Source organism: Ranitomeya imitator, chromosome 2 (assembly GCF_032444005.1).
Source record: "Ranitomeya imitator isolate aRanImi1 chromosome 2, aRanImi1.pri, whole genome shotgun sequence".
NCBI classification, from domain to species: domain Eukaryota; kingdom Metazoa; phylum Chordata; class Amphibia; order Anura; family Dendrobatidae; genus Ranitomeya; species Ranitomeya imitator.
The window spans coordinates 175021947-175130005 of NC_091283.1; the positions used below are offsets into that span (position 1 = coordinate 175021947).

The 108059-nt window shown below is 43.6% G+C and overlaps 1 protein-coding gene across 1 annotated transcript; it reads left to right on the forward strand.

The window, feature by feature from the left end:
• The first annotated feature begins 580 nt into the window (after nt 1-580).
• FAM163B (family with sequence similarity 163 member B) lies at nt 581-102761 on the forward strand. The gene is made up of 3 exons (XM_069748025.1): nt 581-2314; nt 100816-100931; nt 101302-102761. The coding sequence occupies exons 2-3, from the start codon at nt 100839-100841 to the stop codon at nt 101680-101682; spliced, it is 474 nt and encodes a 157-aa protein (XP_069604126.1). The 5' UTR covers nt 581-2314; nt 100816-100838; the 3' UTR covers nt 101683-102761.
• Nucleotides 102762-108059: the final 5298 nt, after the last annotated feature.

Consider the following 108059-nt stretch of genomic DNA (forward strand, 5'->3'; position numbering starts at 1 on the left):
CGTTTTTTAAGTGTTTTTGCAGCGGAAAACCGCCAAAAATCTGCAACCTGTGCACTCAGCCTTATTCTGCGCCTCCATAGATAAGCAGCCCCTCGGCCTTCTGCACCACAATCACTGCTGGCTAGCTCCTGTCCGGCTGGGCAGCTGAGGGTCTGCGCCTTGTCACACCAGGCATGATAAATGAAGATGGGCACCAGCCACAATAGGGCCCATGGGATCTAAAGGGGGCATTCCTCATGTCTTCAGGTGGGCTGTAGGTAGTCTGTCCAACCCAAGGTGGTCTCTCCAGTAGGCAAAGGCTGGTGGAGGAGGGGAAGTTACCCTCATGCCCATATTTCTGGTGTTTATGTAAAAGTTTAGTTTTGGGCTCCATTATCCCTTTCTATTCCTGTATTATACTGCAGCAACATACTAGGAGTGAGGAGAAGGTCAATATCTCATTATTTCCCTGCATGCACTGATGTACATGCAGTCACAAGAGAGGTGACTTATCATCTGCCCGTCCTGTGCTCACCGGCTCACCCCGAGCAGAGTCCTATGACGTCAGCTGCCAGTAATCAGCAGTAATCGTCACGTCACCGCTCGGCTCTCTCTGCGCCCTGGCGGCGCGGACGCGCGTAACCTGCGCGCGTAACCTGCGCGTCCTCTTCCCCGTGATCTCTCGCTGCGCGCGCCCGCGGATCTGGATGAGCGCGCGCCCCGACAATAACATTTGCAGCAGTACCAGCAGCAGCGAGAGAAGCAGCAGCATCCCGGAGCTAGCATCAGTGCCAGCAACCCCCACTGCGGACGGAAGGAGGACCCCCAGTCTCTCTCTCTGTGTAGAGAAGGTACCACCACTGAAGACATCAGACCATCTCAAGACTTTGGTGAAGACAACACCTTACTCTAAGGACAGGTCATGACTCCTGAACATCAATGCATGCAGGGCAGCAGAAGCTTTGTACTTTGCTACAGACCCCATCCCCTTCCTGAAAACTGAAGATCACCCCAAGACAAAAGTTCCTTTCCTTACTCCATCTCTGAGACCCCAATATCTCCCAATTACTATTTCTTTTATGTTGCAAAGAGCAGAGGATCTCAGTACTTTACAGCATATTGCAAGTGGACACTGTTCCAAGTTCTACACTGAAGACATAGCCCTAGAATAGCGGAGGAGACAAGTCATCAACCTAGGACATCATTCAATCAAAGTGGTTTGACAAGTGCAGGCAAGACAAAACCTCCAAATCTTACAGGAAACCTACATTTTCAATGAACAGAACTATCACTTCAAGTCTTCTCAAAGACATCAGAGCCTTCAAGACCTCACTCACCTAAGCATTCCAAGGATCTGGTATCCCTTCAGAGCACCCTTATAGCTTCTCAGTACTTGCACATAGTGGTAGACCAGGGCGAATATATACATACTGGTAGATCAAGGCAACCATCTAGTTAGTGGTAGAGCAAGGCAATCATCTATGTAGTGGTAGACCAAGGCAACCATCTATGCATTACTAGACCAAGGCAACCATCTACATATTAACAGACTAATGAAACCATCCACGTAGTGGTAGACCAACATCATCATCTACAAAGTGGTAGACCAAGAAAACCATCTTCATAGTAGTACACCAATACAACCATCTGCATAGTGGCAGACTAAAACAACGATCTATGTAGTGGTAGACCAAAATAGCCATATGCATAGCGGCAGATTAAGGTGACCATCTACTTAGTGTTAGAACCAAGACAACTATCTGCAAAGCGGTAGACCAACGGCAACCTTATGTGTTGTGGTAGATCAAGGAAACCATCTACATAGTTGTAGACCAATGCAACATCTTCAGAGTGGTAGACTAAGACAGCCATCTACTTGTAGGGTATTGTTTCATTACCCCAAGGAACTATAAAAGTTGGAAACTCAACTGTCCACCCCAACCAGTCATGGACTTATCAAAACTTGTAACTTGTGTACATCTACCATCATTTCATTGACTTTAGGACCAACAAGAAGACATGACCCAATCACCCTGGTCCTCTCACAGCTGATCCAAGGAACTCATCACTCTATTGCACAATTTGCTGAGATCTGGACGCCAGGCCTTGTAAAGAAGTCTTCACACTTTCTTCCATGCACCTGTCACCAGGATGGACCCTGCCTCTCAAGTCTGAGCTACTCCTCTGCCAAAACATTAGCTCCAACTCTTAGTATTTCCAGGACATTCTTCCAGCGAGGTCTGTCTACTAAAAAAAACCAAGGACGCCACGCTTCAGCCTCATGGTCTGGATGCTGGACCTCACATAACAGACAAGGGTCTTCCACTGTTGAAAGGTGAGGAGCTCTCCCGTGTAGTGGTCACCTATAATTGTAATATCTACTGTAGAAAGTGACCCCATAATTTAGAGTTGCGGTCTCCATTTATTGCAGACTGATGGACTGCGCTGGGTATAATCTATGTATAATATACATAGATTCTGCTTCCAGAATGAATTCCCTACCATGCAGCCTCCTTAATAGAATTTCACCTTGATGACCTCCTTTCGGTTTAATTCCCACCGGAGGGGAAAAACAAAACTTCATTATTATCTCTGAAACATTATGGGGTGATAGGTCACTCATGTGCTCCATGGTATAATTACAAGACTGGAATTAACTTTTTCATGAATGATCCACTGTATTTTCCTGTAATAGTCTGCTATATCCCTGTCCCTTTCCTATTAAAGAACAATAATAATGGTAATAATAATAATAATCAAACCGATTAATATTAATGTTAAATCGTAATAAATTCATAAAAAATTATCCAAATTAGTATAAATAATAATTATTGTTTACTATTAATAATAATGATAGTGACAACAAATAATGAATCACAATAAATAATAAAATAGGTATAACACTAATTATTATTATTATTATTTTATTAACTAAAAAATATAGAATTCATTATACTCATGATAAAACATAACTAAAACATAACTATAATTTAAAAAAAAATATATTCTTCCTGTGCTAGAGTGGAATTTATTTTTTATTTTTCAATTATTTTTCAATAAAAAAAAATCTATTAAAATAGCCATTCCGCACGAATAATAAATACAACAATAATTCTTACAAATAATTATTAATAAATATAAAATTAGTATTTAATGACTACTACTTACTTTTATTATTTTATATTCGGAGCACACACATACCGTATATATATTTTTAGCAAAACCTTTGTTGACTGTGGAATGTCATACCCCATCAGTAGTATAATATGTGAGTGGGTCTGTTAGGATTTGGAATGCATTGAAGTGTCCTTCAAACCTCTCGTCACGAGCTTCAACTAAATGGTCCGATCTACTTTGCAGGGAATGAATGGGCTGCATCAAACCTTCAAATGAATGGTGTGATTGGCGATGTTTTTGGCATCATCTTGGCTATTAAGTCAATAATTTTGGGGGCCAGTTTCAAATTAAAAGGGAACATAGAAATTATGAGATGATATTTATTATTGTTATTATTATTATTATTTATTTATATATTTTTGATTTTTTATGTTACTTTTTTGTTTTGCCTATAAATATACACAGATGCATATACTGTATATGTGTGTCTATATATATATATATATAGATATATATATGTTATGTTTTTCACTTTTTGTTCTTTTATCCGTGCACTATATATATGTTTTATTTAGTAGCTTGGCAATGCATGATCTCGTTTCGTTCAGTTCGGCGCTTACGTCTTCTCCTTATTTGACAGTGAATCCATTAAATCACAAATAGTAACCAAGCAGCGGTATCATGTATATCTGCAAAGGTCAGCACATACTGCAATAAAATGCATCGCTTCAGATTATTTACGCCCCTCCATGAATTATTCTGCTTCCAGGAATCAGATAGGATGTGGGGGATTAAGGTTACGTTTTTCACTCTGTGACCTGACAAGTAAATGTCGCCATTTAATTAGGCTTACTATATATATATATGTGTGTATATATATATATATATATATATATATATATATATATAAATAAATATATATATATAGTGAGGAAATAAGTATTTGATACACTGCCGATTTTGCAAGTTTTCCCACCTACAAAGAGTGGAGAGGTCTGTTATTTTTATCGTAGGTACAATTCACCTGTGAGAGACAAAGATAAAAATACAGAAAGTCACGTATGATTTTTACATAATTAATTTGCATTTTATTGCATGAAATAAGTATAAGTAGAAAATCAGAACTTAATATTAATAGAAACCTTTTTTTGGAATTACAGAGGTCAGACATTTCCTGTAGATCTTGACCAAGTTTGCACGCACTGCAGCAGGGATTTTGGCCCACTCCTCCATACAGATCTTGTCCAGATCTTTCAGGTTTTGGGACTGTCGTTGGGCAACATTGAGTTTCAGCTTCCTCCAAATAATTTCTATTGGGTTCAGGTCTGGAGACTGGCTAGGTCACTCCGGGACCTTGAAATGCTTCTTACGGAGCCACTCCTTAGTTGCTGGCTGTATGTTTTGGGTCATTGTCATGCTGGAAGACCCAGAAATGACCCACCTTCAATGCTCTTACTGAGGGATTTTTTTTTTTGTGGCTAAAATCTCGCTATACATGACCCCATCCATACTCCCCTTAATATGGTGCAGTCGCCCTGTTCCCTTTGCAGAAAAACATCCCCAAGTATAATGTTTCCCCCACTATGCTTCACGGTTGGGATGGTGTTCTTGGGGTTGTACTCATCCTTCATCTTCCTCCAAACATGCGTGATATAATATAGATATAATGTGTGATGTAAACTCTAAATAAGTGTTCATTTTTCCTGCAGCGCCCCCAGAGGACAAATGAGGTGATGCGCATTGAAATAATTGGATTGTCTTGTGTCATTAATGGATTTAACGGGTCTTTGAGAGAGAAAGAGAGAGAGAGACGCTCTTTGCTCCATTAAGAGAGAATAATATTATGTTATGAATTGGTGCCAAGATACTCGATTAGGGTGCAAAATTTTGGAGGCATGAACACATTTTTATATATATCCACTGCTATTAAGACTTCATGTGCTGTCTGTGTGCACTCCGCGGTGCACAATGACAGCATGCGGTGCACATATGCGGTCGTCTGAAGGAGCCCCTAGTGAGAGAGCCACAGAAAGAGGCTCCTGCTCTGGAAGATCCAGCTCGACATTTCACAGATCGTCATGTAATACTACATCTCCCCTGTAGTGGTCTCTGTAGGGAAAATCATTAGTTAGCATAAGGTTCTGCTGATGACACCATATGATTGTTGAGGATTTCTGAAGAAACCTTAGCTGCTAACCCTGTGGGAGTTGTAATGGGGACCATTTTGATCATCACCCATGTTTTCCAGCTTCGGTTATGATTAATAAATGGCTAATAAGCGTGAATACTGATAAACCTTTTACTCCGTCTTGGTCGGTCAATAAGTACCTTTCCTTCATCACAAATATGTAACTTATCTTTAGCCTGGTGTAAATGCCACTGTTCTCCTGAATCCGGCGTTGTTTTTCTTTCGTTCCTGCTCCTCACCATTCCTGAGATATGACTCCTTCTTCCGTGTATATAAATCTGGTCTTGTTAGCCAAATGGGTGTGATCCTCAAGAAACGGTCTACCAAAAAGAATTCAGGACCACACCCACTTTGCTAAATGGACTACAGGGAAAAGAAGGGCCGTATCTCAGGAATGGAGAGGCACAGGAACAAAAGAAAAACAACGCCGGATTCAGGAGAAAAGCGGCATTTACACCGGATAAACAAAATACATGTTTATGGCAAGTGACAGATCCCCTTTAAGAGTTCTTTGCCTATGATTTGAAGAATTTCTTATCTTTTACACCCTCTCCAAGCATCAGAAGGAAGAAGGTGACCAATATCCGCTTGGTTATCTTCTCTTTCCAGGATGGATGCTATTGCTCAGTATTTGAGTGTTTGCCCCCTTGCTGTTTTCTAGGTCAAAAATAGCAAAAATGTAATATTCCGTAAAATAAATGTTCTGAGTTTCGCTTCGTGACTTGTGTCCATACCCCGTCTATAGTAACTCATTAGGATCCAGGCAGAGGATCAGGAGGAGAAAAATTCTTGTAAGTGAAAAGAAGCAGGTCTCTGGATGTAAGTAATTAGCCTTAAATCTCGCGTACCCTTTTGCTTATGCAGAGCAAGGGGAGCCGGAGACCGACGGAAAATAATTACATTCAGTAATAAAAAGGGAAAATTAGTGACAGTGATATATGGCTGCCGTGTTAATAATTCCTGACATTCAGTAAACTAGGAGATGGAAGCTGAATGTCATTACATATCGACACCGACATGGAAAAATTGCATTTTCCATATAGTACGACATACAAAACAATTTAAACGAAAAACATAAAACTCTACATCACTGAATATTTTGTTCTAAAAGGTAAAAATTCCATGAAGCCACTGCACAAGACCACCTCTATGAGAAGACCACCCCACTATACAGACCAGATTTCTCCTGGCGGTGTTCGGTTCCATGACCGCCATGGCCTATGAGAAGACCACCTTCTAGAAGACCCCTGTTCGATGTAGTTTTAGGTGCTCACGCTATGTTCCAGGATATCCCACAGATTTGCAGTTTTAGGGTATGTTCACACCGGGCGGATCCACTTTCTGCGTAAAAAATGTGTGCGTTATCTGCTGAGAAATTAACCCTTTGCTATGGAATTCAAAATTTGCAGCATTTTCTATATGATTTCACCCTTTGGATATATTCACACAGAATTTTTTCTGTGTATTTTTTTAGCTGAAAATTCTACAGCAAAAACAGCTTGGCGAGAAAAAAAACCCCAAGTTCTTTGGTCCTTTTTTGAGGTGTATTTTTTTTAGTATATAGAATGTTTTTCTCTGCTTTAATTGACCAAATTTATAGCAGTTTTCTTTAGCAGAAAGAATTAACATGTTGCTTACTTTACCACTTGAAAAAAACCCAGCACAAATGGGCACAATAGGCGTTTTTCCCCATTTAAATCAATAGTAAGCTGATTCTGTGAATATTTGAAGAGGTTTGGAGCATCTTCCACTCCAAAATCCACATCAAATTCTCCTTGAATTGGCTTCCTAGTGATTTAAATGGGAAAACGCCCTGCTGTTTATTTTCACATGGAAAATGAAGCAACAAGTCAGTTATTGCAATGTTGTATTAGAAAAACTGCTCCAAATTTTGTCTGCTGATTCAATTGAAGCAGAAAAAGATTTCTATACACAAAAACCTCGTAAAAGTCACACAAAAAAATGCAGCATTTACATTTATTTTTTTACGCTCCGGTGTCCTTTGAAAAGCCGGCTATTCATGTACCGCATACAGAAAAATCACACTGACAGGTTAGAATAGAATAGATATACGGTATATACATAGAATACATAGATGTCAGTGACACACACATGTATACATGTATTTATATTACATGGAGAGATATAAGAAAAGTCGGTAATTCATCTGCCGTGTTCTGTAAAATCACTGCAGGAGCCGACAGGATAGAAGAGATGGATTACATACAGTAAATACAAATGGTATAGATAGATATATAGATGTCAGTGATAAATACAATTAATACAGTGTGTGTGCAAATTACTGGACATGTATTTAGAGCTGAGACCCGTTGTGGGACAAATGGATTAAAAGCATCTCTGCAGAAAGGTGAGGAATACCGTTGTTTGTTCTTTTTACCTCTTTTGCAGATGACGAGGGCATCAGGGGAATGGGCGAGGTCGTAAGTATGGTTTAATTAAGAATATTAAAGGAGTCTGTGTCATTCTTTCAATTAAAGGACTTTTTTCTGGGTGTCTGTTTTCTTACAATGTGACGATGGGGTTAGCAATGGGGGCTTCTTATTGATGTCTCTCCATTACTAACCTCTGGGCTTGATGTCACCTGACAATTCAAAGGTGACATCAACCCCCCCCCAATTATCACCCCACTTGACACCGCTACAGGGCAATTGGGAAGAGCGAGGCTGAGTGCCAGAATTGGCACATCTTAGAGATGCGCCTTTTCTGGGACGGCTGAGAGCTGATGTTTTTAGCCTGGGGGGGAGCCAGTATCCATGGCCCCTTCTTAGGCTATTAATATCAACCCACAGCTGTCTGCATAGCTTTTGCTGGTTATTAATTATAGGGGGACCCTACATCATTTTTTTAGGGTCCCCCATTTTAATAGCCAGTAAAGGCTAATTATACAGCTGTGAGCTGATATTAATAGCCTGGGAAGCTCCATGGGTATTACCCCCTTCCCAGGCTATAAACATCTGCCCCAGTCGTCGGCTTTCCCTCTGCTGGTTCTGAAAATTGCGCGGGAGCCCACACAATTTTTTTCTGAAAAATAATCTTTTATTAATTACCGTATGTTCTCGAGTATAAGCCGACCTGAGTATAAGCTGACCCTCCCTAATTTTGCCACAAAAAACTGGGAAAACTTAATGACTCGAGTATAAGCCTAGGGTGGGAAATGCAGCAGCTAACGGTAAATGTCAAAAGTAAAAATAGATACCAATAAAAGTAAAATTAATTGAGACATCAGTAGGTTGTGTTTTTGAATATCCATATTGAATCAGGAGCCCCATATAATGATCCATAAAGTTTATGATGGGCCCCATAAGATGCTCCATATTAAAATATGCCCCATATAATCCTGCATAAAGGCTAATAATGGCCCCATAAGATGCTCCATAAAGACACTTGCCCCATATAGTGCTGCACAAACGTTATGGTCCCATAAGATGCTCTATACAGACACTTGCCCCATATAGTGCTGCACAAACGTTGATTATGGCCCTATAAAGACACTTGCCCCATATAGTGCTGCACAAACGTTATGGCCCCATAAGATACTCCATACAGACACTTGCCCCATTTGCTGTTGCTGCGATAAAAAAAAAATCACATACTCACCTCTCTGTCGCTCAGGCCCCCGACACTTTCAATATTCACCTGACTTCGTTCCGGTGCCACTCAGCACTGGCGTTCAGCAGAGGGTGCGCACTAACCACGTCACCGCTCCCTCTGACCTGAGCGTCACTGCTGAAGATGGAGCGGCGGCTGGAATGAGGAGCAGGTGAATATCGTGCAGCGCTCCCCTCCCCGTTATACTCACCTGCTCCTGGCGCTGTGTAGTCCCTGCTTCCTCGGCGCTACTGCTTCTTCCTGTACTGAGCGGTCACCGTTACCGCTGATTACAGTAATGACTGTGGCTCCACCCTTATGGGAGGTGGAGCCGCATATTCATTACTGTAATGAGCGGTACCATGTGACCGCTCAGTACAGGAAGAAGCTGCCGGCGCCAGGGAAAAGACATGCAGGGACCACGCCAGGAGTAGGTGAGTATAATTAGACAGCCCCCGCTCCCCCTCCCCTGCCGACCCCTGGGTATGACTGGAGTATAAGCCGAGAGGGGGACTTTCAGTCCCCCAAAATGGGCTGAAAATCTTGGCTTATACTCGAGTATATACGGTAAATGTACAATAAGCTGCACACACATTGTACTAATTGTATTTGTCACTGACATCTGTATATCTACCTATTCTATTTGTATTTACTGTATGTAAACCATCTCTTCTATCGTGTTGGCTCCTGCAGTGATTTTACAGAACACGGCAGATGAATTACCAGCTTTTCTTCTATCTATCTATGTAATATATATATATATATATATGTGTGTGTGTGTGTGTCACTGACATCTATATATCTATGTATTCTATGTGTATATAACTATTCTCTCTATTCTGTTCTAGTCTGTCAGTGTGATTTTACTGTACACCGCACATGAATTGCCGGCGTTTCAAAGGACACCGATGCATAAAAATTGGACAGCACTCGCATGGTCCAAGTGCTTTGCGATTTTTTTTTTTTTATCGCACCCATAGGCTTGCATTGGCGAGTTTCGGTGACAATCACAGCATGCTGTGATTTTACACATACGCTGAATAGGACCGAGAACATAAACGGTGATGTGAGCTGCCCCATAGATTAACACTGGTCCGAGTGCTATGCAATGTTTTCTAGCATTGTACTCGCCCATTTCTATGGTAGTGTGACCCCAGCCTAATCCTAAAAATCTCACCATAATCCTAGAAATCTAACCCTAATCTTAGAAATCTCACCCTTATCTTAGAAATATTACCCTAACCCCAGACTCTTGTCCCTTGCAAGTATGTGTACATCTGAGCTTGAATTTTAGGAATATTGCCCCATCCTGAGCAGGACAGCACGGCTGGAACCTTGTTTTCCAGGTTTCTACTACCCCTTTAAGAAACCCCTCCTTAAAGTATCAAAACCGCTTTAGTCAGTCTTATGTGAACCCCATTGCTATAGGAACAGCCATTGTGCTGTAATGCATAGTCTTCTCATGGCAGAGGAAAAAGCTAAAAGCGCATGTTCTCTGCCCGTCTGATCCCGCGCCTTGTGACGTGCCCCTGGTAACGGGCAGGACACAATGGCCCAAATCTCGGCTTTGTTTGTTAACTGTTGTGTAAAAATAACAAGTAACCTGTCCTGTCAGAGCATGCTGGCCTCATCATCATCGTTCACGGGAAGGAGGACGTAACATGGAAGGGACTCAGCAGCAATTCTACACCACATCACCTGAAGGGGGTGCAACTGGAGCTGCTGGCTCAGAAACATGAAGCTTACGCCACAATTCACACTTTTCACAAACAACTGTGGCATTATTAGGGCATTATCTGGTATTAAAATACCAAAGAGATATGATGGCCCATATACAGGGTTAGACACCTGTATAGTCACAGCCTAAGGACCCCATAGTGCCATAGGACCCCCAATCAATCACAGCCCTAGGACTCTCAGAAGGTGTTGCCACAGGCCCCCTAACAATTTGGTCCATAATACTTCCATATTACATAAGCAGCAGAACTGCCAGTGTCCATCAATACATGCTAGCCACCTTAGGGAGAGACCCAAGTTGGGCTAAATGTAGCGGGACGAAAGAGACCGAAAAGCCCTCTACTTAAAGGAAATACATAGTGGATGCTTTCCTGAAACGGAAAGTACTTGCAAGCAGCATAATACAAAGAATAGCAGGTTTACCCAGAATCCTTTGCAGTAGGCGGAGCTATGCAAATCATCTCTTTCCACCCCTGTCTAATCCACAGCGCTTGGAACCGCCAAGCGTGCAATGCTGCGGATTAGTTTCTAAATTTACACAGCCAACCAATTCCTACCTGTGGACACGTGTTTCGGGCTTTAGGCCCTCATCAGCACAGGGCTGGAATTGGTTGGCTGTATGAAGTGGGGCTCGGTGAGCAAGCGATACATACATGCTAGCCACCTTAGGGAGAGACCCAAGTTGGGCTAAATGTAGCGGGACGAAAGAGACCGAAAAGCCCTCTACTTAAAGGAAATACATAGTGGATGCTTTCCTGAAACGGAAAGTACTTGCAAGCAGCATAATACAAAGAATAGCAGGTTTACCCAGAATCCTTTGCAGTAGGCGGAGCTATGCAAATAATCTCTTTCCACCCCTGTCTAATCCACAGCGCTTGGAACCGCCAAGCGTGCAATGCTGCGGATTAGTTTCTAAATTTACACAGCCAACCAATTCCTACCTGTGGACACGTGTTTCGGGCTTTAGGCCCTCATCAGCACAGGGCTGGAATTGGTTGGCTGTATGAAGTGGGGCTCGGTGAGCAAGCGATACATACATGCTAGCCACCTTAGGGAGAGACCCAAGTTGGGCTAAATGTAGCGGGACGAAAGAGACCGAAAAGCCCTCTACTTAAAGGAAATACATAGTGGATGCTTTCCTGAAACGGAAAGTACTTGCAAGCAGCATAATACAAAGAATAGCAGGTTTACCCAGAATCCTTTGCAGTAGGCGGAGCTATGCAAATCATCTCTTTCCACCCCTGTCTAACCCACAGCGCTTGGAACCGCCAAGCGTGCAATGCTGCGGATTAGTTTCTAAATTTACACAGCCAACCAATTCCTACCTGTGGACACGTGTTTCGGGCTTTAGGCCCTCATCAGCACAGGGCTGGAATTGGTTGGCTGTATGAAGTGGGGCTCGGTGAGCAAGCGATACATACATGCTAGCCACCTTAGGGAGAGACCCAAGTTGGGCTAAATGTAGCGGGACGAAAGAGACCGAAAAGCCCTCTACTTAAAGGAAATACATAGTGGATGCTTTCCTGAAACGGAAAGTACTTGCAAGCAGCATAATACAAAGAATAGCAGGTTTACCCAGAATCCTTTGCAGGGGTGGAAAGAGATGATTTGCATAGCTCCGCCTACTGCAAAGGATTCTGGGTAAACCTGCTATTCTTTGTATTATGCTGCTTGCAAGTACTTTCCGTTTCAGGAAAGCATCCACTATGTATTTCCTTTAAGTAGAGGGCTTTTCGGTCTCTTTCGTCCCGCTACATTTAGCCCAACTTGGGTCTCTCCCTAAGGTGGCTAGCATGTATGTATCGCTTGCTCACCGAGCCCCACTTCATACAGCCAACCAATTCCAGCCCTGTGCTGATGAGGGCCTAAAGCCCGAAACACGTGTCCACAGGTAGGAATTGGTTGGCTGTGTAAATTTAGAAACTAATCCGCAGCATTGCACGCTTGGCGGTTCCAAGCGCTGTGGATTAGACAGGGGTGGAAAGAGATGATTTGCATAGCTCCGCCTACTGCAAAGGATTCTGGGTAAACCTGCTATTCTTTGTATTATGCTGCTTGCAAGTACTTTCCGTTTCAGGAAAGCATCCACTATGTATTTCCTTTAAGTAGAGGGCTTTTCGGTCTCTTTCGTCCCGCTACATTTAGCCCAACTTGGGTCTCTCCCTAAGGTGGCTAGCATGTATGTATCGCTTGCTCACCGAGCCCCACTTCATACAGCCAACCAATTCCAGCCCTGTGCTGATGAGGGCCTAAAGCCCGAAACACGTGTCCACAGGTAGGAATTGGTTGGCTGTGTAAATTTAGAAACTAATCCGCAGCATTGCACGCTTGGCGGTTCCAAGCGCTGTGGATTAGACAGGGGTGGAAAGAGATGATTTGCATAGCTCCGCCTACTGCAAAGGATTCTGGGTAAACCTGCTATTCTTTGTATTATGCTGCTTGCAAGTACTTTCCGTTTCAGGAAAGCATCCACTATGTATTTCCTTTAAGTAGAGGGCTTTTCGGTCTCTTTCGTCCCGCTACATTTAGCCCAACTTGGGTCTCTCCCTAAGGTGGCTAGCATGTATGTATCGCTTGCTCACCGAGCCCCACTTCATACAGCCAACCAATTCCAGCCCTGTGCTGATGAGGGCCTAAAGCCCGAAACACGTGTCCACAGGTAGGAATTGGTTGGCTGTGTAAATTTAGAAACTAATCCGCAGCATTGCACGCTTGGCGGTTCCAAGCGCTGTGGATTAGACAGGGGTGGAAAGAGATGATTTGCATAGCTCCGCCTACTGCAAAGGATTCTGGGTAAACCTGCTATTCTTTGTATTATGCTGCTTGCAAGTACTTTCCGTTTCAGGAAAGCATCCACTATGTATTTCCTTTAAGTAGAGGGCTTTTCGGTCTCTTTCGTCCCGCTACATTTAGCCCAACTTGGGTCTCTCCCTAAGGTGGCTAGCATGTATGTATCGCTTGCTCACCGAGCCCCACTTCATACAGCCAACCAATTCCAGCCCTGTGCTGATGAGGGCCTAAAGCCCGAAACACGTGTCCACAGGTAGGAATTGGTTGGCTGTGTAAATTTAGAAACTAATCCGCAGCATTGCACGCTTGGCGGTTCCAAGCGCTGTGGATTAGACAGGGGTGGAAAGAGATGATTTGCATAGCTCCGCCTACTGCAAAGGATTCTGGGTAAACCTGCTATTCTTTGTATTATGCTGCTTGCGAGTACTTTCCGTTTCAGGAAAGCATCCACTATGTATTTCCTTTAAGTAGAGGGCTTTTCGGTCTCTTTCGTCCCGCTACATTTAGCCCAACTTGGGTCTCTCCCTAAGGTGGCTAGCATGTATGTATCGCTTGCTCACCGAGCCCCACTTCATACAGCCAACCAATTCCAGCCCTGTGCTGATGAGGGCCTAAAGCCCGAAACACGTGTCCACAGGTAGGAATTGGTTGGCTGTGTAAATTTAGAAACTAATCCGCAGCATTGCACGCTTGGCGGTTCCAAGCGCTGTGGATTAGACAGGGGTGGAAAGAGATGATTTGCATAGCTCCGCCTACTGCAAAGGATTCTGGGTAAACCTGCTATTCTTTGTATTATGCTGCTTGCAAGTACTTTCCGTTTCAGGAAAGCATCCACTATGAGTGTCCATCAAAGGACCCTAACAGAGGGTTACCCCAGTAATCCATAAAACAACAGATAACCCAGACCAAGGACCCCCATAAAATGTCTGCACCCCAAACAGCATCGAATGCAGAACTCTTATACAGAATATTGTGTATGAGGGTAGTTCTGACTTTTCCTAGATGAAAGATGTTGAGAAAGCGAAGGATCAGGCATGTTGGATTTCTACATGCCCAGTCATTTGTTCCCTTGAGAGTTGGTCAGAGAGAAGTCCATAAACACATGCATGCTCAATGAGCCGAGTGTGCATGTGTATGATAGGCCCGGGAGGAATAGCTGTGGGTCCATCAAGTGTTCTGCTGACAAGGTGTACGGGCCCCTATGGAGGCACAGGATTTATATACACTATGACTTCTCTTATGTACGGAAGGTTTAGATGGAAGACGTCTTTCCTGCAGAGATGAATGGACCTTTCTTGAGTCTTTCATTGTTATTTTCTGCTTTCTGAACATACCCTCTAAGGATTAGGCACACATTCCATATACATCAACATAAGTGGCGCTGCCTTTCATGATCTGAGCGCGAATCAGAGTAATATTTTGATTTAAGCCGCCATCAAAGGCTGAGACTTTATATAAGGAGAAAAATAAGATGGCAATAATCTGCTCGAAAGCCACACGTTAGTTTGATTTCTGTTTTTGAGCTGAGGGATGATTTTGCGGTGGAACGGATGGCAGAATGAGAGATTGGCGTAATCCATCACCGCTCCGCTAGTCCATTGTTCCTGGTGTATAAACCGAGGTCTTTTAACACCATGCTGACATTCGCAGCTTCTATTAGAAAGGGGTTTAAGAGAGAGTGATGGCCTGATAGACCGCAGGCTCAATATACATAGAAATAATGGTCCTATAGACTGCCACCATAATGTGCTGAGTAACAATCGTCCTATAGGCTGCCGCTATACTGAACTTAGTAATAATGGTCCTATAGACTGCCGCCATAATGTGCCGAGAAACAATTGTCCTATAGGCTGCCTCTATACTGAACTTAGTAATAATAGCCATATAGACTGCCGCCATAATGTGCTGAGTAACAATCGTCCAATAGACTGCCTCTATACTGAACTTAGTAATAATAGCCATATAGACTGCCGCCATAATGTGCTGAGTAACAATCGTCCAATAGACTGCCTCTATACTGAACTTAGTAATAATAGCCATATAGACTGCCGCCATAATGTGCTGAGTAACAATTGTCCTATAGGCTGCCTCTATACTGAACTTAGTAATAATAGCCATATAGACTGCCGCCATAATGTGCTGAGTAACAATCGATCTATAGACTGCCGCTATACTGAACTTAGTAATAATAGCCATATAGACTGCCGCCATAATGTGCTGAGTAACAATCGTCCTATAGGCTGCCGTTATACTGAACTTTGTAATAATGGTCCTATAGACTGCTGCCATAATGTGCTGAGTAACAATCGTCCAATAGGCTGCCGTTATACTGAACTTAGTAATAATAACCCTATAGACTGCCGCCATAATGTGCTGAGTAGCAATCGTCCAATAGGCTGCCGTTATACTGAACTTAGTAATAATAGCCATATAGACTGCCGCCATAATGTGCTGAGTAACAATCGTCCAATAGGCTGCCGTTATACTGAACTTAGTAATAATGGTCCTATAGACTGCCGCCATAGTGTGCTGAGTAACAATCGTCCTATAGGCTGCCGTTATACTGAACTTAGTAATAATAGCCCTATAGACTGCCGCCATAATGTAAATAAACCGTCATCCCAAAGAAGCCGACCATTGATTAAAAGTTTAAATAAATTTTATTAAACAAACCAAAAAATAAAGACAATACATATACATATTAAAAAGCTACATTCTTTCTTCCGGGTAATACCCCATGGGAACGCCAAAAGAGACACACTATATTATCGTGAGACCAATAAAGTACGTATCTAAAGATCAAAAACAAGCCTCCTCATGGAACACATAAAGTTAAATATAAGGTGCTATCTGCATCCACTTAAAGGGAACCTGTCACCTGAATTTGGCGGGACCAGTTTTGGTCATATGGGCGGAGTTTTCAGGTGTTTGATTCACCCTTTCCTTACCCGCTGGCTGCATGCTGGCCGAAATATTGGATTGAAGTTCATTCTCTGTCCTCCGTAGTACACGCCTGTGCAAGGCAAGATTACCTTGCGCAGGCGTGTACTACGGAGGACAGAGAATGAACTTCAATCTAATATTTTGGCCAGCATGCAGCCAGCGGGTAAGGAAAGGGTGAATCAAACACCTGAAAACTCCGCCCATATGACCCAAAACTGGTCCCGCCAAATTCAGGTGACAGGTTCCCTTTAATGATAAATGTGTCCATGTAAATACGGCCCTCATATAAACCACTAGATTATTAACATACCCCCACCTCATAAAGATCCCATAATATCGACACGCCCCCGGAAGAAGCAAGGGCGAAACGCGCGTTGGGGCGCTGGGAATAAGCCAGGGTGGACGCACAGTATCTAGGACCTGCTGGAGGTAATATCCGCATTCATACTATCTACCTTTCCCCTATTTGTGATTAGCTTGTTGCAATCGATATTATGGGATCTTTATGAGGTGGGGTATGTTAATAATCTAGTGGTTTATATGAGGGCCGTATTTACATGGACACATTTATCATTAAGTGGATGCAGATAGCACCTTATATTTAACTTTATGTGTTCCATGAGGGGGCTTGTTTTTGATCTTTAGATACGTACTTTATTGGTCTGACGATAATATAGTGTGTCTCTTTTGGCGTTCCCATGGGGTATTACCCGGAAGAAAGAATGTAGCTTTTTAATATGTATATGTATTGTCTTTATTTTTTGGTTTGTTTAATAAAATTTATTTAAACTTTTAATCAATGGTCGGCTTCTTTGGGATGACGGTTTATTTACCGCCATCTTGTGGTTGTTTATAGTTATTTGGGAAGTACCATTACTAGGTATAGATTTGGACTTATTGGATCATACCGCCATAATGTGCTGAGTACCAATCGTCCTATAGGCTGCCGCTATACTGAACATAGTAATAATAGCCCTATAGATTGCCGCCATAATGTGCTGAGTAACAATCGTCCAATAGGCTGCCGCTATACTGAACTTAGTAATAATAACCCTATAGACTGCTGCCATAATGTGCCGAGAAACAATTGTCCTATAGGCTGCCTCTATACTGAACTTAGTAATAATAGCCATATAGACTGCCGCCATAATGTGCTGAGTAACAATCGTCCAATAGACTGCCTCTATACTGAACTTAGTAATAATAACCCTATAGACTGCTGCCATAATGTGCTAAGTAACAATCGTCCTATAGGCTGCCGCTATACTGAACTTAGTAATAATAACCCTATAGACTGCCGCAATAATGTGCTGAGTAACAATCGATCTATAGACTGCCGCTATACTGAACTTAGTAATAATAGCCATATAGACTGCCGCCATAATGTGCTGAGTAACAATTGTCCTATAGGCTGCCTCTATACTGAACTTAGTAATAATAGCCATATAGACTGCCGCCATAATGTGCTGAGTAACAATCGTCCAATAAAGTGCCGCTATACTGAACTTAGTAATAATAGCCATATAGACTGCCGCCATAATGTGCCGAGTAACAATCGTCCTATAGGCTGCCGTTATACTGAACTTAGTAATAATAACCATATAGACTGCCGCCATAATGTGCTGAATAACAATCGTCCAATAGGCTGCCATTATACTGAACTTAGTAATAATAACCCTATAGACTGCCGCCATAATGTGCTGAGTAACAATCGTCCAATAGGCTGCCGTTATACTGAACTTAGTAATAATAGCCATATAGACTGCCGCCATAATGTGCTGAGTAACAATCGTCCAATAGGCTGCCGTTATACTGAACTTAGTAATAATAGCCATATAGACTGCCGCTATAATGTGCTGAGTAGCAATCGTCCAATAGGCTGCCGTTATACTGAACTTAGTAATAATAACCCTATAGACTGCCGCCATAATGTGCTGAGTAACAATCGTCCTATAGGCTGCCGTTATACTGAACTTAGTAATAATAACCATATAGACTGCCGCCATAATGTGCTGAATAACAATCGTCCAATAGGCTGCCATTATACTGAACTTAGTAATAATAACCCTATAGACTGCCGCCATAATGTGCTGAGTAACAATCGTCCAATAGGCTGCCGTTATACTGAACTTAGTAATAATAGCCATATAGACTGCCGCCATAATGTGCTGAGTAACAATCGTCCAATAGGCTGCCGTTATACTGAACTTAGTAATAATAGCCCTATAGACTGCCGCCATAATGTGCTGAGTAACAATCGTCCTATAGGCTGCCGCTATACTGAACTTAGTAATAATGGTCCTATAGACTGCCGCCATAATGTGCTGAGTAACAATCGTCCTATAGGCTGCCGCTATACTGAACTTAGTAATAATAGCCATATAGACTGCCGCCATAATGTGCTGAGTAACAATCGTCCAATAGGCTGCCGTTATACTGAACTTAGTAATAATGGTCCTATAGACTGCCGCCATAGTGTGCTGAGTAACAATCGTCCTATAGGCTGCCGCTATACTGAACTTAGTAATAATAGCCCTATAGACTGCCGCCATAGTGTGCTGAGTAACAATCGTCCTATAGGCTGCCGCTATACTGAACTTAGTAATAATAGCCATATAGACTGCCGCCATAATGTGCTGAGTAACAATCGTCCAATAGGCTGCCGTTATACTGAACTTAGTAATAATATCCCTATAGACTGCCGCCATAATGTGCTGAGTAACAATCGTCCTATAGGCTGCCGCTATACTGAACTTAGTAATAATAGCCCTATAGACTGCCGCCATAATGTAAATAAACCGTCATCCCAAAGAAGCCGACCATTGATTAAAAGTTTAAATAAATTTTATTAAACAAACCAAAAAATAAAGACAATACATATACATATTAAAAAGCTACATTCTTTCTTCCGGGTAATACCCCATGGGAACGCCAAAAGAGACACACTATATTATCGTCAGACCAATAAAGTACGTATCTAAAGATCAAAAACAAGCCTCCTCATGGAACACATAAAGTTAAATATAAGGTGCTATCTGCATCCACTTAATGATAAATGTGTCCATGTAAATACGGCCCTCATATAAACCACTAGATTATTAACATACCCCCACCTCATAAAGATCCCATAATATCGACACGCCCCCGGAAGAAGCAAGGGCGAAACGCGCGTTGGGGCGCTGGGAATAAGCCAGGGTGGACGCACAGTATCTAGGACCTGCTGGAGGTAATATCCGCATTCATACTATCTACCTTTCCCCTATTTGTGATTAGCTTGTTGCAATCGATATTATGGGATCTTTATGAGGTGGGGTATGTTAATAATCTAGTGGTTTATATGAGGGCCGTATTTACATGGACACATTTATCATTAAGTGGATGCAGATAGCACCTTATATTTAACTTTATGTGTTCCATGAGGAGGCTTGTTTTTGATCTTTAGATACGTACTTTATTGGTCTGACGATAATATAGTGTGTCTCTTTTGGCGTTCCCATGGGGTATTACCCGGAAGAAAGAATGTAGCTTTTTAATATGTATATGTATTGTCTTTATTTTTTGGTTTGTTTAATAAAATTTATTTAAACTTTTAATCAATGGTCGGCTTCTTTGGGATGACGGTTTATTTACCGCCATCTTGTGGTTGTTTATAGTTATTTGGGAAGTACCATTACTAGGTATAGATTTGGACTTATTGGATCATGCCGCCATAATGTGCTGAGTACCAATCGTCCTATAGGCTGCCGCTATACTGAACATAGTAATAATAGCCCTATAGATTGCCGCCATAATGTGCTGAGTAACAATCGTCCAATAGGCTGCCGCTATACTGAACTTAGTAATAAGCCTATAGACTGCTGCCATAATGTGCTGAGTAACAATCGTCCTATAGGCTGCCGCTATACTGAACTTAGTAATAATAGCCCTATAGACTGCCGCCATAATGTGCTGAGTAACAATCGATCTATAGACTGCCGCTATACTAAACTTAGTAATAATAGCCATATAGACTGCCGCCATAATGTGCCGAGAAACAATTGTCCTATAGGCTGCCTCTATACTGAACTTAGTAATAATAGCCATATAGACTGCCGCCATAATGTGCTGAGTAACAATCATCCAATAGACTGCCGCTATACTGAACTTAGTAATAATAGCCCTATAGACTGCCGCCATAATGTGCCGAGAAACAATTGTCCTATAGGCTGCCGCTATACTGAACTTAGTAATAATAGCCATATAGACTGCCACCATAATGTGCCGAGAAACAATTGTCCTATAGGCTGCCGCTATACTGTACTTAGTAATAATAGCCATATAGACTGCCACCATAATGTGCCGAGAAACAATTGTCCTATAGGCTGCCTCTATACTGAACTTAGTAATAATAACCCTATAGACTGCCGCCATAATGTGCTGAGTAACAATCGTCCAATAGGCTGCCGCTATACTGAACTTAGTAATAATGGTCCTATAGACTGCCGCCATAATGTGCTGAGTAACAATCGTCCTATAGGCTGCCGCTATACTGAACTTAGTAATAATGGTCCTATAGACTGCCGCCATAATGTGCTGAGTAACAATCGTCCTATAGGCTGCCACTATACTGAACTTAGTAATAATAACCCTATAGACTGCCGCCATAATGTGCTGAGTAACAATCGTCCTATAGGCTGCCGCTATACTGAACTTAGTAATAATGGTCCTATAGACTGCCGCCATAATGTGCTGAGTAACAATCGTCCTATAGACTGCCGCTATACTGAACTTAGTAATAATGGTCCTATAGACTGCCGCCATAATGTGCTGAGTAACAATCGTCCTATAGGCTGCCACTATACTGAACTTAGTAATAATAACCCTATAGATTGCCGCCATAATGTGCTGAGTAACAATTGTCCTATAGGCTGCCACTATACTGAACTTAGTAATAATAACCCTATAGACTGCCGCCATAATGTGCTGAATAACAATCGTCCTATAGGCTGCCGCTATACTGAACTTAGTAATAATAGCCCTTTAGACTGCCACCATAATGTGCTGAATAACAATCGTCCTATAGGCTGCCGCTATACTGAACTTAGTAATAATAGCCCTTTAGACTGCCACCATATTGTGCTGAATAACAATCGTCCTATAGGCTGCCGCTATACTGAACTTAGTAATAATAGCCATATAGACTGCCGCCATAATGTGCCGAGAATCAATCATCCTATAGGCTGCCGCTATACTGAACTTAGTAATAATGGTCCTATAGACTGCCGCCATAATGTGCTGAGAAACAATCGTCCTATAGGCTGCCGCTATTGTTGTGAATTCTGTGGCAGAGCTCCCTCCTGTGGTCACAAGTGGTACTTTGGCTGGTTCTCCCTGTGAGCTTCCGTTGGTGGAGGAAAGTGGTACTGCGGCTTCTGAGTTTCCTTCCTCAGGTGATGTGGTGAAGTCGTTAGGTGCTGCTCTATTTAACTCCACCTAGTGCTTTGATCCTGGCCTCCATTCAATGTTCTAGTATTGGACCTGTTTCCTCCTGGATCGTTCCTGTGGCCTGCTGCTCTGCATAGCTAAGTTCCTCTTTGCTATATGTTTGCTGTTTTTTTCTATCCAGCTTGTCAATTTGTTTTTTACTGCTTGCTGGAAGCTCTGGGACGCAGAGGGTGTACCTCCGTGCCTTTAGTTCGGTACGGAGGGTCTTTTTGCCCCCTTTGCGTGGTGTTTGTAGGGTTTTGTGTTGACCGCATAGTTACCTTTCCTATCCTCGCTCTGTTCAGAAAGTTTGGCCTCACTTTGCTAAATCTATTTCATCTCTACGTTTGTCTTTTCATCTTAACTCACAGTCATTATATGTGGGGGCTGCCTTTTCCTTTGGGGTATTTCTCTGAGGCAAGGTAGGCTTATTTTCTATCTTCAGGCTAGCTAGTTTTTCAGGCCGTGCCGAGTTGCATAGGGAGCGTTAGGCGCAATCCACGGCTGCCTTTAGTGTGGTTGGAGAGGATTAGGGATTGCGGTCAACAGAGTTCCCACGTCTCAGAGCTCGTTCTAGTTTTTTGGGTTATTGCCAGGTCACTGTATGTGCGCTGACCTCTATGTCCATTGTGGTACTGAATTACCTTTCATAACACGCTATACTGAACTTAGTAATAATAGCCCTTTAGACTGCCACCATAATGTGCTGAATAACAATCGTCCCATAGGCTGCCGCTATACTGAACTTAGTAATAATAGCCCTGTAGACTGCTGCCATAATGTGCTGAGTAACAATCGTCCTATAGATTGCCGCTATACTGAACTTAGTAATAATAGCCATATGGACTGCCGCCATAATGTGCCGAGAATCAATCATCCTATAGGCTGCCGCTATACTGAACTTAGTAATACTGGTCCTATAGACTGCCACCATAATGTGCTGAGTAACAATCGTCCTATAGATGGCCGCTATACTGAACTTAGTAATAATAGCCATATAGACTGCTGCCATAATGTGCTGAGTAACAATCGTCCTATAGAGTGCCGCTATACTGAACTTAGTAATAATGGTCCTATAGACTGCCGCCATAATGTGCTGAGTAACAATCGTCCTATAGATTGCTGCTATACTGAACTTAGTAATAATAGCCATATAGACTGCCGCCATAATGTGCTGAGTAACAATCGATCTATAGACTGCCGCTATACTGAACTTAGTAATAATAGCCATATAGACTGCCGCCATAATGTGCTGAGTAACAATCGTCCCATAGAGTGCTGCTATACTGAACTTAGTAATAATAGCCCTATAGACTGCCGCCATAATGTGCTGAGCAACAATCGTCCTATAGACTGCCGCTATACTGAACTTAGTAACAATAGCCCTATAGACTGCCGCCATAATGTGCTGAGTAACAATCGATCTATAGACTTCCGCTATACTGAACTTAGTAATTATAGCCCTATAGACTGCCGCCATAATGTGCTGAGTAACAGTCATCCCATAGACTGCCGCTATACTGAACTTAGTAATAATAGCCCTATGGACTGCCGCCATAATGTGCTGAGTTACAATCGTCCTATAGACTGCCGCTATAGTGAACTTAGTAATAATAGCCCTATAGACTGCCGCCATAATGTGCTGAGTAACAATCGTCCTATAGACTGCCGCTATACTGAACTTAATAATAATAGGCCTATAGACTGCCACTATAATGTGCTGAACAATAATGGGAGATACTATTTTGTACCATTCCTGTATTTGCCATCGTATGGGGTGCTACAACTATACTACTGTATATGGGGGTCTTGCAAATGGTATTGTATAAGGGTCCTGACATTATTTGGGGGTCCTGTGCCTCAGGGGTGAACATTCCATTGGTGCAACCCCGGCAGCCGCACAGGGGCCCAAGAGGTAAGGGGGCCGCATCCACCTTTAAAGCAGGTGTAATTGTGCATTATGGGGAGCTATTAGACTGCTAAGGGCCCATATACAGTTGTGGCACAGGGGGCTCTCCTGTCTGGAACAGTATAGGGGGCTTGCAGCTAGCAATGTATGGGGGTCCTGCGGCTGGAGTTCCTGTATTGGGGTCATGTGGCTTACACTGTATAGGGGTCTTATGCCTGACATAAAAACCGGGGTTCTGTGGAGAAGTTTAATTGGGGCCCTCTGGGAAACACTGTATCGTGGCCTTGCTGGTGGTATTATATAGTGATCCTGTGGCTAACGTTACATGGGGTCTTGTGGCTAACTTTGTATTGGGGTCTTACGTGTGGTATTCTATAGGAGTTTTGTGGTTACCACTGTATAGAGGTCCTGTGGCTGTAATTGTATTGGGGTCCTGTGGTGGAATTTTATTGGGGTCCTGTGGCTATAATAAAAGTGTGGGGGTCATTTTGATGAGTTTGTATGGGATTCAGTGGCTAACTCTGTATTGTATAGGGTTAATGTAGCTAACACTTATTGGGGGGCTTTTGGTTGACTTGACTTTGTAGGGGGGGGTTCTCTGGTTATTCTTGTATAGGAGTCTCGCGACTTATACTGTAGGGGTCTTGTAAATGATATGGTGGTCCTTGTTCTGACATAGGACTGGCACGGGTATGGGCATACCACTTTCGCTGCTCGATGCGAGTCACGCATGAAGCCAGACTAGTTATGGATTAAATCAGAATTCTACTTACAATCCAAAAATTAGGATTTCTGTTCGAAGAAGAAAAGATCCAAACTCATATATATAAAAAAAGAAGAAAAAAATGTGATGTATGGCGGCGTGCCAGTGTTATGTGCACCCGGCCTACATATCTATCTTCTCCTTACTGGTGAGTGCACACGTACGAGCCTTACATGACTGCACTGTCTCTGCTGATCTGTGTCTGTGTGTTTCTGCTCTGATGGGGCTGTTAGCTCTTCAAGCCTGGCACGTGCCCCCCGGGGGCCCGGAAAAGCGCTTTAATCACTGCCCCACATGACACAGCATTTATTCTTAATTCTATCCACGTCCCACCGCCGCTCATCAGAAAATGCATAAAGACTAATGCTAAATACGCTTATATTAACAGCACAGGCCAGAAGGCCACATTTCTACTTCTGCATTGGGGCCACCATGGCTGTGCCTGGTATAACACTGGTGCTGAGCTGCAGTATTCCGAAATATATCTGCAGATAGAAAATCATGGCTGCTTTCTTCTATAAACAGCGCCACCAATGTCCAGTGGCTGTGTCTGGTATTGCAGCTCAGCCCAATTACACCCAGTGGTCCAAAACTAGCGACAGCAATATTGTCCTATTCAGCACGGAGTGTCCCTGACCATATCCCTGCCGGAAGATTACGCGTGCTAGCGAGAGCGTCAGCGAATACCATGTAAACAATGCGGCCTAATACATATTCAGTGGCACATGTCTGCCGATGCAATTAGATCCATGATTCATTCTGCAGCAAGGCGGAGGTGCAGCCAGCCCGGGGTGGTCAACCAGCAATCTTCAGCTGCCGCGGGAATATTACTGCTATCATCTGCGGACAACTGGGCAAATGTGCAGCGACACGGGGAGCGCTGCATTGTGGGGTACTCTCCATGTAAAGGGACTTTTTGTAGGATTGAGCCCATAGAGAATAATGAGAGCCATATAGTGGGCAAAAGGCACCAATCAATAGCCCACGCCAGAGCACAATGTGTGCGGTGAATTTGCCTGTACCCTCAAGGGGTTATTCCCATCTTGTTGTTTGTTATGTCTTGGGGTCTTACTTAAGGGTCTGATTTGAGGGCCCATGATGATTTAGAGATTTTGGGGGCCATGATCATTTAGGGATTAGTGGATTAGTAAAGGGGAAAGTTCCATTCCAGAAGTGTGTCATGAGCCCCCAGGTCCCTAAATCGGATCTCAGTCCTTTTCTTACCTCTCATCACTTCTGGTTTCTCAAAGGCCTTCATGGCCCAGCAGGTAAACCCCCCAGTACCAGCATAAAAGGGTCACCAGGCTAGCATCAGGATCATGTATGCACCATGGTACCTCATGTGGCAAGAGACTCTTGAACCATGGGGCCCAGTCACAACTTCAATTCCCTATACAGTGAAGAGAGTGCAGGGGTTGCAGTCACAATGTGGTCTCTTTGGCCCATATTGGGAGCCCTATTGATGTTTTGCATTGAGGCCAACGCCATTCGAGGTGTACCACTGACTTATCCACATGACGTACCGTGACTGTTCAGATACAAGAACCAGAGGTCCCCATTTCACCACACATGCTGTGTTTCAAATTTTCCCTTTCTAACTTTTTGGAAACAGTCTAGCAAATTTGCAGTGTCAAAAGTCAAAAAGGGTCAAGATTTTACCCAAACCCCCTAATTAATGGGAATTTCTGCTGCCATTGTTTTTGGACTAAAGCATCCCTGAAAACTACGGTTTGTCCCACCTGGAAGGGAACAGAGGGAGGGTGGTCACACTTCTAGCAGACGTCTGGATTTACCATGAGTATCTACAGGCCAGTTGGGCTCTTATGTGGCATCTTGGTACACCACCTACTACAGTTGAGTGATGCTATTTGAGGCTAGGTTCTTACGTGCCCAAACCATTGCTATCCTGTGTGATAAGCGGCCCCACGTCTGTCAGCCAGCACCTTATCCCTAATTAAAGTCTGCATGTTTTATGTTGGAGCAGATTAATGTCGGCCACCGTCTTTATCCATTTGTCGCTTCCCTTCAATGTGGGGTCCATATAAAGGGCTGAGATGAAAAAAACCGAAACAAAGGGAAAAATGGTCAAAATTGGCGTCAACAACCGTATGTCATGTAAACTCCAAAGCAAAGGGGATAAAGGGAGTAAGTGAAGGCGCGTAATGATAAGAATTTCATGTCTGTAGTTCCTACATCAAGACGTCTCCGCGCAGTGAACCTGTAATATATTCTGTGGATGTAGCGTGCTCTCCCCATGGTGCAAGCATTGCGTACGTTAAATTATGGTCAGCATAATTGATCAGACAGGAGCTTCGGTGTCCAGTTTCCTAGGCCACGGGCGGCTTTTTATTATTTTTTTTCCTTCGACCGGCAAAGAAAACTCCCGAAGGAGACCGTAGAGACGGAAGGATTCTGTTATCAGAGGCAAAACATTCATTATTTCATTAGGAACGTTTAGGAGACCAGGGCCAGATAGCCATCTACACAGCCGGTGCTTATAATACGGGGCCGGGATGGACGCTCCACTTAGCAAGATTGAAAAAAAATGCAAAGGTTTGTTTATTCGATGATCAAACAGATTTTTTGGCTAGCATTAGACTGACCTGTCAATCACTCGGTCCTGTTTAATTTAAAGGGCCATGCTCCATTTAGAGGTGTTTATACTGTTAACTTCGGGATATGCTATGAATGCCTTCTAAATACAGGTCCTACCACCGGGACCTTTACCGATCACCTGTTCCAATTGATGCCCTGGTTAATGTGAATGAATAAGTGTCTGCACATGCGCTGCTTTCCAAACTCGCTTCCAAAAACAGCAAAGTGCACTTTCTGTGAGTATTCCATCAATATCGCTGATGAGATATCCCCATTATCCGGTAAATTAAAGATAGAAATAGGGCAACATTCCTACAGAAGGTTCTTTTTGCATAATTTGCTTAGGAGGTCATAAGACCAGAGTAATGTGGCACGTCCTGTAGCAGCATGATGTTCTGTCTGCCCATATGATTATCCTTCATGCCAGCTCTGCATCCTGAAGAGCCCCATGCACAGTAGGCTCATGGTTTGACTGACAATCTAATGTGTATGGGGGCCCATGATAGATGAGATAAGGATTCGGCTTGTCCAATTTTTGGGCTGTTTATCCTTTTATTCTGCAAGAGGTGAGCCGGTGCCAGAGATGTCTGACAGTGGCTCTCTCATAGAGAACACAAGAGCTTATGAAAGAGCGAGCGATCCTGTGTATTGGAGACGCACGGGACAAAGATACCTGATGGATTATCAGCCAAACTGTGGTTCACCCGATGGCTATCTAAAGTGTGTGGGCAGCTTTAAGCTAAACATAATTTGCTGATCATGTTACCAAGATCCATGATTGTTTGTCCAACTTGTCCCATCTTTGCACAGTGTTGGTGATTCCCATCTTCCTATCCTTTAAGGTACCTTCACACATAACGATTTCGTTAACGATATCGTTGCTTTTTGTGACGTAGCAACGATATCGTTAACTAAATCGTTATGCGTGACAGCAACCGACGATCAGGCCCCTGCTGGGAGATCATTGGTCGCTGGGAATGATCAGGACCTTTTTTTTGGTTGCTGATCACCCGCTGACCGCTGAATCGTCGTGTGTGACGCCGATCCAGCGATGTGTTCACTGGTAACCAGGGTAAACATCGGGTTACTAAGCGCAGGGCCGCGCTTAGTAACCCGATGTTTACCCTGGTTACCATTGTAAAGGTAAAAAAAAACAAACAGTACATACTTACATCCCGGTGTCTGTCCCCCGGCCTCAGCTTCCCTGCACTGTGTAAGCGCCGGCCGTAAAGCAGAGCAGTGACGTCACCGCTGTGCTCTGCTTTACGGCCGGCTGGCGCTGACACAGTGCAGGGAAGCTGACGCCGGGGGACAGACACCGGAATGTAAGTATGTAGTGTTTGTTTTTTTTAACTTTTACAAGGTAACCAGGGTAAACATTGGGTTACTAAGCGCGGCCCTGCGCTTAGTAACACGATGTTTACCCTGGTTACCCGCGGACTTCGGCATCGTTGGTCGCTGGAGAGTTGTCTGTGTGACAGCTCTCCAGCGACCACACAACGACGAAACAGCGACACTGCAGAGATCGGCATCGTTGTCTATATCGCTGCAGCGTCGCTAAATGTGACGGTACCTTTACTGATGGGGAGGTGAGAGAAGTGAAACTTTTACACTAATGGCATATGCACAACAAGTGTGCCCATCTGTTTTTGGAACTCTGACAGAATTGAATAGAGAGAATAGAATAAGGAGTGAACAGAGAGTCGGAGTATATTTGATCACACACCTTCCCATCTCTAATCATCCTAAGGTGAGATTGCATACAGATGTCAAAGCGGGAGGAGATGGGCAACCAAAGTGCACCAGAGCACAGGGCAGAATCCTGAAAAGTACAACTTTGTACATATGTTTGGACATTAAAAAAAAATTACCTTAAAGAGATACATCGTGTTCAATGAAAGAGGGACATATTGTTCACCCACCTTACATATTGACTGGGCTGGGTAAGGTGCCCATTGCAGTACCTGCGAGTCTTAAAGCACAAAAAGAAAACGTTAAAGTTCTGCTGAAGTATTCAATCTTTCCACTTGGCTTAGAAGTTTTTTCATAGAAATATTGGATTCAACCACTATTTGATCACCACATTATTAGTGTGCCGTCTCTGATTATAACTGATAGCACTTTATAGGAAACATCACTTAAGTATTTTGCGGAAATTAGAGAAATTGTTGCTATACTAAACCTAATTTTGCAAAGCTGAGATTCATGTCATGATAATGAATTATTGGAACATTTGTGTGATGTGGCGAGGGCATATAGTGTCCAGCAGACACAATGGTATGATTAGTTACATTCTGCCAATGTGGCGTAGACAGAGCGGCCATGCATTTTATTGCAAAGGCCAAGGTCCTGTCTAATTGCGTTTAGAAAAGCAAATGCATATGTCATAGTCAGGATAAGAGATTGAAACATTCTCCTCTTGTGGTGCCGCACGGCGTAAACAATTGCCTATGTTTTCGAACTTGTCATTTGTTACATATTGTTTTGCATAGTCTGTTGTTCTGTGAGTTATGTGTTGTCACTGTCGAGAGGAATTATAGGATCTGCCTTGATGCTAAGCGCAGCAACAGGAGTCATTTCATTTCAGATGAGACATTTAGTTGATATACAAGAAAATGTATTCTACGCTGTCTTTGTGACTAGTGAGATAGGAACAGCTTTGTTGTATAGACTAATGTATAAGGAACAGAAAGGGGAACCTGGAGGGTGAATAGATGTCAAGTACCATTCATTTGTTTGCATAATTTAAAGGGATTTTCCATCTTTGGCCAATTTGTTTATTAAATGGGAATGTAACCTACATGGCTGCTATTTCTTGGTGCATCCAGACAGACGTATGCCCATACTTTTATTTTTGAGAAATATAGTAATGTAATGCTGAGATGAGTTTTCATGAATGCCTGGACCCGAGGTTTCCCAGTAGCACATTGTCCAATCACTCCGTTGTCTTGTTTCCGTAGTGCATCCTAATGTCATCTCTTCTCAGGTAAGTGATGCACCCAGCCGTCCACATAATGTAAAATATCAATCATCAAACAAGACCATGTTCTTCTCCCATTACTCCATGGCCCAGTACTGATATTATGTGCACTGGACTGGGGTTAGCATGGGCACTCTGCCTAGTGTGCCTGCGATGCTCTGTGTGTTCTGACACCTTTCTATCATAGCTACGATGTTCTGCATGTTATCTTCTTATCATAGCGAGCCTTGGGCACCCATGATCCTCTCCACCGTTCATACACTACAAGCCCTGCCGTATGCCAGGAACTCTGCACATGACCTGTTGTGTACGGGGACATCCCACAAGACATATACTGACTCAGTCATCTGGTAGTCATAAATTGGTCATTATGAAAGTCACTCATGTTCTTAAATACATTTACCATTTTTCCTGATTCCAGCACATTAACATCCAAAATTTACTGTTTATTCTTTGCTATATACAGTATACAGTGGGGAAAATAAGTCGTTGATACACCGCCGATTTTGCAAGTTTTCCCACCTACAGTGAATGGAGAGGTCTGTAATTTTTATTTTAGGTACACTGACAGAATCTTAAAAAAAAAAAAAAATCACATTGTATGATTTTTAAATACTTAAATTGTATTTTATTGCATGAAATTGTATTGTATTTGATCACCTACCAACAAGCAAGAATTCTGGCTCTCACAGACCTGTTAGTTTTTCTTTAAGAAGCCTCCTAATCTGCATTCATTACCTGGATTAATTGCACCTGTTTGAACCAGTTTAAAAGACACCTGTCCACACTCCATCCTCTCCACCATGGACAAGACCGAAGAGTTGTCTAAGGACACCAGGGACAAAATTTTAGACCTGCACAAGGCTGGGATGGGCTACAGGACAATGGGCAAGGAGCTTGATGCAATTATTAAAAAATGGAAGTAACTCAAGATGACTGTCAATCTTTCTTTGTCTGGTTCTCCATGCAAGATCTCGCCTCAAGGGGAAAGGTCAAGAATCAGCCCAAAACTAAATGGGAGGATCTGGTCAATTACCTTAAGAGAGCTGGGACCACAGTCTCAAACAATGCCGTTAGTAACACACTATGCCGTCATGGAGTAAAATTCTGCAGGGCCCGTTTGAAGTTCACCAATGACCACCTGGATGATCCAGAGTAGGCATGGGTGAAGGTCATGTGATCAGATTAGACCAAAATAGAATATAAACTCCACTTGCCGTGTTTGGAGGAAGAAGGAGGAGTACAACCCCAAGAACACCGTTCCAAACATGAAGCATAGTGGGGGAAAAATCATACTTTGGGGGAGCTTTTCTGCAAAGGGGAGAGGATTACTGCACCACATTGAAGGAAGGATGGATGGGGTAATGAATTGCGAGATTTTGGACAACAACCTTCTTCCCTCAGTAAGATCATTGAAGTTGGGTCTTCCATCATGACAATGACCCGAAACACACAGCCAGGGCAACTAAGGAGTGGCTCCATAAGAAGCATTTCAAGATCCTGGAGTAGCCTAGCCAGTCTCCAGACCCGAACCCAATAGAATATCTTTGGAGGGTGCTGAAACTCAATGTTGCCCCACGACTGCACCGAATCCTGAAAGATCTGGAGAAGATCTGTATGGAGAAGTGGGCAAAATCCCTGCTGCAGTGTGTGCAAACTTGGTCAAGAACTACAGAAAACGTCTGACCTCCGTAATTGCAAACAAAGGTTTATGTACCAAATATTAAGCTCTGTTTTTCTATTGTATCAAATACTTATATCATGCAGTAAAATGCAAATGAATTAAGCAAAAATCATACAATGTGATTTTCTGGATTTTTTTAAGGTTCTGTCTCACAGTTGAAGCGTACCTACTATAAAAATTACAAACCTCTACATTCTTTGTAGGTGGGAAAACTTGCAAAATTGGTAGTGTATCAAATGCTTATTTTCCCCTCTGTATGTATATACAGGGTGGGCCATTTATATGCATACACCTTAAAAAATGGGAATGGTTGGTGATATCAACTTCCTGTTTGTGGCACATTAGTATATGGGAGGGGGAAAACATTTCAAGATGGGTGGTGGCCATGGTGGCCATTTTGAAGCTGGCCATTTTGGATCCAACTTTATTTTTTCCGATAGGAAGAGGGTCATGTCACACATCAAACTTATTGAGAATTTCACAAGAAAAGCAATGGTGTGCTTGGTTTTAATGTAACTTTATTTTTTTTATGAGTTATTTACAAGTTTATGACCACTTACAAAATGTGTTCAAAGTGCTGCCCAATGTTTAAGATTGTCAACGCAACACTTTTCTCCCACTCTTGACACACTGATAGCAACACCACAGAAGAAATACTAGCGCAGGCTTCCACTATCCATTATTTCAGATGCTGCACATCTCTTATCTTCACAGCACAGACAATTGCCTTCAGATGACTCCCAAGATAAAAATCTAAGGGGTCAGATCTGGAGACCTTGGTGGCCATTCAACTGGCCCATGACGATCCACTTTCCAGGAAACTGTTCATGTAAGAATGCTCGGACCTGACACCCTTAATGTGGTAGTGCACCATATTATGGGTGTCAGGTCCGAGCATTCCTACATGAACAATTTCCTGGAAAGTGGATCGGTCGTCGTGGGCCAGTTGAATAGCCACCAACATCTCCGGAACTGACCCCCTTAGACTTTTATCTTTGGGGTCATCTGAAGGCAATTGTCTATGCAGTGAAGATACAAGATGTGCAGCATCGGGTACTGGAAGCCTGTGCTAGCATTTCTTCTGCAGTGTTGCTATCAGTGTGTCCAGAGAGGGAGAAGAGGGCTGCATTGACAATCCACACAATGGGCAGCACTTTTAACACATTTTATAAGTGGTCATAAACTTGTAAATAACTCTTGAAATATTAAAGGTACGTTAAAACCAAGCACATCATTGTTTTTCTTGTGAAATTCTCAATAAGTTTGATGTGTCACATAACCCCCTTCCCATTGGAAAAAATAAAGTTGGATCCAAAATGGCTGACTTCAAAATGGCCGCTATGGTCACCACCCATCTTGAAAAGTTTTCCCCCTCCCATATACTTATGTGCCACAAACAGGAAGTTGATATCACCAACTATTCCCATTTTATTTAGGGGTATCCATATAAATGGCCCACCCTGTATACATTATCACACAAGGAGACATGCCATTGTCATAAAGTAACCAACGCTATTCCTTTCACCTGTTTTATTGTTATGTCTGATAGGTGTACATGGCCCCAATTACTCCCCAATCAGCTCCAGACCTGCACAGTGAGTCACAGGAGATTTCGTTGAGAGTCGTCTCTCACTATTGATCCTGTGCACTGTAAAGATAAAACCTCAATGCCGAGTAGGCAAAATACACTAAATAACCCAGAGTTATTTTCTCAGTGAGAAAAATTTACAGCTGATGTGGTGACGGAAAGAGATAAATCTCTTAGAGGGAAAGCATTGTGTGTCCAGTATATCTGCAGCTAGAACATGTCACAGAAAATGATACCCTTGTGAGATGCCTGCAGATCTAAGTGACTCCTCTTATTGATGTTTAAGCTATTGCCTTCATGTTGGTCGTTTAGGATTCTTAGAGAAAGGGCCCAATTATGGTGGAGAAACTGGATTTAGAACTCACATAATCTGTATCACTCGGGCTACGCATTCGCTTGTTCCATTCTAGAACTCTCCAGGAGCCTTCATCATTCAGTGCCTCCACTCTACCTCCTTTTGCCTGGATAACCTCACCTGATGTCCATGAAATATGGTGGGTGGTGGAGAGCTCTTAGTTCCCTAAGTTGGTGGAGGACCTATGTGCCCTTCTTATAATCTGGCCTTCTGAAATAGTCTCCCCTAAAATTAAGGTATGTCCCCTTCCTTTCCTTTCTTGTGGAAAGTCTTATTCCATTTTGCCATTACAAGTTCCTAAAGGAATGGTTTAGAGATTAGCAAACAGATTGGCACAACACTAGTGGGGCATCTACTTCAGTACTCCATGACAGCCGGAACAGGGCAGTGTGAAATCCATTCCAATGCCGGCATCCTAGGTGCGTCTTGCCGTGGTCAAGCTGCTGTGGAGTACCAAAGTGGACACCCAACAAGAGTAGTGCAAATCTTTTTGCTCGTCTCTAGTATTGTTGTCTGACTTATTATATGACCTCTTTGCCAAACTCTAGGAAAGGCTTGGTTGTAAGCCATCTGCATACTTCCAATAAAAGCGGGCTCAGTGCCAAGGAGAGTATCATAGATTTTGATCTCCAGTTGACACGTCAGTGGGCATTAGTGGGTAGACGATTGTCTTGGTGACTGGTTTAGTCAAACAAAATAACTGGTCTATGAATTGGCTAGACTGCTTGATGATGGTTTCCAGTTAGTAAAATAATTTTTCCTAGGCAATGAACAGTATTTTTTTTATTTATAAAGCCAGTAGAATAATCAAGATATAACACATAGATTATATTTTCCACCTTTATTATGTGTGCAGCCAATGTTGAATTCCAGCTCGATTAATGCCCCTATTGACTTACCCCAAAAACAAGATGTGGAATCTATAATATAACGCTGGGAGCGTCACTCTGTCCGAAGCCTCTATAGACTGCGCAAGCGCAAGCGCCGGCGCAGTCTGGGGCTCACAGAGTGATGCTCCCGGGAGATCGCGGTGTGCGTTCACCCTGAACGCGCACCGCGATCTCCAACAGAGAAGCAGGGACCGCCAGGAGGGTGAGTATCGCCTATATTCACCTGTCCCCGTTCCATCGCTGAGCGCCGCCATCTTCCCGGTCTTCGGTCTGTGTCCTTCAGTTCAGAGGGCGCGGTGACGCGCTTAATGCGCGCCGGCGCCGCCCTCTGAACAGTCACAGCCAGGAGACCGGGAAGATGGCGGCACGCAGCGCTGGAACGGGACAGACAGGTGAGTATAGTAAGTGCTGGGGGGCCTGAGCTGGCGGCGATACCGGCACCTGACCCCCACAGCGCGCCGGTGTCCCCGCCTGCTCAGGCCCCCCAGCACTCGGCGCCGAGCGGGTCAGAGGCAGTATGGGGACGCAGGATGGAGCAGCACATAAGGATGGGGACACAGGATGGGGACGCAGGATGGGAGCAGCACATAAGGATTGGGACGCAGGATGGAGCAGCACATAAGGATGGGGACGCAGGATGCAGCAGCACATAAGGATGGGGACGCAGGATGGAGCAGCACATAAGGATGGGGATGCAGGATGGAGCAGCACATAAGGATGGGGACGCAGGATGGAGCAGCACATAAGGATGGGGACGCAGGATGGAGCAGCACATAAGGATGGGGACGCAGGATGGAGCAGCACATAAGGATGGGGACGCAGGATGGGGACGCAGGATGGGAGCAGCACATAAGGATTGGGACGCAGGATGGAGCAGCACATAAGGATGGGGACGCAGGATGCAGCAGCACATAAGGATGGGGACGTAGGATGGAGCAGCACATAAGGATGGGGACGCAGGATGGAGCAGCACATAAGGATGGGGACGCAGGATGGAGCAGCACATAAGGATGGGGACGCAGGATGGAGCAGCACATAAGGATGGGGACGCAGGATGGAGCAGCACATAAGGATGGGGACGCAGGATGGAGCAGCACATAAGGATGGGGACGCAGGATGGGAGCAGCACATAAGGATTGGGACGCAGGATGGAGCAGCACATAAGGATGGGGACGCAGGATGCAGCAGCACATAAGGATGGGGACGCAGGATGGAGCAGCACATAAGGATGGGGACGCAGGATGGAGCAGCACATAAGGATGGGGACGCAGGATGGAGCAGCACATAAGGATGGGGACGTAGGATGGAGCAGCACATAAGGATGGGGACGCAGGATGGAGCAGCACATAAGGATGGGGACGCAGGATGGAGCAGCACATAAGGATGGGGACGCAGGATGGAGCAGCACATAAGGATGGGGACGCAGGATGGAGCAGCACATAAGGATGGGGACGCAGGATGGAGCAGCACATAAGGATGGGGACGCAGGATGGAGCAGCACATAAGGATGGGGACGCAGGATGGGGACGCAGGATGGGAGCAGCACATAAGGATTGGGACGCAGGATGGAGCAGCACATAAGGATGGGGACGCAGGATGCAGCAGCACATAAGGATGGGGACGCAGGATGGAGCAGCACATAAGGATGGGGATGCAGGATGGAGCAGCACATAAGGATGGGGACGCAGGATGGAGCAGCACATAAGGATGGGGACGCAGGATGGAGCAGCACATAAGGATGGGGACGCAGGATGGAGCAGCACATAAGGATGGGGACGCAGGATGGGGACGCAGGATGGGAGCAGCACATAAGGATTGGGACGCAGGATGGAGCAGCACATAAGGATGGGGACGCAGGATGCAGCAGCACATAAGGATGGGGACGCAGGATGGAGCAGCACATAAGGATGGGGACGCAGGATGGAGCAGCACATAAGGATGGGGACGCAGGATGGAGCAGCACATAAGGATGGGGACGCAGGATGGAGCAGCACATAAGGATGGGGACGCAGGATGGAGCAGCACATAAGGATGGGGACGCAGGATGGAGCAGCACATAAGGATGGGGACGCAGGATGGGGACGCAGGATGGGAGCAGCACATAAGGATTGGGACGCAGCATGGAGCAGCACATAAGGATGGGGACGCAGGATGCAGCAGCACATAAGGATGGGGACGCAGGATGGAGCAGCACATAAGGATGGGGACGCAGGATGGAGCAGCACATAAGGATGGGGACGCAGGATGGAGCAGCACATAAGGATGGGGACGCAGGATGGAGCAGCACATAAGGATGGGGACGCAGGATGGAGCAGCACATAAGGATGGGGACGCAGGATGGAGCAGCACATAAGGATGGGGACGCAGGATGGAGCAGCACATAAGGATGGGGACGCAGGATGGAGCAGCACATAAGGATGGGGACGCAGGATGGAGCAGCACATAAGGATGGGGACGCAGGATGGAGCAGCACATAAGGATGGGGACGCAGGATGGAGCTGCACATAAGGATGGGGACGCAGGATGGGGACGCAGGATGGGAGCAGCACATAAGGATTGGGACGCAGGATGGAGCAGCACATAAGGATAGGGACGCAGGATGCAGCAGCACATAAGGATGGGGACGCAGGATGCAGCAGCACATAAGGATGGGGACGCAGGATGGAGCAGCACATAAGGATGGGGACGCAGGATGGAGCAGCACATAAGGATGGGGACGCAGGATGGAGCAGCACATAAGGATGGGGACGCAGGATGGAGCAGCACATAAGGATGGGGACGCAGGATGGAGCAGCACATAAGGATGGGGACGCAGGATGGAGCAGCACATAAGGATGGGGACGCAGGATGGAGCAGCACATAAGGATGGGGACGCAGGATGCAGCAGCACATAAGGATGGGGACGCAGGATGGAGCAGCACATAAGGATGGGGACGCAGGATGGAGCAGCACATAAGGATGGGGACGCAGGATGGAGCAGCACATAAGGATGGGGACGCAGGATGGAGCAGCACATAAGGATGGGGACGCAGGATGCAGCAGCACATAAGGATGGGGACGCAGGATGGAGCAGCACATAAGGATGGGGACGCAGGATGGAGCAGTGCATCACAGGATGGGGACGCAGGATGGGAGCAGCACATAAGGATGGGGACGCAGGATGCAGCAGCACATAAGGATGGGGACGCAGGATGGAGCAGCACATAAGGATGGGAACGCAGGATGCAGCAGCACATAAGGATGGGGACGCAGGATGCAGCAGCACATAAGGATGGGGACGCAGGATGCAGCAGCACATAAGGATGGGGACGCAGGATGCAGCAGCACATAAGGATGGGGACGCAGGATGGAGCAGCACATAAGGATGGGGACGCAGGATGCAGCAGCACATAAGGATGGGGACGCAGGATGGAGCAGCACATGAAAGGATGGGGATGCAGGATGGAGCAGCACATAAGGATGGGGACGCAGGATGGAGCAGCACATGACAGGATGGGGACGCAGGATGGAGCAGCACATGACAGGATGGGAACGCAGGATGGAGCAACGCATGACAGGATGGGGACGCAGGATGGAGCAGCACATGACAGGATGGGAACGCAGGATGGAGCAGCACATGACAGGATGGGGACGCAGGATGGGAGCAGTGCATGACAGGATGGGGACGCAGGATGGGAGCAGCGCATGACAGGATGGGGACGCAGGATGGAGCAGCACATGACAGGATGGGGACGCAGGATGGAGCAGCGCATGACAGGATGGGGACGCAGGATGGAGCAGCACATGACAGGATGGGGACGCAGGATGGAGCAGCGCATGACAGGATGGGGACGCAGGATGGAGCAGCACATGACAGGATGGGGACGCAGGATGGAGCAGCACATACCAGGATGGAGACCATATACCAATATAAATGCTCGCCATCCGGGCGTAGAACGGGTTCAATAGCTAGTCTAATATATAAAGCTGAATGTGTGTGTATGTGTGTGTGTGTATGAATGTATGTCCGGGATTGGCATCTGCACCGTCGCAGCTACAGCCACAAAATTTTGCACAGTCACACGTCTGGACCCCGAGAGCGTCATAGGCTATGTTGTGAGGCGAAATTTTAACCCTGCACGTTCCAATTCACCAAACAATTTTGCCCCTATCTACATAATGGGGAAAAAAGTGAAAGGAAAAAAAGTGTTGGAGGCGTCGCAGCTACAGCCACAAAATTTTGCACAGTCACACGTCTGGACCCTGAGAGCATCATAGGCTATGTTGTGAGGTGAAATTTTAACCCCGCGCTTTCCAATTCACCAAACAATTTTGCCCCTATCTACATAATAGGGAAAAGTGAAAGGAAAAGTGTTGGAGGCAAATTGACAGCTGCCAGATGTGAACAAGGAGGACTTAAAGAATGAGAGCGATGGCACAAAAGAGTATATACCGTACAGTTGCTAAGGTGGGGCCCCGACATGGGATACTCACTACACACGGGGATATGACCACACACAAAATGCGCCACACACTACCACGTGCTTGAACACATATTACGCTCAGGACACATTTCACCACACATACACCAACCTCGCCACATAAAAGTCGAAACACAAAAGTCGCAGCTCAAAACTCGCCACGCACAAAACTCGCCACATGCAAAAACTAGGCTCACGCAAAACTCGCCACAAGTGCAAAACTCACCTCATGGAAAACTCACAACACGCAAAACTTGCACACGCGGAAAAATTGCCACATGCACAAAAGTTGCCTCACACAAAACTTGCACATACTCAAAAGGCACCACACATAAAACTCGACACGCGAAAAACTCGCCATGCGCAAAACTTGCTGCACACAACTTGCTACACTAACCTGTCACATGCAACTCGACACACAGAAAGTTGCTACACGCATGTTGCTACACAAAACTCATCTCACAAAAGTCGCTACATGCATGTCGCCACACGCAACTCAACACACACAACTTGACAAACGAAACTCGCCCTAAAACACACACAAGTCTGGTATTATCCTTCAAAAATAAAAATCTGATTAATAAGCAGACAAACTACAAGAGCAACAAATGTACCATATAGGAAATACGGCAGCTGTCAGTCACATGACCTGTCTATTATGTGTATGTGTGAGCTAATATATACTGCCAGGGGGAGGGCTTCTTGTTGGCTGGGGATTTATCAGGCTGCCAATTTAGCTTACAAATACTGAGGTAAAAATACTGAGCAAATAACGTGTGAACGAGGTCTAATACAGGAGGAGATGACACACAGGTATATACTATATACAGGGGTGATGACACACAGATATATACTATATACAGGAGAGATGACACACAGGTATATACTATATAGAGGAGGAGATGACATACAGGTATATACTATATGCAGGAGATGACACACAGGTATATACTATATACAGGAGCAGATGACCTATAGGTATATACTATATACAGGAGGAGATGACATACAGGTATATGCTATATATAGAAGATGACATACAGGTATATACTATATACAGGAGGAGATGACACACAGATATATACTATATACAGGGGAGATGACACACAGGTATATACTATATACAGGAGGAGATGACATACAGGTGTATACTATATATAGAAGATGACATACAGGTATATACTATATACAGGGGAGATGACACACAGCAGGTATATACTATATACAGGGGAGATGACATACAGGTATATACTATATACAGGAGATGACATACAGGTGTATACTATATATAAGGGAGATGACAAACATGTATATACTGAGGTGAAAATGAGAGGTGTGAGGTGAAAATTAAAAGGTGTGAGTGAAAAATGAGAGGAGTGAGGGAAAATAGTGGAGTGATCGGAAAATGACAGATGTGAGGTCGAAATGACAAGTGTTAGGGGGGAATGAGAGGAGTGAGGGAGAAAATGAGAGATGTGAGGGGGAAAATGAAAGATGTGATTGGGAAAATGAGAGGCGTGATGGGAAAATAAGAGAAGTGAGGTGCTATAACTAGCCACAGATATTTACTATGCCCAGGCAACGCCGGGCTCTTCAGCTAGTACTTAATATATACAGAAAATATTCTGTCTCTACTGTCGGATATGAATAGTGCGAAGGCATTAATAAGTAGTTCAGTAGGCTTCTTCATCCTCTAAGTTGGTTTTCTTGGCAGTGACTCAGTGCACACCCTTCAGTTTTCTTTTCCTTCTGTGGAATCAGCACAAAATCCCATATTGCTTAAAAGAGTTTTTGGATGAGACATTCATCCCGAGGCTGCATACCTCATCCATCTTATCGTACAATTTTATTTCTTCTCCAATAACTTAAGATGCAGAATAAGATTCATTTCGCATCCATTCCTGTCCCCCCCCCCCTCATTTTTCTTTTTTTGCCTACTATTTACTCTATTGAAAGCCAAAACCACAACTGCTGACCACAAATAGTTCGTTAGATGACTATTATCCTCTGTCCTCTGATAATTTACCTTTGAGACCTTCAAAAACATAAAAAAGGGATTGTGGCAATATGGCCAATACACTTTTTGCTGATAGTGGACATTTGGTGTTCTGTGTGTCTTAATACCCTGCTTACAATAATGGTACCAGCATTATAAGTCTTCTTTCTTGGTTCAATGCCATACAAAATGGAATACAATCCTATCAGAGACTGAATCAAGTGGTAGGATCAGGTCAACTTGAAGACTGGTTTTATGTTGAAACCAAATGGTCAATTGTTTACTACCAGACCAACCAAAGATGAGAATCTTAGAAGCAATCAATAATCACCGTGTATTATGGTGGTAAGATTTGCGATTTGAATTACACTGTTCTACGGGAACTATATGACAGCATTATTTATGGAACTGTATGGTGGTTTTACGAAAGCTGATATTTTGAAAAAAAATGTCTAAGAAATGTCAAATTTAGTGAAAGGGAGGTCCTACTGTAATGACTGTTCTTGCCTTCTTGCTTTTCCTTTCTTTAAATATTCCATTGTCCAACTTGAATGGGGTTTCCCTAAATTAATGCATATGACTAGTACACAGATGGCAAGACGATTGTGCCAACGATTGCCAATGCAAATGGCTCCTTTCCGTGAGACGCTGGAAGGCTTCAGAGGTATTTCTTTTTTTACAGGAGCCTCTCTGATGTTTCAGGAGAGTTGGCAAGTTTGCTTTAAAGAAACAAGATTGTGTTATGCCTAGTTCACAGCCCCAAGGGGTGAAGAAAGACAGAAATGTTCCCTTTATGGGAATCCCTGTGTCCTGGTCTGCTATCTTTGTCCATGTGCAAGATATAACAAATGGATATTTTTTTCTGGAAGGCTACTTTACTTTTAGTTAGAGATATCTTCTGTATGTCACATCCTATAACGCTATGATGACACCAACGGCAGATCCTGGCGATCCAGACTAAAATAAAAGTTTGTTTTGTCAATGCCTTTATGAAAGCTGACGTGTTTTTTATATGAATTCTTTTCTATGTTATTTACTTAAAACCAAATTCTTATATTGTTTTTATTCTCCCTTTATACTTTTTTCTAAGAATTTAAAAAACTAAGTTGGAATAAGAACTGTAGGGCATTCTTCTGTGGATTCTGTGTGTGTTCAGCAACAAGAATTGTAACGGTGAGATGTTTATGTGAATGTCATTCAGTGATGTTGCAGATATGATGTGTTTCGGTGATGTCACTGGATCCAGGTGGTAGACTACATCCTCATATATATGACGTGTCTCCATGATGTCACCAGATCCAGGTGGTGGACTGCATCCTCATAGATATGATATGTCTCGGTGATGTCACTGGATCCAGGTGGTAGACTGTATCTTCATAGATATGACGTGTCTCCATGATGTCACCAGATCCAGATGGTGGACTGCGTCCTCATAGATATGATATGTCTCGGTGATGTCACTGGATCCAGGTGGTAGACTGTATCCTCATAGATATGACGTGTCTCCATGATGTCACCAGATCCAGGTGGTGGACTGCATCCTCATAGATATGATATGTCTCGGTGATGTCACTGCAGTCAGGTGGTAGACGGCATCCTTATAGATATGACATGTCTCGGTGAATGTCACTAAATTCAGGTGATAGACTGCATACGCTTAGTTATGACATGTTTCAGTGATGTCACCCGATTCAGGTGGCAGATTGTATCCTCATAGATATGATGTGTCTCCGTGATGTCAATGGATCCAGGTGGTAGACTGTATCCTCATAGATATGACGTTTCTCTGTGATGTCACTGGATCCAGGTGGTAGACTTCATCCTTATAGATATGACATGTCTCAGTGAATGTCACTGAATTCAGGTGGTAGACTGCATCCTCATAGTTATTACGTATTTCGGTGATGTCACCTGATTCAGATGGTAGGCTGCAGCCTCAAAATTATGACATGTTTCGGTGATGTCACTGGATCCAGGTCGTAGACTGCATCATTATAGATATGACATGTCTCGGTAATGTCACTGGATCCAGGTTGTATACTGTATCCTCATGGGTATGACATGTCTCGGTGAATGTCACTGAATTTAGGTGGTAGACTTCATCCTTATAGATATGACATGTCTCAGTGAATGTCACTGAATTCAGGTGGTAGACTGCATCCTTATAGATATGACATTTCTCGGTGATGTCACTGGATCCAGGTGGTAGACTGTATCCTCATAGATATGACATGTCTCCGTGATGTCACTGGATTCAGGTGGTAGACTGTATCCTCATAGGTATGACATGTCTCGGTGAATGTCACTGAATTTAGGTGGTAGACTGCATCCTTATAGATATGAAATTTCTCGGTGATGTCACTGGATCCAGGTGGTAGACTGTATCCTCATAGGTATGACATGTCTCGGTGAATGTCACTGAATTTAGGTGGTAGACTGCATCCTCATAGATATGACATGTTTCGGTGCCAGATTCAGATGGCATACTGTATCTTCATAGATATGACGTATTTTGGTGATGTCACCGGATCCAAGTGGTAGACTACATCCTCATAGATATAACGTGTTTCGGTGATGCCACCGGATTCAAGCAGTAGACTGCATCCTCATAGATATGATGTGTCTCTGTGATTCACCGGATCAAGGTGGTAGACTGTATTCTCATAGATATAATGTGTTTCGGTGATGTCACTGGATTCAAGTAATAGGCTGCATCCTTATAAATATGGCGTGACTCTGTAAAGTGCGTGAGAGCGGTAGTCATGACGAGTTGCTGTCCGGTTACGCTCTGGCACCTTGCAGAAAACAGTGTCCCAGTCCCAGTGTGCTGTGGGGTGCATCACACTCACTTGTAGGCTGCAGGCCTTCGCTGTCTCCAAGCCTCCATTCTCAGAAGCCACCATACACAATTCAGGGGACACCAAGTTCATTGCAACAAGCAAACGTTTACTAGTCAGTCCAAGTTCATCAAGTGGTAACATGTGTGATAAGGCACAGCAATTCTTATTCCTTACTTTCTTAGCACAGCATGTCTTCATACCTACCATTCGTTCCTCCTTGAGCATCCCCTTGTCCACCGGCTCTGTTAGCCCCAGGGATCTCCCTTCCCATTCTGCAGTGCACCCGGGATCCATTACCTTCAGTCTTGATGGGCCTCTGTCTACCTTCCCTTGTACACCAAAGGACACGATGTGCTCAACAACCCCTGTGTCAGACCTTCGGCTCCGGGTGCTACTAGCGAGTGCGCTCAGGATTCCAGAATTACTTCCCACTACCTCGAATGGTAGATACATGTTGACCCTACAGCCCACTGGACTTGAACTTGGACTTGTCACTGCATTTCTCTATCTCCTCCACTATCAGGAAATGGCCATCTTTTATTACCACTAGTTCCCACCCACTAGGCTAGTTCTATTATTAACTATGTCCTATAGACTAAACCTATTGTTCTTATCCTATGTCCTATACCTTTGCTAAATCACTTACTATATAAACAGTACTTACCGTATTTTATTCCTAATCTAATCCTGTGCTTACCCTGCATTATGCACTACTCACATTATACATTAACACTTTATCTTACTTACATGCTGTACATTACCATAACACATTAGATAAGACGCACGTAACTATTCACTTTACATGTAAAACCGCATGACACTCATAGCGCAATTTCTGTGTTCAGGTGTAGGAACGCAGCAGAGCAGTCAATTAATATTACAACTCAGAGATGTCACTGGATCCAGGTGACAGACAGCACCCTCATAAATATATGTTTCTGTGATGTCACCATATTCAAGTGGTAGACTGCATCTTCATGGATATGACATGTCTTGGAGATGTCACTAGATCCACGTGACAGACTGCATCCTCATGAATATGATGTGTCTCGGAATTGTGACTGGATCCACGTGGTAGACTGCATCTTCATGGATATGACGTGTCTTGGAGATGTCACTGGATCCAGGTGATAGACTGCATCTTCATGGATATGACCTGTCTCAAAGCTGTCACTGGATCCAGGTGGTAGATTGCATCTTCATGGATATGACGTGTCTTGGAGATGTCACTGGATCCAGGTGATAGACTGCATCTTCATGGATATGACCTGTCTCAGAGATGTCACTGGATCCAGGTGGTAGATTGCATCTTCATGGATATGACGTGTCTTGGAGATGTCAAAGGATACAGGTGGTAGACTGCATCTTCATGGATATGACATGTCTTGGAGATATCAACGGATCCAGGTGATAGACTGCTTCCTCATAGATATTACATGTATTGGTGATGATACTAGATCCAAGTGAAAGACTGCGTCCTAAAAGACATAACGTCTCAGTGATGTCACCGGATCCAAGTGAACTGATAAGCTATGTGATATGTCAGTGATGTCACTAGTGAAGTGATAGGCTGCATCCGCATGAATATGATTATTTTCTTAGTGTTGTCACATCTTCTTAGTAAATTAATAGACTGTGGCTCTGTTATCACCCTTCTGTCCAAGATGAGCTCTCTGTCTTAACAGGACATCAATAAAGTGCATTCTCCAGCTTTGAATATCTACATTCCTCCCCCCTTTAATCTTAAATTGATAGAAAAAAAATGGCCGACTAGTTATTGTATTGCCAGATGAACACAGATATGTTTTAATATAGTTCAATAGAAAAGTGACTCTTGTGTCAGAGTGAGGTATAAATGGACCTCCAGGGAACATCATTACAAAACATATCACAACCAGGTCACAAATATTCTATTGCTTTGTAATAAATTTGTTTTTTTTCGTAAATTATGACAGATTGGCAAAAAGGATCATCATCTGTTTAGATCTATATTATAGTACTAGATGGTGGCCCGATTCTAACGCATCGGGTATTCTAGAATATGCATGTCCACGTAGTATATTGCACAGTCCACGTAGTATATTGCACAGCCCACGTAGTATATTGCCCAGCCACATAGTATATTGCCCAGCCACGTAGTATATTGCCCAGTGACGTAGTATATTGCCCAATGACGTAGTATATTGCCCAGCCACGTAGTATATTGCCCAGCCACGTAGTATATTGCCCAGCCACATAGTATATTGCCCAGCTACGTAGTATACAGCACAGAGCCACGTAGTATATTGCCCAGTCACGTAGTATATTGCCCAGTTACGTAGTATATTGCCCAGTTACGTAGTATATTGCCCAGTTACAGGTCCTTCTCAAAAAATTAGCATATAGTGTTAAATTTCATTATTTACCATAATGTAATGATTACAACTAAACTTTCATATATTATAGATTCATTATCCACCAACTGAAATTTGTCAGGTCTTTTATTGTTTTAATACTGATGATTTTGGCATACAACTCCTGATAACCCAAAAAACCTGTCTCAATAAATTAGCATATTTCACCCATCCAATCAAATAAAAGTGTTTTTTAATAACAAACAAAAAAACCATCAAATAATAATGTTCAGTTATGCACTCAATACTTGGTCGGGAATCCTTTGGCAGAAATGACTGCTTCAATGCGGCGTGGCATGGAGGCAATCAGCCTGTGACACTGCTGAGATGTTATGGAGGCCCAGGATGCTTCAATAGCGGCCTTAAGCTCATCCAGAGTGTTGGGTCTTGCGTCTCTCAACTTTCTCTTCACAATATCCCACAGATTCTCTATGGGGTTCAGGTCAGGAGAGTTGGCAGGCCAATTGAGCACAGTAATACCATGGTCAGTAAACCATTTACCAGTGGTTTTGGCACTGTGAGCAGGTGCCAGGTCGTGCTGAAAAATGAAATCTTCATCTCCATAAAGCATTTCAGCCGATGGAAGCATGAAGTGCTCCAAAATCTCCTGATAGCTAGCTGCATTGACCCTGCCCTTGATGAAACACAGTGGACCAACACCAGCAGCTGACATGGCACCCCACACCATCACTGACTGTGGGTACTTGACACTGGACTTCAGGCATTTTGGCATTTCCTTCTCCCCAGTCTTCCTCCAGACTCTGGCACCTTGATTTCCGAATGACATGCAAAATTTGCTTTCATCAGAAAAAAGTACTTGGGACCACTTAGCAACAGTCCAGTGCTGCTTCTCTGTAGCTCAAAAGTGGCTTTACCTGGGGAATGCGGCACCTGTAGCCCATTTCCTGCACACGCCTGTGCACGGTGGCTCTGGATGTTTCCACACCAGACTCAGTCCACTGCTTCCTCAGGTTCCCCAAGGTCTGGAATCGGTCCTTCTCCACAATCTTCCTCAGGGTCCGGTCTCCTCTTCTCGTTGTACAGCGTTTTCTGCCACATTGTTTCCTTCCAACAGACTTACCATTGAGGTGCCTTGATACAGCACTCTGGGAACAGCCTATTTGTTGAGAAATTTCTTTCTGGGTCTTACCCTCTTGCTTGAGGGTGTCAATGATGGCCTTCTTGACATCTGTCAGGTCGCTAGTCTTACCCATGATGGGGGTTTTGAGTAATGAACCAGGCAGGGAGTTTATAAAAGCCTCAGGTATCTTTTGCATGTGTTTAGAGTTAATTAGTTGATTCAGAAGATTAGGGTAATAGGTCGTTTAGAGAACCTTTTCTTGATATGCTAATTTATTGAGACAGGTTTTTTGGGTTATCAGGAGTTGTATGCCAAAATCATCAGTATTAAAACAATAAAAGACCTGACAAATTTCAGTTGGTGGATAATGAATCTATAATATATGAAAGTTTAATTGTAATCATTACATTATGGTAAATAATGAAATTTAACACTATATGCTAATTTTTTGAGAAGGACCTGTATGTAGTATATTGCCCAGTCACGTAGTATATTGCCCAGTTACGTAGTATATTGCCCAGTTACGTAGTATATTGCCCAGTGACGTAATATATTGCCCAGCCACGTAGTATACTGCACAGCCACGTAGTATATTGCACAGAGCCACGTAGTATACAGCACAGACACGTAGTATACTGCCCAGTCAAGTAGTATATTGGCCAGTCACGTAGTATATTGCCCAGCTACGTAGTATATTGCCCAGCCACGTATGTAACAGGTTAAAAAATAAAAAATAAACATATACTCACCTTCCGAGGGCGCCTTAATAATAATCTTTATTTTGTAGTCCTGGCGCTTGTGTGCGGTGCACGCAGCAGCTTCTGGTCCCAGGATTGGTATGAGCGCAGGACCTGTGATGACGTCGCGGTCACATGACTGTGATGTCATGGCAGGTCCTTTTCGCATAGCATCCTTAGCATCGGAACCTGCTGCTTGCACAGGACAGGGCGCGACGCCAGAGAGGTGAGAATAACGTTTTTTTATTATTATTATTTGTAACATTAGATCTTTTTACTACTGATGCTGCATAAGCAGCATCAATAGTAAAAAGTTGGTCACACAGGGTTAATAGCTGCGTAACTGGAGTGCGTTACACCGCGCTCCGGTATCGCTGGCATTAACCCTGTGTGAGGGCTGACTGGATGACTGGAGGGGAGTATGGAGCGGGCACTGACTGCGGGGAGGAAGGAGCGGCCATGTTGCCGCCGGACTGTCGCCGTCGCTGATTGGCCGTGGCAAAGGTTGTGGACGTTTTGCCATGACCAATCAGCGACTTGGATTCCATGACAGACAGAGGCCGCGACCAATGAATATCCATGACAGACAGAAGGACAGACAGACAGAAAGACGGAAGTGACCCTTAGACAATTATATAGTAGATGGTTATCTCTAGTGTGAGCACGATTTGGTATGTGAATAGGAGTATACATTTTACAGCCGTAACATTAATACCACTAATCACCAAAAAGACCGCACAAAACTTTTTTATTTACTCATAACACTCCATAGGAACTGCTATACATCAGGAACACCCCACAAACCCGGAATATCCTGGGAACATTCAATAAAACCTGGCTTGTATCAGGAACACTCTACAAGATTTGCCATACACCAGGAACACTCCTCCACAAGAACTACCTTATAATGGGAACACTCTACAAAAACTGCCTTATACTGGGAGCACGCCACAAGATCTGCCATGTACTGGAAACACCCAACAAGACCTGCCGTATATCGGTAACACCTCACAAGACCCGCCGTAGAACTGGAACACCCCACAAGACCTACTGTTTTTCAGATGCTCCAGTCATCTAGCTATCAGAATTTCGCCATTATTACAGTCAGATCTTTACTCTTGCCCATTTCTCCTGCTTCCAACACATCAACTTCAAACACTGACTGTTCATTTGTTCACTGTTAAACCTTAATGTGGCTATCGATTTCACTTTCCTTAACTCACAATTTGAATCTCTCAACCTTTGATCTTGAGATTGATGTGACACAACCCAACCATCTAGGACTGCAGAACTGAAGTTGTCATGTAGACTTTCTCGTTAAAGGTTTACTTGCTGCGGTTTATAGCTCAACTGTTTCATGCTCCAGTGTCTCTGCTTTTATTTCAGACACCTGGACTAATTCTGTCCAGTGGTGGATCATTGTTTGTAAAGACCTAAAGATTTTGGGAATAGATCTTCTGAAATCTATTGAAGTTTTAAGGGCAGAGCCACCTGTCTATCGGCACCTTTTTCTCCTCTTGTATCTGCTGTGTGTCTGCTCCGTTAACAGGCGAGTGGTTTGTGCTTTGAATCCAGACCATTTGGGAGGAATTAGACATAATCAAGAGCTTGGATGTCTGATAACAGCTGCAGCAAAGCAAGTGAAAATATTACTCTCCTCCGTAATTACATTTCTGTGCTCTAATTATTTTTTTCTCCAGTGATGTTCCATATTTTGCTTTGCAGCCTTGAGGGATACTTCATGTTACAATGTAGAAAACCTTCATGGACCTTTCATAAGAGAATTTACCATAGGATGGGTCTTATTACTATTTTTTTGGGTGGGTAACGAGAAAAGGGGGTTCCACAAAAATAAAGAGATTCTGTTATTCAGCAATATATCTGTCACAAATCTGTTGTCAGGTGACCTGGGACCAGGGGCTCCTTCCCTGACCGTAGCTCCAGACGTCATAGCTCGTTCTGTTCTCCTGGCTACTTGTTAAGGTGAAGATGCCGGGGCCACGTACCTTGCCTTAGCTTCTGAATCCGCCCTCCGTCTGTACCCTTCCTCCACCCAGGAAAGAGGGAGTAGTAATGCACCGTAGTACACCAACCAGACTAACAAAGTAACAGGAACAGGGGTAACGGAAAATACCAAACATACAAATATACACTCACATATAACAGAGGAATGCATCGGGGAGTGAAGGATGGCAAAAAAAACAAAGTAGGAGAAGAAAGGGAATTAAACACTCACAAAACCAAGCAACTGTCACTGATAAATCCACCAACCGACTACTCAAATAACTACCAACACCTATCGTCCTAGCCATTCAGCATAAGCTAGCTCTAACTATATGTGTCAGTCAGGACCCAGATTATATAGGGGATGGGAGTGGCTAACCGTGCATAGCTGAGAGCTCCAAGAGCTCTCAACAGCAGATTAACCCCTGCACTGCCTAAAGAAATTTACACTGTTTAATAAGAAGGTGAAGTGCTTCTAATCAGAGCAAGAGTAGGAGAAATCTTCCGGCTCCTCTCTGTCACAGTAAACCCATGACAATATCTACCAGCCTAAATTTTCACTACTTTGCTTCTAATCTATACTATTTCGTGGAAGCATCATAACAAAAAAACAAAATACGACCATCCTCTTTAAAAGATGAGACTGGTGTTTGTTCTCTGCTCTCCCTTTCTTTTTAGGATAGAAGTACAACCAGCATTGACCCCAATAATAGTTACTAATTACATCTAAAAAGTTCCAACCCAGGAACATGCCAAAATGCTCACTTTATGATCAAGGTTTCACAGATTTTTGTACAGTTCCATTGGACTAAATTTCACTCCTTCTATGGAACGGGAGGTCCTGTTGAATGTTCTGCTACCATTTCCACCACTTGAAGGACAAAAGAGTGACTATTGATTCATTGGCCAGAATGCAATAACATTGGAAGAGGTGAAGCCAAATTTAGAAACCCCTCTTACCTTTTAGTTATTTTTAAGAATTTTGCTTTCAGGTTTCTGTCACGAAGATGTTGTGACCTTACCATAAATGAAAAAAATACTTTGGGTATAGTTTTTGTAGGTAATTTTACATTGAAGGTGGAGTTGTGCTTGCCGAAACGGGGGATTGACAAATAATTGGGTGATATTAAATGGACAGGTGTACATTCTACAGCCTCTGTCTAGAAGATGCAGGGCAGCACGGTGGCTCAGTGGATAGCACTGTAGCCTTGCAGCCAGGGCTGCCACTAGAAATTTCGGGGCCCCATACTGGCAAAATTTTTGGGGCCCCCTTGAGACTCCGCCCAGGCTCCACCCCAGCCCTGCCTCCACGCTTCACCCCTCGAACTGTCCACAGTCCCACCCCTCTCTCTTGGAAAAACTCCACTTCTCACCTATCACACATTAACAGTTCCCATCACCAGATCACACATCTAGCCAGCAGCTTTTGTTTTGGCCAAAAGATTTTTTAAGCTGCCACCATAACATGGTAGACAATATTGGCCGGGCTCTACTCTACTGTAACCTATTAGATATTGTTAAATATGCAATACAATTTAGATATATTTTTACTTATTTTTCAATTTTTAAAATGACCAGTAATATCACATACAAGGAACAAATGCCGCTACACCATGTCAAGACCACATATTACCATCACAGTGATTGAATAATATCACATACAAAGAAAAAATACCACGACACCATGACCAGACCACATATTACCACCACAAAGTGACCAAATAGCACATGCAAGGGACAAATACCGCAACACCATGTCCAGACCACATATTACCACCACATAGTGACTGAATACTACAATACTGATCAGTAAAAAGAAAACACAATACTATCACCATAAGTGCCATTATACACAGGAGATCTATACTTAGTATGCAGTGTCTGTGTACAGGTAATACAGTGATTAACGGTGATATTATACACAAGAGCTCTGTATATAGTATACAGTGTATAGTGTCAGTGTATAGGTAACACACTGACTCACCAGTGACGTCTCTAGGTGAAGTCCTTCATCTTTGTTTTTCCTCTTTCATCCAGCACAGACCGCCATCACTTCTTCCAACCAGGACTTGTCTCTGCAGGAAATAACAGTTATCTCGAGCTCCGCTTGCAGAACACATTACTTAATTTTTGCCAACTTCTACATTACACCACACGAAGAAAAAAGACAACATATTTTCACTCAACACAGTAACAGGACCCCTCCCCCATTTAAAACAGTATACTAAAAAAATAAAATAAATACATCACTGCAGTAATAATATGCCTTAATTAGCCCCTATGGTAATAATATTCCCCATCCTAATCCCTGTGTGTCTCATTCCTGGCTTCAGCCATATGTTCTCGCATCCTGCCCTCATGAGTATCCATTCTGCTCCATATGATCTCCCCATCCTGCCACATCTGTCTCCATCGTATCCATCCTGCCCCATGATCCTGCACGATCTGTCTCCAATCCTGCCCCAATGTCTCCAAACATGCCCGTATCTCCATTCTGCCCTTATGTCTCCAATCCTGCCCCATCTGTCTCTAGCATTCTGCCCCCAGTTTCTCCAGCATTCTGCCCCCAGTGTGTCCAGCATTCTGCCTCCAGTGTGTCCAGCATTCTGCCCCCAGTAGATCCAGCATTCTGCCCCCAGTGTGTCCAGCATTCTGCCCCGAGTGTGTCCAGCATTCTGCCCCCAGTGTCTCCAGAATTCTGCCCCATGTGTCTCCAGCCTTCTGCCCCATGTGTCTCCAGCATTCTGCCCCCAGTGTGTCCAGCCTTCTGCCCCATGTGTCTCCAGCATTCTGCCCCCAGTGTGTCCAGCATTCTGCCCCCAGTGTGTCCAGCATTCTGCCCCCAGTAGGTCCAGCATTCTGCCCCCAGTGTGTCCAGCATTCTGCCCCCAGTGTGTCCAGCATTCTGCCCCGAGTGTGTCCAGCATTCTGCCCCCAGTGTCTCCAGCCTTCTGCCCCATGTGTCTCCAGCCTTCTGCCCCATGTGTCTCCAGCATTCTGCCCCCAGTGTGTCCAGCCTTTTGCCCCATGTGTCTCCAGCATTCTGCCCCCAGTGTGTGCAACCTTCTGCCCCATGTGTCTCCAGCATTCTGCCCCATGTGTTTCCAGCCTTTTGCCCCATGTGTCTCAAGCATTCTGCCCCCAGTGTGTCCAGCATTCTGTCCCATGTGTCTCCAGCATTCTGCCCCTGTGTCTCTAGCATACTGCCCCCAGTGTGTCCAGCATTCTTCCCCAGTGTCTCGAGCATTCTGCCCCATGTGTCTCCAGCATTCTACCCCAGTGTCTCCAGCATTCTGCCCCCAGTGTGTCCAACATTCTGCCCCATGTGTCTCCAGCATTCTGCCCCATGTGTCTCCAGCATTCTGCCCCATGTGTCTCCAGCATTCTGCCCCAGTGTCTCTATCATTCTGCCCCCAGTGTGTCCAGCATTCTGCCCCAGTGTCTCGAGCATTCTGCCCCATGTGTCTCCAGCATTCTGCCCCAGTGTCTCCAGCATTCTGCCCCCAGTGTGTCCAGCATTCTGCCCCCAGTTTGTCCAGCATTCTGCCCCATGTGTCTCCAGCATTCTGCCCCAGTGTCTCCAGCATTCTGCCCCCAGTGTGTCCAGCATTCTACCCCATGTTTCTCCAGCATTCTGCCCCATGTGTCTCCAGCATTCTGTCCCAGTGTCTCTAGCATTCTGCCCCCAGTGTGTCCAGCATTCTGCCCCCAGTGTGTCCAGCATTCTGCCCCATGTGTCTCCAGCATTATGCCCCAGTGTCTCCAGCATTCTGCCCCCAGTGTGTCCAGCATTCTGCCCCCAGTGTGTCCAGCATTCTGCCCCATGTGTCTCCAGCATTCTGCCCCAGTGTCTCTAGCATTCTGCCCCCAGTGTGTCCAGCATTCTGTCCCAGTGTCTCTAGCATTCTGCCCCCAGTGTGTCCAGCATTCTGCCCCATGTGTCTCCAGCATTCTGCCTCCAGTGTCTCCAGCATTCTGCCCCAGATCGCCGCTCTCAATATAAAAAACAAAACAAAAACGAGTTCTTCTTACCTGGCTGTGCTCCTGCGGTGAAGCTCCCTCCACGCAGCTGAAGCGCGCACTCGCCGGCGACTGACAATGATGTCAGACGCCGGCGACGTGCGCACTGCGGCCGACGTCAGCTGCCAGCCTCCTATTGGCTGGCGGCTGTTAACTATTAACATGCGGGGGCGGGAGCACCGATGCGGGCCTCCTCTGCCCACCGGGCCCCATACGCCAGTCAGGGCAGTAATGCCCTGATGGCGGCCCTGCTTGCAGCGCTGGGGTCCTGGGTTCAAATGCCACCAAGGACAACATCTGCAAAGAGTTGTACCCTGTATTTGCGTGGGTTTCCTCTGGGTTCTCCGGTTTCCTCTCACATTCCAAAGACATACTGATAGGGATTTTAGATTGTGAGCCCCATCGGGGACAGCGATGATAATGTGTGCAAACTGTAAAGCGCTGCAGAATATGTTAAGCGCTATATAATAGATTATTATTATATTATAGGTAATTATTATATTAATAATAAGCAGAGGTTTGCACCTTCAGAAGGATATATTTACTGGCAGGGAAAGGTCTGAAGGATGGGACTGATAACACAGCAACAGAGTTAATGAAGCCATAAAATGTAGTCAGCCTTGCTGGAACACTGGCTTCTCCTTTAAAGATAATTTGTAGCTCACATGTCTTTGTGCATAAGGGGCCGACCCTTCCTGCAGCCAGAAGCATGACTCATCTGATCTGAGGGGCTGACAGGACCGTTGTAATATGGAGTTTGGAGTGATGGGGGCATAAGGCTTTATCAGGATGGGCATTCAGCAAACGGCAGAGATGGTCAGCTCATCCTGGGCAATACAATGCTCATTACTACATCCATTTTCATTTAATCTCCCCCCATTGTAAAGACTTAGTAACCAGACCAGGAATAGAAATAATAATAATAATAATAATCTTTATTTTTATATAGCGCTAACATATTCCGCAGCGCTTTACAGTTTTGCACACATTATCATCACTGTCCCCGATTGGGCTCACAATCTAGAATTCCTATCAGTATGTCTTTGGAATGTGGGAGGAAACCAGAGTGCCCGGAGGAAACCCACGCAAACACGGAGAGAACATACAAACTCTTTGCAGATGTTGTCCTGGGTGGGATTAGAACCCAGGACCCCAGCGCTGCAAGGCTGTAGTGCTAACCACTGCGCCACCGTGCTGCCCGTGCTGCCCGTAGAAAGATCCTATTGATTCCTTCCAGGATCAATCCAGCAACTCTTTATAAAGTCCATTGGCACCTCATTTAAGCCAAACATTTATAGGCCAATGGCTTCCTGGTAGCTTTTTTTGTCGTATTTGCAGCTTACAGTTGTTTTTCGATCACAACACGTATTGACGCCTACTTAGCTTCAGATGTGGCAACTCATTTCAAACCCTCTGGTTATTATTTTTCAGAAGGTTGGATGGATAGGACTCCAAGGCTCAGCATTGTAGCATCAGATGGAGAGCCTTACCTCGCCACCTGCTGGACCGCTGCTCTATACCCGCCGGGTCCAGTACTTATGGTGCACTTGTGCCACTTCGGGGTTTTTATCCCTTTCTCCTGTTTAGTGCTGAGCCTCCAGTCTGTTCTGATCGGGCGGATGGCAAGAGACTCTGCCCTCAACTTATGGCAGGGGACCACTGGCATACACACAGAAGGGGAAAGCGCACACAAGTGGCACGTGTTCAATCTTCTATTTTGGGAGATTAGAAAACTAATTTGCCATCTTCAAATAATAATAGTCATATTTTTGCCCGTTTTATTGCCATATCTAAAAAATAAGCCATATTTAATTATTGGGCTTTCCCATCACATAAGTGTCGCTTGTTTGCGATGGCTGAGCATATGGAAATCCATCCATCCGGCCATAAAGCCATTTCCTGCTCTCCACTGGGGAATCTCAAATTCCCTTTTTGCTTTTTTCGTCCTCTAGTTAAAAAAAGATCCTTCTTTGGCTGTCTGCCCTCATCTTTCTAGTGACTGTTCCTAAACTAGATCAACTTTCACAGGTCAAAGTGAGCTACTCATTGCGTCATTAGGTGATTTCCAGGATTACCACGCCACCTATATCCAATACTAGGATATTGGCTGAGGATAGGTCCCTGCCCTCCCTTGTCTTGACCTCAAATGACATTCGGGAGGAGGAAAGTCTGCCTTTTCTTGTGGGTGAAGCTTCTGCATTCTATCTCCTTCAGCTTTTTACTCTTGACTGTACGGGACAGAATACATCAGCAATGAAAGGTCTTAGAGATTGTTATGATAAAGTTGCCCAGTGGGGTGTCCCATCTGTGCTGCCACATCGCTGTCTTGTAATCGGTGTCTCATTGATTAAGTTAAATGGACGAAGCTGAGTCTCACCGTTTAAGAAATGGAAGTAGCGTCTCTAATAGATGGAAAGAGACACCCCGTGAAGGTCCTGAAATATTGCTTTTCCTTCCTCCGTGACTTGAATGGAAGATGAGGAGATACAAATCTGCACGGTGTATGAGGATATGCAAGGAAATTATTTTATTTCTTTCAGTAAGTGGTCACCAATGGAGATATCTGTTGACCTCACATTGAGAAGGTGGAGGGACTTAACCGCAAGGTGAAGCACTACCAAAAATTCAACTAAGAGATGTGAGGAGCAGCCTAGTTGACTTTCTAGGATCCATGATGGATCGCAATCTTTGTGGGCCAACTATGCTGTGTGTTGGAGATATCTGCTGACCTCACATTGGGAGGATGGAGGAAACTGTCCGAAGATGAAGCACTACCAATAATTCAAGTGATGTACATGAGATGCAGCTTGTTGACTGTGCAGAATCCTTGATGGGTCCTAATCTTGGTGGATGTAATAGCAATTGTGCCGTGTGTTGGAGATATCTGATGACCTCACATTGAGAGGGTGGAAGAACCCACTCCAATATGAAGCACTGTTAAGAATTCAAATGAAGAACATAAGGTGCAGCTGTATGACTTTCTAGAGTTCCAGGGTGGATCCTAATCTTGGTAGAGATATCCGCTGACCTTACATAGAGAAGTTGGAGGAACCCAACTTCAAGATAAAGAACTGCCAACAATTCAATACAGTGACATAAACTGAAGCTGGTTGACCATCTAGGATTCATCTTGGGTCCTAGTCTTGGTGCACCTAAGACTATCTGTGCAGTATGTTAGAGATATCTGCTAACCGCAGATTGAGAAAGTGGAGAAATTCAACTCCAAGATGAAGCATGTCAACATTTTAACTGAAGGACTTGAGGAGCAAGGCCCTAATCTTGGTGGAGATAACTGTTGACCTCATATTAACCCCTTCAAGACCCAGCCTATTTTGACCTTAAAGACCTTGCCGTTTTTTGCAATTCTGACCAGTGTCCCTTTATGAGGTAATAACTCAGGAACGCTTCAACGGATCCTAGCGGTTCTGAGATTGTTTTTTCGTGACATATTGGGCTTCATGTTAGTGGTAAATTTAGGTCAATAAATTCTGCATTTATTTGTGATAAACACGGAAATTTGGCGAAAATTTTGAAAATTTCGCAATTTTCACATTTTGAATTTTTATTCTGTTAAACCAGAGAGATATGTGACACAAAATAGTTAATAAATAACATTTCCAACATGTTTACTTTACATCAGCACAATTTTGGAAACAAAATTTTTTTTTGTTAGGAAGTTATAAGGGTTAAAATTCGACCAGCGATTTGTCATTTTTACAACGAAATTTACAAAACCATTTTTTTTAGGGACCGCCTCACATTTGAAGTCAGTTTGAGGGGTCTATATGGCTGAAAATACCCAAAAGTGACACCATTCTAAAAACTGCACCCCTCAAGGTACTCAAAACCACATTCAAGAAGTTTATTAACCCTTCAGGTGCTTCACAGCAGCAGAAGCAACATGGAAGGAAAAAATGAACATTTAACTTTTTAGTCACAAAAATTATCTTTTAGCAACAATTTTTTTATTTTCCCAATGGTAAAAGGAGAAACTGAACCACGAAAGTTGTTGTCCAATTTGTCCTGAGTACGCTGATACCTCATATGTGGGGGTAAACCACTGTTTTGGCGCACGGCAGGGCTTGGAAGGGAAGGAGCGCCATTTGACTTTTTGAATCAAAAATTGGCTCCACTCTTTAGCGGACACCATGTCACGTTTGGAGAGCCCCCGTGTGCCTAAAAATTGGAGCTCCCCCACAAGTGACCCCATTTTGGAAACTAGACGCCCCAAGGAACTTATCTAGATGCATAGTGAGCACTTTGAACCCCCAGGTGCTTCACAAATTGATCCGTAAAAATGAAAAAGTACTTTTTTTTCACAAAAAAATTCTTTTAGCCTCAATTTTTTCATTTTCACATGGGCAACAGGATAAAATGGATCCTAAAATGTGTTGGGCAATTTCTCCTGAGTACACCAATACCTCACATGTGGAGGTAAACCACTGTTTGGGCACATGGTAAGGCTCGGAAGGGAAGCAGCGCCATTTGACTTTTTGAATGAAAAATTATTTCCATCGTTAGCGGACACCATGTCGCGTTTGGATAGCTCCTGTGTGCCTAAACATTGGCGCTCCCCCACAAGTGACCCCATTTTGGAAACTAGACCCCCCAAGGAACTAATTTAGATGCCTAGTGAGCACTTTAAACCCTCAGGTGCTTCACAAATTGATCTGTAAAAATGAAAAAGTAATTTTTTTTCACAAAAAAATTCTTTTCGCCTCAATTTTTTCATTTTCACATGGGCAGTAGGATAAAATGGATCATAAAATTTGTTGGGCAATTTCTCCCGAGTACGCTGATACCTCATATGTGGGGGTAAACCACTGTTTGGGCACTCGGCAGGGCTCGGAAGAGAAGGCGCGCCATTTGACTTTTTGAATGGAAAATTAGCTCCAATTGTTAGCAGACACCATGTCGCGTTTGGAGAGCCCCTGTGTGCCTAAACATTGGAGCTCCCCCACAAGTGACCCCATTTTGGAAACTAGACCCCCCAAGGAACTTATCTAGATGCATATTGAGCACTTTAAACCCCCAGGTGCTTCACAGAAGTTTATAACGCAGAGCCATGAAAATAAAAAATAATTTTTCTTTCCTCAAAAATGATTTTTTAGCCTGGAATTTCCTATTTTGCCAAGGATAATAGGAGAAATTGGACCCCAAATATTGTTGTCCAGTTTGTCCTGAGTACGCTGATACCCCATATGTGGGGGTAAACCACTGTTTGGGCGCACGGCAGGGCTCGGAAGGGATGGCACGCCATTTGGCTTTTTAAATGGAAAATTAGCTCCAATCATTAGCGGACACCATGTCACGTTTGGAGAGCCCCTGTGTGCCTAAACATTGGAGATCCCCCAGAAATGACACCATTTTAGAAACTAGACCCCCAAAGGAACTAATCTAGATGTGTGGTGAGGACTTTGAACCCCCAAGTGCTTCACAGAAGTTTATAACGCAGAGCCATGAAAATAAAAAAAAAAATTATTTTCTCAAAAATGATCTTTTAGCCTGCAATTTTTTATTTTCCCAAGGGTAACAGGAGAAATTTGACCCCAAAAGTTGTTGTCCAGTTTCTCCTGAGTACGCTGATACCCCATATGTGGGGGTAAACTACTGTTTGGGCACATGCCGGGGCTCGGAAGTGAAGTAGTGACGTTTTGAAATGCAGACTTTGATGGAATGCTCTGTGGGCGTCACGTTGCGTTTGCAGAGCCCCTGATGTGGCTTAACAGTAGAAACCCCCCACAAGTGACCCCATTTTGGAAACTAGACCCCCAAAGGAACTTATCTAGATGTGTGGTGAGCACTTTGAACCCCCAAGTGCTTCATAGAAGTTTATAATGCAGAGCCGTGAAAATAATAAATACGTTTTCTTTCCTCAAAAATAATTATTTAGCCCAGAATTTTTTAATTTTCCCAAGGGTAACAGGAGAAATTTGACCCCAATATTTGTTGTCCAGTTTCTCCTGAGTACGGTGATACCCCATATGTGGGGGTAAACTACTGTTTGGGCACATGCCGGGGCTTGGAATTGAAGTAGTGACGTTTTGAAATGCAGACTTTGATGGAATGCTCTGCGGGCGTCACGTTGCGTTTGCAGAGCCCCTGATGTGCCTAAACAGTAGAAACCCCCCACAAGTGACCCCATTTTGGAAACTAGACCCTGAAAGGAACTTATCTAGATGTGTGGTGAGCACTTTGAACCCCCAAGTGCTTCATAGAAGTTTATAATGCAGAGCCGTGAAAATAATAAATACGTTTTCTTTCCTCAAAAATAATTATTTAGCCCAGAATTTTTTATTTTCCCAAGGGTTAAAGGAGAAATTGGACCCCAAAAGTTGTTGTCCAGTTTCTCCTGAGTACGCTGATACCCCATATGTGGGGGTAAACCACTGTTTGGGCACACGTCGGGGCTCAGAAGGGAAGTAGTGACTTTTGAAATGCAGACTTTGATGGAATGGTCTGCGGGTGTCACGTTGCGTTTGCAGAGCCCCTGGTGTGCCTAAACAGTAGAAACCCCCCACAAGTGACCCCATTTTAGAAACTAGACCCCCCAAGGAACTTATCTAGATATGTGGTGAGCACTTTGAACCCCCAAGTGCTTCACAGACGTTTACAACGCAGAGCCGTGAAAATAAAAAATCATTTTTCTTTCCTCAAAAATTATGTTTTAGCAAGCATTTTTTTAGATTCACAAGGGTAACAGGAGAAATTGGACCCCAGTAATTGTTGCGCAGTTTGTCCTGAGTATGCTGGTACCCCATATGTGGGGGTAAACCACTGTTTGGGCACACGTCAGGGCTCGGAAGTGAGGGAGCACCATTTGACTTTTTGAATACGAGATTGGCTGGAATCAATGGTGTTGCCATGTTGCGTTTGGAGACCCCTGATGTGCCTAAACAGTGGTAACCCCTCAATTCTAACTCCAACACTAACCCCAACACACCCCTAACCCTAATCCCAACTGTAGCCATAATCCTAATCACAACCCTAACCCCAACACACCCCTAACCACAACACTAACCCCAACACACCCCTAACCCTAACCACAACCCTAATTCCAACCCTAACCCTAAGGCTATGTGCCCACGTTGCGGATTCGTGTGAGATATTTCCGCACCATTTTTGAAAAATCTGCGGGTAAAAGGCACTGTGTTTTACCTGCGGATTTTCCGCGGATTTCCAGTGTTTTTTGTGCGGATTTCACCTGCGGATTCCTATTGAGGAACAGGTGTAAAACGCTGCGGAATCCGCACAAAGAATTGACATGCTGCGGAAAATACAACGCAGCGTTCCCGCGCGGTATTTTCCGCACCATGGGCACAGCGGATTTGGTTTTTCATATGTTTACATGGTACTGTAAACCTGATGGAACACTGCTGCGAATCCGCAGCCAAATCCGCACCGTGTGCACATAGCCTAATTCTAAAGGTATGTGCACACGCTGCGGAAAACGCTGCGGATCCGCAGCAGTTTCCCATGAGTGTACAGTTCAATGTAAACCTATGGGAAACAAAAATCGCTGTACACATGCTGCGGAAAAACTGCACGGAAACGCAGCGGTTTACATTCCGCAGCATGTCACTTCTTTGTGCGGATTCTGCAGCGGTTTTACAACTGCTCCAATAGAAAATCGCAATTGTAAAACCGCAGTGAAATGCGCAGAAAAAAACGCGGTAAATCCGCCATAAATCCGCAGCGGTTTAGCACTGCGGATTTATCAAATCCGCAGCGGAAAAATCCGCAGAGGACCAGAATACGTGTGCACATTCCTAACCCTAGCCCTAACCCTAGCCCTAACCCTAGCCCTAACCCTACCCCTAACCCTACCCCTAACCCTAACCCTACCCCTAGCCCTACCCCTAACCCTACCCCTAACCCTACCCCTAACCCTAACCCTATTCTAACATTAGTGGAAAAAAAAAATTTCTTTATTTTTTTATTGTCCCTACCTATGGGGGTGACAAAGGGGGGGGGGGGGTCATTTATTATTTTTTTTATTTTGATCACTGAGATAGATTATATCTCAGTGATCAAAATGCACTTTGGAACGAATCTGCCGGCCGGCAGATTCGGCGGGCGCACTGCGCATGCGCCCGCCATTTTGGAAGATGGCGGCGCCCAGGAGAAGACGGACGGGACCACGGCTGGATCGGTAAGTATGATAGGGTGGGGGGGGACCACGGGGGGGGGAATCGGAGCACGGGGGGGGGAATCGGAGCGCGGGAGGGGTGGAACGGAGCGCGGGGGGCGTGGAACGGAGCACGGGGGGGCTGGAATAGAGCACGGGGGGTGGAACGGAGCACGGGGGGGGGTGGATCGGAGTGCAGGGGGGGTGATTGGAGCACGGGGGGGTGATTGGAGCACGGGGGGAGCGGACACGAGCACGGGGGGGAGCGGAGCACAGGGCGGAGGGGAGCCGGAGCAGTGTACCGGCCAGATCGGGGGGGTGGGGGGGCGATCGGAGGGGTGGGGTGGGGGCACACTAGTATTTCCAGCCATGGCCGATGATATTTCAGCATCGGCCATGGCTGGATTGTAATATTTCACCCGTTATAATGGGTGAAATATTACAAATCGCTCTGATTGGCAGTTTCACTTTCAACAGCCAATCAGAGCGATCGTAGCCACGAGGGGGTGAAGCCACCCCCCCTGGGCTAAACTACCACTCCCCCTGTCCCTGCAGATCGGGTGAAATGGGAGTTAACCCTTTCACCCGATCTGCAGGGACGCGATCTTTCCATGACGCCGCATAGGCGTCATGGGTCGGAATGGCACCGACTTTCATGACGCCTACGTGGCGTCATGGGTCGGGAAGGGGTTAAAAAGGTGGAGGAACTTACCACCAGATAAAGCACTGTCAACAATTCAATTGAGGCATGTTAGGTGCAGCCGATATACTGCCTAGGGTCCATGAAGGGCTCAAACCTTGGTGGACATGAGACCAATTGTGATGTGTATTATTGACTAGTCAATCAGATGGACTCAAACTAATAAAATTCTGCTACATGCTAAGCGCTGCAACATTTCTGTCTGCTCAACTGTATGAGGACATGGGACTTCAAAACATGTCTGTGTAGTATGGAGAGGCAGTTCACTGTATAACAGATGAAATGTATATATAGTTGAATGTTGTCACGCTGTGAGGTAAGGAAAGGGGTCCTCAAACTGTCCCTGGAACTGGGACTGTAACAATCCTTGTCACGGGGTACTCTTGAAAGTAGAGAAGCCCGAGTCTCTGACCTTACTATGCTCCTGTTAGACCTTGACCTCTCCCCTCCACCACCTGTGAGGCATGGGACAGAAATGCTAGGTAAACAAGACACAAAGACAAAATAGGGATAACAGAAGACCTCTATCATACAAAAGCATCATCCAATAATAGGGAGGAGGATAGGGACAGAGAGGAATAAACTAAATGGGAACATGGAAGAGGAGATAAACACACGTTCTACAGCAAACCACACATCACTATTACAACAACTCCACTCCAACCACTTAGCTTTAGCACCCAGCACAAGAAGACGAATCTTTCACCAGCAGGGACAAGAAGGTCTGGCCAGTTTTTAAAGGAAGAGGTAATGACCAGATCAGAAGCAGCTGAAATGGAGCTGCATGTTTCTGACCAGCATAAAGAGAGCCATTAACCTCTTCAGCACCAAAGGAAACTAAATCAATTTAATATGGGACACAAATCACACCATCTCTAAAGAAGACCTACGATTCATTACACATCGTGACCGTCTAACTCCACGTCTTCCAGGGGGACGTGACACCCTCACAACACATGTACACTGGATGGTAGGCTTACACATGTGTTTTTACTGCACAATATACTAACTAGGTAAAGGGGGTAATAGGAGAAGAAGCAATAGCCCTTTCATAATGTGTAATATACGGTAACTAGATATTGAATTTGTAATTATGACATTACTAGGGTTGTACGTTATGTTCTCCAGAGGAAGTAGATAAGGAAGAGCGCCGCTAATGTCTATGGATTGTGACTGGTATTGCATCAGGACAACGGGCGTGATGTTTCTGTATGTGAAGACTGCCAGCTGGCGTAGGGAGTCTTTTACACCAGGTAATGCTCTCTGGGAACAAAAGAATGCAAATAATCTCTCCTTAAGAAGAAAGTAAGTGTGCTCTCTAGTGCCACCTTTTGGCAGTAGCTTCCCAATAAATCAATATCCTACCCTTCAAAAGGTATTGTGGCCTTGTATGAGGTAATGTTGGCAACTAGGGTAAAAGGAAGCCGGCCCATGGGAACAAGGGGCATGAAGGGTCGCAATGGTGGATGTGCGTAGCCCCTTTCCTTCCTTTCTGCATCAGAACAGAGTGTACTGTGATGATATCTTCCACCTCCAGGACACTGCACCTCGTCAACTGATTGGATTAAGATGTTAGTGTTGGGTCTATGGCCATGTCTTTACAGCTGCCAATTGTCAGAGAAAAATCGAATCTAAGCCTTGATTTTAGCCGTGTCGTTACTAGTGATAATCTTTTTAAATCTGCACGGCTTGGCTGGAGAACATCTGCCATCTGACACCTGCTCTGCTCCATAGAGCTGCACTATAATGGGATGTGAAATGCTGTGACCACTGAGCCCAACCCACAGGGGAGCAGAGATTCCCCCACTGGCCCCATAAAAACACACTCTAGTGGACACAGAGGTAGCTGTCGGCCCTGCGTGCTGGTGCCTAAAGGAGCCCAAAAGCTCCTCTGCCAAACAAAAAGAGACCACTCTTATAAAAGGCACATAGTAGGCATTAGACTGTTGACACTCTGTCCCTATCCATTTGTATGAGTCATGTCTTTAACCCTGGACCAAAAATAAACACACAAGTACAAACCTCAGAACAGAGGAACGTAGGTCAGATCCTGTAAAATAATATAGAGCCCCAAACAGACCCTAAACAGAAAATGATGCAACCCATAAAGAAATACAGACCCTCAGACCAGCCACATCAAAGTAATACAGTCCTTAAACCCTAAATGTAAACACCAGACCCTCTAAACAGATACATGACCATGAGCAGACCTCCAAAATACATGTGTCCCCTTAAGTAATACAGACCCCCTAAATAAAATCCCCTAATCAAGCCCCCGAGACAGCTACAGACTTTAGACCAGATTGCCAGAAGTAATACTCCAAGACCATGAGCTCTAAACAGATACAAACTCCTGATCAGACAACCCTTTGAAATAATACAGACCCCCTAAACCAGGGGTGGGGAACCTCAGGCCGGGGTACCCGTGATGACCTTTTCAACGCCCTCGGACACTCCTGGGGACCACAGCCCCCCGAAGGATGGCTTGAATATCCAACTGGCCCTTGGCAGAAAGAAGGTTCCTCACCCCTGCCCATGACAGTTACAGACCCTAGACAGGGCCCCTTAAGGTACTGTAATATAAACCCCAGACCACACTCCTTAGCCTGATACAGACCCCAGATCAACCACACCAAAGTAATATGGACCTTAACCCCTGAATAGAAACTCCAGATTAGAACCACTAAACAGATACAGAACACTTAGTACACCCCATAAACGGATACAGAACCCTATCCTGACCCCCCTAAACAGATTCAGAACCCTGACCAGTTTCTGCGGATCCTTGTCTGTCTTAGTTCCTGTAGTTTGCTGCAATCCGTCTAGTTTTTGGCCCCGTGTTGGCTGCAGCGGCTCCCAGAGGATTGAAAGCTTTAGGAACCAGAGGAGAACATGGGGACCTAACTGAAGAGTAAGTGAGTATATGTAGTGCCGCAATAGGAAAAGTGTGCTTACCCTTTTATTTTTTTTGCACTGTCTGATAGTTTGTGGTTGTTTTTTATGGGATAATCATGCAGATAAAAGCGATGAAACACTGAAGCTAAAAAGCAGAGGAAATGAATAAAACGGAAGAGAGCACAAAGAACCAGGATAGGTCATATGAATGGGGATCACCACACATTTGGATATGGCAAAAGTTAAACGCAGCTTTATTTAGGTAAATATACAGACAATAACAAGACACTAACATTTAAAAACATTTAAAAAGGGAACATATTTGTGCCCTATACACAAGCCCCTAATAAGGCTACAACCCACACATGACTCCTAGGTACAATTGAAGAATAGCCTGCAATAGGGTACCTATATAGACAGCATTGCCATAATGTGATTATCATACTATAATACATATAAACAGCCCATAAACCTATAACTACAATAAAGTTTTGGAGCCTTTAAAGATATAATAGTCCTCTGGCTAGGCAAGCATGCCAGTAGTTACACATAATGCAATGACATACCCTCAGGTAGTGAGAGAGACTAAAAATGATAGTCCAAGGTACAACTAGTAATAGGGAAACAGAACTGCTTATTATTTGAACTGAAAATAAGGCCAGCGTCACACTAGCGAGTTATACGGATGTGTGAGAGGCGCAGAAAATACAGATTGCATACGGTACAATGCTTCTCTATGCCCCAGCTCCTATCAGCCGTATTTTACTGATCCGTATTAGGCCGGTTTCACACGTCAGTGGCTCCGGTACGTGAGGTGACAGTTTCCTCACGTACCGGAGACACTGACTCACGTAGACACATTGAAATCAATGTGTCTCTGCACATGTCAGCGTGTTTTCACGGACCGTGTGTCCGTGTGCAAAACACGGAGACATGTCAGTGTTCGTGGGAGCGCACGGATTACACGGACCCATTAAAGTCAATGGGTCCATGTAAAACATGTACCGCACACGGACGTTGTTCGTGTGCAGTCTGTGTGCCGTGCAGGACACAGCGCTACATGGTGCTGAAGCCACGATTCATATCTTCTCTCCAGCAGCGTTCGCTGTAGAGAAGATATGAATAATCCTTTTTTTTTTGTTTCTCGTGTTTAAAATAAAGATCCCTGTCCCCACCCCCCTCCCACCCCCTGTGCGCCTGCCCGCTGTTATTAAAATACTCACCCGGCTCCCTCGCAGTGTCCTCTCTGCGCCGCACCTTCTCCTGTATGAGCGATCACGTGGGGTCGCCCATTACCGAAATGAATATGCGGCTCCACCCCTATGGGAGGTGGAGCCGCATATTCATGACTGTAATGGGCGGCCCCACGTGACCGCATACAGGAGAAGCTGCGGCCAGGACAGGACACTGCGAGGGAGAAAAATACGGATTACACACGGACCAACAGTGTGACTTGCGAGAAATACGCAGCGGTGTTCTATAGAAAAGCCGGCAATTCAGTGCGGTGTACAGTAAAATTACACTGACAGGTTACAATAGAATAGCTAAGATAAATGTCTACACATAGTATAGGGGTATATATATATACAGTTAGGGCCAGAAATATTTGGACAGTGACACAATTTTCGCGAGTTGGGCTCTGCATGCCACCACATTGGATTTGAAATGAAACCTCTACAACAGAATTCAAGTGCAGATTGTAACGTTTAATTTGAAGGGTTGAACAAAAATATCTGATAGAAAATGTAGGAATTGTACACATTTCTTTACAAACACTCCACATTTTAGGAGGTCAAAAGTAATTGGACAAATAAACATAACCCAAACAAAATATTTTTATTTTCAATATTTTGTTGCAAATCCTTTGGAGGCAATCACTGCCTTAAGTCTGGAACCCTTGGACATCACCAAACGCTGGGTTTCCTCCTTCTTAATGCTTTGCCAGGCCTTTACAGCCGCAGCCTTCAGGTCTTGCTTGTTTGTGGGTCTTTCCGTCTTAAGTCTGGATTTGAGCAAGTGAAATGCATGCTCAATTGGGTTTAGATCTGGAGATTGACTTGGCCATTGCAGAATGTTCCACTTTTTGGCACTCATGAACTCCTGGGTAGCTTTGGCTGTATGCTTGGGGTCATTGTCCATCTGTACTATGAAGCGCCGTCCAATCAACTTTGCAGCATTTGGCTGAATCTGGGCTGAAAGTATATACCGGTACACTTCAGAATTCATCCGGCTACTCTTGTCTGCTCTTATGTCATCAATAAACACAAGTGACCCAGTGCCATTGAAAGCCATGCATGCCCATGCCATCATGTTGCCTCCACCATGTTTTACAGAGGATGTGGTGTGCCTTGGATCATGTGCCGTTCCCTTTATTCTCCAAACTTTTTTCTTCCCATCATACTGGTACAGGTAGATCTTTGCCTCATCTGTCCATAGAATACTTTTCCAGAACTGAGCTGGCTTCTTGAGGTGTTTTTCTGCAAATTTAACTCTGGCCTGTCTATTTTTGGTATTGATGAATGGTTTGCATCTAGATGTGAACCCTTTGTATTTACTGTCATGGAGTCTTCTCTTTACTGTTGACTTAGAGACAGATACACCTACTTCACTGAGAGTATTCTGGACTTCAGTTGATGTTGTGAACGGGTTCTTCTTCACCAAATTAAGTATGCGGCGATCATCCACCACTGTTGTCATCCGTGGACGCCCAGGCCTTTTTGAGTTCCCAAGCTCACCAGTCAATTCCTTTTTTCTCAGAATGTACCCAACTGTTGATTTTGCTACTCCAAGCATGTCTGCTATCTCTCTGATGGATTTTTTCTTTTTTTTCAGCCTCAGGATGTTCTGCTTCACCTCAATTGAGAGTTCCTTTGACCGCATGTTGTCTGCTCACAGCAACAGCTTCCAAATGCAAAACCACACACCTGGAATCCACCCCTGACCTTTTAACTACTTCATTGATTACAGGTTAACGAGGGAGACGCCTTCAGAGTTAATTGCAGCCCTTAGAGTCCATTGTCCAATTACTTTTGGTCCCTTGAAAAAGAGGACACTATGCATTACAGAGCTATGATTCCTAAACCCTTTCTCCGATTTGGATGTGGAAACTATCATATTGCAGCTGGGAGTGTGCACTTTCAGCCCATATTATATATATATAATTGTATTTCTGAACATGTTTTTGTAAACAGCTAAAATAACAAAACTTGTGTCACTGTCCAAATATTTCTGGCCCTAACTGTATATATGTATGTCAGTGAGACACATATGTATATATTTTACCGTAATATTTCATACAGTGCTAGATAGCTTAAAAGCCGGTAATTCAATTGCCGGCTTTTGCTATCTCCTTCCTAAACCCGACATGATATGAGACATGGTTTACATACAGTAAAGCATCTCATATCCCCTTTTTTTTTTTTGCATATTCCACACTACTAATGTTATTAGTGTGTATGTGCAAAATTTGGGCGCTCTAGCTATTAAATAAAGGGTTAAATCGTGGAAAAAATTGGCGTGGGCTCCCGTGCAATTTTCTCCGCCAGAATGGTAAAGCCAGTGACTGAGGGCAGATATTAATAGCCTGGAGAGGGTCCATGGTTTTTGCCCCCCCCCCCCCTACCCGGCTAAACACATCTGCCCCCAGCCACCCCAGAAAAGGCACATCTGGAAGATGCGCCTATTCTGGCACTTGGCCACTCTCTTCCCACTCCCGTGTAGCGGTGGGATATGGGGTAATGAAGGGTTAATGTCACCTTGCTATTGTAAGGTGACATTAAGCCAGATTAATAATGGAGAGGCGTCAACTATGACACCTATCCATTATTAATCCAATAGTATAAAATGGTTAAAACACACAACACACACACATTACAAAGTATTTTAATGAAATAAATACACAGGTTTTTGTAATATTTTATTATACTGGTAATCCACCTGAAGACCCTCATTCTGTAAAAAAGGTAAAATAAAAAAACAATATCCCATACCTTCCGATGATCAGTCTCGTCCCACGATGTAAATCCAAAAATTAGCAGAAGCTCTGCTAATGCAGCTGTGCTCCTGCCTGTAAAACCCTGGGGAATGAATGACCTGTAGTTACCTTCAGTCGCGGTGATGCGCCCTCTGCTGGATGTCCTCATATGAACTCGAGCGTGGGAAAAAATTCTGAAAAGTTCCGAGTTCATATGAGGACATCCAGCAGAGGGCGCATCACCGCGACTGAAGGTAACTACAGGTCATTCACCTACATTCCATTCATTCCCTGGGGTTTTACAGGCAGGAGCACAGCTGCATTAGCAGAGTTTCTGCTTGTAAAATTAGTTAACCCCTTCAGATGGATTTACATCGTGGGACGAGACTGATTATTGGAAGGTATGGAATATTGTTGTTTTTTTATTTTACCTTTTTTTACAGAACGAGGGTCTTCAGGTGGATTACCAGTCTAATAAAATATTATTTCATTAAAATAATATTATAAAATAATAAAGTATTTCATTAAAATACTTTGTAATAATGTGTTTGTGTGTTTTTTAACCATTTCATACTATTGGATTAATAATGGATAGGTGTTATAATTGACGCCTCTCCATTATTAATCTGGCTTAATGTCACCTTACAATAGCAAGATGACATTAACCCTTCATTACCCCATATCCCACCGCTACACGGGAGTGGGAAGAGAGTGGCCAAGTGCCAGAACCGTATGTCGGTTTTGCAAGCCTGCGAGAAAATCTTGCAGTACGGATGTCATACGGATTACATACGGAGGATGCCATGCGCAAAATACGCTGACACACCCTGCCTACGGAGTACTTACGGATCACCCTTTTTTGACTTTTGTGGCGTATTACGGCCGTAAAATACGGACCGTATTTTTATACGCTGAGTGTGACGCCGAACTAACACATAGTGTGTAGTCAACAACACACCCCAATAGGTCTGAACACTAAGGAAGGGGATATCAAGGCAACATGTATACCTCAAAAAGTGAACCCTTCCATATGAGCAACCACATGCAATGCCATAAAGCAGGATACAACCTAGTAGAGTCTAGTGCAGGCAGCGCGGATGCCAAACGCATGTCGCCACCATCTGGTGGCTTCGTCAGGGATGATTGTATACTGCTTTATGGCAGAAAAGGAGTGTCACTGTGCAGAAAAAAATATCGCCATTTTTTTGTATCTCTTTTTGTGAAGTTGTAATACCACTCACAGACTATTGATGAGAGTGGCGCTGTTTTCTCGAATATAAGGTAATGGTTGGTTTAGGATATACCCTTATAGACAACCCATTTAACATGAGAGGAGTTTTTTTCATTAGCTGCTTTTTTTTTCCTGGAGCGCCCTCTAAAGGTGATATGTAGCAGCAAAGACCCTTAAAATACTGTATGTCTCCCTCCATGTAATCCATAGACCAATGTCATATATAGGAGGAGTGCGCCGCCCTGCGCAATATAACAAAATATGGTACATGTAGAAGGATTTTTGACAATTCAGCTGTTGGAGAGGGCTGGGGTAAAGTCATTTATCTGTACCTACAGATGCGATGAAGAAATATATGGGAGCGAGTGTCGAAGAGATGCTATGGATGTGTGTGTTTCAGGTCAGCGCAGTGCTAGCATTGCAGGTAGCCTTGGGGAGCTGATATATGGGCTCTTAGAATTGAATTACAGTGCGGAGAATGGAGAAAGCTGCGCGCTGATGCAAGGTGAATTATGGCGAGCGGGAGCCAGGACGTGCTCAGGTTATAGGATGGCGCAGGGAGGACGGTATGAAGTTCTCTCCCAGGACCCACTCCGCTTGTAATAAAGCTTTTAAACTGTTTAGGATCCAGGGGGAAGAATTAAAAATTCAGCCGCATCTTCTCCAAATGTTCTGCCGTAGACAACACAATTCTCTCTATAGGATGAAGCCGTCTTCAGGATAGCAGACCATATATAATTATTACTGTAATGGTGGCACTGTGACTGCTGTTACTATTATGGTGGCACTGTGACTACTGTTACTATTATGATGGCACTGTGACTACTGTTACTATTATGGTGGCACTGTGACTGCTGTTACTATTATGGTGGCACTGTGACTACTGTTACTAATATGGTGACACTGTGACTGCTGTTACTATTATGGTGACACTGTGACTACTGTTACTAATATGGTGACACTGTGACTACTGTTACTAATATGGTGACACTGTGACTACTGTTACTAATATGGTGACACTGTGACTACTGTTACTAATATGGTGACACTGTGACTACTGTTACTAATATGGTGACACTGTGACTACTGTTACTATTATGGTGGCACTGTGACTGCTGTTACTAATATGGTGACACTGTGACTACTGTTACTAATATGGTGACACTGTGACTACTGTTACTATTATGGTGGCACTGTGACTGCTGTTACTAATATGGTGACACTGTGACTACTGTTACTATTAGGTGGCACTGTGACTGCTGTTACTATTATGGTGGCAGTGTGACTACTGTTACTAATATGGTGACACTGTGACTACTGTTACTATTATGGTGGCACTGTGACTGCTGTTACTATTATGGTGGCACTGTGACTGCTGTTACTAATATGGTGGCACTGTGACTACTGTTACTAATATGGTGGCATTGTGACTGCTGTTACTATTAGGTGGCACTGTGACTTCTGTTACTATTATGGTGGCACTGTGACTACTGTTACTAATATGGTGACACTGTGACTACTGTTACTATTATGGTGGCACTGTGACTGCTGTTACTATTAGGTGGCACTGTGACTACTGTTACTATTAGGTGGCACTGTGACTGCTGTTACTATTATGGTGGCACTGTGACTACTGTTACTAATATGGTGGCACTGTGACTACTGTTACTAATATGGTGGCATTGTGACTGCTGTTACTATTAGGTGGCACTGTGACTTCTGTTACTATTATGGTGGCACTGTGACTACTGTTACTATTATGGTGGCACTGTGACTACTGTTACTATTATGGTGGCACTGTGACTACTGTTACTAATATGGTGACACTGTGACTACTGTTACTATTAGGTGGCACTGTGACTACTGTTACTATTAGGTGGCACTGTGACTGCTGTTACTATTATGGTGGCACTGTGACTGCTGTTACTATTATGGTGGCACTGTGTACTCTGTTACTATTATGGTGGCACTGTGACTACTGTTACTATTATGGTGGCACTGTGACTGCTGTTACTATTATGGTGGCACTGTGACTGCTGTTACTATTATGGTGACACTGTGACTACTGTTACTATTAGGTGGCACTGTGACTACTGTTACTAATATGGTGGCACTGTGACTGCTGTTACTAATATGGTGGCATTGTGACTGCTGTTATTATTATGGTGGCACTGTGACTACTGTTACTATTATGGTGGCACTGTGACTACTGTTACTAATATGATGGCACTGTGACTACTGTTACTATTATGGTGGCACTGTGACTGCTGTTACTATTAGGTGGCACTGTGACTTCTGTTACTATTATGGTGGCACTGTGACTACTGTTACTATTATGGTGGCACTGTGACTACTGTTACTATTATGATGGCACTGTGACTATTGTTACTATTATGGTGGCACTGTGACTGCTGTTACTATTATGGTGGCACTGTGACTACTGTTACTATTATGATGGCACTGTGACTACTGTTACTATTATGGTGGCACTGTGACTGCTGTTACTATTAGGTGGCACTGTGACTACTGTTACTATTATGGTGGCACTGTGACTACTGTTACTATTATGGTGGCACTGTGACTACTGTTACTATTATGGTGGCACTGTGACTACTGTTACTAATATGGTGACACTGTGACTACTGTTACTATTAGGTGGCACTGTGACTACTGTTACTATTAGGTGGCACTGTGACTACTGTTACTAATATGGTGGCATTGTGACTGCTGTTATTATTATGGTGGCACTGTGACTGCTGTTACTATTATGGTGGCACTGTGACTACTGTTACTATTATGATGGCACTGTGACTACTGTTACTATTATGGTGGCACTGTGACTGCTGTTACTATTAGGTGGCACTGTGACTTCTGTTACTATTATGGTGGCACTGTGACTACTGTTACTATTATGGTGGCACTGTGACTACTGTTACTATTATGGTGGCACTGTGACTACTGTTACTAATATGGTGACACTGTGACTACTGTTACTATTAGGTGGCACTGTGACTACTGTTACTATTAGGTGGCACTGTGACTACTGTTACTAATATGGTGGCACTGTGACTGCTGTTACTATTATGGTGGCACTGTGACTGCTGTTACTATTATGGTGGCACTGTGACTGCTGTTACTATTAGGTGGCACTGTGACTACTGTTACTAATATGGTGGCACTGTGACTGCTGTTACTAATATGGTGGCATTGTGACTGCTGTTATTATTATGGTGGCACTGTGACTACTGTTACTATTATGGTGGCACTGTGACTGCTGTTACTATTATGGTGGCACTGTGACTGCTGTTACTATTATGGTGACACTGTGACTACTGTTACTATTAGGTGGCACTGTGACTACTGTTACTAATATGGTGGCACTGTGACTGCTGTTACTAATATGGTGGCATTGTGACTGCTGTTATTATTATGGTGGCACTGTGACTACTGTTACTATGATGGTGGCACTGTGACTACTGTTACTAATATGATGGCACTGTGACTACTGTTACTATTATGGTGGCACTGTGACTGCTGTTACTATTAGGTGGCACTGTGACTTCTGTTACTATTATGGTGGCACTGTGACTACTGTTACTATTATGGTGGCACTGTGACTACTGTTACTATTATGATGGCACTGTGACTATTGTTACTATTATGGTGGCACTGTGACTGCTGTTACTATTATGGTGGCACTGTGACTACTGTTACTATTATGATGGCACTGTGACTACTGTTACTATTATGGTGGCACTGTGACTGCTGTTACTATTAGGTGGCACTGTGACTTCTGTTACTATTATGGTGGCACTGTGACTACTGTTACTATTATGGTGGCACTGTGACTACTGTTACTATTATGGTGGCACTGTGACTACTGTTACTAATATGGTGACACTGTGACTACTGTTACTATTAGGTGGCACTGTGACTACTGTTACTATTAGGTGGCACTGTGACTACTGTTACTAATATGGTGGCATTGTGACTGCTGTTATTATTATGGTGGCACTGTGACTGCTGTTACTATTATGGTGGCACTGTGACTACTGTTACTATTATGATGGCACTGTGACTACTGTTACTATTATGGTGGCACTGTGACTGCTGTTACTATTAGGTGGCACTGTGACTTCTGTTACTATTATGGTGGCACTGTGACTACTGTTACTATTATGGTGGCACTGTGACTACTGTTACTATTATGGTGGCACTGTGACTACTGTTACTAATATGGTGACACTGTGACTACTGTTACTATTAGGTGGCACTGTGACTACTGTTACTATTAGGTGGCACTGTGACTACTGTTACTAATATGGTGGCACTGTGACTGCTGTTACTATTATGGTGGCACTGTGTACTCTGTTACTATTATGGTGGCACTGTGACTACTGTTACTATTATGGTGGCACTGTGACTACTGTTACTATTATGGTGGCACTGTGACTACTGTTACTAATATGGTGACACTGTGACTACTGTTACTATTAGGTGGCACTGTGACTACTGTTACTAATATGGTGGCACTGTGACTGCTGTTACTATTAGGTGGCACTGTGACTTCTGTTACTATTATGGTGGCACTGTGACTACTGTTACTAATATGGTGGCACTGTGACTGCTGTTACTATTATGGTGGCACTGTGACTGCTGTTACTAATATGGTGGCACTGTGACTGCTGTTACTATTAGGTGGCACTGTGACTACTGTTACTAATATGGTGGCACTGTGACTACTGTTACTAATATGGTGGCACTGTGACTGCTGTTACTATTAGGTGGCACTGTGACTTCTGTTACTATTATGGTGGCACTGTGACTACTGTTACTAATATGGTGGCACTGTGACTGCTGTTACTATTATGGTGGCACTGTGATTGCTGTTACTATTATGGTGGCACTGTGACTACTGTTACTATTATGGTGGCACTGTGATTGCTGTTACTATTATGGTGGCACTGTGACTTCTGTTACTATTATGGTGGCACTGTGATTGCTGTTACTATTATGGTGGCACTGTGACTGCTGTTACTATTATGGTGGCACTTTGACTGCTGTTACTATTATGGTGGCACTGACTGCTGTTACTATTATGGTGGCACTGTGACTGCTGTTACTATTATGGTGGCACTGTGACTGCTGTTACTATTATGGTGGCACTGTGACTGCTGTTACTATTATGGTGGCACTTTGACTGCTGTTACTATTATGGTGGCACTGACTGCTGTTACTATTATGGTGGCACTGCGACTGCTGTTACTATTATGGTGGCATTGTGACTTCTGTTACTATTATGGTGGCACTGTGATTGCTGTTACTATTATGGTGGCACTGTGACTACTGTTACTATTATGGTGGCACTGTGATTGCTGTTACTATTATGGTGGCACTGTGACTTCTGTTACTATTATGGTGGCACTGTGATTGCTGTTACTATTATGGTGGCACTGTGACTGCTGTTACTATTATGGTGGCACTTTGACTGCTGTTACTATTATGGTGGCACTGACTGCTGTTACTATTATGGTGGCACTGTGACTGCTGTTACTATTATGGTGGCACTGTGACTGCTGTTACTATTATGGTGGCACTGTGACTGCTGTTACTATTATGGTGGCACTTTGACTGCTGTTACTATTATGGTGGCACTGACTGCTGTTACTATTATGGTGGCACTGCGACTGCTGTTACTATTATGGTGGCATTGTGACTTCTGTTACTATTATGGTGGCACTGTGACTACTGTTACTATTATGGTGGCACTGTGACTGCTGTTACTATTATGGTGGCACTGTGACTGCTGTTACTATTATGGTGGCACTGTGACTGCTGTTACTATTATGGTGGCACTGTGACTACTGTTACTATTATGGTGGCACTGTGTACTCTGTTACTATTATGGTGGCACTGTGACTGCTGTTACTATTATGGTGGCACTGTGACTGCTGTTACTATTATGGTGGCACTGTGACTGCTGTTACTAATATGGTGGCACTGTGACTGCTGTTACTATTGTGGTGGCACTGTGACTGCTGTTACTATTATGGTGGCACTGTGACTACTGTTACTATTATGGTGGCACTGTGATTGCTGTTACTATTATGGTGGCACTGTGACTTCTGTTACTATTATGGTGACACTGTGATTGCTGTTACTATTATGGTGGCACTGCGACTACTGTTACTAATATGGTGGCACTGTGACTGCTGTTACTATTATGGTGGCACTGTGACTGCTGTTACTATTATGGTGGCACTGTGACTGCTGTTACTATTATGGTGGCACTGTGACTGCTGTTACTATTATGGTGGCACTGCGACTGCTGTTACTATTATGGTGGCATTGTGACTTCTATTACTATTATGGTGGCACTGTGACTTCTGTTACTATTATGGTGGCACTGCGACTACTGTTACTAATATGGTGGCACTGTGACTGCTGTTACTATTATGGTGGCACTGTGACTGCTGTTACTATTATGGTGGCACTGTGACTGCTGTTACTATTATGGTGGCACTGTGACTGCTGTTACTATTATGGTGGCACTGCAACTGCTGTTACTATTATGGTGGCATTGTGACTTCTATTACTATTATGGTGGCACTGTGACTACTGTTACTATTATGGTGGCACTGTGACTGCTGTTACTATTATGGTGGCACTGTGACTGCTGTTACTATTATGGTGGCACTGTGACTGCTGTTACTATTATGGTGGCAGTGTGACTACTGTTACTATTATGGTGGCACTGTGATTGTTGTTACTATTATGGTGGCACTGTGACTGCTGTTACTATTATGGTGGCACTGCGACTGCTGTTATTATTATGGTGGCATTGTGACTACTGTTACTATTATGGTGGCACTGTGACTACTCTTACTATTATGGTGGCACTGTGTACTCTGTTACTATTATGGTGGCACTGTGACTAGTGTTACTATTATGGTGGCACTGTGACTGCTGTTACTATTATGGTGGCACTGTGACTGCTGTTACTATTATGGTGGCACTGTGATTGTTGTTACTATTATGGTGGCACTGTGACTGCTGTTACTATTATGGTGGCACTGTGACTGCTGTTACTATTATGGTGGCACTGTGACTGCTGTTACTATTATGGTGGCACTGTGACTGCTGTTACTATTATGGTGGCACTGTGACTGCTGTTACTATTATGGTGGCACTGTGACTGCTGTTACTATTATGGTGGCGCTGTGACTGCTGTTACTATTATGGTGGCACTGTGACTGCTGTTACTATTATGGTGGCACTGTGATTGTTGTTACTATTATGGTGGCACTGTGATTGCTGTTACTATTATGGGGGCATTGTGACTGCTGTTACTATTATGGTGGCACTGTGACTGCTGTTACTATTATGGTGGCACTGTGACTGCTGTTACTATTATGGTGGCACTGTGACTGCTGTTACTATTGTGGTGGCATTGTGACTGCTGTTACTATTATGGTGGCGCTGTGACTGCTGTTACTATTATGGTGGCACTGTGACTGCTGTTACTATTATGGTGGCACTGTGACTGCTGTTACTATTATGGTGGCACTGTGACTGCTGTTACTATTATGGTGGCACTGTGACTGCTGTTACTATTATGGTGGCACTGTGACTGCTGTTACTATTATGGTGGCACTGTGATTGCTGTTACTATTATGGTGGCACTGTGACTGCTGTTACTATTATGGTGGCACTGTGATTGCTGTTACTATTATGGTGGCACTGTGACTGCTGTTACTATTATGGTGGCACTGTGACTGCTGTTACTATTATGGTGGCACTGTGATTGCTGTTACTATTATGGTGGCACTGTGACTGCTGTTACTATTATGGTGGCACTGTGATTGCTGTTACTATTATGGTGGCACTGTGACTGCTGTTACTATTATGGTGGCACTGTGATTGCTGTTACTATTATGGTGGCACTGTGACTGCTGTTACTATTATGGTGGCACTGTGACTGCTGTTACTATTATGGTGGCACTGTGACTGCTGTTACTATTATGGTGGCACTGTGACTGCTGTTACTATTATGGTGGCACTGTGATTGCTGTTACTATTATGGTGGCACTGTGACTGCTGTTACTATTATGGTGGCACTGTGACTGCTGTTACTATTATGGTGGCACTGTGACTGCTGTTACTATTATGGTGGCATTGTGATTGCTGTTACTATTATGGTGGCACTGTGACTGCTGTTACTATTATGGTGGCACTGTGACTGCTGTTACTATTATGGTGGCGCTGTGACTGCTGTTACTATTGTGGTGGCATTGTGACTGCTGTTACTATTATGGTGGCGCTGTGACTGCTGTTACTATTATGGTGGCACTGTGACTGCTGTTACTATTATGGTGGCACTGTGACTGCTGTTACTATTATGGTGGCACTGTGATTGCTGTTACTATTATGGTGGCACTGTGACTGCTGTTACTATTATGGTGGCACTGTGATTGCTGTTACTATTATGGTGGCACTGTGACTGCTGTTACTATTATGGTGGCACTGTGATTGTTGTTACTATTATGGTGGCACTGTGATTGTTGTTACTATTATGGTGGCACTGTGCCTAGCGTTACTATTATGTTGGTACTGTGACTGCTGTTACTGTGATAGTGGCGCTGTGGCTGCTTATATTCTTGTGGGGGTACTGTGGGTACTATTACTGTAATGGTAACATTTGTGTTAGGAGTATTGTGGTTTTTATTTGCTTTAATGGTGGCACAAGTATTACTACTGTTTTGTCGAGGATGCTATTATTGTAGAGGGGCATTGTTCTAGTTTCTGTTATGGGGATTTTGTAGCTGTTATAATTGTAATTAGGTCAGTTGCTATGATCATTATGGTGGCACTGTGGCTGCTGTTTTTGTTATGGAGGTGCTGTGACAAATGTATCCGATGTTACTTTAATGGGGCACTGTGAGTGCTGGCATTGTTATACAGGGATTATGGCAGCTATCATAGTTTTGGGGGCACTGTGGCTACTATTACTCTAATTTGAGTATTTTTTCCAGTAATACTGAAATGGGCACTGTGGCTGATATTACTGTAATGGGGCACTGCGGCTGATATTACTGTAATGGGTCACTGTGGCTGATATTACTGTAATGGGGGCACTGTGGCTGATATTACTGTAATGGGGCACTGTGGCTAATATTACTGTAATGGGGCACTGTGGCTGATATTACTGTAATGGGGCACTGTGGCTGATATTACTGTAATGGGGCACTGTGGCTGATATTACTGTAATGGGGCACTGCGGCTGATATTACTGTAATGAGGGCACTGTGGATGATATTACTGTAATGGGGGCACTGTGGCTGATATTACTGTAATGGGGCACTGCGGCTGATATTACTGTAATGGGGGCACTGGGGCTGATATTACTGTAATGGGGCACTGCGGCTGATATTACTGTAATGGGGCACTGTGGCTGATATTACTGTAATAGGGGCACTGCGGCTGATATTACTGTAATGGGTCTCTGCGGCTGATATTACTGTAATGGGAGCACTGCGGCTGATATTACTGTAATGGGGCACTGTGGCTGATATTACTGTAATGGGGGCACTGCGGCTGATATTACTGTAATGGGGCACTGTGGCTGATATTACTGTAATGGGGGCACTGTGGCTGATATTACTGTAATGGGGGCACTGTGGCTGATATGACTGTAATGGGGGCACTGTGGATGATATTACTGTAATGGGGATCTGCGGCTGATATTACTGTAATGGGGCACTGTGGCTGATATTACTGTAATGGGGCACTGTGGCTGATATTACTGTAATGGGGGCACTGTGGCTGATATTACTGTAATGGGGGCACTGTGGATGATATTACTGTAATGGGGATCTGCGGCTGATATTACTGTAATGGGGCACTGTGGCTGATATTACTGTAATGGGGCACTGTGGCTGATATTACTGTAATGGGGATCTGCGGCTGATATTACTGTAATGGGGCACTGTGGATGACATTACTGTAATGGGGATCTGCGGCTGATATTACTGTAATGGGGCACTGTGGCTGATACTACTGTAATGGGGCACTGTGGCTGATATTACTGTAATGGGGGCACTGTGGCTGATATTACTGTAATGGGGGCACTGTGGCTGATATTACTGTAATGGGGGCACTGTGGATGATATTACTGTAATGGGGATCTGCGGCTGATATTACTGTAATGGGGCACTGTGGCTGATATTACTGTAATGGGGGCAATGTGGCTGATATTACTGTAATGGGGGCACTGCGACTGATATTACTGTAATGGGGATCTGCGGCTGATATTACTGAAATGGTGTACTGTGGCTGATATTACTGTAATGTGGCACTGTGTACTATATAATTGTCTAAGGGTCACTTCCGTCTTTCTTTCTGTCTGTCACGGATATTTATTGGTCGCGGCCTCTGTCTGTCATGGAAATCCAAGTCGCTGATTGGTCGTGGCAAAACACCCACGACCATTGCCACGACCAATTAGCGACGGCCATAGTCTGGCAGCGAAATGGCCGCTGCTTTAGTGCCCTGCAGTCAGCGCTGAGTGCTCACACAGGGTTAATGCCATTGTTAACAGACCGTGGTGTACCGCACTCCGTTAACACAGCTATTAACCCTGTGTTACCAACTTTGTACTATTGATGCTGCGTATACCCGATACGTTAGAATCGGGCCACCATCTAGTAGATTATATTACTGTAATGGGGGCACTGTGGCTGATATTACTGTAATGGGGGCACTGTGGCTGATATTACTGTAATGGGGGCACTGTGGCTGATATTACTGTAATGGGGGCACTGTGGCTGATATTACTGTAATGGGGCACTGTGGCTGGTATTACTGTAATGGGGTACTGTGGCTGATATTACTGTAATGGGGCACTGTGGCTGATATTACTGTAATGTGGTCGCTAGCTGGAATCACTGTAATGGGGCCCTGTAGATTATATTACTGTAATGGCACTGTGGCTAGTATTACTGTATTGGGTCTCTGTGACTGATATTACTGTAATGGGTGCACTGTTGCTGATATTACTGTAATGGAGCACTCTGGCTGATATTACTCTAATGGGGCACAGAAGATATTACTGTAATGGGGCACTGTGACTTATATTACTGTAATGGTAAATGGGGCACTGTTGCTGATCTTAGTGTAATGGGGTACTGTTGCTGATATTACTGTAATGGGGCACCATAACTAATATTACTGTAATGGGGCACTGTGGATGATATAACTGTACTGGGGGCACTGTAACTAATATTACAGTAATGGGGGCACTGTGGATGATATTACTGTAATGGGGGCACTTTGGCTGATATTATTGTCATATTAGAGAAAAGGGGGAGAAGCCAGCGCTGGTTATGGTCAGAACGCAATACATAAAGTGCACATGCACATATGGATTTCTAACTGTATTTCAAAATGAGACATTTAGCAAACAATTGATCAATTCTTTGAGCCACCCCGCCACACCAAGGCATTCTCATAATGGGGCAGTCCTACTCTACGTCTTTTATATTCGCTGTGCCATTATGGCCTCCTGAATGTATTAAAAGAAAGACCACATTAAATGCAAACTGTACCTGAAGCATTTCTGAAACGCTCCCATGGTGCCAGGAAGGACGAGTGCAGATAAAGGCCGACCAGGTCCGGGTAAGATGTCCGGACTTTTCAGATCTGACCTCCACACTGCCAAACCAGCCCAATGTCAAATTAAAGAAAAGGGGGAGAAGCCAGCGCTGCTTTATTGTGCACCTGTGTCTTGGCCTGTCTCACCCTTCATCTGTGGTGCTGGTTGGGCAGTGTGGAGGTTGGACCTGAAATGTCTATGTCCGGACCTGGTCAACCTTTATCTGCGCTCGCTCTTCCTGGCGCCTTGAGAGTGATTCAGAAACACTTCAGGTACAGTTTGCATTTAATGTGGTCTTTCTTTTAATACATTCAGGAGGCCATAATGGAACAGCGAATATAAAAAACGTAGCGTAGGACTGCCCCATTATGAGAATGCCGTGGCGTGGCGGGGTGGCTCAAAGAATTGATCAATTGTTTGTTAAATGTCTCATTTTGAAATACAGTTAGAAATCAATATGTGCATGTGCATTTTATGCATTGCGTTCTGACCATAAACAAACAAAAAATAAAGTGCTCATGATTACCAGTGCGCTTAATAATATGGCTCAATCTCACCCAATCGTTGTCACCTGATTCTCCAAAGGTTCATATAGCGCCAGGGTGTGTGAGGCCAAAATATAGAGAGAAGGAGGACAGGAGGTGGGGGGGGGGGGGGCTATGGTTCTCCAAAGGTTCATATAGCGCCAGGGTGTCTGAGGCCAAAATATAGAGAGAAGGAGGACAGGAGGGGGGGGGGGGGGAAGGGGTGGCTAGGGAATTTGGGGCCTACTTTCCCTGTCATGCCCTCTGCAGAAAACTTGCGCCCTCGGGCACTGTGGCTGTTATTACTGTAATGGGGGCACTGTGGCTCATATTACTGTAATGGGGCACTGTGGATGATATTACTGTAATGGGGGCATTGTGGCTGATATTACTGTAATGGGGGCACTGTGGCTGATATTACTGTAATGGGGGCACTGTGGCTGATATTACTGTAATGCGGGCACTGTGGATGATATTACTGTAATGGGGGCACTGTGGGTGATATTACTGTAATGGGGCGCTGTGGATGATATTACTGTAATGAGGGCACTGTGGATGATATTACTGTAATGGGGGCACTGCGGCTGATATTACTGTAATGGGGCACTGTGGATGATATTACTGTAATGGGGCGCTGTGGATGATATTACTGTAATGAGGGCACTGTGGATGATATTACTGTAATGGGGGCACTGCGGCTGATATTACTGTAATGGGGACACTGTGGCTGATATTACTGTAATGGGGGCACTGTGGATGATATGACTGTAATGGGAGCACTGAGGCTGATATTACTGTAATGGGGGCCCTGTGACTGATATTATTAGGTAGCATTTTACCAGCTACAGGTTTGGCCATGAAAAATGAACCCGATTTCCCTTGGGTGGTTTGTGAAGAAATATGGAAGCATTTTGTACTTAAAGGGGTTGTCCAGACAAAATTTAAAGTTTACTGGTGGCTTGGTATATTAATAAATAACAAACCTAGCTACAGTACACTCACTGGCACTTAACGGGATCCAGCAAAGGCTGCTCGCAGTCTGCACTTACATCGGCAGTAAAGCAACAGCAGGACTAAATAAGATTAAAATAGATAAATCTCCGGGTCCGGATGGCATACACCCACGAGTACTAAGAGAACTAAGTAATGTAATAGATAAACCATTATTTCTTATTTTTAGGGACTCTATAGCGACAGGGTCTGTTCCGCAGGATTGGCGCATAGCAAATGTGGTGCCAATATTCAAAAAGGGCTCTAAAAGTGAACCTGGAAATTATAGGCCAGTAAGTCTAACCTCTATTGTTGGTAAAATATTTGAAGGGTTTCTGAGGGATGCTATTCTGGATTATCTCATAGTAACATAGTAACATAGTTAGTAAGGCCGAAAAAAGACATTTGTCCATCCAGTTCAGCCTTTATTCCATCATAATAAATCCCCAGATCTACGTCCTTCTACAGAACCTAATTGTATGATACAATATTGTTCTGCTCCAGGAAGACATCCAGGCCTCTCTTGAACCCCTCGACTGAGTTCGCCATCACCACCTCCTCAGGCAAACAATTCCAGATTCTCACTGCCCTAACAGTAAAGAATCCTCTTCTATGTTGGTGGAAAAACCTTCTCTCCTCCAGACGCAAAGAATGCCCCCTTGTGCCCGTCACCTTCCTTGGTATAAACAGATCCTCAGCGAGATATTTGTATTGTCCCCTTATATACTTATACATGGTTATTAGATCGCCCCTCAGTCGTCTTTTTTCTAGACTAAATAATCCTAATTTCGCTAATCTATCTGGGTATTGTAGTTCTCCCATCCCCTTTATCTCAATGAGAATAACTGTTTAACTCCATATCAGCATGGGTTTATGAGAAATCGCTCCTGTCAAACCAATCTAATCAGTTTTTATGAAGAGGTAAGCTATAGGCTGGACCACGGTGAGTCATTGGACGTGGTATATCTCGATTTTTCCAAAGCGTTTGATACCGTGCCGCACAAGAGGTTGGTACACAAAATGAGAATGCTTGGTCTGGGGGAAAATGTGTGTAAATGGGTTAGTAACTGGCTTAGTGATAGAAAACAGAGGGTGGTTATAAATGGTATAGTCTCTAACTGGGTCGCTGTGACCAGTGGGGTACCGCAGGGGTCAGTATTGGGACCTGTTCTCTTCAACATATTCATTAATGATCTGGTAGAAGCCTGACAAACAAGATGGAAGAACTAGAAGCAGAAATATCTACAGGTAACTTTGACATAGTGGGAATAACCGAGACATGGTTAGATGAAAGCTATGACTGGGCAGTTAACTTACAGGGTTACAGTCTGTTTAGAAAGGATCGTAAAAATCGGAGAGGAGGAGGGGTTTGTCTCTATGTAAAGTCTTGTCTAAAGTCCACTTTAAGGGAGGATATTAGCGAAGGAAATGAGGATGTCGAGTCCATATGGGTCGAAATTCATGGAGGGAAAAATGGTAACAAAATTCTCATTGGGGTCTGTTACAAACCCCCAAATATAACAGAAACCATGGAAAGTCTACTTCTAAAGCAGATAGATGAAGCTGCAACCCATAATGAGGTCCTGGTTATGGGGGACTTTAACTACCCGGATATTAACTGGAAAACAGAAACCTGTGAAACCCATAAAGGCAACAGGTTTCTGCTAATAACCAAGAAAAATTATCTTTCGCAATTGGTGCAGAATCCAACCAGAGGAGCAGCACTTTTAGACCTAATACTATCTAATAGACCTGAGAGAATAACAAATCTGCAGGTGGTTGGGCATCTAGGAAATAGCGACCACAATATTGTACAGTTTCACCTGTCTTTCACTAGGGGGACTTGTCAGGGAGTCACAAAAACACTGAACTTTAGGAAGGCAAAGTTTGACCAGCTTAGAGATGCCCTTAATCTGGTAGACTGGGACAGTATCCTCAGAAATAAGAATACAGATAATAAATGGGAAATGTTTAAGAACATCCTAAATAGGCAGTGTAAGCGGTTTATACCTTGTGGGAATAAAAGGACTAGAAATAGGAAAAACCCAATGTGGCTAAACAAAGAAGTAAGACAGGCAATTAACAGTAAAAAGAAAGCATTTGCACTACTAAAGCAGGATGGCACCATTGAAGCTCTAAAAAACTATAGGGAGAAAAATACTTTATCTAAAAAACTAATTAAAGCTGCCAAAAAGGAAACAGAGAAGCACATTGCTAAGGAGAGTAAAACTAATCCCAAACTGTTCTTCAACTATATCAATAGTAAAAGAATAAAAACTGAAAATGTAGGCCCCTTAAAAAATAGTGAGGAAAGAATGGTTGTAGATGACGAGGAAAAAGCTAACATATTAAACACCTTCTTCTCCACGGTATTCACGGTGGAAAATGAAATGCTAGGTGAAATCCCAAGAAACAATGAAAACCCTATATTAAGGGTCACCAATCTAACCCAAGAAGAGGTGCGAAATCGGCTAAATAAGATTAAAATAGATAAATCTCAGGGTCCGGATGGCATACACCCACGAGTACTAAGGGAACTAAGTAATGTAATAGATAAACCATTATTTCTTATTTTTAGGGACTCTATAGCGACAGGATCTGTTCCGCAGGACTGGCGCATAGCAAATGTGGTGCCAATATTCAAAAAGGGCTCTAAAAGTGAACCTGGAAATTATAGGCCAGTAAGTCTAACCTCTATTGTTGGTAAAATATTCGAAGGGTTTCTGTGGGATGTTATTCTGGATTATCTCAATGAGAATAACTGTTTAACTCCATATCAGCATGGGTTTATGAGAAATCGCTCCTGTCAAACCAATCTAATCAGTTTTTATGAAGAGGTAAGCTATAGGCTGGACCACGGTGAGTCATTGGACGTGGTATATCTCGATTTTTCCAAAGCGTTTGATACCGTGCCGCACAAGAGGTTGGTACACAAAATGAGAATGCTTGGTCTGGGGGAAAATGTGTGTAAATGGGTTAGTAACTGGCTTAGTGATAGAAAGCAGAGGGTGGTTATAAATGGTATAGTCTCTAACTGGGTCGCTGTGACCAGTGGGGTACCGCAGGGGTCAGTATTGGGACCTGTTCTCTTCAACATATTCATTAATGATCTGGTAGAAGGTTTACACAGTAAAATATCGATATTTGCAGATGATACAAAACTATGTAAAGCAGTTAATACAAGAGAAGATAGTATTCTGCTACAGATGGATCTGGATAAGTTGGAAACTTGGGCTGAAAGGTGGCAGATGAGGTTTAACAATGATAAATGTAAGGTTATACACATGGGAAGAAGGAATCAATATCACCATTACACACTGAATGGGAAACCACTGGGTGAATCTGACAGGGAGAAGGACTTGGGGATCCTAGTTAATGATAAACTTACCTGGAGCAGCCAGTGCCAGGCAGCAGCTGCCAAGGCAAACAGGATCATGGGGTGCATTAAAAGAGGTCTGGATACACATGATGAGAGCATTATACTGCCTCTGTACAAATCCCTAGTTAGACCGCACATGGAGTACTGTGTCCAGGATATAATGGAACTAGAGAGAGTACAAAGGAGGGCAACAAAATTAATAAAGGGGATGGGAGAACTGCAATACCCAGATAGATTAGCGAAATTAGGATTATTTAGTCTAGAAAAAAGACGACTGAGGGGCGATCTAATAACCATGTATAAGTATATAAGGGGACAATACAAATATCTCGCTGAGGATCTGTTTATACCAAGGAAGGTGACGGGCACAAGGGGGCATTCTTTGCGTCTGGAGGAGAGAAGGTTTTTCCACCAACATAGAAGAGGATTCTTTACTGTTAGGGCAGTGAGAATCTGGAATTGCTTGCCTGAGGAGGTGGTGATGGCGAACTCAGTCGAGGGGTTCAAGAGAGGCCTGGATGTCTTCCTGGAGCAGAACAATATTGTATCATACAATTATTAGGTTCTGTAGAAGGACGTAGATCTGGGGATTTATTGATGGAATATAGGCTGAACTGGATGGACAAATGTCTTTTTTCGGCCTTACTACCTATGTTACTATGTTACTATGACTGTTGGGACCTCTGTTGAGTGCGTCAAATGTGGACATGCATTCTCACTGCAGACCACCAGAGGGCAGCAGTGATCTGTTTTGTTTTTTTTTGCGCAAAAAAAATTCATTTATTCAAATTAAATGCTGAATTTGTAAGACTACATTTATATTGAAGCCGGAGACAGATTTTACTAGAAAGACATAATAAAAATTAAATGAGATCATTCACTTATTTTGAATAATTTTCCTTTTATTTCCATAGTGTATTATGAGCAGGGGGAATTTAAACGAACAATTGCTCAAACATTTGCCAGATTCATCTATGCACCCGCTCTTTAAAATGGGTACAAATTAGAGAAATGGTTTGGCTTTTGCATTTTTATTAAAGAAACACCCGCTTTGTTCATCATGTTCAAGTGAATATGGCTGAGCTGCAATGCCACACACAACCTATAGGCGTAAGTGGAGCTATTTTTGGAAATGCCTTGGTCCACCACTTGCACCATCTACTTTTGATTCCCAGTTAATTTAAAGTAAGCAGAGAGGTGTAACCTCTTTAGGCCAGAATGATTATTGTGCAGAACAGCAGTTATGATGTCACCAGGAAGCCCATGAAAGCTCCACCAGCTTTTAGATTAATAGGAGCAGGGCTTCCTTGCAGCACCGCTGTCACTTTGTATTAGGGTGAGGGGTGGTATCAATATTAGGTCGTTACAGCTGATCTTGACAGGCAGCTATGTCACTCTCTCAATGCTGCATCTTAAAAAATGAGTTCATCATCAGTATAAAACGTCAGGGCTCCAGTGAAGGGTGAGATTTTCGGAGGAGTTGCGAAGTCATCTGCTTGGTAGTTGATACATGACATGTCATCTCTGGTGCCCCACCACCAGCACCATCTGAGCATGAGTCCTGGTTAATTTAGTGTAAGCGAAGAGATCTATCCTCTTTAGACCAGAATGATTATTATGCAGAACAGGAAATATGATGTCACCGGAGATCCTAAGAAAGCTCCTACATGTCATGATCCAGACCGGGTTTTGGGTCTTGTCTCACCTTTCCCTGTCTGGTCATGTCGGAGGTTAACTTTCTCTGCCTCATTCCAGTTTGGGGTCGGCTATTTATCTGCGTTGCATCCTTCTGGCAGTGTCAGTTATATTTCCTGCCAACGGCGTGTGTAGCTGGTTATGGTGAAATCCTGTTTTGTCCTGTTGTGTTTAGCTGTCTTTGCCCGTGTCTATTCATTCCTCTCTTCCCGCCCTGACTCTGTTCATCCCTGTGTGTTTGGATTCCCCAGTACTCGACTCTGCTTTGGCTCTGACCTAATTCTTTCTCTTCCTTCTGATATTTCTACTATGGACCAATACTAACCTTTAAGCGCTCCTCTGACTGTGTTTGGAAATTCCCTTGGTACTACGCTACTCTCTGGTATTGATGCGGCTTGTCTGACCATTCTGCTGCCACCTGGTGGTAGCCTCGCTGCAGTTCTGCTGGTCATCTTTGAGCAGGATTTCAGCCCTCTCTCCACCCTGCTGCCATCTTGTGGAGTCTGCACTTACCTGCGGAGCTGCATCGTGACACTACAGCTTTTCGATTAGTAGTAGAAGGCTTTCTCACAGGACTGTTATCACTTTTAGAGATGGGCGAATCCAAACAGTAAAGATCAGTGTCCGCAAGACCACCTGCTATTCAGGCACAGACACGAAATCCTGGGGAAATCCCTGTTACTTTTCGGATTTGACCCCCTGAACACTGGGTGTTTGTCATGTTGTCATGTGCATGACAGTGCGGCAAACACTGCTTCTGATCGGCGGTTAAATCATCACTGCCGGTCAGACAGCCGCAGTTCCAACTGTGTCTCATGCGAGCTCATGCTGTTATTTGACAGCATGGGAACCGCAGCTGTCTGACCGACGTTGATGATTTTAGAAGCGGTGTTTGCAGCTCTGTCATGCACATTATAGCGTGGCAAACACTGGATGTTCGGGCCAAACATTCAAGTCCAGGTACTTTTCTGGTACCCGAACTTTTTGTAAGGCCAATCTCCCACTTGCCACTGCAATGCGAGAAACTCGCGTGAGTCTCTCGCCTCAATACACGGCACTGCCGCCAGTGGTTCGGACCAGAGCATGCGGCTGCATAGAAATACATGCAGCCGCACACTCGGTCCCGAGTGCCGGTGTCAGTGCCGAGTATAGAGGCGCGAGTTTCTCGCATTGCAGTTGCAAGTGGGACACCGGCCTAACCATTCGGCCGAACCCGCAGAATTGTCTGCTTGGTAGTGGCTACATGACATGTCTTTTCTCGTGCTCCTTCTCTAGCATCATCTGAGTTTGTGTTCTATTTGATTTACCATGAGCCGTAGAGGTGTAGTTTCTTTAAACCAGAATGATTGTTGTGCGGAACAGGAGATATGATGTCACAGGGGAGCATAGGAAAGTTTCAACAGCATTTAGATTACCAGGAACAGGCTTCCCTGCGGCAATGCTGTCACATTGCATTAGGTTGACTGGTAGTATCAATGTTAGGTCACTTCAGCTGGTCCCAGTAGGTGGATATGTCACCCTCTCACTGCTGCATATGACAAAATGAGTTTATCAGCAGTATAAAAAAGTCAGTGCTCCAGGGAAGGATGAGCTGTTTGGAGATGTTGCATAGTCAGCTGCTTGGTTGTCACTACATGTCTTCTCACGCTGGACACACAACATGCTCCGATCCCTTCTCGAGGTCATCTCCAGGTTATGTCCTTGATACATCAAATACTTTTAGTTCCCTTAAGCCATAATTGAAGATGATGATTTAAAATAGCTTGTCCTGAGGTTAGGACCATTGTACTTGTCGAAAGAGAGAAGGACCAAATCTACAACACTCAGGACAGTTATGTACCCATGTAACTTGTACTGCATTTTCGGATCAGAGTCCTGGTGAACAGCAGGGCATTTATATTACTGTTGAGGTACCGGGCCTGGACACAATTGGAACCGCTGCACCCCATATCTTACACCTCTTGAACCAGGCACCCATTGAGTGCTTTAATTGAATATCTTTCAAAGATTAAGATGGTAAAGGTGTCTAAGGCTTACCAGTGCCGTGGGAACTATAAGACTTACTCTTGATCTTCATACATTTTGGAGTTGACAATTTTGGGATGTCCCAATGAAAGCCATGATTTGCCTAACATCCGATCCTGCAACCACTCCGGACCTCCATGCTTTTGTGGAGACCAATTTGGTTACCTTCTATATAATGTAGATGTTGATTCTCCAAACTGCAATATCTTTGCAGATAAACTGAAGGGAAAAGTCCAAGACATACTTTCCAGCAGTCTTGATTTCGAGATCAGCAACTGCAGCTCCAAAGGGGCTCAGGTTTAATTCATCCAGGACTTTTTTGGGCTGTGCCAGTGTGTTACGTGTGGTGCTTTAACGATTTGATTTTTTTTGTGGTAAGTGTTTAATAGCCTTGTTTCCACCCTTAAACCCTACAGAGCAGTATGGTCTTTGCTTCATGAAGAGTTTTGGGACATGGTTTCCAGGATAGTCACAGATTGCGGTAGTAACATTGATGGCACAGTGGCTTAGTCGGAAAGAGTGAAGAATCGTTACCTGGAGAGGTGCCTAGAAATGCAACAGACCAAAGAATAGACCAGGAACATTGCCAGAATTCAGAACCAGGTTTAGGACAACAGATAGTGGGTACACAATCCAAACAATTTGGCAGGAGTATAGTCCAACAAAGGGGAGATCGGGACCAGATTCAGAAGTCAAGCGCAATAGAAATAATTCAAGGACTGCTTGGCATCTCCTTCTTCATATAGGTGGCCAGGTCCGCTGTCATCTTCAAGCACTAGTTGCCTTGGCAAACTGGCACAATCATATATATGGTCAGCACAAGTCAAACCAGCAGTTGCGTGGCAGAAGGCCACATGGGAGTAAGATCAGCAGAGGAGAAAGTGTCACCATATTCGTCCGTAAGCTGCACCTGTGACTGTTTTATAGAATCCAACACTCAAACTGGGCACAGAGTGTAATAAACACACTGGCCCTTCATGAATTGTAACAGATCCATGGACCCATTGGCCCTTCAAGGAGTATAATGGACTCACTGGCCCTTCTGGTTGTGTAATAGATCCACTGGCTATTCAAGGTATGTAACCAATCGACTGGCCTTTCACTGTGTGTAACATACCCATTATCCTTTAAAGATGTGTAGTCGACTGGCCCTTCAATGTGTGTCATAGATCCACTATCCCTTCAAGATGTGTGAAAGATCCACAATCTATTTAAGGTGTGCACAAAACGTACTAATCCTTCAAGATGTGTAATGACCCTCTTAATTCTTCAAGATGCGTAGCCAGATCTTTTGGACCTTCAAGGTGTGTAACAGACCCACCATTCCTTCAAGATGTGTAACAGACCCACAGGACTTTCACAAGATTATCATCAATAAAGAGTCAAGGCTTCATGAACAAATGAGCAGTTCAGAGTTGTTGCATAGTAGAGAGAGGTACTTGAGAGATTCTTAGGACACGATAGAGGACATTCTGCCCTCTTGGGAGGTTTTCTGTAATTACCTGCAATCTGGAAGTTTTTTAGCATTACTTGCAGTGGACTGTGAGTCGAGTTTCTTGACTGCCCCAAGCTGAAAAATCTGCTGAAAAGTCTCTCATTTATTTTTTATTTTAGAGACAGAAACACGATATTAAAAATAGCGTTCAGAAATTATAGATGGTCTGTGGACGTCAGGCTGCACACAGGGACCATTGTCTACTCCCATAATAGCAGATGTGGACCTTCCCTTACGTTTGCCAAGGACTGCTTGGTTCATCTTGTCCTTCCCTTCGCACATTATGCCAATATTACAAGCTGAACGCAGCTCTGGCAGGTAGTAGCTGAGACTTTAAGAGAGAAGTAAACAGGTTTGGACCACCATGACGCAGGAGAGTCTATATATCACGCATGGATGAAGCCAGTAGAAGCTCGGGAAAGCATTCATCAGGAGAATTATCCCGTTACCTCCCCCGGGGGCATGTTCTTCTGGCAGATGATATGATGTCTTGTTTTAAGCTTAAGACAAGCTTAAGATTAGATATTTTATACAAGGATTTGCCTTTCAATTAGCAAAGTTCTTTTACTTTATAATATGTAAAAAAAATAATAAAATAATTTTTTCCAAATTTTTGTTACATTTATTTTTAAAGTAACAAATAAAGTTCGGTGAAATTAACTCAACTTATGAAGTTATCTTGCGAAGTCTTTGGTTGCATGTTGGAGCACAGTACACACTATTATTTCATGAGTGGTTCCAGTGTTGAACTGGGGTTCCTTGGTCCCACCACAAGAGATTATTACATGGTGGCACCTTCCATCTTATTTGCAAACCCGTAAGAAGTAGATTCAAGTGATCAGTGATTAGCTCTGTTCTCACCTCCAAGTAGTAATCTTCTGCTGATCCAGGCATTTGACTATATATGAGTATGGATTGTTTTCAGTGCAACTGATACTGCACTTGGCACTTTATGCGTATAACCATATGGTGAGGGCATATACAGCCCATGCATTCATGTATACTATTTCTTAGGTATTTACAAAGGGCGTTATAATAGCTCTCTTGCACTTGCTTTTTCATATTTGATCTACAATGCTATGGATAGCTTGGCATATATAATTTTCTCCATTTACTACTTGACTTGACTACATATTGTATGTGTACCCCTCTTTTGGGATATTTTTTGTGTGCCCTGTCTGTTTTTTTTTGTTTTACATATACTCATTAATAAAAAAAATTACTCATTAATAAAAAATTACATTTCAATTATCTAATATTGAACTTCTTTTTATATGATAGCCCTTTTGATTGGTTGTTACAGGTACAGGTTGGTTACAAACTCAATGCTCTGCCAATGTCTTAGGTAAACTATTCCCGAACAGTTCCCCAGCTGTTACATTTGCAATTGTGTTTTTTCATGAACTTATGTTATCTTTTTTTTGTTTAGAATAGTCACTATGTTTTCAGACATCTTTTTTCACTAAATAATTTGATCAAATTGCCCTTTTTCCAAAAATGGTTTCACATATGTCTTGCATTGGTGACCTGTGTTCATGCTTCTGTCATGGAAGCAAAGCTGAACATTGGGATCCTGAAAAACGCAGCAAAAAAATCAGCAAAACCAGCTTTTTGTAAGCAGGTTCTTTACTGCCAAGAGAACAGGTTTTGTGTGCAGAAAAAAATGCAGCAAATACGCAACTTGCGAACATAGCCAGTCAACTCCTGTAGTCTTGGTCCAAAAGACCAAGGTAATTGGATACTACCTTTGAGGACTGTATTAGTGTGACCTTTAATTATAAAAGCGGCTAAGCTGCTCGGTAGTTCTTTTCATTTTAGTCATCAGGAAACTAACGCTATTCTTTGCCATCATATATAAAATTTAACTAGTGACATCTTGATGAAATGAAGTGTCTAATTTATGATGTTCCAGTTGAGAATGCAAAGAGATGTTACGTCATCGCGGTCTACCAATTTGTATAGGAATATCATTCCACTTTCAAGGTCACAATCATCTTGGGTCATTCCTACAATTAAAATGGATCCGATGCATTTTTTCCACTCTATCCAAGGCATAATATCATGGAGGTAGATAGACAGAAAGAGGGAAACCAAGAATCAGAAATCCAATTTATTGGATTGTTTGTAGACCCTCTTTAAGTCTGTAATCTTTGATCTACATCTATTTCCAGGTTTAGCCCTGCACTGGAGTTTTCTGTGTGTGAGGTCTTTTCCTCTGGAGTGACAGCTTCCATAAATATGTTAGGAGGTCCTTCTTGTCATCGCTCACTAGCAGGATAGGGGCTCCTTCCGTATCCCTCAAGCTAGGGGGGCCCTAGTCTTCCTGTTCCCCATATTACTTCTGATGGTGAAGATGCCGGAGCCACTTGCCTTGCTGTGCTCCTATATCAGCCCTGATCTGTCCCCTCCTCTACCCAAGGAAGTGGGGAGTAGTAGTGTATAAGAATACACCAACCAGACAAACAAGGGAGAGGATGAGGATGTGCATGGAGACAAAGCTCCAAGCAACAGTCTGTTGAACAACACTCAAAAATGCCTCCTCAAACAACCGACTCCTCCAACTCCAGAACCAGACAATATGAACAAACATTGTCAATCCCTGAATGCCAGAGGCAAAATATAGCAGAGAGAAGTGGCTAACACTGAACAGACAGGCCATCAAGGCAGAGAAGCTTTAGAAGCTCTCAACTGAGTAGATTAACGCTTGAATTGTTAGCAAGGAAAAACCCTCATTTAATATGAAGGTGAAGTACTTCTAACCGGTGCAGGAATACGTGAAATCAGATGCTGCTGCCTTCTGGTCCCTCTCTGCCACGGTATATCCGTGACATTGCTCTTGTTTCCTTGTGGGATAATCAGGTTTGGCCCAGGGGTCTTTCCTGGCAGGGTGAGACGTTCTGCAGGAACAACTTCACATCTCCCAGAGACCATTAATCAGTAGGATAATTTTCTTGATTGATCCTTGGTCTCAGATTCTTACATTTGCATAAAATTGATAAAAAGAATGGATATTAATCTCCTTAATCTACAAGTCAGATGGAACACAAATTCATATTCATGCAAAGGCCATTTCTAGCCTGTAATATGGCTCGGTGTAATAGAAACTTCTGAATTGACTTTGAATATGTGAGAAATTATTTATTTTAGTATCTTTATTTGAGTATTGTTATGAACCCGCACCCCGCCTGAAGTCACTATTAAGTCAAAATGATCACGTAATGCGGTCTCCCCACTTTCACCAACGTGACGTTCCGCACCCACTTTGAATACATAAGGTCAGCTTGGTGTAGTTTTACACAGACGTCCCCTGTCCACATGTGCCTAGAGAGGGATATGGAGGAATGAGAGGATGTGGCCCACGCAGTCACTAATGTCACTAGTGTGTGTTGCACTAGTGAAACAGCACTGCCAGCCAGGTAAGATTGCCACCAGTTCCTCTTTAGATACAAGCCTGCTCCGTTAACGGGATTATATTGGGCCAGAGTCCATCTCCCATAGCATGAAAAGCTAAACCGGGAAATGGACATGTGGATTCGTGGATTGAAATAAAAGAGCAGCCCAAGGCTATATTATATATTTATTGCCTTAATGGCACATTAGATAATACACTATGGTTAAACATTTACAATAGTCAGATATGCAAATACAAATAGTTGTAGTACAAAAGATATAAGCAGATGGATCATGTCAATTACAGTGTTGACGTTCGACCATGTGTGTGCGGAGACGCAAGGACTGACAGCTGGTTCCTAGGTCCTTCACAGCACATTACTCGATGTTTTGCCCAACTTTGAAGTGAACCACAAGCATAACAGACAGAGCCCACATGGCCTTAGACTAGCCTTTTGTCCCCGTTGAGTAACTCCCCTCCTGCCCTCTGGGCGGAAACTAAATCCTCTCCCCTTGCCTCTAGCAGCTAAACTCCAAAACCTAAGATGGGTCATAACTACCTAGTGGATGTTTGTAGGGAGGTGGTTTTGGCACCATCAGATCCAGCCAGACCCCTGCTACGCATTGAGACCAAACACATCTTTGCTACCTTGCTCCTACTAGCCATTCTACGTATTTTCCCACCCTGTGGTTCCATAATGGATTGAGACACTTGGAGGCATTTGGTCCATTCTAGAAATCTCAAAAATGTAACCGGTGTGTGACCAGTATTACAATAAGTCCATATTTTCCTTATGAATACATAGCTGACATAACAAAGCAGTTAGACAGCATGGTATCTATTTTGCAAGCAAGCTTTTTGTTCTAAGCTTAGCTGGTTCAAGGTGTGAGACCTCTCAATCACAACCTTTTGAGACTTGACCCCCTGCTGAGCTAGGTGTCCTGTTAAGACTGCAAGTGGGAAGTGGGTTTTATAATCCTCTGCCAAATAGGATACAAATGATTGACATGAAATTATATCTCCAATATTCTCAACAAAATTTCTGAATCGTCTATGAATATGTGAGAAATCATTTATTTTATTATCTTTTTTTGAATATCATTGTCTCTTCTTATAGAGAACGTATTATAAGTAAATGATCTCTCAAGTTTCTGTTTTCTACATGTTTACAATTTTTTTTTATGTCTCTTTCTATATTACAAAAATCTGGTCAAGAAAGGTGATGTCACCATGATATCAGTGCTATGTCAGGACATTGTGTGTTCTTGTGTCATTTGATCTACAGGAAATTAAAAGTACTGACTACATGTGAGGTCTACCCCCTGCCGAGGATAGATGAGCTGTTAGAGCAGCTAGCTAAAGCATCGTACCTCACCATCATGGAACTAAGTAGAATTCTGTACCTAAGCAGGAAACTCCTGCCCAGAAAAGTGGCTTATGCCACCATTGAAAAAGAATGTTTGGCAATTGTGTGGGCTCTGCAGAAGCTGCAACCATACCTCTATGGGCACAACTTCACCGTGATCACAGATCATAACCCATTGAGTTGGCTCAACAGAGTAGTTGGGAACAATGGGAAATTGCTTAGATGGAGTTTGATACTTCAGCAATATGATTTCACAATTCAGCACAAGATGAGAGTTGATCATGGCAATGCTGATGGCCTTTCTCGTCAAGACGGGGCAGAACCAGATACGTGCTCGGGAGCTGACCTGTAAGTCAACCCCCATGCACGTTCATAAGGAGGGAGGTGTGGTGAAATATGTATATATCTATATATCTATATGTGTGTAGTGACATATGTCTAGGGTTATATGTGTGACTAGTGATAATGTAACATCTGTCCTGAAGGCAAGTCGCACCTAGGTGTTAATAGGTACTTCCTTGGGACTAGTAGAAATTGTGTCTCCATATCTGACCAGGAGGTCTAGCTAAGGCCAAGAAGAAAGGAACACTTGACACCCCCTAGTGCTTGTAGGGGAGATGCTAATTGCGGCCTGAGGGTTAGCTATTCCTGGGAACCGTGTTTCTATAAAAAGACCAGTAGCGCTTCAACCCTTAAGAAACTCGGCAGCAAGTAATGATACAATTCCATCTTTTTGTATCGTAATCTATATACAAAATTAAAAAACAAGTAATACCTGCGCTGAGTGACAAAAAATTCCTCCAAACCACACAATTTATGTTGTTAAAAAGAAAGAATATTTATAGGTTACCATACCAGAATAACCAGAGAATAACCGTGGTATGGATAAGTGTCCTATTTCATAGGATGCCAGGAGCGTTTTGTTTATCAAATAGGTAAATATAACAAATTGTTACCTTTGAATAATCAGTGGAGTTAACCGGCTCCTTGTGGTGATCTTATTGGATCCTGTCCATTGCATCCATAATATGAAAGAAACTGGCAAGCTTCCTTAAGTTGTCCTATTAGGCTATGTCCACTGCGGTTTTTATCTTCAGGTAAAGCCACTCTGGATAAAGTCCGCTGCGTCCGTAGTTGCGGTGTGTGTCTTCAGGTGGAGCGGCTCTGTGCGCTGCCCCGGCCGGCGGCAGAACGCCCAAAGCACGCTCCCAGCTTGGGACTATTGAGCGCTGGAGTAGCCGCTGGGTCCTCTGCCGAAGCAGGACCTTCCGTGACGTCACGGTCACGTGAGTAAACACGTGACTAGGCTAAGGAGAGCAGCGAGGACCAAATCCTACGCATTTCGGAACTACCGTGTTCCTTCTTCAGGGATGGTCCGTACTAGCAGCTCTCCATCTTATATATCCTCCAGCGCTCTAGCAATGCCCTTAATTGGTGAACGCAAACAGCTCTACTTCGCTATTAAGGCCCCTTGGGGCCAACGTATCCAGTTCAAAAATCATTTTCGTTTCTTCTCTTGACATTTGTCTAATATAGTCACCCTTCCTCCAACCTTTAGGTACAGTTTTCAGACCTGTGATACATGTACCACTGGGTGAACTTCCATGACAGGTGAAGAAATGTTTAGATAGAGGGTGACCCTGAAATTTTTTATTTATATTCCTAAGATGTTCATTTATCCTTACATGTAGGGGACGCTTCGTCCTCCCGACGTAGATCTTATCACACGGGCACCTAATGGCGTAAATTACCCCTTCAGTCTTGCAGGAAATATGATCCTTAATATGCCAATTGGTATTTGCATTTGACAATCAAAATTGTTTTTTGGTGTTTAATAATTTGCAAGATTTACATTTTAGGCAAGGATAGAAACCTGGTGGTTTATAGACAGATGGATATGACTTCACAGCGTGGGAATGTGGTACAGTGGGGGCTATTTTATTGCCCAGGTTGTTTGCCCTTCTATAAATAAATTTGGGACGATCCGGAATCTTCTCCCCAATTATTTTGTCTTCTTTTAGTATGTCCCAATGTCTATTGACTATACGTTTCAAAAGATACGTGTTTGCATTGAATTGTGTAATAATAGGAGTGATCTCCAATGGGAGTTGTTTTTCTTTCTCTCTTATATTTTTATTCAAAAATTGGGTTCTTGGGATCCCTCCAATTATATCCTTAGTTTTGGACAGAGAGTTTTGATCATATCCCTTCTGCACAAATTTCTGTGTCAAGATGTCCACTTCCTGGGAACCATCTCCCAAGCGTCTCCAGAAGAAAATATATATTCATTAGTAGAGCGGCTGTGACCAATCAAACAGACCGCAATTATATTATCCTGGGGGTCCGGTCTAGAAACCTGACCTCAGACCAAAGTTATAAACTTAGGCTGCAGACAGAGAATTGTGTTCACATCATGGGGGCAGCCTGAGAAGCTGGTGTGATCCAATCTACATTCTTCCTACCCTAAGGGAGCAGAAAGCAACTACCAGTTAGATCATTTCTGTAAGTTTTCTCCTGTTTATTTTGATACTGTTTTGCATAAGTTGTATGTCTTTTTATTATATTTTTATACCTTTTTCTTATTGTAAGCATTGAACCTTTTGTTATTAAAGTATAAAACTTTAACAAGTTGAACCTTGAATGTTCTAAAAGAATCCATAGCCTAAGGTGTGTGACCCTTATAAGTGATAGACATATTTTTATTATTATTCTTATTTCCGGGACTCATCGCCTGTGTATTCGATGAGTGGTGGCAGCGTGTATGAGCGGGTGTGTGGCCTAGATCGGTGTGTGATTTATGCTCCATTACAGCATAGGACAGAGGTTGAATGCTGGACTGAGAGTGGGGAGATAGATTAACCCTTGCAGGCACAACCCCAAGTCACGTGTGGGAGCAGGCACGTGACGAATAAGTGACACCAGGGAGAAGGGATCCGTGACAATTGGTTTCTGGGCGGCAAGGTGGGGCAGTGGTTAGCACTGCAGCCTTGTAGCGCTGGAATCCTGGGTTCAAACCCCACCAAGGACAACATCTTCAAAGAGTTTGTTTGTTCTCTCCGTGTTTGTGTGGGTTTCCTCCGGGCACTCTGGTTTCCTCCCACATTCCAAAGACATACTGATAGGGAATTTAGATTGTGAGCCCCATCGGGGACAGTGATGATAATGTGTGCAAAATGTAAACGCTGCGGAACATGTTAGCGCTATATAAAAATAACGATTATTATCTACTCACAATGTCTATCTATCCCTTAGGTGGTTAATGGAGAGACGGTCGAATGACAGCCGGGACTGTGGTCATCACCGGTGGAATATTAGCGACTGTTATACTTCTCTGTATTATTGCCGTTCTCTGTTATTGCCGGCTACAGGTAAGCTTATACTGGATGTAACTCAGGATTAGTACAGGATAAATAATGTAATGTATGTACACAGTGACTGCACCAGCAGAATAGTGAGTGCAGCTCTGGAGTATAATGCAGGCTGTAACTCAGGATCAGTACATGGTAAGTAACATTATATATTTGTAAGTGACTAAGCTTTTGTGTAAATTATATTTATATTATGGTGTCCTTGTAGGTTGTTAGTATTTTACATCCATGTCTTGTGATGTTAGAGGCATGGCCATCCAGGTTGATGCATTGCGAAAGAAGTTGTCCTGAATGAGATGACGCTTTAATAAATGAAAATCTCTCTCATGTTTATTAAAGTTATTCATTATTTTGTGTTTGATTCTCTCAGTATTACTGCTGCAAGAAGGAGGACTCGGAAGAGGATGAGGAAGAACCAGATTTTGCTGTCCATTCTCGTTTCCCACCGGTACATTGCAACCGAAATGTAGTATTAGCCAATGGTCCGTCCATCTATGCTTCCCCCTACAAGAAGCATCAGCACTGCAGGAGCGTGTGCCAGGGCTGCTCACACAATGAACCGCCAGCTTTCCTCCTGCACCCACCGGACGAGATCCGAAATGGAGGTGACCGCATCACCTACAAGACTATCAGCCAGGAAGAAATCGAACTGCCGGTTAATCTGAGTAATTTGCAGGTGCTCAATCCCAACCGTCTCTCCGCCATGAGGGAGGCATTTTCCCGAAGCCGCAGTATCAGCACGGATGTATGAGGGCAGCGCGCCATTTCCAGGTGTTACACCGTCGCCTCTTCTGTTCTCAGCATGTCTGGGTCATTATTTGGTGTAGCACTGCGGCCCGTTTTGTCCTCGGCATGTCACCGCCATTATCTAGTGTGAGACCGCCACTTCTTCTATCCTCGGCATGTCTGAGCCATTTTCTGGTGAGGCATTGCCACCTCTTCTGTCCATGGCATGTCTGGCTTTGCTCAGTACCACTTTTTTTTATGTCATTATCACTGGCTTCTGCTTTTTATTTTATTTTTTATTCTGAAATCGGACCTTTAAAAATTTTTTCGGAAAACTTTGTCTTCCTCTAGTGGTTAACATTGTGCAAAAAAATCTCCCAAAACAGCGCACGGTGCAACAACGTTCCAGTTCGTGCTTCTATCTCGTGACCAATTGAGAATTATCAACTAAATGTTTTTTAACCATGAATGTATTTATATGCAACAGACCAGAAAAAAAATATAAAATGCGTCAAGGCAAGCAAAAAAAAAAATACAAAATAAAAAAATGGCAGTACAAGTAACGGTTCAGGCCGCAGTTAATAATTATTTTCTCAGTGAAACTCCTTTTGTTCTCTAGAATTGTTGACATGCTGTGTGCCGTACTTTTTTTGTACATATGAAAAGGGGAATTGTTGTTAAATACATTTTTTCACGGATGGTTTTTGCGCAACAGGGACAGGGTGGAAATGGTGATTGGATATTTATGCAAAGGACAGGGGAAAAGGAGAACATTTTTGTAAGGTGTGAGACTCTACCTTTTGCTAGGTTGGAAATAATACATCAGTGGTATAGAATATTTGCAACTAAAGAGGGCGCAAAAATTTTCGGAAGCCCTTTTGTGCAGCTCAACTTATATTTATACATCAGGATGTTTTTAGAATCTGTGCTCGGCTATATATCTGCCGAAATCGACATATACAGCAAAAAATTCTTTAATACGGTGACTTATCGAATGCTGAGTTTCTAGGAAGGAACTTTCTGTATATACTTAATTAAAAAATTCCTCGCAGTAATAAGGATATTGGTGGCGTCAGAATCCTCGAGGGACGGAGGTAATATTTTTTTATGAACTGTGTATGGTGCGAGTCTGTGATTGTGAGTCTGTGGTATACACAAAATTAAATTAGCAATCTTAACATTTTTCAAGTCCATGGCAAAAAAAAAAGTGGCCTCAGCTGCTGGAGAACAGCTTGTGCGATAACAAGATGCAATACTGTCTGTGTTATTTGTTACCAAGGGTGGTCCCAAATTCTTTATAACCAGTAATCGGTGGGATAGTTCGTAAAATCTGCACTAATAATGACGCCCATCACCATGGTAAATATTCACTGTTGTTATCTGCCAATTTAATAACCTAAATGATTAAAAAAAAGAGTCCCTGACACCAAAAATCACTGTCTCCATTGCTGAAAATATCTATGGAGGTGACTGACTTCATCGAAAATGTGCACTATAGGATAAGTAGGATTTTAAAGGGGGTGTCTTGTCAAGAAAACTTTCTGTTAGCCCATATTGATGTTGTAAAGTGCGGAGAGATGAGCGGCTTCTATTGCGGTAGCCTCAGTTCACCAATAAAAACGGGTCACTATTAAAACAATTTGGTAAATTTGTGAAAGCAAAACTGTCTTTGTTGCCCATTGCGACCAATAGCAGCACAGCTTTCATTTTTCAACAGCAGAATATTAAAAAAAAAAGCCAAGCCGTGATTGGATGTTAAGGGCAATAAACAGGTTTCATTTTACACAGTTTCGGCCCATAGCAACCAGGCAGAACGCAGCTTTCTTTTTTTTAAAGAGGAGACTATGAAATGAAAGCTGCACTCTGACTGGTTGCTGTAGGCAACAGACAGGTTTACACAATTTAATAAATTTATCAACACTGTCTACCCTGTCCTTGTTTCCCATAGCATCCAATCAGATCACAGCTTTTATGTTTTTAACTGCTCTGGAGAAATGAAAGCTGCTCTGTGATTGGTCGCTATGGGCAACAAGAACAGTTTTACTGTTAAACAGTTTGAGGCCTTTTATTTGAGTGTTGCAGCCATCAAACATGACAAATATTGTAGACAAGTTGAAATGGGGCAGTAATATGAAGCATATAAGTTGTCACCCAACTATGGCAGGTTTAATAAATTACCTTCATATATGGAATCAGTGACATTGTAGGTCAGTCATCGCTTCCTACACGGTAATCTCTAGTTACACTTCAGGACACGCTATAGAGCAGAATTACCAGCTTCATCCATAATAAAAGACAGCCCTAGTACACAAGGTCCAGACCGGCTGACGTGCGTCAAGTGGAAATTACTGCAGACTAAGTGTGGCCTAGGTGCAACTTTCCATCTACTCACCAGGACCCTCGCTAAAGTACAACTATGCCCCCTGCTGGTGCAGTTTCATGGCTAGCTGGGAGCCTCCACTGCTCTGACTTTCTCGGTGTGATTTTTCACTGTAATACTCCGGCAATCAGACTAGCTTGATTTAGGCCCCTTTCCAAGTGATAAGTGAAAATTGCTCCAGAGGTAAAAAATATTTGGAGAAAAATGCCCATGTCTGGTGGGGATTAACCACATTTTATAGGATCATTATTAGGCCGTGAGCCCACGATGAGCTTTTGGTGCGTTTTTGACCCTGCGTATTTTTGCTGCATCAAAACGCAGCATCTCACAGTTCCAGCAAAGCGGATGGGATTCATAGAAATCTCATGACCTCTGTGCTGTTTTTTTTACTTAGCATAAACGGACCTGTGGTGCACGTTTCAAACTTGCAACACGTCAATTTCTCTTACGGGTAGGCTGCAGTCACACTAGCAGTATTTGGTCAGTATTTTACATCAGTATTTGTAAGCCAAAACCAGGAGTGGGTGATAAATGCAGAAGTGGTGCATATGTTTCTATTATACTTTTTCTCTAATTGTTCCACTCCTGGTTTTGGCTTACAAATACTGATGTAAAATGCTGACCAAATACTGCTAGTGTGACGGCAGCCGTACGCTGAGTGCAGATTTTTCCCATAGACTTGCATCGGGTGCGGGAAAAAATGCACATGCTTCTTTAATAAAAATGTATGTAAAAAAATGCACTCAAAAACGCAATGAAAAAACACAAGGAACCTAATTTGCTTAATAGGTGCAGAAAATCTGCAACATCAGAAACTCACCAAAAACTCATCGTGCGAGAGCATAGACGGAACCATGGTCCATCGACCATGTTAATAGACTGTGGCTGGGCGTCCTGCGAGCTGCCTATTACCGGACACCATCCGTGACTCTTCTTTTGATTAGTCGACCCGGTGTTATGTCACATGTGTGTCCCGCCGCAATGTTGATGTCGAGCCACGAGGTTAATCAAAAGAGCCCCGGATGTCGTCGGTTAGGAGGCGATTTGTCAGCGCTCCGTTCAAGCGTACACAGATTACTGACGGGGCCGGTGACCCGGATCCTAGAAATCAATTCTCCCCAACTCTATAAAAAATTTGCACATAGGGATTTTCCTATGCGGTGGATATTATTTAGGTATAATCATTCATAAAAAAAAGTTGAGGCAACACTGTTTTGAGGAGGGTTATTTTTTGAGTGGATGCTCTCCTAAATCCTCCTCAAAAACTCTTGGAAAATTCTTCCAATTCATTTATATGCTAAATCCACTACCACTGTTCATGTTGGGGTTTTTTTTTTTAGATTTTTTTTTTCCTTAAGAGGCTTTGAAAAACGCCTGGTGGAAAAAAAGAATGCGCATATCACTTCTTTGAAGTGTTTACTGATGGAAACCTTTCCAAGCTAGGGACTGTTCAATCGAAAGGCTGCAAAGAACGCTATAGGAACAAAAGAAAACACTTCCAAACTAACTTTAGGAAATTATTCTGGAAAAGAAAATACTGTTTTTGCTTAAAAATATCATGTTTTTTTTTGTCTGTGTGCAAGTTTTCTGGTGTCCTTTTTCTCTCAAAGATACTGAATATTATGAAAATTTCACAACGCAGGTTGGAATGGATTCTGATCCTAGGCCTTTTGTACTAAAGTATACCCCATCTGTATTTCTCCTTGGGTTATAGCTCATGGATAATGGCCTAGACCAATTCAGAAGTCATAAGAAGACCAAGGTCCATCACATTGAAACTGGTTGTAATTGTAATTTGCTCACCCCCGTTGATGTATCGTTCTTCCTATCGTTACCCAGGAGCCCAGAGCATCTTTGTACTGATGCTTCCTGTTTTTTAGCAGCCAAGTCACAGGAGTGGCAACCTTAGCAATAATATGGAAACTTTTAGGGTATTTTTGAACAATAAAAAAGGAAAATAATACATATTTAGCTGACAGTACGTCTGGGATACCAATGGTGTTAAATGGGGTCTGGACATTTTTTTTTAAAATATGGTATAGGGCTTGGTTCAAGTGCAAAAATATGGATCCCAATTCTCTAGTGACTACAGTACCATGAGCGGGACATCAACCTTTCGATTACTTACATTTACCAATCCGACACGAATCAGAAATGTTGAATATGTCGGAAAATGAAACAAGCTGATGATAAACCATGTATAATTCACCGGACTGCCGAAGAACTTCACAGTATCATGGTCAACGGCTTCCAATGGGTCGTGTTCTGCTCCAGTCATATGAGACAATGGAACTGATATGGTCTTTCATGCATCTTTCATTTATGTCAGTGGAGGTCGTGTTCAGGGTGTGTGACTTATTCGCAGTCTCACTGTTTGCTCAGGAACGTAAATTGTGCATTTTCTACTTTGCAGAAAAATCATTTGTGCAAGATTTATGAAGAGCTCTGTGACATTTAAGTTGTATTTGTTGCTTCTGCACGGTAGAGGTGGATATTTTGGGGGTTTAGGTATTATGCATAAAAATGCAGCCTCAATATGGCCCAATTGGCTCACTGACATCACTGCATCCTGCATTTGTCACTTTCCTATGGTTCTTAGTGTTCAGGAAACTTATAGGCCAACTGCTGGACAATAGCGATAGTCCTGGCTGTAGGAGACTAGATAGGCTATACTCTCAATGGAACCTTTATTGCTAGAAAATAGATAGGCTGCTCTCACTATGATTTCTTTGGATGCTGGAGAATAGATAGGCTGCACTTTCAATATTTCCTTTGGTTGCTGGAAAATACGCTGCTACCAATATTGGTCCTCTGGTTGCTGAAGAATAGATAGGGATTATCTCTATGATTTAGGCTCCACTCTCAATATTCCGTTAAATTGCTGGAGACTGCATAGACTGCACTCTGGTTCCTTAGCTTGCTGGAGACTAGATAGACTGCACTCTCAATATTTATCTTAAAGTTGCTGGAGACTACATAGACTGCACTCTGGTTCCTTAGCTTGCTGGAGACTAGATAGACTGCACTCTCACTATTTATCTTAAAGTTGCTGGAGACTACATAGACTGCACTCTCAGTTGTTCCCTAGTTTGCTAGAGACTAGATAGGCTCCACGCTCAATAAATTCCTACATTGTTGGAGGCTAGTTAGGCTACATTCCCACTCAATAAATTCCTACATTGTTGGAGACTAGCTAGGCTACATTCTCAATATTTCTCTAAGTTGCTGGAGACTACATAGACTGCACTCTCAGTTATTGCCTACTTTGGTTGAGACTAGATAGGTTGCCCTCTCAGCGTTTTCCTAGTTGGCTGGAGACTAGATAGGCTCCACACTCAATAAATTCCTACATTGTTGGAGACTAGCTAGGCTACATTCTCAATATTTCTCTTTAAGTTGCTGGAGACTACATAGACTGCACTCTCAGTTATTCCGCAGCTTGCTGGAGACTAGACAGGCTGCATTCTCAATATTTCTTTAAGCTAATGGAGACTACATAGGCTTTCATTCATAGATTCCATTAGTTGAGGCTGCTTTCTTGTGCTACAGCCCACAAAGTGGCTGCTTCCATCGTGCATAGGCAACAAAATCATTTTGATTATTTTTCTTGCTATTTGGTCATTGCTTGCTTTCATTCTCTTTCTACGCAATATACTTATTTTAACATTGCTGCAGAAATTCATGTTTCACAACAATAAAAAAAAATGCACACTTGTTAATTTGTTGTAGGATATTTCAGGACTCACTGAGACAATGAATTGAAATAAATTACTATTTGGAGATTTCATAAAGACTGATTTTGTGTGGTGTTTTATCTCAATAATGTGCATTAATTCTGGGTACATTCTGTACGGTATTATTTATTCACATATCTTTATGGCAGTCTGAGTGTCATTTTTCTAATCCAAAGCATTAAATCTCCTTTATAAACAGAGCTACAGTGAAGCTGTTACATGATGGTCAATCCGTGGGCAGCATATATGAGGCACAGGCTGTGCGATCTCAGCCACGTATGTGTGTCT

What these genes read in the sequence shown, in the direction of transcription:
- FAM163B (XM_069748025.1), top strand. Translation starts at nt 100,839, where the DNA reads ATGACAGCCGGGACTGTGGTCATCACCGGTGGAATATTAGCGACTGTT. An exon ending in TCTGTTATTGCCGGCTACAG is followed by an intron (nt 100,932 to 101,301) that starts GTAAGCTTATAC and finishes TGATTCTCTCAG; the next exon opens with TATTACTGCTGCAAGAAGGA.